This window comes from Macaca mulatta, chromosome 1 (genome assembly GCF_049350105.2).
Source record: "Macaca mulatta isolate MMU2019108-1 chromosome 1, T2T-MMU8v2.0, whole genome shotgun sequence".
Taxonomy (NCBI): Eukaryota; Metazoa; Chordata; class Mammalia; order Primates; family Cercopithecidae; genus Macaca; species Macaca mulatta.
In genome coordinates this window covers 12174427-12317789 of record NC_133406.1, presented here as the reverse complement: position 1 = coordinate 12317789, position 143363 = coordinate 12174427, and the positions used below count along the sequence as shown (strand labels likewise).

The 143363-nt window shown below is 41.3% G+C and overlaps 1 protein-coding gene across 5 annotated transcripts; it reads left to right on the top strand.

Annotated features, from left to right (window-relative positions):
- Positions 1 to 28074: 28074 nt before the first annotated feature.
- Positions 28075 to 135926, top strand: MTR (5-methyltetrahydrofolate-homocysteine methyltransferase). Of its 5 annotated transcripts, none has more exons than XM_077998301.1 (33): positions 28075 to 28557; positions 36049 to 36260; positions 38740 to 38829; positions 40698 to 40767; positions 42498 to 42590; positions 46261 to 46367; positions 49129 to 49188; positions 49975 to 50069; positions 58503 to 58603; positions 59743 to 59804; positions 61223 to 61290; positions 63564 to 63643; positions 66527 to 66639; positions 69987 to 70127; positions 72828 to 73013; positions 84801 to 84980; positions 87065 to 87181; positions 87493 to 87633; positions 94346 to 94435; positions 95625 to 95777; positions 97349 to 97456; positions 98561 to 98661; positions 108544 to 108611; positions 109835 to 109955; positions 115822 to 115903; positions 120186 to 120284; positions 121354 to 121429; positions 124234 to 124338; positions 126234 to 126430; positions 129946 to 130146; positions 130947 to 131139; positions 132606 to 132718; positions 133139 to 135926. In XM_077998301.1, exons 1-33 carry the CDS (start codon positions 28524 to 28526, stop codon positions 133223 to 133225), a joined length of 3744 nt encoding a protein of 1247 aa, XP_077854427.1. In that variant the 5' UTR covers positions 28075 to 28523; the 3' UTR covers positions 133226 to 135926. The 5 variants fall into 5 exon arrangements, with proteins under 5 accessions (XP_077854427.1, XP_014982522.2, XP_014982532.2 ...); XM_015127036.3 differs by having other exon boundaries at positions 124234 to 124389; XM_015127046.3 differs by having other exon boundaries at positions 36046 to 36260.
- Positions 135927 to 143363: the final 7437 nt, after the last annotated feature.

The window sequence follows — 143363 nt, the reverse complement described above, 5'->3', positions numbered from 1 at the left end:
ATTGGTTACAGCTTGGTGTCTGCCTTATGTAAACAGAGTTTGAACAGTTGGCTGCCTTTCATTTGTGATCGGTACAAAAGTAGGTTACAATCTGTTTACATATCCAGTGAGGTTACAGTTCACTGTGTATGGAGAAACCTTTAGGTTGAACTTAAAATATGTCAGGAGGCAGATTTAGGCTAACCTTTGTTTAACAGTCTTTGCAAGACAAGCTACCAGAGGAGAAAGATTCTGTAAATAGTTGTAGAGGGAAGGAAAAGGAGACTATATGCATACTTAGTATGAACGACGAAATGGTATTATGGTTCTGAAATCAGATATATGTATTATACAGGATTAGGAGTGGCCGTGATACCAGGTTTTGCTTGCTTCATCTTTTCTATCCCTCAGTTACTGTCACAAGCATGAATTGCTCATGGGGGAAATTAGTAACAGAAAATCCCAGAACATCAGCAGGAAATATTAACCATCAAAATGGCTTTTAAAAAATGTATTTAAACATAGGCAGTTCTTTTCAGCTATTCGATTAGAAGATCACCATTGGACAACCAAACAGCACAGGCTAGTGTGCCTCTGAGACCACCATAGTGTTCTGGTTTTTATAGATAAAACCTGCAGTGTCCAGGTACAGTGGCTCACACCTGTAATCCCAGCACTTTGGGAGGCCAAGTTGGGTGGATTGCTTGGGTTCAGGAGTTCGAGACCCGCCTGGGCAACATGGTGAAACTTCATCTGTACAAAAAATGCAAAAAGATTAGCTGGGCATGGTAGCATATGCCTGTAGTCCCAGCTACTTGGGAGGCTGGGGTGGGAGGATTGCTTGAGCCAAGGGAGATCAAGGTGGCAGTGAGCCGTGACCACGCCACTGTACTCCAACCTACCTGGGTGACGGAGTGAAAGCCTGTCTCAAAAAACAAACAAAACCTGCGGTAATTTTTTACATGATTTATTTTAGATTTGGCATGTCTTATACAAGAAATTTCTCAAAACATATTTATCAAAGCACATAAAATATTCCAATTACAATCTTGAATTTATTTCATCTTTTAAAGTACTATCTTCTAATTCATATTAGCCAAAAATAAAGCTTTTACCACATACCAGGCCAATTAATTTTTAGCAGTCTACACTCAAATACACTGGAAAAAGTTTCTATCAGTATGTCCAACAAAACTAATGGAATTATTTCTGAATTTGATACAAGATTTTTAATTATTCCTAAACACCAGCATTCAGTACACATATGCGTGCATGTGTTCCAAAAGAATACCATTCTTTTTAGCGTCCTCCCTTCATGAATAACTTAAAATTGTAGCTACATATATTTCCTTTTGTTGTTGTTGTTAAAGTGGAATCTCTCTCTGTTGGCCAGGTTGGAGTGCGGTGGTGCAATCTCGTCTCAATGCAACCTTCGTCTCCTGGGTTCAAGTGATTCTCATGCCTCAGCCTCCCAAGGAGGTGGGATTACAGGCACGCACCACCCGACGTGGCTAATTTTTGTATTTTCAGTAGAGATGGGGTTTCATCGTGAGGCTGGTCTTGAATTCCTGACCTCAAATGATCTGCCTGCCTTGGCCTCCCAAAGTGCTGGGATTAGCTACATATATTTCATGAATAAATGAGAAAGACTTACATAATGAAAAGTTTAATAATAATAGCACAACATCATTTTAATCTGGACTTGACTGCTTTTATAAAAGTTGTTGCATTATTTATTTTTCAGTGGTTTTAATACTATTCCTCAAAATGTGTTAGCTGCTTATTTCAACCATAAAATGAAGTCAGGTTTTTTTTTTTTTTTTTTTTTTTTTTTTTTTTTTTTTTTACTGACAGAAAGTAAGGCTAATCTAGCTAATCGTTTAGACAGACTGGTAATTAGGCTACTGGGGGACATTTTCCATTTTTTCAGTTATCTACATCTGCAGCTCCAATGTTTTGATGAAAATATAATTAAACCACATGATAATATAAAGCATTTTATTTATTTTTTTTAAGTATCAGCAAAGATGTATTGAAATGAACAATTTCCCACAACTCTTCCTGATTATATTGGATTAAACCAGGAGTCCTTAAGAGAAAAACAGCAGGTGTAATTAGTGGTCACTTGATAGGTCTGAGGAGATGGCACCACTACAGCTCAGAAGAAACAAAAGTTCCTATTGGACTGCGAGGAGTAGCTGGCCCCTGCCGCCTCGCCCCAACACTGCCATGTGGAAAGAGAAACCAACTTTTACGTTCTTTAAGCCACTCTACTCAGGGTCTCTGTCACAGTAGCTCAGCTGTACCCTAAATAATACAGAATTAACCTCAACAGCTTCCTGACCTGGTTGTGTACTTAGCATAGCCTGTCTAGCTACATTAATGATATTTTAGATTTTATTAACATTTTCACATTTTTTTCCCCTCTCAATGGATATTTATGTGCATTTTCATCATGGAAGATAATGACATTTTGTACTAAATTCAACTCATTCATTCATTTTACATGCACTGCAGATTTTAAACACAATTTTAAGACACTCTTTGTTTTCTCTTCACATGCTTTATTCCTCTCTCTTCTAGACAGTTTTCCTTCAGTACCCATCTGACTCTTCCATCAAAGCAAAGTGAGCAGTTTTGCTGTTGAAGAGTGTCTGTGTCTCTGGGGTCAAGATTCTTTCCCTTTCCCCACCTACACCCTTTTGTTCTCTTTAACATAGTTTATGAACTCTTTTTTGTTTAATGAAAGAGACAACACATGGTATGGGTCTTAAAGACCAAGTATGCCAAATGTCTTATCCCCCACTTGTACCTTCCATTGCAATGCTTTCTTTTCTTTCTTCTTCCTTTTTCCTTTTTTTTTGAGATGGAGTCTCACTCTGTCACCCAGGCTAGTGTGATCTCAGCTCACTGCAACCTCCGTTTCCCAGGTTCAGGCGATTCTCCTGCCTCAGCCTCCTGAGTAGCTGGATTACAGGCATGCACCACCACACCTGACTACTTTTTGTATTTTTAGTAGAGACGGGGTTTCACCATGTTGGCCAGGCTGGTCTCGAACTCCTGACCTCAGGCAATCCACCCGCCTTGGCCTCCCAAAGTGCTGGGATTACAGGCATGAGCCACCAAGCCCGTCCTGCAATGCTTTCTTATGAGATTTACAGATAACATCAACGGGGAGGGTCCTGGCCAACACTGCCTCGCATCTTGTCATTTTAGTTTTTGATTCCCAGGAACCCAGTGTGTCTGAGATGCTGGTTATACTGGCATGTTGTGACAAATGTACTGCAGCCTGGTAACTCTCGCCTGCATGTTAGCCTAAGGAATTGCGATTGCAGAGCCCTGGTGAATCAAACTATCCTTATCCTCCATGGAAAATGCCCTTGGAGGCACCCTGCACTCTGGACCTTAGGCTGGAAAAGTAAAACTGGCAGCTTACAAAGACTGAGACCTGTTCTCATAGCTTGGTGGAGATACAAGAACATGTGTCAATTCCTTTCTACTAAAGGGAGCATTAGAGAGAATGCCATTTTAGAGTATGGAGTGTGTTAGGGGCTTAAGGGCTGTTCTAATGGGGATTTTCTCATGTTTCATAAATTTTCCTCGGCTTAACAGTAGTAATTTTTTTTTGTTTTCAATTACACACACACAAAAATGGCTTCACATTTCACAGTTTCATTGTTTTCTTGCCTGTTCCGTCATTCTCAGATAACACCCAGACTCTCTTCCCCCCAGGTCCCCTAGCTCAATCAGCCCTCCTCTTGCTGGATGTCAGTATCTGGGCAGCCTCAAGGCTTGCTGCCCCAGGTTCCTGAGTTACTTGGTTCTTCACAGTGTGAAAAAGCTGCCTTTGATTTTCCCTTTGACCTCTCACTTTCTGCTTCTTTCTGTGGTCACAGATTCGTTTTCTCCTGCATTCCTCCTCCTTGGCTTTGTGTTCCATAAACTAGACTACTTGCCCTGTTTGTTGTTTTTGCCCGTTCTCCCATCTCCAGAATTTGCCTGAAGATCCTTTCCTCTTCAATAGATTTGCCAAGTAATATTCAATCCAATCAGACAATGTGTCAGTGTTTCCCAAACTCCAATCATTCTGGTAAACTACCACAATTTTTTACCCAGTATTCTTAATATTTTTATTTTAAATTAACTTCTTATATCAAAACAGAAAATCTGGCTGGGTGCAATGACTCACACCTGTAATCCCAGCACATTGGGAGGCCGAGGCAGGTGGATCACTTGAGGCTAGGAGTTTGAGAACAGCCTGGCCAAGATGGTGCCGCTGCATTCCAGCCTAGGCAACAGAGTGAGACTCTGTCTCAAAAAAAGAAGAAAAGAAAATGTATCATTGTTGTAAGTTGGAAAGCAAAGTTACTTTTCCATAAATAGAAGGTAACTATAATAAAAATAAATACATAGGTGTCTCCTACCTGTGTGGTATCCTTTCCCCGTTGTTTGCTGCAGTGCTTTTGCTGCTGCATAATATTCTTGGTCTCAGACTGCATAGCTTTAACCTACCAAGGAACAGCCCCTGAGCCTGAGAAACTGACCACAAGGGTTAAGGCTACTGTCTCTTCCTTCCTTGCTGCAGTGGGTGTCACAGTGGGAGCAGGAGGTGTACACAGTGGTACCAGAACACAGCTCTCTTCTGTTAAGAGGTCTACTTCAGCATTCTCATGGAAGCTCGTGTGCTGAGTGAGTCTCATGTCTGAATTCCAGTGGGGAGCTGTGTGGGCTCTAAGTAGTTGCCATGCAATTCAACCTTTATTGCCTTTTCCTAAATCTGACAGCCCCCAAATAGTTGTCATAAAATTGTTCATTGCCCTGCTTCTTTGGGGTAGTTCTGCAAAGCTGTGGGATACGGTACACAGGCAGCCGGGGTTTGTGCGAGGCCGAGCAAATCCAACTCCAGGCCTTGCACACACACCCTGAGCACATGTCTGCCATAACTAATAATTAAATTATCTTCTACGTATCTAAAATCCTGTGAACTGCATTTGGGGAAATACCTATTTAAAGGTGTTATCAAGATTTCAGGAAATTATGGCCCAGAGATATTCTCATCCAAATTCCATCATTTGATAAACTGAGGCTCAGAAAAGACAAGAGACACACATTATCACAGTTGCTCCTCACAGCAGTCCCGTTGTTCAATATTATTATCCTTATTCATTAGAAAACTGAGACAGTCATGGGTAAGTGCTGGTCACCCAGCTAGTTGGCAACAAAGTCAGGACAAGAAAGTGCATCTCTGACATCTAAGACTATTCTTTTTTTTTTTTTTTAATTATTTTTTTGAGACAAGTTCTTGCTCTGTCACCCAGGCTTGGAGTGCAGTGGTGTGAACACGGCTCACTGCAGCCTTGACCTCCTGGGCTCAAGAGACCCTCCCACCTCAGAGGCTCAAAGTGCTAAGATTACATATGTGAGCCACCATGCCCAGCTAAGACTGTTCTTATCCATTATCCCAAGATGAATTTTAAATGTAAGTGATTCTGAGTCTTATTCTGAAACCAAACACAGGCCACATCCACTCCCCTCCCAAGTGTAGACTGGGAGCCATCCTCCAACATATCCAAAATCCACATTTTTTTTCCACAGGGCCTGGTGTCTCAATCACCCAATTCTGTTTTATGCATGGAATGTTCCATATTTAATGGCATAGAAAAAAAATAGATAGAAAAAATTACCACTTCATGAAAAAAATTAAATGGAAATACTATGTAAATAACATTTTCAAAACCAAATGAATTTCTAGACTGTTGGAATATTCATTTAAGCAATAAACACATAAAAGTAGACTGTTTATTTCAGATGTATGAAAGCCCTTTGGCTTTAAATTTAAATTTAAACATTAAATTTACATTCTATTTATGTCCTGACACATGTACACATTCAATACTATTATGAGAGTTATTATAAGAGTTAACAATGAAACAGATTACTTAACGGCCTGGACATCAGAGACGAACCAAGTCTTTCAGATAATGCAACCCACCAACCCACTAGTTTTTCCTTAAAAGTCTAGCGTCCAACAAGATTACTAAATGGGAAGTTCTTTGTTTTTTGAGACAGAGTCTCACTCTGTCACGCAGGCTGAAGGACAGTGGTACAATCTCGGCCCACTGCAACCTCCACCTCCCCACAACCTCCACCTCCCCGGTTCAAGAGATTCTCCCACCTCGGCCTCCCAAGTAGCTGGGATTACAGGCACACACCACCACACCGGGCTAGTTTTTGTATTTTTGGTAGAGACAGGGTTTTGCCATGTTGGCCAGGCTGGTCTTGAACTTCTGACCTCAAGTGATCCACCCACCTCTGCCTCCCAAAGTGCTGAGATTAAAGGCGTGAGCCACCACACCTGGCCTGGAAGTTATTTTATCCCTGTGTTTGGCCTCAGAAACTGATACCCAAAATATGGAACCCTGGTAGGTATGCTGATTATTTTAAATGAAAGGCCCTTAGAGACCAGCAGATGGCTGAAAGAAGCTGTTCTCTGCAGTTCCCTTATCTGCCTGATGTCTGGACCTGCCAAAGAAGAAAACAATGACATCTAGCTCCTTCCCTGAGTTTTCATCAACTTACATCGCAGGAAGAAAGACTGAACTCTGTCAACAGACCTGGACAAACTTTTGCCACAAATCATAGCCTTCTATTTTGGTCCCATTTCCAAAAGAATAATTTACCAGCCACTGTCTGCTCTGAGGGTCCAACAGACTTTGTCCCAGGCCATTCTATGTTTTCCTGGCCCATTCATTTCCCCCTAAAAATCACTACCCCTAAATCGCCACATTTCCCTTATCTCCCCTTCCCTCCCCTATGAAGAAGCATCTGGAGTAACCACTGGGTTACTGGGTAATAATTCTGTGATTCCCCTGTGCAGTGCACATTAAAGTAAAATTTAAAAGGTTTTTTCTCCTATTAATCTTTTTTTCAGTTTTCAGCTAACATTCAGTGTGCAAAAGCGAAGGTTTCCTTTGTCCCCTACCCCTGATAGATGGCAAGTTCTTTAAGGACAGGGATCATGCATTATATATCCATGAATCCTCACTGCTTATCACAATGCTTACAGCAGCAGGTACTCAATAAATCATTGTTGAATGAATGATAACATCTAAACTTACTCTACTTATGTTTTCTTTGGCAAAGGACACATGGCCTCAGTTAGTGCTTCCACCTGCCTCATGCCAATGCCCACCATTAGCCAAAGCTTGTTTGCCCTTTTTTTGTTCCAGGGCTTAGGCCTCCAGTAACTTCCCAAAGACCACGGCTCCTGGGCATGAGTTGTCTCTACGTCAGCTCACTGGTGGAGCAGACACGATATATGCTGCTGAGCTCGCTGCCAACTTCCTCAAGGTAGATTGTGGCCAGAAAGGAGGAGGGCTGACTGGAGAATAAAGGAGGTACCTGATGAGAAGGGTTATAGGAAGGCTGGTTAGACAGTGAGCAGTGGGCAGATGAAATGACCAGGAGAGAGGCAGAGAAACACCAACAGCACCCACCTTCCGCCCCCACAGAGTGCTAAGGCTGTTTTAACACAGAATTCTTTCATGCATGGTGAGAACAATTATCCAAAGATCTGCTGACAAGTCAGTGAGGAGGCTGCTGAAATATTCCAAATCTGAGATAAGTGCCTGGTCTACAGTGAACAGAGAAGAGACCTTGGCTTATTCTTCTAGTCCTAATTGGAAATGTAGTGTCCCTGACTAGTCTCATCTTCTTTGACTAAAGTGAACTGGATTGACATAGACTCCTTTTGAAAGTTGATATTAACTAATACTGGATCTCTCTCTTATCTGCTTAAAATTCTCTCTCTCTCTCTTTTTTTTTAATTTAATGGAGATGGAGTCTCGCTCTGTCACCCAGGCTGGAGTGCAGTGGTGCAATCTCGGCTCACTGCAACCTCTGCTTCCCAGGTTCAGGAAATGCTCCTACCTCAGCTTCCTGAGTAGCTGGGACTACAGGCACACGCCGCCTCACCTGGCTAATTTTTTGTATTTTAGTAGAGACAGGGTTTCACCTTGTTGCCCAGGCTGGTCTCAAACTCCTGAGCTCAGGCAATCTGCCCGCTTCGGCCTCCTAAAGTGCTAGGATTATAGGTGTGAACCACTGCGCCCGGCTTAAATTCTCTTCTTATCACCCACACTTGACACACAAAAAGGCTATTTGTTAGGCTTTTCATTTCACAATTAGAATTTTTGTGCCTCGTACCTATCTGAACTCTGATAAACCTGGCTGAAACCTCTATTTGTGAAATAACAGTATTTTTCATTCAGCATGCCTTTTCCTGAATACCTTAGTCGTATAGAGAAACAGAATTAAACAAAAAGAAGACACCCTGAACTTTGATATTAAGCTTGAATTGAAAAATTTCTGAGTGCACCTTTCTCATTTTCACTGGGGCCTACTATCACTTGCTGAGGGTCAAGAATTAGGAGACGTGGACAGTGAAGGCTGAGCCGTATCACTCCCAAATGGAATCCTGTTGGGGTCAATCTGTACCAACCGTTGAGAGCACCACCTACTGGATTCTCAACCTCAATCTCCCTCTCAAGCATCCTGCACGTAGTTGCCAGCATGGCTGGTAAATGAGAACTCAAAGTCATCCTGTCTTGAAGGGTACTTTGGGACCTAGAGAGACAGCCAGAGTGTGCTGAAGGTTCTTTATATTACAGAAAAGTATGATTATTACATTACTCATTTCTTGAGTATGTAGATTTACCCCAAAATAAATCACATGGTGACACTCATCATGTAATGCTGTTATGTATTTTTCCGTCTGCTGATCTCAACTAACTCTCAATAGATTGTGCTACCCAATAGATAACGATGTATCTTTTATTAAAACATATGCTTAATTTTGTTGTTAAGTATTTATATTTTTACTATAAATACTTTAAAAAGTATTTGAGGTAGCTTTTATACTTAGATGGCCAGCAGGATTAAGGACCTCAATATAAACATTCTTATGACATTGAGGATGGCAGACTTGCTCCATGAGTAGTGGACTGCTCACCTTTGGACTCTTATATGAGAAAGAAAATTCCTGATTTACCTAAACCCCAATATTTTGGGGTTTCTTTTCATAACAGCCTAGCCTATACCCAAACTAGTCTAGTCACACAGTAAGAAGCGGAGCTCTCATTTGAACCCACATGAGCCCATTTCCAAAAGGGGTGGTCTTTTGATGCTATGGTGTCCCTCACTAATAAATTAGACACACTGTTTCTATTCTATGATCCAATTTTAATTTGTTTGGTTTTTCCATTTTTACTATCTCTGTAATCTGAATGCATCTTATAATTGATGCTGTCTTAAATTGCTGTTAGCCAGGTGTCAGTCATCACATAGTTATGTGAAATCTTCTGTTGATAGCTTTCAGTAAGTTTTGTTTTGTTTTGTTTTGTTTTGAGATGGAGTCTCGCTCTGTTGCCAAGCTGGAGTGCAGTTGCACAATCTTGGCTCACTGCAACCTTTGACTCCCTGGTTCAAGCGATTCTCCTGCCTCAGCCTCCCGAGTAGCTGGGACTATAGGTGCGTGCCACCATGCACTTCTAAATTTTTTTGTATTTTTAGTAGAAACGGGGTTTCACCATGCTGGCCAGGCTGGTCTTGAACTCCTGACCTCGTGATTCGCCCACCTCAGCCTCCCAAAGTGCTGGAATTGTGCCCTGTTAGTATTTTTTTTTTTTAAAGTACAAACCAAAGGGCCTTAAATTCAATGAAATAAAATAATATAGGAACCACAGAAAAAGTAATCCTAGGCTACAAAAATACATGGAAGAGGAGAAGAAAGCCATTTGGAAGAATCATAAAGAGTTGAAAATAATTAAGATGAAAGGTTTTTTTCAAAGCACTGACATAAAAAAAGGATAGGTATGAAAGGAAACTAATGTTGCAATAGCAAAACTGAAATATGCATTTGGAAATGGTTTTCTAAAAGACAAAAATTGTTTTGCAAAAATAGAAATAAGAAACAGAGAGCTAACCTAAATTTTTAAAAACCCAAAATAATTATTTTAGAGGAAGTAAGAGCATAGTTGGAACAGAAGCAGTAATTGAAGATATTATTAAATAAGACTTGCTTGAACTGAATAAAAGATTTAAGTATGCAAGTCAAACGGACACACAATGAACTAGAAAAAATGAATTAAAATAAACACCTAGATACATGCTGCCTTTTAAAAAATTGTAAAAGTAAAGAAGGAAAAAATCTACGATTAACCAGGCAGAAAAAGTGAGAAAGAGAAAAATAGATAATCCATGAAAGAATACAAATCATTCTAGGTTCATACTTCTCTTCTTTCATATTAAATGCCAAAAGGCAACACACATGTCAGGGGAGATGGTGGAATGGGAAAGTCCAGGCATCTATCCCTCTACCGAAGCAAGAAGTCAACTGGCAGAGGCTGTCTGAAGCAACTACAGTTGACCCTTTAACAACATAAATTTGAACTGTAGATCCACTTATACAGGGATTTTCTTCCACTTTTGCCACTCCTGAGACAGTAAGACCAGCCCCTGCTCTTTCTCTCCTCCTCAACCTATTCAACGTGAACATGACAAGTATGAAGACCATTATGATGATCCACTCTCATTTAATAAATAGGAAATATATTTTATCTTCCTTATTATTTCCTTAATAACATTTTCTTTTCTCTAGCTTAGTTTATTGTAAGAATACATATGTATTATATGTGTTAATTGGATGCTTATGTTATCAGTAAGGCTTCTGGTCAACAGTAGACTATCAGTAGTTAAGTTTTGGGGGAGTCAAAAGTTACATGTAGATTTTCAACTGCATGCGAGGTCAGTGCCCCTGCAGAATAATTCCAATGTCAAGATTTCCCCGAAGAAATCTAGACATTGGAATTATTAGTCCAAGATGTTAAATCAAGTGTCTTAAATATGTTCAATGAGCTAATGGAAACCATGGGCAAATGTCCATACATCAGAAAAGTGATGTATGGACAATGAAAATATCAATAAAATGAGAATATCAATAAAGAGATAGAAATTACAAAAAGGAACCAACCAGAAATTCTGGAGCTGAAAGTTATAATAACTGATATTAAAAGGTTACTACAAGGACTCAACAGATTTGAGCAGGCAGAAGAAAGGGTCAGCAAACTGGAACTTAAGAAATTTGACATTACCCTGTTGGAGGAGCACAAAGTTACAAAAAAAAAAAAAAAAAAGAACCACGTCTGAGAGACTGTTGGACACCATATTAGTTTGTTCTCACACTGCTATAAAGAATTGCCCAAGACTGGGTAATTCATAAAGAAAAGAGGTTTAATTGACTCACAGTTCTGCATGGCTTGGGAGGCCTCTAGAAGCTTACAATCATGGTGGAAGAGGAAGCAGTCACCTTCTTCATAAGATGACAGGAGAGAGAAGAGTGAGCGAAGGAGGAACTTGCCAAACACTTATAAAACCATCAGATCTCATGAGAACTCACTCACTATCATGAGAACAGCATGGGGGAAACTGCCCCATAATCCAATCACCTCCCACTAGGTTCCTCCCTCGACACCTGGGGATTACAATTCAAGATGAGGTTTGGGTGGGGACACAAAGCCTAACCACATCAGACAGCATCAAGTGTGCCAACATATACATTATAGGAATTTTAAAGGAGAAGGCAAAAGAGGATAGAAAAAATATTTTATGAAATAATGGCCAAAATTGGTCTCAATCTGATGAAAGACATGAATATACACATCTGAGGAGCTCAACAAATTCTGAGCAAGATAAACTCTAAGGGATTCACAGTGAGACACATTATAGTCAAATTGTTGAAACCTGAACACAAATAGCAAGAGAGAAACTAAGAGTCAAGTACAAAGAATCTTCAATATGATTAACAGATGATTTCTCATCAGGAACCATATGAGCCAGAGGCAGTTGGATGACAAAGTCATGAAAGAAAAAAACTGTCAACCAAGAATTCCACATGTGGCAAAATGATACTTCAAGAATACAAGTTTAGGCTGGGCAAGGTGGCTCACACCTATAATCCCAGCACTTTGGGAGGCCAAGGTAGGTGGATCACCTGGTTCAAGATCAGTCTGGCCAACATGGTGAAATCCCATCTCTATTGAAAATACAAAAATTAGCCAGATGTGCTGGTGCATGCCTGTAATCCCAGCTACTTGGGAGGCTAAGGCAGGAGAATCACTTGAACCCAAGAGGAAGAGGTTGCAGTGAGCCGAGATTGCACCACTGCACTCCAGCCTGGGCAACAGAGTGAGACTCTGTCTCAAATAAATAAATAAATACATACATAAATAAAAATTAAAAAGAATGAAAGTTTATCTGGAAATAAAATTGTTCCAGATAAACAAATATCAGTATATATGCCCTACAAGAAATACTAAATGGAGTCCTTCAGGCTGAAATGAAAGGACAGTACACAGTAACTTGAAGATATGAGAAAAAAATCAAAGAACACTAGGACAGGTAACTTCAAAGATTATATATAAAGTATAAATGCCTGTATTTTTGTACTTTTGGTTTGGTTTGTAGCTTCTGTTTTTCCTAGGTGATTGAAAAGGCAAATGATATACAAATAATAATTATAAATGTTAGTAGGCACGCAACCTATAAAGATGTAATCTCTGAAAATAACAACATAAAAAAGAAGGGACAAAGATGTACAGGAGCAGGGTGTATACTATTGAAACTAAGTTGATATTGTTCAAACTAAATGGTTATAAGTTTAAGATGTTAATTGTAACCACCAAGGTAACCACTACAAAAGCAACTAAAAATATACAGAAAAGAAAAGAAGGGAATAAAAATGGTACACCACAAAAAGCAACCAAATACAAAAATAAACAGTAATGGAGGAACTGAAGAACAAAAACACACAAGACACACAAAAAACAAATAGCTAAATGGCAGGAATATTTGTTCCTTCCTTATCAGTAATTGTATTAAATATAAATGGATTAAGCTCTCCTATTAAAAGACAGATTGGTAGATTGAGTAAGAAAACAGGATACGGTAAGAAAAGAATAAGAAAGTAAGTAAGGATAGGGTAAAAAAAAAACAGATAGTATATCTGTGTATATACTATCTACAAGAGACTCACTTTAGATATAAGGACACAAAGAGGTTCAAAGTAAGAGGATGGAAAAAGATGTTTCATGCAAGTAGTAGCCAAAAAAGAGCTGGGATGGCTCTATTATTGTCAGACAAAATGTACTTTATGTTTAAAAAGCTTGTAAGAGACAAAGAAGGACATTATATATTGATAGAAGTGTCAATACAGCAACAAGATATGACAATTATAAACATAAAGATACTTAACAAAGGAGCCCTAAAATATATAAAGCAAAAATAAACAGAATTGAGGGAAAAATAGACAGTTCTACAATAATAGCTGGATACTTCAATACTCCACTTTGACTAATTTGATAGAACTAGAAGACAGAAGGTAAGTACAGAAATAGACTCACAGAAGGTAAGTCCATAAAAAGAAATAAAGTTCTGATATATCCCACAACATGCATGAACCTTGAAAACATTATGCTATGCTAAGTGAAATAAGCCAGACACCAAAGGACAAATATTGTGGGATTCCACTTACATGAGGTACCTAGAACAGGCAAATTCATAAAGACAGAAAGTAGAATAGCAATTTACCAGGGATTGGGGGTAACGAGTTATTGCTTTATTCTTACAGAGTTTCTGTCTGGGGTGGTGAAAAAGTTTGGGGACTAAATAGCGATGGTTGCACAATGAATATAATTAACGTCACTGAATTGCATACTTAAAAATAGTAGCCCCAGCTGTTCAAGATGCTGAGGCAAGAGGATCACTTGAGCCCAGGAGTTTGAGTCCAGCCTGGGAATCATTGAGAGTCTCTGTCTCGAAAAAATAACAATAAATTTAGACAATAGTTAAAAGGTAAATTTTATGTTACATATAATTTACCACGATAAAAATAATAATGTAATGTAACAAAACCCAATACACTGTACACTTTACATAGTATGTTAATTACATCTTCATAAAGCTGTTTTTAAAAAAAGCTTTGAGGGGAACAAGTTGTGATCATAACACAGCAATCAGTTTTGAGAGGCAAAAGATTGTCATTCAAGAATGTAAAAGGGCCAGGCATGGTGGCTCACGCCTGTAATCTCAGCACTTTGAGAGGCTAAGGCAGGTAGGATTGATTGAAGCTGGGAGTTCGACACGGCCAGACTCTATCTCTACAACAAATAAATTAAAAATAAAAGAATTTCACAGACAGCCAACTAGTTGTTCACGTATATGAGCAGTAGAAAGACCTTTTATATGTAGTAGAGCTTAAAGCATCTGTCACGCATGTGCCCTTCTTCAAAAATTACTGCAACTAAGGGATACTCTTCTCCTTCTTTCCCTTTTGCATTAGAGTTCAAACCCGTCTCCTTCCATGAATCCTTCTCAATACTTCATATTTTGAATTAATTTCTTCCTTTTCTCTAGTCAGTAGCTTCTCATTTGTATTTCCACTATTTCATTTATTATGATCTGTTCTGTGTTACTCATTTATATCCACTCTTGGTCTATATATTGCAGCCTCTTTGGGGAAGGAATCCTATTTCGAACATCCTTGTTATCCCCAAAGCACCTGACATAGTGCTTATTCACTTTAGACACTCAACAAACCCTTGTTTTATTGAATTTTCTGAAGCTCTGCTGTCATTATTATACATTTTGATAATCTGAAAAATGCCACATATTTCAATTTCTTTGAAATTAAGTTTTTTTCTGTTTGTTTGTTAGTTCTTTTTTGAGGCAGGGTCACCCAGGCTGGAGTGCAGTGGTGCAATCAAGACTCACTGCACCCTCGACCTCCCAGACTGAAGTGATCCTCTCGCCTCAGTCTCCTGAGTAGCTAGGACCACAGGTGCGTGCCACCACACCTGGCTAATTATTTTTATTGTTTCTAAAAATGAGGTCTCCCTATGTTGTCCAGCCTCATCTTGAACTCCTGGGCTCAAACAATCCTCCAACCTTGGCCTCCCAAAGTGCTGGCATTACAGGTGTGAGCCACTGCTCCCAGTTGAGTTCTTAATTTAAAAAAAATCCAAGATTTAACACACTACAGAACTAACTTTGCAATGTAAATGAATGATGGTTGACAAACAGAATAAATGAATAATGGGTGATTAAATATTTATTTGAAGCAATATGTACATTATTTAATTTTAATGGTTTCAGTCACTGTTTCATTTTTGTGCGACATCCAAATGAATGGTTTTAATTTTCATAAGAACTTTCTATTTGGGTCCTTAATACCAACTGGCCATCCAGGTGTAAAAGTTACCTTACATACTTTTAGAAGTTGTCCGGGAGCAGTGGCTCACGCCTGTAATCCCAACACTTTGGTAGGCCGAGGCAGGCAGATCACCTGAGGTCAGGAGTTCGAGACCAGCCTAGCCAACATGGCAAAACCCTGTCTCTACTAAAAGTGCAAAAAATTAACTGGGCATGGTGGGCGCCTGTAATCCCAGCTACTTGCGAGGGTGAGGCAGGAGAATCGCTTGAACTTGGGAGGCAGAGGTTGCGGTGAGCCGAGATTGTGCCATTGCACTCTAGCCTGGGAGAGAAGAACGAAACTCCATCTCAAAAAAAAAAAAAAAAAGGAAAAGTAAGGAAAAGAAAAGAAGTATATGATGCATGTATGTATTCTTAATCCTACACCAGAGTATACTCTTGTTCCATTTTAAATGGAAAGAGCAATCCCAATATGGTCAACTGTCACCAGAGAAGGACTAGCTCACCACCTAGGAATTGTTGGGTGACTTTGAAGGGTAATATTGTTAAGCCACAGAAACCTGAGGGAGCCAGTCTCCATTATAGATACCAGCTGCACTTCATCTGAGGAACAAGATTAAAGATCCTATCAGCAAGGTGGACATTGCTGAGTTTCTTTCTCTGTGCCTCTGTCCTAACCAGTACTCATTTCCACTCCGCTCATTTTCTGAGGTACCTGGCCTCTCTCTGTTCTTATGAGGCCACCAATCCCATAATGGGGGCCCCACCCTGCTGACCTCATCTAACCCAAATTACCTCCCAAAGGCTCCACTTACAAATACCATCAACACATGAATATGGCGGATTAAGTTTCCAACAGATGAACTTTGGGCGACATATTCAACCATAGCATTACTTAAATAAGACTTTTTATTTATTTATTTTTCATTTCTTTGAGACAGGGTCTCATTCTGTCACCCAGGTTGGAGTGCAGTGGCACAACCTCGGCTCACTGCAACCTCAGCATCTCAGGTTCAAGTGATCCTCCTACCTAAACCTCCCAAGTAGCTGGGACTTCAGGCATGCGCCATCACACCTGGCTAATTTTTGTATTTTTGGTGTAGACAGGGTTCTGTTACATTGGCCAGGCTGGTCTTGATCTCCTGGCCTCAAGTGATCCACCCGCTTTGGCCTCCCAAAGTGCTGGGATTATAGGTGTGAGTCACCACGTTTGGCCAAATAAGACTTTTTAAATCAAATAACAGACATAAAAGCACGCAAGGCAAAAGGCCACACATTGAACCAGGCAAAGGTACCTTACCTACTGATGGCAGTGGTGGGCTGTCCAGAGCTGCTGCTGCCATGGTTTCAGCTGCGGCAGGTAGGCGCGAGTGGTGACAGCAAGAGCAGCTGTGGGAGCAGCAGTGGTGACCATGGGTTCCTGTGCCCCGTGTCCCCCATGCCCTGTGTCCCACAGGCAGCTGACTGTGCTGCCCACTCTTGTCTGGCCAGGGCTGCATGCTCCACAGAGTCTGTGGGAGCCAGGAACAAGTGGGAGCCCTGCCCCTTCTGAATTGGTGAGGCAGGAGCTCCCCGAGTGCAGCTGCAGGCATCCCACCATGGCTGCAGACCCCGCATCTCTGCACTGTCTAGGGCCTGTGAAGGTCCCCTGCCCCTGTGAAGGGTTGGAAGTGTCTGCTCCCTCTGCCTGGCTTCTCTCCACTGTTGATGCCCACTCCAATCTCAGAGCAGAGTCAGGGCCACGCCTGGGTGCTGTTGCAGCCTGGCCAAGTGAGCATACACCTCCGGCAGTGCAGACACACCAGCCCCCTGCTGCCTTGTTCCCCTCCAGAGTTTGGGCACCGACGAGCATGGGAGGGAGGCTGAGGGGGCACTGAGGACATCTGGGTGCTGGCCTGCAGGTGCCCCTTGGCATGAACAACCTGGGCACCATGAACCACAGCAGAAGACAGACTCCTGGGTGGAAGGGGGCTGATGCCCAGGGAAGCCCCACCTTCAAACTGGGGAGGGCCTGAAGCCTAGGGGGCCAGGCTCCCAGTCCCACAGACTGGAGGGGGAACTTGTGGTGCTTTACCCTGGGCCCACACATGAACCAACTAGCACACACTTCCTCCCCTGTGAGGCCCATAAAAACCCCAGACTCAGCCAGACTCTAGCAGAGGACAGATGACAGGGAGATGACAGGACGACCAGCTGCAGAGGGGAGCTGCCCACCCCAGGTTCTCCTCTCTGCTGAGAGCTGAGGAGGTGACGGGGGCCCAGCTGCAGAAAGGAACTAGACAGTTGAACACTCATTAGGGCACCCTGGCTACAGAGAGGAGCTGCTCACTGAGGGTCTCCTCTGAGCTGTTCCATTGCTCAATAAAGCTCCTCTTCATCCTGCTCATCTTCCACTTGTATACATACCTCATTCTTCCTGGATGCAGGACAAAAACTCAGGACTCGCCAAATAGGGAAGCTAAAAGAGCTGTAATACAAACAGGGCTGAAACATGTTCCTAGCTTGCCACATTGCAGGCGAAGAGAGGAGAGAAGAGCTGTGGCCCCTCAGGGAGCCCAGACCTGGGAACTCCCCAAGCCAGGGTTGTAACTCCCTCTTTGGGGCCCTGCAGTTCTGGCGTCTTCAAGCTTCTGGGTGCCACCACATTCCCTGGTACCAGCTGAGGAAGCTGCTTGAGGTGCAACTGGTTCATCCACAGCCTCACAGAGAGCTGGCACCCATGCTGGCACCTGGAGCTGCCCACTCTGTGGCAGCAGCTGGCATGTCTGACTGTGCAGAGTGGCTGGACCCCATGCTTGCTCACATACTCCTCGCCATTCCATGACTGACTCACTCTCCCTTGGAGGCATGGGATCCAGGCCAGTAGCATGAGCCGAGTACAGCCTTCCAGGACAAGTAGGCCCAGCGGGCCTGAGCAAAACTCGGGCAAAGGTGCCACTGACCACAGAGGTTTCCGGCCAGAAAAGCAACAACTGCAAGGATCGCATAACACTGCCAGAGCTCAGGAAAGTTTTGTACTAATATTCTGGGGATGATGTTTGGTGATCTTCTTTTAAACAAGCCAAGTAGGACTATCTCCCATTGAAAATGTAGCCTACTTAAAATTCCAGGATTTGATGTTAAGATGAATTTGGTTTAAATATAAGGATGCAGCAACATTTTATAAACTGATTTCATAATGTAAATTGAGACCAGTAAATCTGAATAACAATTGAAATTATAAGCAATTTGGTGCATCCATTTTTCTGGGGGAGAGAATGCTTTCATCGGCTTCCCAAAGAGTAGTATTAGTGATTAAGTGCATGAACGCAGGGAACAGTTTTCCTGGGTTTGAGGTCCACCTGCATCATCTATTAGAAGTGTGACCTTGGACAAGTCATTTAGCTTCTCTTTATCTTGGTTTTCCCATTGGTAAAAGAAGGATAATAACAGCACCTAGCTTATAGAGAGCTTTCTCTATCACACCCATCTTGGTTTTTTAAAATTTATTTTTAAGTTTTTTTTGAGATGGAGTCTCACTCTGTCGCCCAGACTGGAGTACAATGGCATGATCTCTGGTCACTGCAACCTCTGCCTCCTGGGTTCAAGCAATTCTGGTGCCTCAGCCTCCCAAGCAGCTGGGATTACAGGTGCCCACCACCATGCTCGGCTAATTTTTGTATTTTTAGTAGAGACACGGTTTCACCACGTTGGCCAGGCTGGTCTCGAACTCCTGACCTCAGATGATCCACCAGCCTCTACCTCCCAAAGTGTTGACATTACAGGTGTGAGCCACCACACCTGGCTCCCATCTTAGTTCATAATGATATATTTGGTTACTGTTTGTCTTACCCACTAGGTTGCAGGATGAGTCTGTTTAATCTCATCACTTTAGCCCCAGTGTCTGACATCAGAGTGTCAATAAATATTTTGTTAAATACATATATACATAAGTCATAGCCCCCCAAATTTATAGAATTTCTACTATTGGATCTAGAAGTACAAGAATACCAAGAACACCTTTCTTTTTTTTATTATTGTTATACTTTAAGTTCTAGGGTATATGTGCACAATGTGCAGGTTTGTTACATATGTATACATGTGCCGTGTTGGTGTGCTGCACCCATTAACTCGTCATTTACATTAGGTATATCTCCTAACGCTATCCCTCCCTGCTCCCGCCACCCCACAATGGGCCCGGTGTGTGATGTTCCCCTTCCTGTGTCCAAGTGTCCCTTCCTGTGTCCAAGTGTTCTCATTGTTCAATTCCCACCTATGAGTGAGAACATGCAGTGTTTGGTTTTTTGTCCTTGTGATAGTTTGCTGAGAATGATGGTTTCCAGCTGCATCCATGTGCCTACAAAGGACATGAACTCATCCTTTTTTATGGCTGCATAGTTTTCCATGGTGTATATGTGCCACATTTTCTTAATCCAGTCTGTCACTGATGGACATTTGGGTTGGTTCCAAGTCTTTGCTATTGTGAATAGTGCCAAAATAAACATACTTGTGCATGTGTCTTTATAGCAGCATGATTTATAATCCTTTGGGTATATACCCAGTAATGGGATGGCTGGGTCAAATGGTATTTCTAGTTCTAGATCCTTGAGGAATCACCACACTGTCTTCCACAATGGTTGAACTAGTTTACAGCCCCACCAACAGAGTAAAAGTGTTCCTATTTCTCCACATCCTCTCCAGTACCTTTTGTTTCCTGACTTTTTAATGATCGCCATTCTAACTGGTGTGAGATGGTATCTCATTGTGGTTTTGATTTGCATTTCTCTGATGGCCAGTGATGATGAGCATTTTTTCATGTGTCTATTGGCTGCATAAATGTCTTCTTTTGAGAAGTGTCTGTTCATATCCTTCATCCACTTTTTGATGGGGTTGTTTTTTTTCTTGTAAGTTTGTTTGAGTTCTTTGTAGATTCTGGATATTAGCCCTTTGTCAGATGAGTAGATTGCAAAAATCTTCTCCCATTCTGTAGGCTGCCTGTTCACTCTGATGGCAGTTTCTTTTGTTGTGCAGAAGCTCTTTAGTTTAATTAGATCCCATTTGTCAATTTTGGCTTTTGTTGCCATTGCTTTTGCTGTTTTAGACATGAAGTCCTTGCCCATGCCTATGTCCTGAATGGTATTACCTAGGTTTTCTTCTAGGGTTTTTATGGTTTTAGGTCTAACATTTAAGTCTTTAATCCATCTTGAATTAATTTTTGTATAAGGTGTAAGGAAAGGATCCAGTTTCAGTTTTCTACATATGGCTAGCCAGTTTTCCCAGCACCATTTATTAAATAGGGAATCCTTTCCCCATTTCTTGTTTTTGTCAGGTTTGTCAAAGATCAGATGGTTGTAGATGTGTGGTATTATTTCTGAGGGCTCTGTTCTGTTCCATTGGTCTATATCTCTGTTTTGGTACCAGTGCCATGCTGTTTTGGTACTGTAGACTTGTAGTATAGTTTGACCTTTGAATTATGTTCCAAATACGATAGATATTCTCAGTTTCGACTTGTTTGTCTTAATTGAACCTCACTTTTCAGGCAAGGCCAGAAAACAGTACAAAACTGGCTAGTTCCCTTAATTTTTTCAAATCACCTCTACTTTTAAATTTGCCGTCTAGAGGCAAACAAAAGCAAGTTACCAACGTCGATTAGATTACTGAACATTTTAATCATTAAACATTAACCAATCTCTTTTTGTAGTTATGAGAAGATAATTTGTTCTCAATGAACTCTTTACAATTTAAAAATTATTTCTGGTCAGGTGTGGAGGCTCATGCCTGTAATCTCAGAACTTTGGGAGGCTGAAGTGGGAGGATCACTTGAAACCAGGAGTTTGAGACCAGCCTGGACAACACAGTGAGACCCTGTCTCTATCAAAAAAAAAAAAAAAAAAAATTAGCCAGGTGTCGTGGTATGTGCCTATAGTCCCAGTTACTTGGGAGGCTGAGGTGGGAGAATCACTAGTGCCCGGGAGTTTGAGGCTGCAGTGAGTCATGGTTGAGCCACTGCACTCCAGCCTGGATGACAGAGTGAGACCCTGTCTCTAAAAGATAATCATAAAAACATTAGTTCTGATTTTCCTCCATGTTCATTATGTACATTTCCAGGATTCAAAGGTAAGACTTTTACAAGTGGTTGTAAGAGTACTGTTCCCTCCTATAGCTTGTTTTTCAAAGTAAAACATTTTAGCAGTTATCAAGTTTAGCTCTTAGTTTACCATTTTAAGCTGATTAAATACCATATTCTTGCCTGTTAAACAAAAACATTTGCCTATATTCTTAGGCAAAACCAAACCAAACCAAAAAGCTCCCCCCTCAAAATTCACAAACCAAACAACATCCACAAACCAAACCAAAACAAAAAGAAAGCAAAACCAGTCATTCACTAACACCTTATTTGGATTTTCTGAAAAAAATATTTTAAAAGTCCTTGCAGTTAATCCTATAAGTGCTCCCCTCACCTTTAGTTTCTGGATACTGATATTTTCAGTATTTGGAAATAAAATTTTGCTTACTAAACCCCTAACTTATGGTGTTGGGCTCTGGCACAGGGCTCCCGAATCCCCACTCCAAGGCTCTCTAGTTACATGAGGCCTTGGTTGTTTCTTCTTGTTTTTCTTTTCTTCTTCTTCTTCTTTTTTTTTTTTTTTTTGGAGATGGAGTCTTGCTCTGTTGCCCAGGCTGGAGTACAGTGGCACGATCTTGGCTCACTGCAACTTCTGCCTCCCGGGTTCAAGCAATTCTCCTGCCTCAGCCTCCCAACTACCTGGGATTACAGGTGCCCACCACCACACCTAGCTAATTTTTTATTTTTAGTAGAGACACAGTTTCACCATCTTGGCCAGGCTGGTCTTGAACTCCTGACCTCATGATCCACCCACCTCGGCCTCCCAAAGTGCTGTGATTACAGGCGTGAGCCACCATGCCCAGCTTTCTTCTTGTAACTTCTTTAAGCCTCAATTTCTGCCCCTCTAAAATAGGGGCAATTATATTGTGAACCCAAAATATCTGAGAAGAGCGTCAGTCAATTTAGAACGTTTATTTTGCCTACGTTAAGGACGCACCTGTGGCACAGCCTCAGGAGGTCCTGTAGACATGTGCCCAAGGTGGTCGCGGCACAGCTTTGTTTTCTACATTTTAGGGAGACATGAGACATCAATCAATATTTGTAAGATGTACATTGGTTCAGTCCGGAAAGGTGGGACAACTCCAAATGGGGAGGGACTTTCAGGTCCTAGGTAGGTAAGAGACAACTGTTGCATGCTTTTGAGTTTCTGACTAGCCTTTCACTGAATATACAATTTACAGGAATACTCACTTATGCCTAGTCTGGCTTAGTGAAACTATAGGGCAGAGCAAGCAATGAGATGTGCATTTGTCTCACACGAGCAGAGGGATGACTTTGAGTTCTGTCTGTCCTTTGTCCACAAGAGATTTTCTTGTGGGCAAATTGTGAGGGAGGGAGGTATATGGCTTTAAAAAAATCTTTGTTGCTATCTTATTTAGGAATAGAATGGAAGGCAGGCTTGCTCACTGCAGTTCCCAGCTTTAATCCTCCCTTTGGCTCAGTAATTTTGGGGTCCCAAGATTTTTTTTTTTTTTTTTTTTTTGAGACAGAGTCTCACTCTGTTGCCCAGGCTGGAGGGCAGTGGCACGATCTCAGCTCACTGCAACCTCTGTTCCCAGGTTCAAGGGATTCTTCTGCCTCAGCCTCCTTTGTAGCTGGGGCTACAGGTGCACGCCACCATGCCTGGCTAATTTTTGTAATTTTAGTAGAGACGGGGTTTCACTATGTTGGCCAGGCTGGTCTCGAACTTCTGACGTCAAGCGATCCACCCATCTTGGCCTCGTAAAGTGTGGGATTACAGGTGTGACTCTGCACTTGACTCCAAGATTTATTTGCCTTTCATAATATGAACCCTATGTTATAGGGTGAAGATTAAATATGAGATTGTACCTAAGAATTTAGAAATTCACCTGACAGTATATGTAAGCTAAAATCCATTTTTGCATTTAATTTTAGTCCTGTCTACATTTAAGTGCTAGCATAGTTAGCTAGGTAAAAGATGAACTGTCTTTGGATAATTCAGAATGCTTCTGTCCAAGTGAAGTTTAAAAAAAAAATGCTTCTGGAGTTCCTGGAACAGGTGGCACAAATTCAGTCAATTGATACCCTCTGGTGTCAAGTCTCACAGAGAGAGACAGCAAGTATCTAACTCAGTGCGGGAAGAAAGGGAGAGCAAGCCCTTCCAGGGCTATTGGTTACAATAAAATGACATTCCTTTTTACCTTGTACCTGGTGCCAGGGCCATATCCCACAGATTCAAAATTCAGCTCTGTTAGTGCAATCCGTATGGGTAATCATAACGGTTGTTGAGCTATGTGATAAGGCCCCTCAACCATCCGAATGGACTTCCCACTCAGCCAGGGGACACTTAAAATGTAACCTGAGGCCGGGTGCAGTGGCTCATGCCTGTAATCCCAGCACTTTGGGAGGCCTAGGCGGGTGGATCGAGAGGTCAGGAGATTGAGACCATACTGGCCAACGTGGTGAAACCTCGTCTCTACTAAAAATACAAAAATTAGCTGGGCATGGTGGCACATGCCTGTAATCCCAGCTACTAGGGAGGCTGAGGCAGGAGAATGGCTTGAACCAGGGAGTCGGAGGTTGCAGTGAGCCGAGATCGCACTACTGTACTCCAGCCTGGGGACAGAGCCAGACTCCATCTCAAAAAAAAAAAAAAAAAGAAAAAGTAACCTGAAAGACTGGTTCAGGTCATGAAGAAAAGTGGGGCCTGGGCCATGCCTCATTATACCTGTCAGGCATTAACATTAACATAGACTTTAAATCTGATAAGAGGCATTTACAATCTATTCTCTCTGTAGCCTGCTACCTGAAGGCTTCCTCTGCACAATAAGAACTTTGGTCTTCACAATCCTTTAACCCAGACATTTGCTTTCTATTGATCCCAGGTCTTTAGATAAACGCAACCAATTGTCCACCAGAAACTTTTTAAATCTGCCTATAACCTGGAAGTCTCCCCACCCCCACCCCATGCCTGGCTTCAACTTGTTCCACATTTCTGAACTGAACCAATGTATTTCTTAAGTGAATTTGATTGAAGTCTCATGTCTCCCTAAAATGTATAAAACCAAGTTGCACCTCAACCACCTTGGGCACATGTTCTCAGGACCTCCCGAGGGCTGTGTCATGGGCCATGGTCACTCATATTTGGCTCTGAATAAATCTCTTCAAATATTTTACAGAGTTTGACTCTTTTTGTCAACAATACTGTGAAGGGATTTGAGGGAAGGAAATCGCGGGGCTCACCATTGTGACAGGGATCTTCTGGGGGAAAACCCATAGTCACCCCAAAAGACTCCAGAGGTAGTACATCCTTGTTCCAGATCTGGTCCACAGTTTATATTTGCCAGACTCTTGACTAGTAGCACACAAAGAGCCACCTAATGGGTTTGACACAACCACCAAGACCAGAGAATAATGTATAAAGCTGGAAAGTCAATTTGCTACTGGTATACAGTAGGAGTTGGATATTTAGGTTCACTGATCACCACTTCTATCTATGAAGACAACTCCACAGGGAAAGAAGTCCCACATCACTAAGACGTTGTTTGGACCCTAACCTCTAAACAATGGGTTTGTGTTGGATGAGTTTAATGAGGATGAGCTTAAAGAGGGGGAAAAAAGCAGGCTAGCAGGTTATCACCAACTTAAAATAGCAGGTTCTCTCCTACAGAGATAGAGACCCTTGTTAGTCCCACCCCATCCACAGATATCATTGTATTAGTTTCCAAGGATTGCTTTAGAGTTTCTGAGGAAGTACAACAACTGAGTGGCTTAAAACAACAGAAATTTATTACATGACAGTTCTGGAAGCAAGAAGTCCCAAATCAAGGTGCAGGCAGAGTAGTGCTTTCTCTGAAACCTACAGGGGAGAATCGTTTCTTGTCTCTTCTAGCTTTGGGTGTCTGCTGGCAATCCTTGGACTTCCCCAGTTTGCAGGTGCTTCCCTCCAGTCTCCACCTTTGTTGGCAAGTGGCTCTTTTCTCCTCGTGTGTCTCCTCTTCTCGTAAGGACACGAGCTATGCTGGATGATAATCTCATAACTAAACTAACTGGCAACAAGCCTATTTCCAAATAGGGTCATTAAGGTCATTTTTTTTTTTTTTTTTTTTTTTTGAGTCTGAGTCTCTCTCTGTCACCCACGCTGGAGTGTAGTGGCTCACTCTCCACCCACTGCAACCTCTACCTCGCCAGGTTCAAGCGATTCTCCCACCTCCGCCTCCAGCAGCTGGGATTACAGGCATGTGCCCCACGCTTGGCTAATTTTTGTGTTTTTCTTTTTTTTCTTTGAGATGGAGTTTCACTTTTGTTGCCCAGGTTAGAGTGCAATGGCACAATCTGGGCTCACTGCAACATCCACCTCCCGGGTTCAAGTGATTCTCCTGCCTTGGCCTCTCGAGTAGCTGGGATTACAGGCATGAGCCACCACACCCAGCTAATTTTGTATTTTTAGTAGAGACGGGTTTCTCCATGTTGATCAGGCTGGTCTCGAACACCCGACCTCAGGTGATCTGCCCACCTCAGCCTCCCAAAGTGCTGGGATTACAGGTGTGCGCCACCATGCTCGGCTAATTTTTGTACGTTTAGCAGAGACAGGGTTTCACCATGTTGCCCAGGCTAGTCTCGAACTCCTGGCCTCAAACAATCCACCAGTCTCGGCCTCCCAAAGTGCTGGGATTGCAGGTGTGAGCCACTGCACCTAGCCTGCATAGGGTCATATTCTGAAGCACTGAAAGTTAGGGCTTCAACATATCTTTGAGGGGGACATATTGCAACCCATACAGTATTCTTGGAACTTTAAACTGCGTGAGTTTTTGTACTAGAAATTCACTGCCCCTTCAGGCACTATGCATTCCTCTAGTCTTGTTACTCTTATGACTTTAAGAAATACAGAATTTGGTCAGTTTTAGCTGAGAAAGTAAACTTTGATGACTTGCATCAAACAGGGACTGGCACACGACTCCTCGAATTTCCAGTAAGAGAATGTGAGTAGGGGGACAGTTGCCAACTAGGTGGCTGAAAGATCACATGTCGACAAACTTTGAGGGATACATAATTAAAAAACTAGCTTGAACCCGGGAGGTGGAGGTTGCAGTGAGCCGAGCCGAGATTGCGCCACTGCATTCCAGACTGGGCAACAGAATGAGACTCCGTCTCAAACAAACAAACAACTAGCCCTTATAATTGTTTTTTTTTTTTTTTTTTAAAACACGTGCATCTTTACACAGTTAAATTTTACTACTTTTTTTTTTCTGCAGATAAAAACTCAGGAGTTGAGAAATGATAAATATAATAATCAATATGAGAAAACCATCATGATTTATCAAGCCTGGATAAATAATTTAATAAGTTCAGCATAGAAGACCTTGCTTTTCTTTCTTTCTTTCTTTCTTTCTTTCTTTCTTTCTTTCTTTCTTTCTTTCTTTCTTTCTTTCTTTCTTTCTTTCCTTTCTTTCTTTGTCTCTCTCTCTCTCTCTCTCTTTCTTTCTTTCTTTCTTCCCTCCCTCCCTTCTCTCTCTCTCTCTCTCTTTCTCTTATTTATTTCAGTAGGTTTTCCGGGAGCAGGTGGTGTTTGGTTACATGAATAAGTTCTTTAGTGTGATTTGAGATTTTGGTGCACCATCACCCAGGCAGTGGAAACTGCACCTAATGTGTAGTCGTTTATCCCTCACCCACTCTCACCCTAGCCCTTATAATCTTAAGATTTTTGGGTATTTAGGGACATCTCATTCCTCCCTCTCTTCTTTGTTGCATTCTCTCTTTCCTACTCCATTCCCCCCACCTTCCAAGTAGGACCACCTTTGGTAAGAATGTGAACACGTTAACATAATTTTTCAAACCTTCAAAATTGAGGTATAATTACATACAGTAAAATGAGAATGGCATGCAAATTTGTGCCTTTTTTAAAGCTTAGTAAACGTCATAATTTGGTTATAATTTTAATTTTTCTGGATGCATTTGCTTTGCCTCACATCTACCATGCTCAGCCGTACACAGCTGCCCTTTATTTTAGAATTCTCTGAAGTGCTGTGTTGTACACAGGGAGCTTCTCCTGACTAGAACAACCTTACCTGGCACCACTCTTCCCTCAGGACCCAGATTCTTCTTTGAAACCTTTCCCAAGCCCCTTTGAATACTGCAGCTCTTTCAAAATGTATGTGGTTCTTTTTTCCCTGTTCAATTATTAATCGAACTAGGTAGAGTTCCTCCTCCAAGAAGGAGGTGGGGGTGCGATGTAGCTTGTCTGATTTTACATTCCAAGTGTGTACCCCAATGCCTGACACATAGTAGGTGCTCAATATACTTTTACTGTCAATAAGTGACAATATGGTAAATTCAGAGTTTTCATAGCGCGGTCACACGATCTCATTTAATGCCTATTACAACGCTAAAAATTTCTAATTACTACCATCCCATCATTCTTTTTTAGAGTGTGGAGACTGAGAGGTTAACGGTCTTGCCCAGCGCCAGTCAACAGCAAAACGGAACTAAAATTTCAGGCTGGACACCACACAGCGTGTCGAAGTCAGCACGAACTTGGCGCTGTGACTTTTCCTTAGAGGGGCCACTTCGGCTTACACTTCCGGATCCTGGGCACTGAGACGCTAAAAACCCCGGCGGGCAACTGGGGAGCGGGACTACATCTCCCAGAGAGCCCCGGGGCTAACCTGCAGGTGAGTGGTTTACATTGATAGCCAATGTGGCTGCGAGGAGCTCGTGCAGCCCAATCACAGGCCGGAAGGGGCGGGACCTCCCACGCCAAGGCCAGATTGAGCGCAGAACTAACGGCGCGCTGAAGAGTCCTAAACGTCTACGGGGCTTAGAGCCGGATGCCACGTTGTCCTCCTCTCCGGGTTTTCTCTTGGGTCCTTTTCTGTGCCCTCCCGCGACTCCGCCTCCGGCCGCGCGTGTCTGGCAGCTAGGCAGACACCAAGGACTGGCCGGGAACCCGGGAAGAAAGCACGTGCTCCAGCAGTTGCCGCGCCGCGCGTCCGCCCGTCAGCCCCGCGCCCGGCCCCGAGAGAGGCCCTAGGGCGCAGCGGGCTTTCGGGGTCCTCAGTTCCCCCGCGACGCGAGCCAACGGGAGGCGTCAAAAGACCCGGGCCTTCTGTGGCAGGTTCGCCTGGCGCTGGCTGGCGTGGCCCTTGGCCGTCGTCACCTGTGGAGAGCGCGTCTTCCCCGCCGCGCCCTCTGCGCGAGGAGGAGACTCGACAGCATGTCACCCGCGCTCCAAGACCTGTCGCAACCCGGTAATGCTGCGACCCCGTCCGCGTGGTTCGGTTGTGTTTCTTAACTCGTGCTATGGCCTCCTAATCCCTGGGGCGATTCCCTTCTGCGGCGGGAGACGCCCGGCGGGGTTTCCCCGCGTGCGGGCGGCACCTTGAGAACTCGGCGCGGTAGCCCGGAGGGCCCCGTGATTTACTTCACTCTTTCTCCGACCTTCACCTCTTCCTCCTCAGGCAAACCATCAAAACCTGCAAAAAGCTTCCTCCCCTTGCCCCCGGAACACATTCTTAACGTCACAGTAACTAAACTTTCCAGTTCGACGCAGCATAAACCAGCTGGGCCCCCTGAAGTTTCGCGTGGTGTGACGTAAATATTGTTGCTCACCTATTGCCAAAGAAAGTTCAGTCGCGGAGAGACAGACGAGGAAACTCAGAACTCTTTAAAATTACTACTTGGAACTTTTTGTTTTCTGCGTCTACGCATACTGCTGCAAAACCGCAATATGCATAGACTCACTGTTAAAATAGATGAACAGATCCCACCCTCCAGATACCGAGATGGGACGTAGTAATTTCAAGCGATTCTGATATTGGTGGCCCTGGCATCAACAATGAGAAAAAGCTAGTTTGGCACAAGAACTGAGCGTAATGTTAGCTTTGTAATGAGCTCTGGATCTCTAAGGTCATGCCTGATTATAATTTGTGGGCAGATACGCTCATAAAAACGTACTAGATGTAGCACCGAGAATTAGTGATAAGCACAGAACAGTAAATATCCTATGACATAGTGGGGGATGTTTAGCTTCAGGAAGAGGGGGAATACTAAATTCGTAACGTGCAAGGAAATTTATCAGAGGTTAACTGGTAACTCTTGATTCTTGGGTTCTGACAACGGGACTGATAGGATTGTCCTTGAGACTAGTAGGACTGTGGCTGAGAAAGACATCACTGTTGTTATTAAATAAGATGTAAACCTCTCATAGAGGTTTACATCTTATTTAATAAATGATCATAGGGAGATCATATGTTTATTTGGATAATATCTTTTACTCATAATTTCTGGCCTCCCCCTTCCCATTTAATTTAAACAAGTAAAGTTATTTCTCTTTCTTCTGAATTTAGGTGTCATTATTAGAAGCAAAATGCCACTGAAGACTTAAAATACTGTGAATAGTGAGTGATTTTTTTTTTTAAACAGAAAATGAAAATTGTTGAATGTTTGAATCTAGCCTAATCCCTTCACCCCAAGGCTGGCTTCTAGAGTTGAGCACTGAGTGGAGTTTAACCAAGTCTAGGGCCTCTGAAGTTCTGAATCAGGCCAGTGCGCCTAGAAAAGACCTTAGAGGTAGTCCAGCATCTGTCTATGTGAGCAACTTCTTTTGGGATTAGAATCAGATTTTAACTTCCTAATATCCCTTAGTAGTTTACTGGTGTACAATCTTAATGAAATTTTAATGGAGAGCTGAGAATTCCTGATTCTCAAGGTTGGGCCTTAAAACGAAATGCGACTTCAGACCATGTTTGTGTGCCCTGGGGAAGGAGGATGGTGGGCTAGCAAATACATCTTGGGAGAAAATTTTAACTACAGCTTCTAAAGGTTTCTTGGTTTCATCCTTGCTTAGTACTATGAGTGTTATTTGGAACTCAGTTGATGAATGATTAATGAAGGAATGAATAAATGATCCAGTTAATTGCTATCAGCCTAATTCTTCTCTAGGTTATTAGAATCGAAGGAAATAATATATATTAAAAATGGAATACTGCACAAGCGAAGAGATGCCCACAGAGAGGCTGGGCGTGGTGGCTCGCATCTGTAATCCCAGCACTTTGGGAGGCTGAGGCAGTCGGGTCACCTAAGGTCAGGAATTCGAGACCAGCCTGGCCAACATGGTGAAACCTCATCTGTACTAAAAATACAAAAATTAGCTGAGTTTATGGTGAGCACCTGTAACCCCAGCTGCTCAGGTGGCTGAGGCAGGAGAATTGCTTGAACCCTGGAGGCGGAGGTTGCAGCGAGCCGAGACTCCAGCCTGGGTGACAAAGTGAGACTTAGTCTCCAAAACAAACAAACAAAAAAACCCAAAAAACAGTGTAGCAAGTGTGTGCAAACTAGAAATTAGAGATCCGAAAATGAAAGAGAAAAGTATCTTGCAAGTGACTTGTAGGTCATTAGTAAGACTTTTTAATAAAGCAAAGAGGGGACACTGGTGAGAAAGCATTGGGATTATTTGATGATAATGCAGAAAATGAAAATGTGCTTTTGCTCTATGTGTTCCCCATTTAGCACAGTGGAAAGAGGAGTCCTAAGTAAGTCAGACCTACTTGGGGTCATTTTACCTTCAGGGGAGATGAGTTCTTGACACTGCAATTTGTAACTTACATGCACATATTAGATATTTATTTGTTTAGGCCTTCATCTTGTCATTCTTTAGGCTAGTTCTTAAAGGTGGTGCTAGCTGACTTACCCCGCCTCCAAATCTGACTAGGGCTTTAACCACTTATTCCCATGTTTATTTTTTGGAACACTTGCTGTGAATCAGAATATTGTTAGCTAGAAAATAAGATGTTAATGGCAGGGGAAAAAACCCCACAAAGTATATTCCCTTAATCCACTCAAAACTGGAGAAAATACTGTGTGATGTCTTAGGCTTACAAGCCAAGAATGTTCCTTGGGACTCTCCTCTGCACTGCAGTTATTTACATATACTTATATATGTTAAACATAAAAATATTTCTGAAATAGTGTTATAACTAGTCAGCTAAATGAAGGAACTAACTGCAAAACTATATTCTTATATTTACTGTGAAAGACAATCAAAAAGAACCAGCTTTATTTAGAACTTGACTAGTCAGTAGTTAAATATACAGAACGTTCTAGACCTAATGAACTGAATACAGATAAATACAATATTGTTGTTGTTGTTTTTCATAGAAGAGTGACATTTCAGTAGATCCCCACTCTGCCAAGGGAAAGAATTGTCAAGGTGGCTTATTCTTTTGAGCAAGTTCTGATAGTAATTAGAAACCGGTGAATTAGAATGGTAATTAAAGCCAGTGAAAAATGACCTCCTACTGGAAAAGCTGGAGGAATACAGAAGGCTAAGATAGTGGACACTTCATACCAACAGATCTTCTGAAGGAAGACTTCTTAGTTTCTCTAAATGGGAAATCTTACATTATCCTCTAAAGGAAAAATAAGCAAGTAGATAATGAGGAAGCAATGGTTTTTCTTTTTTTCTTTTTCTTGAGACAGTCTCACTCTGTTGCCCAAGCTGAGTGCAGTGGCATGATCACGGTTCACTGCAGCCTGGACTTCCCAGGCTCAAGCAGTTCTCTTGCCTCAGCCTTCCTAGGAGCTGGGACTACAGGTGCACACCACCATGCTTGGCTAATTTTTGTTTTTTTGTAGAGACGAGGTCACTGTGTTGCCCAGGCTGTTTTCGAACTCCTGGACTCAGTGATCTACCTACTTCGGTCTGGCAAAGTGTTGGGATTACAGGCATGAACTGCCACACCCAGCCTGAGTAATGGATTTTTAAGGGCCTCAGTTGCATAGGAGTTTTTTATTCAGTCCGCAAAATTCCTGCTCATATGTGTTTTGTTATATATTCCTTTTTGTCTGTATTTTCCATTCACAATTCTCTTGTTTCCATAGACTGCCTTTTTCACATATATTCGTATATTTATACATTTTGTTGTAAACTCTATAGGTATTTTTAAATTCACATTGTACATTACATTCTGGAATGTACAAGGAACTAACACAAATCAATGAGAAAACAAATTAGCTTTAGACATTGAAGAATCTTCCCCCAACCTATCGTCTATTATTTTTGTCTATGGTGACTTTCATTTAACAGAAATCCTTGGTTTTTATGTAATCAAATTCATCGTTTTTTTTTAAAATTAAGAGGTTGGTCTTTTTGCATCTTAAGAAGTTCCTCTTCATTTGAAGTCATAAAGTTCTTCCACATAAATTATACAGTAAGTTTGTCAGGTTTCTAAAAAACCAAAGCAGATGTTTTTAAAAACTTTTGATCTCTTGCCTATATGGTGGCTCAACAAACAAGATACCAGAAATTGCATGTGTGGGGCTGGGTTGTTTTATGGTAAATAGTGAACTGTCTTAAAGTCCAAAAACAAAGCTTATTATTTCTGGATTGAAAAGGGTATACAGTAAGGGCCCCATGGAAAAGTACTAAGACTTTTTATGAAATTGAGAGGAGGGGTGGAGGCTCTCTGAGTGGTTAGATTTGCTAAACATGTGTGCACTCGCTCAGTGGAGAAGATGGGAAGAAGGGCGTGTAAATAATAGGATATTGATTGATATTGATTAATCATTTTGCTGATGTCAAAGAATATACTTCACTGTCTGTGGAAAAGATTGCCTTTTTTTCCCTAGAAAGTTTGAATACCTTTTAAATATGAAATGTCACGTGTATGACCTATTTCGCCACTGCCACACCCCATGCTCACACCAGTCTTATAATTCAGTCACCCACTTAAGTTCACGTGATGTCATTTCAGGGAGAATTGCAGCTACATCCTTTTGAGAAGAAAGCGATTCATTTGGGCATGTAGGTTACAGTCTTTAGTTCTTTGTCTTCTCATTCCTCATGTGAAATTATCTACATTTAACAGCTTTCACTGGGTATTTTCTTCTTTCACCTGACTGAAGAAGACATTACCAAACCTGCAAGTATGCCATTCCCGCCCCAACGTGAACAACTGAGAGCTTCAGGCTTTACATGATTTTTCACAGCCCACTGAACTTTGTAATATATAGAACACAATCGTTAGAGCTTCAGTCCCAGCTCTGCAATAATACCAACATAATAAGAGTAGCTAATATTTATCAGATGTTTACTATACATCAAACACCAATGTCTCATTTCATGACTTGTGTGACTTAAGAGGTCCAGTTCTTAACATATGGTCTCATTTTGGTATCACAATTCCAATGATGAGGGCAGGGCCGATGCTCTCTCATCTTGCTGAAGCACGGAGAGGACTTGTCTAAAATCCCATAGCTACTAAGGGGAACTGGGGCTAAAACCCAGATTTCTTGGATTTTCACACCCTGCCACTATTAGCTTAAGCCTATCAAATTCTGAGTGCTTATTGGCTGGTAGGGTAGTCACATCATGGAGTGCCTAAATTAACGCTGCATGTGAATTTACCGTGTCTACTATAGGTTGAAATGATGCCCACTGCCTGATGCCTACCAGTCTTTCTGTTATACATGCTTCATTAAGCCCTACCTTTTCTCCGCATTTCCCGAGAAGTGGTTTTCTTTGGTTCTTGAAGTACTTTTGGTCAGATCATTAGAACTTAACTTCGTTCCTTTATCAGGAAGTGTTTTCTCTCACCTGCGAGTTCAATAAACACAATTAGCCAGTGAGGTGGCTTTGGAAAGGAATAGTACATCCTGAAAGAAACATAGTGCTTTGGAAAAGAAATGAGATATTGGATATTGCAAATTTTTCTTTCAGGTTACTGGAGCCATCTTCCTGAAGCCCACTTGGAGAAAGTCACTCAAAAAAGTTCTGTGACCACCATTTAGCCCCAGTTCCTGTGTTGTATACTTGAGACCCTGGACAGTAAGACAAGGCAGGGTTGTAAGTTTGCACCCAATACCAGCTTACAAATATTCTTAAGTTACTGGTTTGGGTTTTAAATTATCTTTGCCTGTTGTTTCTCATCTACCCTCACTTTTTTGTCATTTCAATTAAAGAAATATTTGCCAAGTACTGACCTTGGTGTTGCTAGGCATGAGCTCCAAGGAGCTCAAATAGCTTAGAACCAGCTCCGTTTGACTTCAGCTTTTCTTGCCTCTTAGGGAGCACAGAAGGAATGGGTTGGTGTCATTAAGGTTTGTTTTGAGTAACATGTATTCACTCTGATATGCTATAGGGAGTTGTTGAAGGTGTTTGAGCAGAGGAAGCAACTGGTTTAAAAAATTGTTCTATAGGAAGATTTATCTGGTAGTGGTTCATAGGATGGATTGGAACACAGGGCGACTGGGTATGGTGGTGATCTCTTACCTTTGTAGAACACTTGATAGTTTACAAGGCACTTCCATAGATGTATGATCTCATTTGCATGGATGCAAACTTGAGCTCAGAGAGGATTGGTGATAGCTGGCCTGTGTAGTAAGGGCTTGAAGAAAGGGGTTGTCATAGGGTGAGAAGGTGGGACCATTGTGCATGGCATTTTAGAGGCCAAATCTATAAGGCTTGGGATCTAAGTAGATGTTGGTTATTAGGGAGAATAAGGAGTCAGATAATATTGAGATTTTATGGTTAGTTTTCTGGGAAGGGTGTTGCCATTTACAGAAATCAGGAGATGAGACAGAGAATATATGCAAGTTTGGTTTTGAATATTAGATTGAGGGGCAGGTGGGTAGTTGAGGTAGCGATATCCAGTGGATAGTTTACAAGCTGGGTCTAAGATTGGGGCCAGGTGTTTTTGGTATTTAGAAGGTCATTGGCGTCTTTAGAAAGTAATTTCAGGAGAGTGGTGGAAGAGGAAGCCACCTCAGAAAGATAAGAAATTGGTGGTTGCTGAGGTGGAACTGTGGGAGTGGGAAGGGCTAGATGGGGGAGCAGTGGGAGGTGTTGGTGATCATGTGCTCTTCCTTGGGTGCAGAAAGAAGGGAAATAGAGGAGCCAGACTGCAAGAGGATTTTGAGGTGGAGAGGGTGTGAATTTGAGGAGCCTCCAACAGAAGACTTCTTTGTATAGGATTAGGTGAAATCACTTGTGGAGTGAGGAGGAAAAGGATTTGGTGCTAAAAAAAGCAGAAATTGGGACAGCAGATGTTAGAAGTATTGAGGGAGGTCAAGAAAAGGTGAACCAAAGAAGAGGCTGAACATTACAAATTTTCAGTGACTCCAGTCAGCATAGTTTTGTGGCTTTCCAGTAGGTCATAGAAACCAGAAAGCAGGATTAGAAGGAGTAAGCATTGGGCCCTTTTCTGGACTGGGAATTAGAAGTCAAGGAGCATGGGGAGAGTTGAGAAGTTCAAGGGTGTTAGCCAGTTATTATTTCATAATTGGGCAGAGATGAGTAAAACTCTGTTTGCAGGCCATTATTAGTTCTGGCAATAGGTGAGGGAGAAGGTCAAAGCTAATATTTTAAAGAGTAGTTTGGAATTATTGATGGTTTTCAATTTTCTCTACTAAATCATTTTATTTAGGGAGAGCAAAGTCTTATATCACTGGCCCATTATTGCCTGTTTTCCTCATCTGTAAAGTAGGAGAAGTTATAGCCTACCTTCACCTTGGTTTTGTGCTTCACCAGGGATTTTGTGCTGTGTGCAATCTTGTATTAGGCTTTGTTACGATTTAACGGCCTTTTTGGGCAGCATTTTCCTATATAGAGTTATGAGTGCATCTTTTATGGACTCCATTTACTCCTTATTGCAGATTATTATAAATTTCTCTCAAGCTCCTCCCTCACACATCTTTTTTACTTTTCATTCTTTGAAGTAAAACTTCCATTTTCTTTAAAGCAGGTCTGAAGAAAACCCCTCGCGATGAGATCGATGCCATTCTGCAGAAGAGGATTATGGTGCTGGATGGAGGGATGGGGACCATGATCCAGCGGCAGAAGCTAAACGAAGAACACTTCCGAGGTCAGGAATTTAAAGATCATGCCAGGCCACTGAAAGGCAACAATGACATTTTAAGTATAACTCAGCCCGATGTCATTTACCAAATCCATAAGGTAAAGTATTCCCGGGTTGCGAAATGTATTCATTCTGTTATTCTGCGAGCTATTTCATGTATCAGGGCAGATTGCTATGCCAAGTGCTCTGGAGAATAAAGAAGAAAGAGGCAGTTTATTCAGAAAGCAAGTTTTGGACATCAAATAAAAGTTATGTACTGTGTTGGGCACTCAGGATAAGGGGATGAGATAGGTAGGTTGTCTGCCCTTGAGGCATGTAAACTCTAGTGAAAAACTATGAGATTCTGGACAAATAAGGGTTTTCACACTAGTGAATGTGAGAAAACTATCTTATTCAAGTCACTGCAACAGCCCTGATGAAGAAATGCTTAAAGGTGGTGTCTTAGCTTCGGCTGCTATATTACCTGTTACCATAGACTGGGTTATACAAGCACACATTTATTTCTCACAGTTCTGGAAGCTGGAAGTCCACAAAGTGCCAGCAGATCCTGCGTCTGGTGAGGGCCCTCTTGTTTATAGATAGCTATCTTTTTGTATCTTTACTTGACGGAGAGCAGAGAGAGGACAAAAAACTCTCATATTTCTTCTTATAAGGGCGCTGTTGTGGTCTCAATGTTTGTGTCTCTATGAGATTCGTATGTGAAATCCTAATGCCCAGTGTGATGGTATTAGGAGTTGCCCTTATAAAGAGGCTCAAGGGCACTTATTCACCCCTTCCACCATGTGAAGATACAGTGAGAAGATGCTGTCTATGAACTGGAAAGCTGGCGCTCACCCATTATAAAATTCTAAGATACAACTATCACTCATGTGTTTCATATTTTAGTCTAGTTTTCTATATTTGGATTTTAAAAAATTAAATTGGGATTACATTGCTTCGTACTGTCTTATAATTTGCGTTTATTACTTATATACCATGAGTATTAAATATTCTGAAACATGGTTTTAATAACTTCATAATCTATTCTTTGTATATATCATCATTTATTTAACTAATCTTCTTATTCCTAGGCATTAAGTTTATTTTCAATTTTTCTTGTTCTTTTAAAAAAACTTAAATTAGTTCTTATGAAACAAATCTCATAGATAATATATTCCCATTTGACTATACTCTAAATTGCTAATTTTTCCCTAGAGATAACCTCTGATGTTAGTTGGTGTGTGTCGTCCCAGATTCTTTTGTTATGCATTTTCATGTATATATATGTGTGCATACGTGAGTGAATATATATGTAGAAAACTCATAGTACTCTGTTTGTGTGTGTGTTTTAATTTAATGGTGTCGTGCTTTACATATCATTCTATTTTTTTTTTTTTATTTAACGATACTTTGCAGAATCTTTCCATGTCAGTATTTGTAGATATCCATTTTTTTTTAGCTGTCACATGGCATGTAATAAAGTGGATATATTTTAGTTTATTTAGCTATTTCCCTATTGGTAGATATTTAGGATGTTTGTTATTGTTACTATAAATATGCATATCTTGGTTTTTTTCTCCCAGTGCTTCTGCAAGCATTGTCCATTGACTTAAGAGGGGTTGGGTTTATTCAGTGTTGGAAAATCAAGGGGGTCAAGTGATTCCAGGGTGCTAGTCAGATTGAGGTTGAGATGATCCAAAGAGTGGAGCCAGGAACACGAGTTTTGAAGAGAGAGCACAAAGCAGCATCAAGATCTTCAGGGTTTCAGTAAGGATGTGACGCTGGTTCAGAGGGACTAGGAGATGTAGACTGAAAAAATTGTGGTCAGATGTTGAGATCTCTGAGATGGTATACTTCTCCGTAGGCATCAGGTTCTGCCAAAGCAGGAAGAAGATAAGGGAACAGAACTACCGTTTGTTGAGTGCCCATTATGTGCCAGACACTTGATGTTGTTTTTTTGAGACAGGGTCTCACTCTGTCACCCAGGCTGGAGTACCGTGGTGCCACTGTGGCTCACTCTAGCCCACTGTGCCTCACTTGAACCTCTGGGCCCCAGCAGTCCTCCTGCCTTAGCCTTCCAAGTAGCTGGGACTGTGGGCATGTGCCACCATGCCTGGCTAATTTTTTGTATTGTTTTGGTTAGAGACAGGGTCTTTCTATGTTGCACAGACTGATCTTGAACTGGCCTCAAGCAGTCCTCTCACCTTGGCCTCCCAAAGTGCTATGATTATATAAGCCACTGTGCCTGGCTGATGTGTTACTTTATATTAGCAGATAGCTACCCTGTGAAGTAGGGTTATAATATTTTTGAATGAGGAGACTGAGACTCAGAGAGTTTAAGGGACTTGATTAAATTCTTATAACCTTAGGATGTTAACATTGTCTGAAGTCAAGTTCTGTGTTTATTTATTCATACCACATGCCTTTCTGTGAAATCCTTACACCTTTTTTGCATCTCTACCTTCTAATGCAGTGCCTTACTCTTAGTAAGTGGTCAAAAGATAGATGGTGATAATAGTGGTAATGAAAGGGCATGTTTATTCCGGCGGGACAAAAAACTCTAAAGCTCATAATTGACATTATAATCTCTTGTTGCAGGAATACTTGCTGGCTGGGGCAGATATCATTGAAACAAATACTTTCAGCAGCACTAGCATTGCCCAAGCTGACTATGGCCTTGAACACTTGGTAAGAATTCCATTGTTCCATGTGTCTAAGATACTTATAAGCGTTTGCTGCATTGGTAGTTGCTAGTGAGTAAAGCACTAGAAGCTGCAGAGTCAAGCTAATGCCTAGTTATCTGTTGTTTATGATGAGACAGGGAAAATGGTGTGAATCCTTCCTGCTTGTGAACATGGTGGCCCATTCATTTTCCAACTGGCTGCTTTTATGGGCAAGTAATAATCAAGTATAAATGATACTTATTATGCAGTAGCTGTTGATAAAGGCATAATCATTGGCCGTATGCACACAGTATTGTGACGCCTTTTTGAGTATTAGATGGCAGCCTTGGTTTCTTTTTTAAAAATTGTGATTAAATACACATAACATAAAATTTATCATATTTAAGTATACACTTCAGTGGTATTAAGTACATTCACAGTGTTCTGCTATCATCACCACTGTCCATTTCCAGAACTTTCTCATTTTCCGAAACTGAAACTCTGTACCCATTAAACAGTACCTTCCCATTCTACCCCCAACTCCAGCCCCGGCATACTCTATTCTACTTTCTGTCTCTATGAATTTGACTATTCTAGGTACCTTATGTTGAATCATGTAGTATTTGGCCTTTTGTGACTAGTTTATTTCACTTAATGTAATGTCCTCAAGGTTCATCCATGTTGTTGTGTGTGTCAGAATTTCCTTCCTCTTTAAGGTTGAATAATGTATCATTGTGTGTATATACCGCGTTTTGCTTATTCATCTGTTGATAATTTGGGTTGCTTCTACCTTTCGGCTATTGTGAATATGCAGTGTTGCTATGTACATGTGTATACAAACATCTATTCAAGTTCCCACATTCAGTTTTTTTGTATATATACACAGAAGTCGAACTGTTAGATAATACGGTAATTCTATGTTTAATTTTTTGAGGAACTGCCATACTGCTTTCAGAGTGGCTGTACCTTTTTTTTTGAGCCTGGGTCGGATAGTATAGTACATGTTTCGGCTTTGTTAGCAAAGTCTTTTGCAACTACTCAACTCCATCATGTAGTGTGGAAGCAGCTATAGACATTATGTAAATAAATGGACTTACTTTATCCCAGTAAAACTATTTACAAAAACAGGCAGTGGACCCAATTTGCCCTATGAGCTGCAGTTTGCCAACACCTATTTAGGATATTCTAGTTATTAGATTCCTGGATGTGGTTATTCAAGACACATAGGATCTTAGGAATTCAAAGGAACTTGAAAATCACGAGTCTAGGTTCTCCCGACTTGGTCTGTGGAAGAGCTTCTGGAGGGCCGTGAACCTTCTTAAATCATAGGGAACACTGTGTGTGTGTGTGTGTGCATATTTGCTTTTTATTTCCTGGTGAGAGGGTTCATAGCCCTTTATCAAATTCTCAGGTGGTTAATAATATGCAAAAAATTCAGAATTACTGATTCCAACTATTGTACACGAATCAGGCCCGGAAAAGTTGTAGTGGGAACTGCCTGGTCAGGCAGTGACAGACTAGTCCTTGCACCTGTGTGTTTTGCCTCTTAAGCCTGTGCTGTTTCCATTGCCTTATTTTTTTCTTAATTCTCAGAATATTTAACTACATAGGTTATTCTCTGACATGCTAGATGTCTAGGGGTTGCCCTTTTACCAGCTAGCTCATGGTTTGGGAGGAGAACCTAAAAGCAGTTCTCAAGGATTCTTATCTTTGCTTGCTGCCTTTCAAGTCTGGAGCTGATATGCCTGCTTGGCTAAGATTTCACTCAGACCTCAGATTAATTCACTCTACATTTCGTTACTGAAGAACACTGGGTATTGGATGGTCATGAATCCATTATTTATTGTGTGGAGGAAAAGAAGGACAAGCTAATGTTTGTGGTTGATACATTAGGCCTACTGGATGAACAAGTGCTCTGCAGGAGTGGCCAGAAAAGCTGCCGAGGAGATAACTCTCCAGACAGGTAAGGAATGTTCTTCTCTTTTTTTGCACACGTGGTTCCTTTGATATAGTCAGCTATAACTTGGCTGTCCTTATTGCAGTTTTTCCTTATGTGGCCTTTGGCTTATGAGCAACACTGCAGACACTGTATTTTACATATTTGTAGATTACTTCTCTGCAGTTTCATGATCAAGCACTCAACATCTTTGAATTGATGCCAACCCTGTGGTCCTCGGGTTGCTCTTTCAGCCTGGTTTAGCCTGGCTTGGTAGCGAGGCCCCTGACTTCCTTGTGTATTTAGAGATGAAATAATTTATGTCTCTTTGGAAGCACATCATCAAGTCATTAAAAGTAACAGCTGGCTGTTTTGATGATCTTGGCTATTATTAGGATATTTGATCTCTTTTTTTTAAAGCAACCCTCGTCCCTGTGATTAGCTGATATAGGTAGAGATATTGCCTTTCAAGCATTTTCCCTTTATACTATTGATGTCCTTGAAGGCTCTGTGAAGCACACAGAAAAGTGTGGCATTAGATTCAGTCTTGCTGGGACTTGAAAAGTGGCTCCTGAAATAACTAGCCTCCTGGCTGGATGCCATCAGAACACTTGGGCACCAGCTGGTAGGAGGCTTTGAGGGAGGGAAAGGAATATAAGAAATATATGGAGCCCCTTAAGATTTGGAAACGTGAAGTTATTGCCAACGGGAAAGCAAAATTGCTGTGAAGTTATACACAGCATACTAATGAAGACCAAAGCAGTTTACATGAACTCTGTTTCTAAGAGATAATGTTTAAATTCATGGAAATGCATAGACTATTACTCCAGCAGAGTCACAGGTCAGAGGACAGTGAACCAGCTAAAGCAGGGAGAGATAAGGACATTTTTCTTATACCCACGTTATTGGTTAGCTTTGGGGATGCGAAAGAATATTTGGGCCTGTAACTTGTTCAAAAGCTGGTTTATCAATTAGCTGATAGTCTTCTCCAGTTAAATTACAAAGCATAGTAACCAGGTTATTGAGTGGCTAAAGTCGTCAAAGGTAGTGAGCGGTATGACCCTGGCTTCTGTGTAATGAACACAACTTCCCACGCCATTTTTAGAAGCACCTGGACTCCAGGGCAGAGGAAAAGTTATTGAAGAAAAATTTGCTTTGCTTCATACTTCAATTTCAGGCTTTATAATTGTTAATCCTGATTTAGTATTTCCTTCTAGTGAAGGGCCTGCAATATGGTACTAGAAAGCATTTCAAGTTAAATGCTACTATGAGGTGATTTTGCAGAACTTATGTTAAGTTCAAAACCTTTAGGGCTTTGTAAAAATAGGAGGAGAGGGAATTTGTCCAAACACAGCTCTGGTGATAGAAAAGGATTACTTACTGAAATGTTTTAGTCAGTTGTGTGAGAATACAGAGTTTTGGGGACTGGTTTTGTGATGATACGTGCATATCTCCTATACGGCATAATTTCCTTAGTGGGCTCTGGGGCAGCCCCATGCTCAAATATATATAAGCAGAATCTATGAATCATCTAAGTTGGATAAAGACTATAAATAGTCTCTTGCTAGTTTAGGAGAGGTCAAGTTTTATTGTCAAATTGAAAAAAAAAGTTTGGGCTTTTAGAGCTTTTTGGATTTCAGAGTTGTGTACAAAAGATTGTAGATCTGTGTTCTAGAAAAAATCTTATTGGCTATTCATTCACAGCAAAAAATGTTCAGCCACTTAGAGATTTCACACTTGTTTTTCTTTTCCCAAAGGAATTAAGAGGTTTGTGGCAGGGGCTCTGGGTCCGACTAATAAGACACTCTCTGTGTCCCCGTCTGTGGAAAGACCAGATTATAGGAACATCAGTGAGTATTTACCGTATATAATCGTTGATCTTGGGCAAGTACCTCTGTGCTTCAGTAAGCTATAAATCTGTAAAATGGAACCAATAACAGGGTCTACCTTAGAGTTACTGTGATTTAATCCATGTAAAAGGTGTACAACAGTGCCTGGAATATAGTAGACATCTAAATAGAAAGTTAGCTATGATGACGATTATTATTTGAACTTGCTTTCAAATGTATATGGTGTTGTGTTAATGCTGCTTTGTCAGCTGTGGAAATGAAACCAACTAAAATAAAGCTGTAAACTCAGAAGTTGAGCAAATTTGGATACTAGGTTTGTGGTCTATTATAGAATAGCCCACAATATCCTCATTTATCAGAAGGCAGTCTGTACTATCTAGACATCTGTATTAGTCCATTTTCACACTGCTGATAAAGACATACAAGACTGGGCAATTTACAGAAGAAAGAGAGATTTAATGGACTTACAGTTCCATGTGGCTGGGGAAGCCTCATAATCATGGCAGAAGGCAAGGAGGAGCAAGTCACATCTTACATGGATTTCAGCAGGCAAAGAGAAAGCTTGTGCAGGGAAACTTCCCCTTATAGAACCATCAGATCTTGTGAGACTTACTCACTATTACAAGAACAGCACGGAAAAGACCTGCCCCCATGATTCAATTACCTCCCACCAGGTCCTCTCACAACACGTGGGAATTCAAAATGAGATTTGGGTGGGGACACAGCCAAGCCATATCAACATGTTGGCATTATACATGTTATAAACTACCATATATAAACGTACTTATATTGAGATCTGACAAAACATCCAAATATCTAGGTCAGTTTCTAAGCATCAAGACTGTAGAAAACAAAATGCATTAAAATATCAGAGCTGAATAGTCATGATACCATGTCTGGTAATGCAGTCTGTGGAGATGACAAGATCAAGCAAGTATAGTTTGTAGGTTTTTGGTTTATAGAACTTTGTGTGTTGTGATACCACACTTTTTCACCAGGAGCTGCTCATACCAGGCTTATGTATTGTTGATGCTCTCTTTGGTCTAGACATGCCAGTGGGGAGCTAACTTCTCCTTGCTCTTGGGCTGTACAAGGCGAAGTACAGTAAATCTTCACTTAACGTCATTCAGATTCTTGAAAACTGCATCTTTAAGCAAAATGATGCATAGTAGGCCCTCAATTAATGTCATTTCCTTCAACAGAATTTCATTATAATGTTGATTAGAAAGAAAATACTGGTTTTGTTACATATTAGTCAAAGTTGCAATTTCTGAGAACCTGTCAATGATGTTACAGGAGGACTTTATTGTATAGGCTTCTCTATTGGATAACTGAGCATTTTTTTCTTTTTTGGTTGGGAGATAAAATGGGGAGAGAGATGATCTCTCATGTGGAAATAGATAATCAAATACATTTCTTTTTTTTTTTTTTTATTGAGACAGTGTCTCACTTTGTTGCCTAGGATGGTGTGCAGGGGCACGATCTTGACTTACTGCAGCCTCCACCTCCTGGGTTCGAGTGATTATCCTGCCTCACTCTTCCCAGTAGCTAGGGCTACAGGCGTGTGCCATCATGCCTGGCTAATTTTTATATTTTTAAAGTAGAGTTGGGGTTTTACCATGTTGGCCAGGCTGGTCTTGAACTCCTGACCTCAAGTGATCTGCTCGCCTCAGGCCCCCACAGTGCTGGCGTGAGCCACTGCACTGGGTGAGTCCAAGACATTTCTGACAAAAATTTTACCTAGGAGTGATTGAACACTTTTTGTTTGAGACTGAAATTGCCCACCAGATAGGTTTATTCTCTGACAGTGTTGGTGTAAGAGCAGAGACAAAATCTGCAGGCTTGCAGCCCTTTATCACAGAGTGGCTTCAACTCAACCTGCGACCTGTCCACGTCACTGTGGCATGTTTCTCACAGCCATCTCTTAACCGGTTGATTGAAATGAGCTGTGGAAAGAATGATGTATTTCAGAGATGTTGAATAAGGGGTACATGTTCAAGAAATTCGTACACCTTCCTTCTCACTCCTCAGCTTGTACATGGGAAGTGGAAGTTATGTGGTAGATGTTTAGGAACAGCTGCCTTCAGCTTACTTGCTTACCTTCTGTCCCTGCCACCTTTCTTTATTTGGTTTCTTACAAAAGATCATGTTCTTATGGTACTGGTACCAAAACAGAGATATAGACCAATGGAACAGAACAGAGCCCTCAGAAATAATACCACACATCTACAACTATCTGATCTTTGACAAACCTGACAAAAATAAGAAATGGGGAAAGGATTCCCTGTTTAACAAATGGTGCTGGGAAAACTGGCTAGCCATATGTAGAAAGCTGAAACTGGATCCCTTCCTTACACCTTATACAAAAATTAATTCAAGATGGATTAAAGACTTAAATTTAGACCTAAAACCATAAAAACCCTAGAAGAAAACCTAGGCAATACCCTTCAGGACATAGGCGTGGGCAAGGACTTCATGTCTAAAACACCAAAAGCAATGACAACAAAAACCAGAATTGACAAATGAGATCTAATTAAACTAAAGAGCTTCTGCACAACAAAAGAAACTACCATCAGAGTGAACAGGCAACCTACAGAATGGGAGAAAATTTTTGCAATCTACTCATCTGACAAAGGGCTATTATCCGGAATCTACAAAGAACTAAAATTTACAAGAAAGAAACAACCCCATCAACAAGTGGGCGAAGGATTGAACAGACACTTCTCAAAAGAAGACATTTATGCAGCCAATAGACACATGAAAAAATGCTCATCATCACTGGCCATCAAAGAAATGCAAATCAAAACCACAATGAGATACCATCTCACACCAGTTAGAATGGCGATCATTAAAAAGTCAGGAAACAACAGGTGCTGGAGAGGATGTGGAGAAATAGGAACACTTTTACACTGTTGTTAGGACTGTAAACTAGTTCAACCATTGTGGAAGACAGTGTGGTGATTCCCCAAGGATCTAGAACTAGAAATACCATTTGACCCAGCCATCCCATTATATTTGGGATATACCCAAAGGATTATAAATCATGCTGCTATAAAGACACATGCACACATATGTTTATTGTGGCACTGTTCACAATAGCAAAGACTTGGAACCAACCCAAATGTCCAACAATGATAGACTGGATTAAGAAAATGTGGCACATACACACCATGGAATACTATGCAGCCACAATAGTTCATGTCCTTTGTAGGGATATGGATGGATGAAGCTGGAAACCATCATTCTCAGCCAACTATCGCAAGGACAAGAAAACAAACACTGCGTGTTCTCACTCATAGTGGGGAATTGAGCAATGAGAACACTTGAACACAGGAAGGGGAACATCACACACTGGGGCCTGTTGTGGGGTAGGGGAGGGGGAAGGGATAGCATTAGGAGATATACCTAATGTAAATGACGAGTTGAGTGCAGCACACCAACATGGCACATATATACATATGTAACAAATCCGCACGTTGTACACATGTACCCTAGAACTTAAAGTATAAATTAAAAAAATAAAAATAATAAAAAAGAAAAAGATCATGTTCTTAACTATGCATTCTAAACCAGCAGTAGTTCACAGGTGCCAGACCTACACTTGAGATACCCTAGGGCCATTCAGAGGATATTGATGACTGATGTGCTGGGTGTGATTTATTTTTTGCAGAATTTGATGAGCTTGTTGAAGCATACCAAGAGCAGGCCAAAGGACTTCTGGATGGCGGAGTTGATATCTTACTCATTGAAACTATTTTTGATACTGCCAATGCCAAGGTGAGCTAAGGGAGTAAAAGCAGACAGGGGTGGGCTGAGGGCTGTGGGAGAGTCTCCTGATGTTCAGAGAAGATAATATTAGCCATTATCAAAGTTAAATAAATTATCTGCATTTGCTCCCTTTTATTCTTGAGTGTTTTTAACTGAGGCCAGTACAATAAGAAAAACTTAAACCTGCTTTTGAAGCTTTTAAAATAACTTTTTTCTAATTATGAAAATAGATATTTTGATATATAGCTAGTATAAATGCATATATAGGTAATAAATACATGCTGCTGGTTCTAAATTTGAAAGATACATAAATATACAGAGTGAAAAATGAATATCCTTTCCTTTCCTAGTCTTTAATTATCCAGCTCCCTTTCCAGAGACAGCTACTATTGCCAGTTTGGGGGTCCTGGCAGATGCTGTACAGAAATAAGCATGCGTGTACGTGTGTGTTTGTGTTCCTTACATACATGCAAAGGCGCATAAGTTTATGGAGAGAGAAGCAAATATCCTTATACATATGTTTTTACACAGTGTATCTGTAGGATACATTTCTACAAGTAAAATTGCTGAATCAAAGGGTATGTGCATTGTTAATTTTTATCTTTAGTGTCAGATTACCCTCGTTTGAGACTGGACTCAATTATACTCCGTTCAGCAAGAAGTGTACAATAGTGCTGGTTTCACAGCACTCTCACTAGCGCAGTGTATTATTAAACTATTTGACCTTTTCCAGTTTGACAGTTTGCCTCACTGTAGTTTTAATTTGTATTTTTCTTACTACTAATGTAATTGATCATCTTTCTTCAGTTTTGGAGCCATTTATATTTCATTTTCTATGACTTACGTCCTCTGTCCTTTTTTTCTATTGGACTTTGGCTTTTTAAAATTGAGTCCTTTACTGAGAAAATGAGGCTCTTCTCAATAATGAACAGCAGCTACTGCCCTCCAGTTTGTTTGACATTTGACTTTCTTTATGGTGGTGATGGTGGTAGTGTGGTGGTGGTGTGTGTTGGTGTGTGCGTTTTAATGGTGTAGGAGAATGTTTCTTAAGTGTTGTATGGTTGAATTTACAGATTCTATTTTTTTGCTGTGGAGGGGGAGACTATAGTTACAGAGGCACTCCTCAGTTGAAGAGAAGAAAAAAAGGGAAAAATGGCCTTTTCCTCCCTAGTACTTTACAGTTTCATTAAATGTTTAATTGTTGTGGGAATCAGACCACAGGTCCAGAGTTTTTGAACTTTTCAAAAAAATCATTTTCTAAAGTACTTGCAAGCAGGAAGAATGTAGAGAGCCACTACCGGCCTGAAGCTGGATGACCACCCTACCTTGTTCTTAACACATGACTTTCATTGGGTTCTTTTTTATATATCTTTTTAGAAATTGTTTTGTGAATCTCCAGTAAACAAATTGTAATTTGAAAAGGAATTCAGATACACATTTTGAAAATGAGAGCAGTAACAAACAAGATAAGGAATATATCTGAAATGAGATTCGCATATACATTTGCAAAGAGTCACGATATTGTTTAGATTAGAAATAAGAGGGATTAACATGAGGGGATAAAGCATTAAAGATATGTTTTGTTGAGTTTCTAAGTTTTCAAATGTGTGGCATACATTCTGATTATATGGAACTAATGTCCCTCATGATGCATCTGGTATTTATTTTGGAGTGAGAAATAGAATCGGGAGCTAACTTTTTTCCTTTAAAGTTTAGTTTTCCTACCACCATCTATTAAGCATCCTGTTATTTCACAGTGATAGGAATGATGTGGAACATTATCCTTATCATCCAAAATTCTGGAGTGCATTTGGATCTAGTGTTTACTGGTAATCTGTCTGCTGATGTGACGCTATTGTACCATTTACCATAACATTAGAATATGTCTGAGTAACTGGTAGGCTTAGTTTTTTTTTTTTTCATTGAGTCCCATCCCCTTTTCCAGATACCCCTTTTCATGGCTATTCTTACATGTTTGTTTTCCATAAGATCTTTAGGATCAATTTGTCTATTTCTAAAGAGGAAATTCTGATATTATTGATTTAGTAACTTTCCATGAAAAAAACCTACCATCACAGGAAAGGTACACGTTAATTACAGGTTGCATTCTGATTTCAGAGAATTAATTGTGAAAACATACATATCTTAAAATCAAGAAATAAAATGATAAAAAGAGAAGATCCATTACCTGGAACTTAATACGTGGACTGAACAGCACAGAATAACATAGGATTTGTACCTTTACTACCTAATCTAAGCTGATGCTGTTTTTTGCAATGATGGATACTGTTGGTTCATATACCTACCATGTGTATGAAAGGATGCGAAAAGCAGGGACATTCTTATTTATTAATTTTTGAGTCAGAGTCTTGTTCTGTCATCCAGGCTGGAGTGCAGTGGCATGATCACAGCTCAACCTTGAACTCCTGAACTCAGGCAATCGTCCTGTCTCAGCCTCCTGAGTGTTATTTATTTATTTTTAATTTTTACTGAGGAAAGGAAGAAAGAATACCCTTTAGCTCCTCCTCAGGAAATACTAGTTCCTAGGTGAACTTTCAGTCAGCTTTTGTTTTGTTTTAATATGCACAGTATTACACTTGAGAAAGAAGTGCTGGAGTTGTGCCTTATAAGGAAGACACTTCTTCCCAGAGAGCTTGATGTGTATCTTATCTGAAGAGGTCTTAGAAAAGGGTGCATTCTAATCAGGAAGTTAGACTAATCTTGGAAACAGTCTCAGAAATAAAGACGTTCTTTCTTTTTTCCCTGACAGGCAGCTGTGTTTGCACTCCAAAACCTTTTTGAGGAGAAATATGCTCCCCGGCCTATCTTTGTAAGTTCTAAAGTGTTTGCACAATACATTCTGTCTTCTATTAATAATTGTCCTTTTGAGCAAGTTTTTCCCCACCTTGCATAGTAGAACTATTAATAGTATCTTTTAGAACTCACCTACTTTAACTTCCATTGTTCACTTCCCTCCCACCACTTCTAGACCAATAACAGTCTTATATCTGGAGAGGCAAGGAAAATGAATCTAGAAGTAGCTGATGAAAGGCAAGCTGTTCAAAAGAAGCCCACTGTATTGGTCCTTGAAGCCAAAGGCTTCAAGGCTCAGTCTCATTAAGGCCCAAGGAGGGGTGGACTTGCATGCTGATGGCCACATAGCCAACACCGAAGACACCAGCCTGCTACTTTATTAACTCAGTAGGCAGACCTCTCTGCTGAGTCCTAAAATTGCTTGGTGAGAAGCGAATTGAATACAAACAAGGGTGTTAGATAAGTCCAATGTTTAACAGCAGGAGGTCAGGATAACTTGATTGTTATCTCTGGGAAAACTACCTCTAATAAGACTGGATGTGTGAATTCCAAAGTTGTTTCAGTCATTGCTTTTGCCTCAGTGACTTTCCCTTGTCTCTGTTTCTGTGGCTTCCTGCCTCTTCCCCTAATCTCTTGGCATATGTCTGTTCTGACTGTTATAGAAAGTGCTCCCTTTGAATTTGAGTTCCACATTTCTTTTCCTTGTAAAAGAGCAAAGGAAGTCAGCTTGTTCATTTGATTTTGTCTTTATAGCTATATTCTTGAGTCTGTATTGTTGACTTTGTTTACTTTGTCAATTCAGATTTCAGGGACGATTGTTGATAAAAGTGGACGGACTCTTTCTGGACAGACAGGAGAGGCATTTGTCATCAGCTTGTCTCATGCAGAACCACTCTGGTGAGTGATCCATCTTTCTGTAACTTCTTCTCTTTATGGGGGAACCTTTTCTCATGGCTGTGGAATATGACCTGGGAAGGGATTGCTTCCACATATTTTTACTGCACCACTTCTATATTGAGTTTCCTTTAAGTACTTTCCGACTTTTCCCAAAAGGATTCAGAAGATTGCTGCCTAAATGGGTCAGTCTGAGGGACTGGAAAAGTTCTCATATGGTTGCCTGTTTGTCTGTAGGTGTGCCCTTTATAGTTTGCAGTGCTTTGCAGATTTTAGGGCAGTGCCACTCCCTATTTATGAGGCAACCAGAAGCAGTCAGTCATGGAATAAGGTGGGAATTCTAAAGCTCTGGTTTTTATCTGTAAAGTGAATATGGCATTTGGCATGGTGGTGTGTGCCTGTAGTCCCCGCTACTTGGGAGGTGGAAGCAGGAGAGGATCTCTTAAGGCCAGGTGTTGGAGGCTATAGCTCCTGTGAATAACCACTGTATTTCAGCTTGGCCAACATAGCAGGACCCTGTCTCTGAATAATTAAATTAACATGACTTTTAAAATCTATTTAAAAATATCTCCCTATTTACATTTTATTTTTCATATCAAAATGTTTTAAATTGTGTACTTTGAGTGACATGGAAGAGTATCTGAGTATATATACCGTTTTTTGCCTGGAGTTTTTTTTTTTTTCTGGGCTTTTTTCTTCTATTTCTCCTGCCTGGAAGCTATGCTGGTCCCCTTCCCCTTTTCCCCCGTTTCCGTCCACCATACCTCTTCACTCTGCTGACTTGTTCTTTTTTTTTTTTTTTTTTTTTGAGACGGAGTCTCGATCTGTCGCCCAGGCTGGAGTGCAGTGGTGCGATCTCGGCTCACTGCAAGCTCCGCCTCCCGGGCCGACGCCATTCTCCTGCCTCAGCCTCCCAAGTAGCTGGGACCACAGGCGCCCGCCTCCGCGCCCGGCTAATTTTTTGTATTTTTAGTAGAGACGGGGTTTCACCGTTTTAGCCAGGATGGTCTCGATCTCCTGACCTTGTGATCCACCCGCCTCAGCCTCCCAAAGTGCTGGGATTACAGACGTGAGCCACTGCGCCCGGCCTGCTGACTTGTTCTTAGCCTTTAAGACTCATCTCAAGAATCTTCCCTCCAGAGAACATTCCCTCTCTCACTAGCCCAGATCGATGTTCTTTGTTTACTTTTATTTTAGCCTTTGCCATAAAAAGTAAGAGTAGTAGACATTTGTTGAGAGTTTGCTGTGTGCCAGGCTCTGTTCTAAGTGCTTTATGTGAGTTCTTCCTTTAATTCTGGCAGTAACACCTTGAGGGTTGGTACTGGTATTAATGTCCCCATTTTAACAAGAAGGGTACTGAGACTCAGAGGTTGTAACTCACCCAAGGTGAAGTAAATAGAGAATCTGGGGACAGGAGCATACTTTTAACCACTGTGTTATATCACATTTTATCAATTATGTGATGTTCTTTTTTTTCACACTTAAATGTTTGTAATTACAGAGCGCATCTTGCAGTTGACTTAATGTCATATTGTGGTTTCTTAAAAGATGCTATTAATTTAAAGTGCATTAATAGACATTTGATTGGGCCTGACAATTAAGAAAATCGTTGTCTTGAACTGGTTGTAGATGACCTTCTTCACAGTTTTTTTTCTGAGCAGTCTCTTCATCTTTATTTCTCTAGTGTTTAGTGGAATTCTTGGCACATAGTAGGGATATAATAAATGTTTAACAGAAAAACTGAGGGTAGGAAGTGTAGGGGTCTCTGAAGACAAATTTTATCTAGTTTATTTAAATTTTTGTGCCTATCCGTGAGTGTTTGGAGCATTCCTCCCTTCACTGTCTTTCTCTTTTCCCGCCCCTTTGCTAAGTCTGAATTTGTTATGTGGTTAAGTAAGTGACACTGTAATGGATATATGTTACTCATCATGTATTTGTCAAAACCCGGAGAATATGCAAAACCAAGAATGAACCCTAATGTACACTGTAGACTTTAGTTACTAATCATGTATTGCTATTGGTTCACATTCTAATAGGTGTACCACACAAATGCAAGATCTTAATAATAATGATGTAGTCTTTCCTAGCGATTAGGTAAAACCTCTGTGTTGTCCTGGGTGTCACTGGAGTCTTTAGTTTGCCGAGAGTTCTCAAGGGCCCCTTAGAGGACGTTCTTCCTGCCACTGCCTCACCTCCAGGAGTCCCAAGATGAGGTTTTATTGAGGTCTAAATAATTTATGTTTTTATTTCTTAAGGAAACATTCAGTTTATTCTGACCTTTGATCCACTCAGTGTTTAATTTAAAAAATAATCCTTTCTATGACTTCAACTACAGTCCATTCACAGAGAGAATGTATTTGCTCTCTATTTCGTTATGAATCTTACAGACTGTATGGGGCAGATAGAAGGCAGCAAATAATATGTGAAAAGGATACATATTCTTTTTTTTTTTTTTTTTTTTTTGAGATGGAGTCTCGCTTTGTCACCCAGGCTAGAGTGCAGTGGCCAGATCTCAGCTCACTGCAAGCTCCGCCTCCCAGGTTCATGCCATTCTCCTGCCTCAGCCTCCCACGTAGCTGGGACTACAGGCGCCCGCCACCTCGTCCGGCTAGTTTTTTGTATGTTTTAGTAGAGACGGCGTTTCACCGTGTTAGCCAGGATGGTCTCGATCTCCTGACCTCGTGATCCGCCCGTCTCGGCCTCCCAAAGTGCTGGGACTACAGGCTTGAGCCACCGTGCCCTGCCAAGGATACATATTCTTACATATATGTAGGAAACTTTTGCTTACTGACTTGCGCTTATCACAAACTATAGAACAGTGGGGTAGAGCCTTTATATTACTGGTAATTCATCAAATATTTATTGAAATACTACTATATGTCCTGGAATACAGGCCAATGTGGAATAGTCCACACTAGGAGAAGTGCATAAGTAAATTAAAATAGAAAATACACAATGCTATACAGAACTATGAATAAAAATCTGGCAATACATGGGATAGTGGAGTTCTTGTGGGATTTAGAGACAGCTTGTAAAGAAGGTGACATTTGACATAGGTTTTGAAAACAGGAGACAGAGTTTTCCCTTCTTTTTTTCTTTTGAGATGGAGTCTCAAAATTCTCCTATTATCAACAGCTTGCATTGGTGTGGTACACCTATTACAATATGAACCAATATCAATACGTTATTATTAACTGAAGTCTGTAGTTTACCTTAGGGTTCATTCTTGGTTTTGTATATTCTATGGGTTTTGACAAATATATCATGAGTAACATATATCCATTACAGTATCATACAGAGTAGTTTCATTGCCCCAAAAATCTGTTGTGCTCCACTTATTTATTCTTTGTCCCAGCTCGCTGGCAAGGAATCTTTTCACTGTCTCTAAAGTTTTGCTGTTTCCAGAATGGAATATAGTTGAGACCACATAGTATGTAGCCTTTTCACACTGGCTTCTTTCACTGAGTGATCTTCATTTCAGGTTCATTCATGTCTTTGTAGGCTTGATAACTTATTTCTTTTTAACACTAAATAATATTCCATTGCAAAGACGTACTACGGGTTTTTTCCATTCACATATTGAAGACCATCTTGGTTGCTTCCAAGTTGGAGCAACTATGAACAAATCTCCCATGGCCTTTCTGCGCTACTCACAGAGGAGTCCATCTGGTGTTGTTCTGGATTCCCATTGTAACTTAAAGGGAAACTTTCATAATGTCTGGAGCCCTGGATGCCCTGCAAATGAAAGAGGAGGATGTCCTTAAGTTCCTTGCAGCAGGAACCCATTTAGGTGGCACCAATCTTGACTTCCAAATGAAACAGTACCTCTATAAAGGAAAAATGATGGGATCTATATCATAAATCTGAAGAGGACCTGGGAGAAGCTTCTGCTGGCAGCTTGTGCCGTTGTTGCCATTAAAAACCCTGCTGATGTCAGTGTCATATCCTCCAGGAATACTGACCAGAGGGCCATGCTGAAGTTTGCTGCTGCCACTGGAGCCACTCTAGTTCCTGGCTGCTTCACTTCTAGAACCTTCACTAACCAGATCCAGGCAGCCTTCTGGGAACCACGGCTTCTTGTGGTTACTGACTTGAGGGCTGACCAGCAGCCTCTTGTGGAGGCATCTTTATGTTAACCTGCCTACCATTGCTCTGTGTAACACAGATTCCCCTCTGCACTATGTGGACATCGCCATTGCATGCAACAAGGGAGCTCACTCGGTGGGTTTGATGTGGTGGATGCTGGCCTGGGAAGTTCTGCACATGCATGGCACCATTTCCCGTGGACACTTGCGGGAGGTCATGCCTGATCCCTGCTTGTACAGAAATCCTGAAGAAATTGAAAACGAAGAGCAGGCTGCTACTGAAAAGGCTGTGACCAAGGAGGAGTTTCAGGGTGAATGCACGCTCCAGCTCCCGAGTTCACTGCTACTCAGCCTGAGGTTGCAGATTGGTCTGACGTGTGCAGGTGCCCTCTGTGCCTATTAAGCAGTTCCCAACTGGAGACCGGAGCGCTCAGCCTGCCACAGAAGACTGGTCTGCAGCTCCCACTGCTCAGGCCACTGAATGAGTAGCAGCAACCACTGAATGGTCTTAAGCTGTTCTTACCCGGGCTGTTAAGCAACATGGAAATAAGGCTGATGGAAAATAAACATCAGTTTCTTAAAAAAAAAAAAAGCTCCCGTAAACATTCATGGCAGGTTTTTGTGTAGACCTAAGTATTCAATTCGTTTGGGTAAATAACAAGGAGAGGATTGCTGGATCTTATGGTAAGACTATGTATGTTGTGAGAAACTGCCAGACTATCCTCCAAAGCTGCTTTTCCATCTTGCATTCCCACCAGCAGTGAAGGAGAGTTCCTGCTGTTCCGCATCCTTCCCAGCATTTGGTGGCATCAGTTTTGGATTTTAGCCATTCTAATAGGTGATAGTGGTATCTTGTTTTATTTGCAATTCCTTAAAAACATATGATAATTTGGCCGCGCGCGGTGGCTCACGCCTGTAATCCCAGCACTTTGGGAGGCCGAGGCGGGCGGATCACAAGGTCAAGAGATCGAGACCACGGTGAAACCCCGTTTCTACTAAAAATACAAAAAATTAGCCGGGCGCGGTGGCGGGCGCCTGTAGTCCCAGCTACTCAGGAGGCTGAGGCAGGAGAATGGTGTGAACCCGGGAGGCGGAGCTTGCAGTGAGCCGAGATTGCGCCACTGCACTCCAGCCTGGGCGACAGAGCGAGACACTGTCTCAAAAAAAAAAAAAAAAAATGATAATTTTGAGCGTTTGCATATGCTTACTTGCCATCTATGTATCTTCTTTGGTGAGGGGTCTGTTCAGCTCTTTAGACAGTTTTTTTAAATTGCATTTATTGTTGAATTTTAAGAATTCTTTGTATATTTTGGATACAAGTCTGTCATATTCTACTTTCTATTGCTATAACAGAATACCTGAGATGGTAATATATAAGAAAAGAGGTTTATTTAGCTCACAATTCTGAAGGCTGGGAACTTCAAGATTGAGTGGCCACATCTGGCAAGGGCCTTGTGCTGCTTCATAGCATGGCAGAAAAGTGAAAGGGCATGTTAGCATGTGTGAAAGAGAGGGGGACAAGAGACTGGCTTGCTTTATAACAACCCGTACTTGAAAGAACTAATTTATTCCCTTGAGAACTAATTCAGTCTCCAGGGAACTAACCCAGTCTCTGGAGAAAGACAGTAATCCATCTTAATGATTTAATCATCTGTAAAGGCCCCACCTTCCAACGCTGTTTCATTGGCAATTCAATTTCAACATGAATTTTGGCATGGACAAACCACATCCAAACTATAGCAAATCCTTTATCAGATAATGTGTTTCGCAAATATATTTTCCCAGCCTGTGGTTTGTCTTCTCGTGATCTTAATACTCTCTTTTGCTGAACAGTTTTAAATCTTAGTGAAGTTCTAGTTATCAGTTTTTTTTTCATGGACCCTACCTTTGGTGTTTTACCTAAAAACTCATTGCCAAACCCACGATCATGTAACTTTTTTCTGTGTTATTTACAAAATTTTAATCGTTTTGCAATTTATATATACGTCTGTGTTCCATTCCATTAGTCTTTGTGAAAGATGTAATGTCTGTGTCTAAATTAACTTTTTCAAATGCAGATGCCCAATAGTTCCAGCACCATTTGTTGGAAAGAATATCCATTCTCCATTGGATTGCCTTTGTTTCTGTCAAAGATTAGTTGAATATATTTGCGTGGTTCTATTTCTGGACTCTATTCTGTTCCATTAATCTGTTTGTCTCTTACCAATTCCACATCGTCTTGATTGCTTGAGCTTTTTAGTAAGTATTGGAGTTGGATAGGTCAGTCCTTCAACTTTTGTTTTTTCTCTCATTATTGTGTTGGCTATTCTGGGTCTTTTGTCTCACCATACAAACTTTAGAGTCAGTTTGTTGATAGTCACAAAGTAACTGCTAGGATTTTCATTGGGATTCTTTTGAATATAGATCAAGTGTGAGAATTGATATCTTAACAATATTGCCTTCCTCTTCCTCTTTATAAACTTGAAATATGTTTTCATTTATTTAGATCCACTGTAATGTCTTTTTTTTCATATAGATCCAAGTATTTCTTTTGTTTTGATGCTAGTGTAAATGGTTTTGTGGGTTTTTTTTTTTTGAGACAGGGTCTTGCTGTGTCATTCAGGCTGGAGTGCTGTGGCATGATCATGGCTCACTGCAGCCTCAACCTGCCAGGCTTAATTGATCCTTCTGCCTCAGCCTCCTAAGTAGTTGGGACTACAGGTGTGTGCCACCACGCCTGGTTAATTTTTTTATTTTTTGCAGAGCTGGGGTTTCGCTGTGTTGCCCAGGCTGGTCTCAAACTCCTGGGCTCAGGTGATCCACCTGCCTTGGCCTCCCAAAATGCTGAGATTATAGGCATGAGCCACCGTACCTGGCATGTGTTTTTAATTTCAAATTTTGATTGCTTATATCTGGTATATAAGTAAACAATTGAGTTTTGTATAGTTACCTTGTATTTTGAAACCTTGGTATAATTGCTTGTTAGGTCAAGGAGTTTTTAGTGATTCTTTGGGATTCTGTACATAAACGATCATGTCATATGTGAACAAAGACAGTTTTATTTCTTCCTTTCCGATCAATATGTGTACCTTTTACTTTCTGTCTTTTCTTATTGCATAGGGACTTCAAATACAATATTGAGTAAGCGATGAGAGTGGGTATCCTTGCTTTGTTCCTTATCTTAGCAGGAAAGCATCTAGTTTCACATGATTAAGCTTGATATTAGCTGGAAGTTTTTTCTAGATACTCTTTATCAAGTCAAAATTTCCCCCTATTCCTAGTTTGCTGAATTTTTTAAATGAATGACTATTGGATGTTTGTTAAATAAAATTAATTTTGGAATCATTTCAGATTTATAGAAAAGTTGCAAAGATAGTGCAGAGAATTTCTCTATATTCTTTTAGTTTTCATGTTAACATAATGCATGACTATGGTACTTTTGTAAAAACTAAGAGTATATTACTATAGTTTGAGTATCCCTTATCTGAAATGCTTGGGACCAGAAGTGTTTTTGGATTGTAGAGTTTTTCGAATTCTGGAATATTTGCACTATACTTACAGTTTAGTGTCCTTAATCTGGAATCTGATATGGTCCAATGAACATTTCTTTTGTGGGTCATGTCAGTTCTCAAGAAGTTTCATATTTTGAAGTATTTTGGATTTCCACGTTTCAGATTAGGGATATTTAACCTATATTAACTAAACTCCAGATTTTATTCAGATTTCAAGGATTTTCCACTGATAATCTGTTTTCTATTCAAGGATCCAGTCTAGGATGCCACATTGCACTTAGGAATCACAGTAAAAGGAAAAAAGTAAAATGTGAAAACATTAGAGATCACATAGTCTGGTAACTTTGCAGTTGGCTCATAAATTCTGGAAGACCTCAGGCCCGCCACCTGCTGACAACCTTTTAGGATAGCAGGGTCTCTGCCTGTGGGGTAGGGCCTAAGTCCTGGTCTCCTGGACTTTAAGGGTAGCTTCTTTCCACCATTCCATGTTCCTTCTGCCTCCAAGATTTCCCACCTTTTAAATGTTGCTTTCAGGTCAGCTTTTTTTTTTTTTTAAGCAGTGTTAGCTTGTTGATATTTCTGCCCCACAGTATACCATGTGAACTAATTTAAGGAGTCCATCCATAGGCAGGGTCTTTCAGCTGTAAGATTATCTGAAGATGGAGACATTGGCAAAAATATTTAGTGCTGCAGGGGACCTGGGGACCTCAATGAGATGGCTTTGAAGGTAGTTGAATAAAAGTGTTTTGAATGAGATTTATTACCCACTTGGTTTTAGATATATTGTCTCTATATATAACTTATATGCATAAATATGAATGAGAGATGATGCTTTTAATATGTTTTTTCTGTTTTTCTAGCATTGGATTAAATTGTGCTTTGGGTGCAGCTGAAATGAGACCTTTTATTGAAATGATTGGAAAATGTACAACAGCCTATGTCCTCTGTTATCCCAATGCAGGTATGTGTTTCAAGGGGGTCACACATGGGGAGATAAAAGTAACATAAGACATGGCGTAGATGAGGTAAGAGATCGTGAATAAAAGATCTTGTTTTGCAGGTGTTGGTATAGTTGACACTTAATAAATGAAGAGTATCTGGGTGCAGTGTTTCCCTGTAGACCTGAGGGAAGTTTGGCTCACCCTGAAGCTTCAGAACAGTACAAAACTTCTGGAAATGAGCTTAGTCACATAACTGACCAGAGTTTTGCCTTTGGTGACAGCGTAAGCCTTGTGGACGTGACCAGAAAGATGGGTGTAAAGAAGAGAAGAGAGACCCCTTTTCTCTGGTCCATTCTATTAGTAGAAGAGCAAAAGAAGAATCCTGTTTGGTGTTACCTCTTTCTTCTCTGAAAGCTTGGACTTGCAGTTCATTATATGGAAATTTTTTGAAGATATTTGTAGACAGTTCTCAAACTTCCCATTGAATATTGGTAATTTGTTCAGGGTTAACCAGATTTCCCTGTGAATGTATTTGATCACTGCTTAGCTACTTAGAGCGAAAAGTCGTTTTTCAGCCTTCTTTCTCCAAATATATCATTTTAATGCACGATAAATTTTATTTCCCACCAGCAGTAAGATAACTGGAAGCAGATAATAAATAAAACAAGAAACTGGATTGTTATAAGCTGAAGTCTTACTTGGGAAAATTTATTCGAAAGGAGACTGGCTGATTTTTGTTGGTTTTTAATGGCATGTTAGTTGCTCATTAATTAGTTCAAAGGTTATGTAGTATTCCTTCCACCCCCACCCCCAAGCGGCTGTGTAACAAGAATGAATGAATTTCCCTTATGGGAAGAGGTGGGGCTGGGGGCATTCTGTTCTGCCTAACAGTGAATAGAATCTTTTCTTTCAGATGGAAAAGAAATAATAGAGTTCATTTTCCTCTGCAATTTTGTGTGTGTGTGTGTGTGTGTGTGTGTGTGTTTAAGTTTTTTGGAAGGTGTGGTATCTTTGTTTACTGTGTAAATATTATGTGTTTGTTTTTGCAAGTAATTTAATATAAATATAAAATTATATAGTTATTAACATAAAGTCTTTAAAAATACAATGTATATTTGTTAAGGCAATTTGCAATAATAGTTGAATTATCCCTTCTCAGGTCTTCCCAACACCTTTGGTGACTATGATGAAACGCCTTCTACGATGGCCAAGCACCTAAAGGTCAGGGGTCCTCCTTTCACTGGCTTTTTAAGAGAGGCAGAGAGATTGAATAGAGTATTTAGAAGGAGAATTTTCCCTGGAGAAATCCCAATGTACATATAACAAAGAAAAGTTTAGCTACCCCAAATTAAGGTACTAGAGGCACAGGGGAGGACTAACTGTCGGCATCCTTATCCTCAACTGGCACTGGTGGCTGTTGGAAAATTCTCACTGGGGTCCACTCCAAACAAATAATTGAGACTTGGCTCTCCTCTGAGATGTTGCTTCCCCTGCAGCCTTCCCAAGTTGTAGCTTTCTGCCGTCACACCCCTCAGACTGCTGGGTGGAGTAGATGTCCCCCTGGCCTCCCATCGTCACCCCCATCATTCTCCCTGTCTGTCATACACCGGCCATTGTTTAATCCTAGGTCATGAGACCGTACTGTCCACCGCCGCTTCTTACTGCACTTAGCTACTAATCCCTGGGTGTCTTTCCCCTTGTTCCTTGAATTTTTAGCTTCTGTTTCACTGACATTCTCTCTCAAGCTATTTCTGACTTACTTCTTATGATATCATTATCTTTGTAGACGATCTTTCCAATACTCTTGACTTCTCAGCTCCTTGACTTTGTCTCTTAGTTATGGTGTTCTTTATTCAGTAGCCTATGGTTAAACGCTAGACTCATGCTGTCCCATATCTAGCCACTACCATACGGTTTTTGGAGCCCTTGAATTGTGGCCAGTGTGACAGAGGAACTGAATTGTTACTTAAACATTTTAAAAATTAATGTAAATTTAAAAGTCTGTACTCTATTTGTGTTATTTGAAGATGTGTTATCCAACTCACATTCATTCAGCTCAGCATATGGGTAAAAAAAAAATCATTAGATAGGCAAATCTCCCACTGAACTTTATTTTTTGTGTTTATTTTTTTGAGACATCTCTGTTGCTCAGGCTGAAGTTCAGTGGTGTGATCATAGCTTACTGTAGCTTCGAACTCCTGGGCTCAAGCAGTCCTCCCACCTAGACTCCTGAGTAGCTGGGACTGTAAACACATGCCACCATGCCCAGCTAATTTTTAAATTTTTTGTAGAGATGGGGTCTTGCTATGTTGCCCAGGCTGGTCTCAAATGCCTGGCCTCAAGTGATCCTCCTGCCTTGACCTCCCATAGTGCTGAGATTATAGGTGTGAGCCACCATACCCAGCCTCTCACTGCATTTTAAGTGGTATAAAGGATTTCACAGCATCTGAACTATTCTTTGCTTTTATCCTATGTCTAGGGCATGTGACATCTTTATATCCAGAGTTAAGTACATTTGACTCTCTTTTTATTATAGTCTTAGTTGTTCAGGAAGTATAGATGGCTTTTATGTTGAATTGGTGGGAATGAGTTTAGAATTCAGATGAACTTGCTGAAACTTTGTCTTTTCCTAAATGCAGGATTTTGCTATGGATGGCTTGGTCAATATAGTTGGAGGATGCTGTGGTTCAACACCAGATCATATCAGGTAATAATCACCTATAGACAATATATCTAAAACCAAGTGGACAATCAGATAATACTCTAAATATGTACCTTTTGTTGTGGGCTGAATTGTGTCCTTCCAAAATTTGTATGTTGAAGTTCTAACCCCTCCTGTTTCAGAATGTGGGCTGTATTTGGAGATAAGGCCTTTAAAGAGGGGACTAAGGTAAAATGAGGTCATACAGGTGTACCTAATCCAATATGATTGGTGTCCTTTGAAGAGCGGGACACAAATGCGCACACAGAGGCAAGACCATGTAAAGACACAGGGAAGAAATAACTAGCTACAAGCTGTGAGACAGGCCTTAAAAGAAACTAACCTTGCCTGACGCCTTCAACTCAGACTTCTGTCCTCCAAGTTATGAGAAAATACATTTCTGTTATTTAAGCTACCCAGTCTTTGGCACTTTGTTACGGCAGCCCTTCCTAACAAGCTCATACATCTTTATATTATGAAAAATTTTAGAGAAATAATAAAATGGACCTCTATATGCCTGTCACATAGTTGCCATAATTTTCGATGTTTTTCCGTTCTTACTTCATCTGTCCCTCAACTTTTCCCCCAGATTATGTAAAACAAATCCCAGTTATTATGATATTCTATCCTTAAATACCTGAGTAATATTTGAATGCTCAAAGAGGACAGCTCATATTTATTGTGGGCAAATACAGGCCTCCATTAGATTCCCTCGTGGAAGGAAAAGCAGGTGTCTTGAGGTCAGGAGAAGCATCTTCACTTTGCCTGGTTCACAGTGGTTACTTAATTCATGTTTTCAAGTGAGTGTGTGAAGGAAGGGAGTGAAACGAGCATGACCGTGTGTTTCATTCCTTAGAGTTTTATAGCTTATAGGAAGATTGGAATTCAGTGATTTGGAATGTCGTTTAGGACTGTTTATATTTGTTTTTTTCCCTGGAGTGACTGATGATCATATTTCCAGCCAGTCATCTCACTGTTCCAAGTCTGTTTTCATGTGTGTAATATGTTCACTCTACCGAGTTACCTTGTAGTTCACTGCTTTTGTTGACTGATGTGATAGACTCTTAGTAAATTTTATATATATATATATTTATATATTTATATATATATATATTCCAGTCTGGAGTGCAGTGGTGTGATCTCAGCTCACTGCAAGCTCCACCTCCCAGGTTCACGCCATTCTCCTGCCTCAGCCTCCTGAGTAGCTGGGACAACAGGCGCCCGCCACCATGCCTGGCTAATTTTTTGTATTTTTAGTAGCGACGGGGTTTCACCGTGTTGGCCAGGATGGTCTTGGTCTCCTGACCTCGTGATCCGCTCGCCTTGGCCTCCCAAAGTGCTGGAATTACAGGCGTGAGCCACGGCGCCTGGCCTAAATAATAATTTTTAAAATATCTTGCAAATAATTTCTGAAAGCTGTCAGTAAATATCACTTATCTTTGGATCAGCAACTATTTCTTTTTGTTTTTGTTTCCTCTTTAAAAACAGGAGTTGTGTTAAATGTCTGTGTGTATGTTTGTGTGTATCTATATTTATATCTCTGTGTATATGTTTGCTTCTTTTACTTAGACATTCACATTCTAATTTGGGGACAGTAGAGTAGAGCAATTCTTACTGGTCCTGATAAATTTAGTGGAGTAGTCAGATTTTTCTGGTTGATCAAAGACATGATTCATTAAAACTGATAAGGTTCAGTGGAGTGTGAATTACCAAAACAAATCTTTAAGAGTAATTATTTTGGAGTTTTAGTGCTTTATGGCTGTGTACCCGCCCTACTGTGTGTGTGCTGTAGTAAAAGCAGATCCACTGGACCTAATTCCCTTCTCTCCTAGCCCCTCTGCTTGTGCCTGCTCCTTTTTGTCGAAGGTGAAATCCTTTTTCTGCTCACATTTTGAGTAGGAAGCAAGGATTGTGTGTGTGTAGATTTGACAGAGTAAAAGACATCTGTGGATGTGGGGAAGGTGGAAGGAAGTTTGCAGTTTGCATTTGTGCTAACTGTCATGTAGCTCCAGGTTCACGTCTCAGAAAGTAAAAACAACCCAGCCAGCGCATAGCCGACGGGCAGGCACACAAAAGGTGCAGTTTATAGATTAATTTTCTGCATTGCTGAGAAAACTAAAAGGCATAATTGTTGCTGCACACTTGGAATTAAGTATATAACTATATATATAGTTATGTTAAATAGACAATTTCATAGTTAAAAATTAGTTTTGAAATTAGTTTCATTAAATATATTTTATTCTGAATTAATGGAAATAGTGTTTTCTCTTTCAACTCAGGGAAATTGCTGAAGCTGTGAAAAATTGTAAGCCTAGAGTTCCACTTGCCACTGTTTTTGAAGGACATATGTTACTGTCTGGTAAGTCATAAAGACCTGGTATTCGTCATTTCAGAAACCATTTGTAGAATGTGACTATTCTAAGTGGTAGTGATATTTGTGCTAGGCAGCTTGCTTATTAGGTTGAAGAAGAATCCATATATTCTTGGCACTTACATGAATTCTAGTGAAGAACCCTTTGTTTTTCCAGGGCTGGGGCAGGATGACATCAACTTTAGGGTAAAAGTGAAGGAAGGCCCAGGTGATTTGCCCAGGTAGGGTCCTTGGTGGTGGCTCGATGGTCCTATCTTTATTGTCCACTGTTTTGAAAACATACTCTTGGCCACAGCCTAACAATTTTAATTTTCAGGTTGAAATTAGTTAGAAAATTCCAAACTGCCAAGGTGTAATGTTTGGTAATAGCAGCAGCATTGTCCTGGAAAATTGTTTGTTTCTGAAATATTCTTGTTGTAATCTTACATTTACCACATGTTTAGGACATTACAAAGACTTGTGGTATTTATTTTTTCTTTGGTTCTCAACAATCCTTTTGAGGTACGTAGCCTACCTTTTTCAGCATTAATTTTGTGTTCAAACAAGGAACGTTAGTAAACTAGGTCATCTGGCCAACTGTTAGAAAAATAACTTTAAATTTCATATTTTTGCTTCGGTATGTTCATGATATATTAAATGGTAACTTCAAGCAGAAAAAGTATGATTTTTTAGAGAACCTGCAAATAACACATATGAGGAATTATGTTCCCTAATAGCTTAGAATTTAACATCTCTCTGAATTGAAATATTTTTGTTTCATATGTTGTCCTATGAAAGGTAAAATAAATTACAAATGACAGCAAAAGTAGTGTCTACTTTTCTCACTCAGAACATAACACAGAATTAATCCCAATCAGTGAGTGTGAAGTTGGGTTAATAAACATACCAACTATGGTCAGGCTAGCCTTTTTTTTTTTTTTTTTTTTTAAATACTCCAGAAGGTAGAGGATGAGATTAGGAAAAGTAGGATTCATGGTTTATGATACTCCCTCTCTGGAAATAGTGGCTTTTATCAGAGAGAGGTGTGGCAGGAAAATTTATTTATTTCATCCCTGGAACTTAATGTTAGTGCATTACTTCAGCCAAGCACTAAGAGTGGAAAACATTCAGCCTTTGCCAAAATTGAAACAAGAGAGCCATTTACGTAAGATTTTAAAAAATAATTTACATGTAAGAATAAAATAATTTTTTCTTCAATTTGAATGTCATATGCTATTGCTAAATTGCTTTAAACAGTCACCTTCCATCAGATTTTAAAAGAGTGACATCAGATGTGCTATTTAAAATTGTTCTTTTATAAACCACAAGCTTGAGAGAAGTGTGATCTTTGTATCAAGTACTTCACATTCATAATAGATCATTCGCACTATGTGTGAGATGCTTTGGCGGGGGAGTCACACGGAAATGTCAGCATTGAAATGTTGGCTCCCTGCTTGCCTGTCCTGGGAACCTCAGGGTCAGACTAAGATCGGGCATACCCTGGGACTAGCATGGAAGGCTGGGGCCATGAGGATCATTGCCGGGTGGAAGGGAAACCATAAGCCAATACTGGGCGTGGAAAGCGATAATCTCAGTGCACCAAGCAGCCTGGAATGCTTTTATAATGACCCAGTTTATAGTCATTATTTTTCTCTGCCTCATAGCTGTTTCTTCCTAAGCCCATGCTTTGACAAAGGTCTTAAAAGCCATTTTCTCTTATTAGCAATGAAAGCAATGATTGTGGGTGCTAATTCTGTGCTTATCAATGTTATTCAGTTTCATTTTTACAATAACAGTATAAAGCAGACACTTTACTGTCTTTGTAAACTCAGAGGCATATGGGAAGTTGCCCCAAGGTTGTTCATTCAGGTAAGTGATTTGAACCCAAGGCCGTCTGTCCCCAGAACCTGCCTATAACCACCTAGTGAGACTGCCTCTCCTAATACTTTAAAGGTAATGAATAGAACAAAAACAGTTCAGAGCCTTTTCTATAGTGATACTTCACACTGTACGTTTGAGACTGCCTCTCCTAATACTTTAGACATAATGAATAGAACAAAAACAGTTCAGAGCCTTTTCTATAGTGATACTTCACACTGTACGTTTGAGACTGCCTCTCCTAATACTTTAGACATAATGAATAGAACAAAAACAGTTCAGAGCCTTTTCTATAGTGATACTTCACACTGTATGTTTTTACTTCGGTGTAATATATCCACATGTATTATCTGATATTTGCCCCTAAATTGGCCAGTGGCAGGGGAGATGTTACGATGTTGGTAGATAAGGAAACAGGCACTAGAAGTCCACCTGGCTTACCTAGAGCCAGCTCATTAGTGATAGACCTGCCACAGTGACTCCTGTCTCTCAGGTCTCAACCTGGGTCCCTGATTCAGCCTTGTTGATTATGGGTTCTAGGCCTCTGGATCAAAGAAATGAAGTAACGTTGTAAACACACCATTGGTGGGATTGAAAAAGCTTACTCCGTATAGCTTCAAGCTAATATCTGAGCAGACAGCTGTGGAACACCTCTCTTTCAATTCTAACTTTGTCCATGATTTTTGCCCCAGCCTCTTGGTTAAATAGGGGTTGATGATTATTTTTTCTTTTTTCTCAGTATGATTAGGTCCTTGAGGTTATTTGCAGCATAAAACTCTGAAATATTTCTTCTTTTGAGAGTCTGGTTGTAAATGTAGATGTAACAAATAGCCTTTGCTGCATTTGAATCTCCCTAGAGACAACTATGGCCCTGCTTCCACATTGGATCTCCTGTCTGCTCAGATGGGCTGTGGTGCAGGAACTTCTCTTTCTTACTGAATACATTTGCGTCTGTCTGTCTTATGTCATCCATATGCATTTGCAGAAATTTTTCAAAATGCTTCTCCTTTTAAGGTCTGGAGCCCTTCAGGATTGGACAGTACACCAACTTTGTTAACATTGGAGAGCGCTGTAATGTTGCAGGATCAAGGAAATTTGCTAAACTCATCATGGCAGGAAACTATGAAGTGAGCATCTTAATAAGACCCCTGAGGCATCTGCCCATGTCTTTGGCTAGACAGCATGTAAATGAAACAGCTCTCTGCCTTTGATAGTGTTATTAGCAGAGCCGCTAGAAAGTGTGAGAAGATGGTAATGTGTGTTTGCAGCAGGGTGGGCTGGTGGGAGGACAAGGCTTTGAAAAATTGAAGCTGCTGTTGTCAATATTTGTTAAAAAGTACTGCATTTGGTGTATGAAGTAGGATGAGATGGGAAGGATCCAGGTTCTAGCTATTTCTATTAATCATGAAATAAGTTAAAAAATTTGAGAAGGCTCTTTATTTTGTCTTCTCACAAATCCTTCTAGGGAAAGGGAAAGACAGGAAAATTCCTGTCAGTTCCTTACGGCTGCATCGAATGCTCACTGTTGAGAGGGTATTATGAATCTTGTTAGCTGTAGACTAAAATAAACAAACGAAAGAAATAGACCCTTGCCTTGGAAAGTTTATGTGATAGTTTTAGCCATGGTGTTTTTAAGCTCGGTCACTCTGTGGATGAGCATAATTTAATCCATACAGAGCATACCCAAGACTCCTGGATAGATTTTCCTATGAAAATATGAATTTAAAATTGGAGGAATTTGGCCGGGGCTTTGATGATAATTAACTTTGTCATCCAACTTTCCTCACTTTTTTGCAACCTTTAGGAGATCTTCCAGAAACCAGTATCAGAGCTGATTTAGTTTTCATAACAAGGAAAGGACCGTGTATCCCCCTTCATGGACCTGTTCATTATTATCTGATGGCATCCCTGGAGGCGTGTCTTCCTTCCTAGTCCCTCAGCTGGCACATTAGCAGGGCCTGGTTGCCCAGTTTCACCACTTCCCCTGTCAGTTGTCTTCCCCTCATTCTTGCTGCTTTCCAGTGCTCCTGTATGCATCCATCATGAGCCTTCCCAGTTTGGAAGTTCCACGGGGTCCAGGAGGCTCGCTTCTGACTCTGTGCCTTTGTTCTTGTTTGCTTCCTTCTGAAGTGCCAGTGACTCTTCCTAGCCATAGAGTGTTCTTCAGCTGGCAGCGTTTTGATTCTTATGCCTATTCTATGGTGTCCCTTTGGTGGATTTGATAGATTTGACACTGAGAGCATTTTAGGAAGAAGCAAACAGGTGAAAGTAATAATATCTATCATTTAATAAGGTCTTTCTATGTGCCATCACTGTGCTAAGCACTTTATGTCATTTCTCATTTAATCATCACAGCCTGGTGGAGATAGATACTGTGGTTATCCCCATTTTACAGGTGTAGAAACAGAGGCTTGGGGAGGTTAAATGACTTGCCTTTTGTTTTACAGCAAGTAAATGATAGAACCCAAGTCTACCAAGCATGTGCCCTTAACCACTCTGCTATCTCTGCCTAGTGGAAACACTAGGAGGGGGCAGTAGAAACAGGAAGGGACAGGTGACTCTTCATTAGAGTCTAGCTTTTATGTCTTAGTGATCCCTTTGTGGTTTAGTGAAAAGAACATTGACCTGAAAGAAGTTCCAGTCCTGTGTTCTTACTCAACTCAAATGTCTTTAAACAAACTGCTTCATCTCTCTGAGGTTGTTTGGGAAGGTTAGACCTTGAAGCTGTTATTCCGTGATTGTTAAGAAATAGGTCAGATATTGGCATTTCCATTTTCCAGGTCTTTTGACCCTGTTGCTTACTGTCTTACCTCCTGTCTGTTTGCTCCAATCCATTCCCCATTAGCCAGCTGAAGATGCTCCCTCTCAGTTAGCTTTCTCCATTTTGGTTTGTGGCGACCTTTCCCTTTCCTGGATGTTGAGATCATCTTGGCATTTGACCCACACATTGTATGGCAGTGTCCGGTAGTTTTTTATGTGACTGTGACATGTGCCCCCAACTAGATATAAACCCTTTAAGAACCAGGATTGTGATTTACACTTCTTTTTATTCTTTATTGTATTTAAATTGGTACTGATACTAGAAAACATTTTTTGATTTACTGAATTAATTGCTTTATTTATTTTGAAACAGAGTCTTGCTCTGTCACCCAGGCTGGAGTGCAATGGCGTGGTCTTGGCTCACTGCAACCTCCACCTCCAAGGTTCAAGCGATTCTCCTGCCCCAGCCTCCAGAGCTGCTGGGACTACAGGCACCCGCCACCAGACCCAACTAATTTTTGTATTTTTAGTAGAAATGGAGTTTTGCCTTGTTGGCCAGGCTGGTCTTGAACTCTTGACCTCAAGTGATCTGCCTGTCTCAGCCGCCCAAAGTGCTGGGATTACAGGCGTGAGCCACTGTGCCCGGTCCAGATTTACTGAATTGAATTGTGATCCTTTTTCTCTGTGCGGCCTTGGCTCAGTGCATATGGTGCTTCCTTGTGGCATATGCCATAGAGTTTCATGCCTATTCTATCACAATGAGTGCTAAAAGTTTCTATTTTATTTTCTTGGGCTAAAAAAAATCAAGACAACATCAGCATCTACTATTGATTTTATCCTTGCTTATTTTTTTACACTATGAAGTGTACAGTGAAGACTCAAATAAACAAAAAGTCTCTGTCACGTTAGTTAGAAGGCATTATGGAATATGTATATTTTGCCCAACATTGTTCAGAGTGGGAAGTATATAAGACTCTTTTTGGAACACTTATCCTACAAAATATTCCTTAGATGGTCATAAGTGGGAAATGCTGTATTCTGTTTTGGGAAGGTTGCAGTGTATAATAGTACATTAAAGAATTTGAAAAGCCTTCCAGTGTTATAAAACCTGCTGAAACTTATTTAACTGACATTTCTTTTCATGTAACTCCTATTAACAGCCTGCAATGAATACTTTCAGCAGATACTGAAGAGTTATATAGTTTTTGGCAAATACTGAAGAGTTACATCGTTTTGGATGGTTTCTCTAAGGACTTTTTTTTGGAGGAGTTGGGGCTTGAGCTGGGTCTTAAGCAATGTGGAAGGGAAAGGGATTGCGTTCCAAGCAGAGGAGACAACATGATCTGCAGCACAGAGATGGGAACAGATCTGGCTGGGTGAGGGCTCCAGCGGGGGTGGAGTGGGAAGTTCAGTTGGGTAAGAAGATGGGGCCAGCTCAGAGGGCCTTGACTGCCATGCTGAGGAATTGAGAATCTTCATGGTAGGAAAACAGCTTTGGTGGATTCTAAGCAGTGAGATGATGTGATGGAAGAGATGTGTGAGAAAGGTTAATTTGTGATGAGTGATGGGAGGACAGCAGGCCCAGAGTCAGGGAGTCTGGCTAGGTAGTCTTTGTAATTTGAAAGGATTGCTGGGAAGGGTAAGGAATGACCTCGTTAGCCTTTTCTCAAAGTACTGTCTCCTAACGCTGCTTCCTGTCTCATTCTTCCTTCAGGAAGCCTTGGGTGTTGCCAGAGTGCAGGTGGAAATGGGAGCCCAGGTGCTGGATATCAACATGGATGATGGCATGCTAGATGGTCCGAGTGCAATGACCAGATTTTGCAACTTAATTGCTTCCGAGCCAGACATCGCAAAGGTTATACAAAGTTTGTGTTTATCAGGGGGATTTACTTGTCTCACTTTGTCACTCATTTAACTGTGCCAGTTGTCCCATTAATCTGTGAACTCAAGAACTGGTTTTCTGAGCACAGTAGTTTCTGATTGTCAGCTTTCTCAGATAATGATAACCTTTCCATATAAAGCAGATCTTGGAGACAGCTGTGGCTTCAGCCTGGCTGTTTCCAAGGCTTCTGGGATTGTTCATGAGAATTGAGTCTTCTCAGATGTCTGGACAGAATAACAACCCACTTTCCCTGTCTGTGAAGGAAAATCATTGGCTCTATTTCTGCCATAGGCAAGGGAACTCAGTGATTTCTTTCTTATAACAGAAAGGAGAGAACTTTCAGGCTTATCAGACTAAGACAAAAATACAAAACAAGATTAAATCAAGAGGTTATGTCAGCTTTTACATTTGTTCTTTAAAAGGTGAAAGTTGATTTTTGTGTCAGTCTTTCAAACATTTTTAAATGAGTTCTAAAATTTTTAAAAATCTTACCTTATTTTTCTGCCATTAAGCTTGTTATGAGGAGTGATTTTTTTTTTCCCCCTCCTGAGGCAGGGTTTTGCTGTGTGGCCCAAGCTGGAGTGCAGTGGTGCAATCAAAGCTCACTGCAACCTCAGACTCCTCCCACTTCAGTCTCCTGAGTAGCTAGGACCACAGGCACGCATCATTTAAAAAATATTTTTGGTAGAGAGGGCAGGTCTTGCTGTGCCACCCAGTCTGATTTTGAAGTCATAGGCTCAAGCAGTCCTCCTGCCTTGGCCTCCCAAAGTGGTGGGATTACAGTTGTGAGTCACTGTGCCTGGCAGGAAGTGATTTTTGAAGTTCTTTTTTAAAGAAACTTCCTAGTGCTTTAAGAGTTGCATATTTCAGGTTGAGCTGTTGGTTTTTTATTAGGCTTCAGCAGATTTAAGTTAGAAGTCTGTGGTAAGTACTGAATTACATTTGCCCATCTTTCATTTGTGTCTTAAAACTCTTTACTAAAAAGTCTCATCATTCTTCTGGGAATAAATATTTTGAGAATTTAAGGTACAAAGAAGCAAGACAACTTGTTCAAAGTTAGTTAGAATCAGAGGTATAGCCAATTGTTTATCAGCTTAGTATTGGGAAGAGGGTAGACTCGCCTTGTTAAGGCCCAATCAAGTCAATGGACTATTGACCCTACTTTCTTTCCTCATCTCTAAAATGGGATCATCAAACCCCCTTTGTGAATTGTAAAGATGCAAGTGCTTTATCAACTGTGAAGGACCCCATGTAACTCAATAAATTATTAGTGTTCTGATTGCCACAACAATTTCTTATCTTTCTTGGTTTTGCCCTACTACCACAATTTATTGGAGGCCAAATTTCGACCCATGGGGTAAAGCATAAAATCGTTTTACCAGCACGTTTTCACCAGTAGGGTTGGGACACCAAACTATCAGCAAGCAAATATGAGCCGATACACTGGCCTGGTATTGTCGTTGCATTTGACCCTTTTCTTAGCAAACCTGTCATTACTAGCATGCTAAGAAAAAGCATGGTGGAGTGCCTGTTCTTTTTTGCTCTTGTTTGGTGGCGTGGCTTAGGAAATTGCTGACTACTCATTTTTCAGTCCTCAGTTGAAATGTTTCCTGCCCGGGGAAGCTTTCCCTGGATTTTCCCGCCCCATTCTCCATGCTTCCTAGATTGGGTTTGGTGTGTGCTTCCATGGCAGTCTGTGCTTCTCGTATGCTTTTAGTTTTTACCACACTTTATGTCATTACTTATTTAATTATTTATCTTTCTAAGCTCAGTGGAGCCAAGTACCTGGCTTTCTTACTGTTTTCCCTGTATGGTCCTAATATGGTAGTCACTTAATTATTTATTGAATGGCTTAATTGAATAATGTGGCCTATGCTGGGAGCTGTGGTGTACACCTATAGTTTCAGCTACTTGGGAGGCTGAGTGGGGAGGATGCCTGGAGTTCAGGAGTTCAAGACCAGCCAAGGGAACATAGTAAGACCTTGTCTCTAAAAATACAAACATAATGCAGCCTAGATCAGTTGCCTCATTTCATTTCTTTTTATCAATCTAATTCTTCAAGCCCTTCCTTTCACCTTTCCTAGAACAGAGGTATGAATTAAAAGGAACCTATTCTCAACTGTGCATTTCAGTCTTGTCCTTTATTTTAATTATATGCATTTGTTGATAATTAGATCTATTTTTCCTTTCTAATATTAAAAGTCTTTTTTTTTTCAGTAAAAAAATTCAGTAATTTGATTTTCTAAAGGAGAGGTTGAATTTGAATAACTTCGCTAGAGGGCTGTTCCCAAAGGACACAAGGCTAAACATGAATTCCTAAGTTAGATCAGGGATGTCTAAATCCTATCTGAGGTGTTTGCCTCGGGGCCTAGGCACTTGAAAGTGTACTGCACTGAAGCTGGTGAACTGATCCCACTGATTTCATTCTGATGTTCAGCTATGATCTTTCAGCTATAAATCCCTGGCCCATGCATGGAGTATCTTGTAATACTGAAATTACTCCAAGTATTTTGGTCTTAAAGAATAAGTGTATTAAAATTCTGTCTCTGACGTACTACTATTATTTGTTTATTGTTTTGCTAAAGAAGAAACAGGGAATACTTTAGAGCTTTTGAAAAGTAATTTGTAGTGACTTGTGGCCTCTCTGTGATTTTCTTGCCTTTCTGATCTCAGGTACCTTTGTGCATCGACTCCTCCAATTTTGCTGTGATTGAAGCTGGGTTAAAGTGCTGCCAAGGGAAGTGCATTGTCAATAGCATTAGTCTGAAGGAAGGAGAGGATGACTTCTTGGAGAAGGCCAGGAAGATTAAAAAGTTTGGAGCTGCTATGGTGGTCATGGCTTTTGATGAAGAAGGACAGGTGAGTGATTTCTTTTGGCCTAATCCATTGTGTTACCCAGGTTAGAATGCAAGTCTGAAACAGCTACATATATATGTACACATATACATGTATCTCTTTCTGTATACATTCATATACATATGCGTACATGTATCTGTATACAGTCATACATCATGTATTACTTAACAATGGAGATATGGTCTGAGAAATACATCATTAGGTGATTTTGTCATTGTGCCAACATCCTAGAGTGTATTTACACCAACCTAGATGGGATAGCCTACTACACACATAAGCTAGATGGTATAGTGTATTGTTCCTATGTCATAAGCTAGTGTAGCATGTTACCATACTGAATACTGTAGGCAACTGTAACAAAGTGATAGGTATTTGTGTATCTAAATGTATCGAAACATAGAAAATTTACAGTAAAAATACAGTATTATAACCTTAGGGAACCATTGTTGTTTATATGATCCATCATTGATTTAAGTGTCCTTATGTGGTCAATGACGGTATATGAAAATCTGATATATAGTAAAGTCTTTGTATTCATGAAGAAAGGTTGAAGTATTCAGGAAATGCTGTTGGGACGACTGGCTATGCATCTGGAAGAAAATAAAGTTAGATTCCCATTTCCAACCATATACTAAAATAAAGTTAGCTATTTGCAACATGAATAATAGTAGTGGGTGAATATTCCTAATATGCAAAGTTTCTGTAAGTTGGAAAGCAAAACACCCCAGTCAACCCAATAGGAAAATGGACAAAGGAAATGAGTAACAGTTTATATAAAAATAAATAACAAATAGCCAATAAACTTATGAGAAGATACTAACGTTTGTAAGCATTAAAGAAATAAAAAATAAAGAAATAATGAGATTAGTTTCCTTTACCAAATAGAAGAAAAAATTAGAAGATTGATAAATGGCAGCCTTCATAATACCTCTGCCATAGAATCAGGGTGGGGCACATGGGAAGCTTCAGATATAATAATAATTCAACTATGTGATAAACTGATTATTGTTACGTTTTATACTTTACATAACTTTTCATGTATATTTTGGTACCTATTTAAAACCACTAAAAAATCTGTTTCTTATTATTAAGCTCTTCTGGGAATCTAGTAATAAGGTTGAGTATATAAGGATATATGTTCACATTTATTGTAGCATTGTGGTAGCAATAAGCTAAGAACACTAAATGTCAATTACTAGGGGAATGCTTAAACCTTGGTCCTTACTACATAGAATACTGTGCAGCAGTTAAAAAGAATCAGGAGATGGAACCATGTCTTCAATATATTGAAAAATGAAAAAAGTGAGTGACATGATCCCAATTTTACTTAATATAAAAGTACTTACATTTACGTATGTGTGTCTGTATAAGCAGAGAAAAGAATTTGATGGTTGTCAACTGGGGTAGTAGGGATGGTCTGAGTTGGGGATGGTCTCAAATGGGGACATACTGACCGAACAAGTAATGGGATTATATGTACTTTTTCTTTCCTTTCTGTCTTTCTTTGTTTTTAAATGTATTTTTTTGTATGAAAGATACATTTTCTTTCATTGTGAAAAAATTCAAATCATCCAGAAGAATGCAAAAGAGAGAGAATTTTGATCGTTAACATATATTGAACCTTAATTCACACCAAGCAAGTACACAACACACATTAAATCACTTCTTCCTCCAAGCATATAAACCGTGGGTGTGTATTCTTGTTATTTTTGAATGTCATGTGAGGAAACTAAAGCACAGAGATGTCCCAGGACTTGCAGTTGTCACACAGCTAACAGTTTGCAGTGCTGGGATTCAGGTCTAGGTGATCTGGTTTCATTCTTCAGGGCCTGTGCTAAAGGGTCGAGTGAAAAGGCTGTCAGGGAAGAGTTGGCCTGTTTAGAAGAGGTGGTCTTGTAAGATCCGTCTGAGGAGGGAACATTTGAAAACCGGAGTAAAATGAGAGAGCAAGCCACATGGCCATGTGGGGAAAGAGCAAAAGAGGTTTCAGCAAATGAAAACTTTTATAAGATGAGATTATACCTGGTATTCTGTAACTCTTTTCCCCTACTCAACATAATGTTGGCATTTTCCCATCTTAGTGAATAGGGATTAAAACTCCATGGTTTCTGGTTGCATTGCATTCTAGTATGTTTTACTTACTATCTATTATTGAATGAAATTGTGTTTCTAATATTTTAGTAGCATGAACAGTTCAGTGACCAATGAATATCCTAATTCATGCAGCTATTTCCCCTTGTAAATGATTTTTCTTAGAGTCAGTTCATTGAAGTGGGATTGCTATGTCAGAGAGTGCACGCATTTACTATTCTGAGACACATTGTTAAAACTGTCCATCTGAAAAGTTGTTATCTTCCACTAGAAGTTTAGTGTGGTATGGGACCTTTTGATAATTGTATTTTCTGCAGATAGGCAAATAGTTCCGTAAACAAAAAGGAAAACAAAAACCCTCAGCCTTCTAGATCCTGAGGCAGCCACTTTCAGCTTTTTAAGCTGATTCTTGTAGCATCTACCTCTTTATCTTCAAATTCCAGTTTTAGTTTTTATTTATTGACTTCCTACAATGATTAAAGGTTTTTTAGCTTTTCACCATCCACTGCCCTGACTCTGTACAGCTTTACTTTTATCCTTCCCAGTATAGTTCATTTTAGCTATAATCGTTTTCAGTGCTTACATTATTAAACAGTATAAAAGCTGAGCCATGCAATAGTATACTATGATTGCTTATCCTTTCTTACTCTTTATTTGTTTTCTATGAAGGTAATACTTACCTTTTTGTTTGTATTGTTTTCTATGTATTTCGCCTTCAGATTGTACCCCAGTTGTGTAAACCTCCAATATCCAATGTAGCCAGACACATTAAGAGGACTGTCATACTACTTTTTTGAAGAATTCTCCCTCCAAGTCTTCTGACATGACCCGGAACGGCTGCTCAGTAGGCCAGCTGCACAGCTGTGACCTTCCTCCTGGGGTTCCATTTGCCTTTCTCTTAGGTTTTTAGAACTCATAATTTCCTCATTCTTGGTTAACTTTTTGTTTGGGTCATTTGGTAGAGTACATTCTCTGGTAGCTTCTTGTGAAAGAAAGCATGGCAGTAAATATTTTTGAAATCTTACGTGTCAGAAAATGGCCGTATTCTACTTTTACGCTTAATTGGCAGTTGTATGGGCATAGGAGTGCAAACTTGAAGTTGTTCTGTGTTTTCAAAATACTGCTCTTTTGTCTTCTGGTTCCCACTGGTATTGGTAAGAAGTCCAGTGCTGTTCTAACTCTTGATTATTTTTGTGAAACTTGTTTTTCTATTCTCTGGACGCTTTGGGAATCTTTTGTGTCCTCTGTGTTCTGAATTCTTGCGATGATGAGCCATCCATTATGCTGGCACTCAGTAGGCCTTTCATTTGTGAAAGTCACAGCTGCAGTGGTAGGAAGTGTCCTTGGATTGTTTTATTTTCTTTTTTGGTACATGTATTATTGAGATATTGAATGTTTTGGACAGATTGTCTAATTTTCTTATATTTCTCTCCTATTTTCCAACTCTGGTATTGTACTCTGCATCGGGTGAGATTTTCATATCTACATTTATCCTCCAGACCCTCTATTTAGAGTTTTATTTCTTCTTTTTCCAGAAGCTCTTTTTTTGTTATCTGAATGTTCCTTTTAACAATATATATAGTGGGCTGGGCATGGTGGCTCACGCCTGTAATCTCAGCACTTTGGGAGGCCGAGGCGGGCGAATCATGAGGTCAGGAGATCGAGACCATCCTGGCTAACACGGTGAAGCCCCGTCTCTACTAAATATACAAAAAATTAGCCGGGTGTAGTGGCGGGTGCCTGTAGTCCCAGCTACTCAGGAGGCTGAGGCAGGAGAATGGCTTGAACCTGGGAGGCGGAGCTTGCAGTGAGCCGAGATCGCGCCACTGCACTCTAGCCTGGGCAACAGAGCGAGACTCTGTCTCAAAAAAAAAAAAAAAAAAACCGGATATATATAGCAACTTGTTACTTTTTAATGAGGCAAATATCTTCAAATATATCCTGAGCACTTACTATGTGCCAGACCCTATTCTAATCTCTGAGGAGACAGCAGAGAATACACCCTAGTCCCTGTTCATGTACGATTTATATTCTTAGGGACAAAGGGAATAACACATTTTAAAAAAATGTATATATATATGAATAATTGGCCAGGTGTGGTGGCTCACACCTGTAATCCCAACACTTTGGGAGGCTGAGGCAGGTGGATCACCTGAATTCAGGAGTTCGAGACTAGCCTGGCCAACGTGGTGAAACCCCGTCTCTACTAAATACAAAAATTAGCCAGATGTGGTAATGCATGCCCGTAATCTTAGCTACTGGAGAGGCTGAGGCATGAGAATTACTTGAACCCAGGAGACTGAGGTTACAGTGAGGTGAGATCGCACCACTGCACTCCAGCCTGGGTGACAGAGTTAGACTCTGTCTCCAAAAATAATAATAATAATAATAATAATAATAAACGTGTGTGTGTGTATACACACATTGAATGGTATTGAATACGGTGAAGGGAAATGAAGAGTATTTGATCCCCCCTCAGCGTGGAGATGGGGGAATATTATTTTATGTAGGATAGTTTGGGAAGGCCTCATGGATGATGTGACATTTTAGCAGAAGCCTAGGTGAGCCGTGTGAAAATGTGGGGGAATAGTGTTCTTTGCAGAGGGAATCTTGAGGTAGATAGATGCTTGTCGTGTTTGAAAACCAACAGGGAAGCCAGAGTAGCTGGAGCAGAGGGGAGAGGAGGAGATTGGGAAGATACAAGGTTGGAAAGGTGGCACGTCAAATCACATAGGGCCTTGGCGGCCTTTCTTCACACTTTTGGTTAACATTGTTACCCAGTGTGAGTGGGGACACCATGGAAAAGTTTTGAACAGAGGGGTAAATGTGATCTGACTCATGTTTAAACCCTCTGGTCCTTTGTGGAGAATGGTCTGTTAGGGCCAAAGCAGAAATGTTAGAGTTTATTGCTCTCATTCAGATGAGATATGGTGATGGTTAGGGCCACGGTGAAAGCAAAAGAGGATGTTAAAAATCATCTGTTTCTACATATATTTTTAACATAGAGCCAATAGGATTTGCATTCACATTGAGTATAGGTTGTGAAGGAAAGAGGAGTCAGGGATAATTTTAGAATTTGTTGGCTTGGGCAATTGAAAGGAAGGAGCTACTGAGGTAAGAAAGACTTTGAGAAGCAGATTTGGGCTGGGGTAAGGAGAAGTTTGGGTTTGGACATAGTATGTGGTGGGCATGTCGAGTGTGCAGTTGTGTAAATGAGTGGATTTTGTGGGCAAAGTCTGGCTTGAAGATAGGATTCCTTTATTTGGGAATTATTTGTACATGCTATTTAAAGCAGTGAGACTGGCTGAGCTCACCAAAGGAATGACTGTAGAGAAGTCCTAGGAGTAAGTGAGTCTTAGAACCACAGTGCTTAGGGCACTGGGGAGAAGAGGAAACACCATCAGAAGGATATGAGAAGGAGCAGCCTACATGGTAGGAGGGGAGTTAGAAGAGAGAGTTCCCTTAGAAGCCAAGTGAAGAACAAGCGTCAAAGAAAAGGGCATGATCAGCTGTTTAAAGAGTTGTGGATAGACCAAGTGGGATGAGACCAAGGGTTTACCATTGGATTAGAAATGGGGTCATTTGTGATCTTGCTGTACTGTTTCCAAGGAGATGAAAGCTTTATTGGAGTGGATTTAGAGAGAATAGGAGAAGAATAGAAGCAGCAGTATAGGCAACTTTTTACAGTTCTGCCATAAAGGGGAGCAAAGAAATAGGGTGGAGACCAGGGGGGAAATACGAAGTTAAGAAAGGATGTGTGTTTATGTATATGTGTGTGTGTGTGTGTGTGTGTATGTGTGTGTGTGTGTAGATTCTGTGACAGCATGTTTTTGTAAGCTGATGAGAATGATCTGGGAGAGAGAGGGAGGAATTGATGCAGGAGAGAAAGGAGGCATTTGCCAGAGCCATGACCTTGTGAGTTGAGAGAGATGGCAATCACTGTGTGAGTGGAGGGGTGGCTTTAGATCAGTAGCTGGGCAGTTTGCTCAAGTGCAAAAGAGAAGGCAGAGTAAAGAGTGCAGATCTGCAGGCATGCTGGTTGATGTGCTGGCGGGAGTCTATAATTGCTTCTGTTTTCTCGGTGAAGTTGGAAGCAAGGTCAATTCAGAGTGAGAATGGAATGTTGCGCCTTAGGGATCTGTGGTGCTTAACCAGGAGTGCAAAGCAGACTCACTGTGACAGGGAAGGGCAGTCACTGCTGGAGCTTTTGAAAAAACATACACACCCCTGGACTTCAGCCCTTGAGTTTTGACTCATTTGGTCTGGGATGAGGCCTGGCTTTAGACATTTTAAAGCCTTAGAGGTGATTCTGATGTATCTTTTGGTTGAAAACCACCAGCAGAGGTTATTTAATTTAGTCTTCAGAGTAACCACTGAGGTGGCAGCCATCCCGTTTTACAGTGGACCAGTGTCATGTCTAGGACATGGTGGAACCAAGTTTTTACCCTTGGTCTTCCTCATTTGAAGATGGGTGTATGCTTCCAAATCCTATGTTCACCCTGTGCTTTGTTTATTGGCACTGCTTAGTGCTTGGTCTTGTCTAAGGATAGGTTTTCCCAATTTAGACTTGACTGTGACCACAAATTAAAAGCAAATGTAGGAAAACAAAATAACCTGCTAGTTATGAAATATATACAAATTAGAGCAGCCTTAAGGTAATGTTTTATCCCTACTAAATTAGTAAAGTTAAAAATGGTCAAGGTCTATGTAGATACAGCAGTGATATAACTGAAGCCTTGTTTGTTGCAGAGTGTAGTGTAAACTGGTACAGTCCTTTTGAAAGAGAATATAATACCTGTCAAGAGACAAAAAATTGTTTATACCCCTTGAGCTCATAATCTTATTTCTGGGCAATTATTCCAACAAAAGAATTCAGCAGCGTAAGGATACTATATATGCCAAGATTTTACACCAACATTATTGAAAATATAACAGCCCAAGTGCCCAACTGAAGAGAAATAGATAACTTAGGTAACATAATTTTACTGGACTGTTCTCCAGAGCATTTAAATATTATACAGATTATGGAGTTGCATGTATGCTCACTGTCAAATTGTCATAAATATTGAAAATTATAAGAAGCAAAGCAAAAATCCTGTATACTTTCAAAGTTAAGAAGCCAGCAATGCAGGTATTTTTTATATAAAGGCATGTTTTCTGTTGATTGAGTTGTCATAATGTTCTTGGATGTAGCAATCAGTTAAGAACCGGAATTTGCTTTGCTTGGATTGACACCACTGATTATAGGGGAAAAACAACAACTCCCTCAAATGGGAAGCTACTGTTGCGGCTAAGCAAGGCACACCAGCTTTGTTTCAATAGCTGGCTGCTGTGTTGGAGTCTTTGGTTAATGTCTGTGATCCATGTTGCAAACAAAACTGCAAGGTCAAGACCAGATACGACAGGAGGCTGGGCCTGAGACTTCTGGATTGAAAGGCAACGAGAAAGCATTTCTGTGTTTTTCATTGTTGCTGATAGTTTTGACCAGCTGTTATTCTTAGCTCTACATAACAAGATACAGGACACCTTTATTATTGAAATTTCTATGGGACAAGTATACTGACTCTAGATTTAGTTCTCTTTTTCTAAATGAAATGATTTTTAATTTTTTTCATATAATCCATAGGTTCACAAAAATGACTTTTTTGTATGACAATTTTTGATAATGTGAAGTTTCTTAGAAATATAATTATCACATAATAGCAGAATAGTCTATATTAGTTTTTGTTTGCACATGTGTAAACTATATAAAAGAATAATCAATATATGCAACACATTTTCCTTTTTTTTGGTTTTCTTGTTTTAAAATGATTTGAAAATAAATTTCTAATTATGAGAACCATTGGATCTTGATTAATATCTAAATAATCCTAACCTACAAGATAACAAGGAATTGGTATCTTGCCAATGTTTAGATTTGTCTCTGAGGAACGTGGAATGTCTTTCCAATTACTCATTCGATGGAGTTGTGTAATTATCCCTAAATAGGAAATCTCTAGATCATTCCTATGTGTTTTGTTTGTTGTTTTTATTGTAAGTGACATATTTTTTCTTTGGTAGATTTTTTCCCTTTGGTTGTGATTTTTAGATTTTTTCCTTTGGACACTTCCTTTTCTTCAGTGTTTACCTTCCTGCTTGTCACTGTCTCTCTTGAAAGGCACAAATATCCATTTCTATCACTTCTGGTTTTTTTTTTTTTTTTTTTTTTTTTTTTTTTTTTTTTTAGATCAAGTCTCACTCCGTCATCCAGGCTGAAGTGCAGTAGCACGACCTCAGCTCTGCAACCTCCGCTTCCTGGGTTCAAGCAATTCTCCTGGCTTAGCCTCCCAAGTAGCTAGGACTACAGGCGTGTGCCACCACAACTGGCTAATTTTTGTATTTTTAGTAGAGGTGGTTTTTCACCATGTTGGCCAAGCTGTTCTCAAACACCTGACCTCAGGTGATCCACCTGCCTCAGCCTGTCAAAGTGCCGGGATTACAGATGTGAGCCACTGCACTGGGCCGGACCACTTCTTTTTTTAACTACAGTCCCAGAATGGGCCTCTGCTTCCTCCAGGGTTCTCTTGCCCATCTTCAACTAGTTCAGTTGGATTTTAAAACTTTAACTCACCTCTGAAGTTAGCCCTGTTCCATCTCTGCTCCTTTTCAGACTACATTAAAGAATCTAGGTTCTTTAAAGAATCAACATTAAAGAATCTACACATTGTCCTTCTCTTCCTTACAGTATCTGCCTTGATGACTAAATCAAAAATTGTTTTATTGCATTACTCCCTGAGTGTCTGGTATTTTAGCAAAATCTGAGCCATGAGCTTCTTAAGAAGTAAAGCCTTGTACTCACTGGTCACAGTCTAGCTTCTCTATGGCTTAAGAGTTTGATAAAGCTATACATGGCATTTATTCCTTCCTTCTTGCTGCTCAGAGTATCACCGAGTTTTTCTTCTACTCCAGCTGAGAAGGTGCCACATCTCACCTGTCAGTGGTTCTCACCTGGCTTTACATTAGCATCACTAAGGGGCTTTTACAAAACACTTGCTGAGGCCTCATCTCCAGATTCTGATTTAACTGGTTCAGGGTGAGGTGTTACTATTATAAAAAACAAGCAAACAGAAATCCCTCTGGGTTATTGTAATGTGCAGCCAGGGTTGAAAGCCCTTCCTGATGGAGTAAAGCTCCCGTTCTGTTGTTTTACTGAACTTCTATTCTGGATCTGTGAAATCCACAAGCACGATTGAGGCTTTATTGGTGTGTCTGTCCCACAGCTCTGGTGAGGGGTAAGACAGAAGCTTGGTGAACCTAACATGATATGACCTGCTCCTGACAAAGGCCTGTAAACCAACGCTGTGTTCACTCTGAGAGTCATTATTTAATCAAGTGACAGAGGTTGAGTGACACTCAACCACTGTTGCACAGGGTTGTGCAACCCTGTGGCACAGATACTGTGCTAGGCACCATGAGAACAATTTGAGAAGGGCTTCATGCTTATGGAGGTTAGAGTTGATGACTCTGTTTTGGTTCTAGAAATGAATTCCTGTCCTGAGGATGCTCCTGCTTGTCCCACAAGCAAGGCTGTCTTTGGTACACAGCTGGGCCCTACACCCTACTCTCCTGTGGGTAACATACTGTTCACTTCAACCTGCCCTGCTTGGCCAGATAATATTCATGGCTTAGGAGAGAAATGACCAGGACCTTGACTTCTTCATCTACCAACCAGACTAGGTTACTCAGTAATACTAGTGGCACTGGTCGTCCCTGTGCCTTCTCTCATAGTGAGCTTAGCTCGGCCATGAACCTAGAGCCTAGAACTCTATTGGGCTGTCTGGTGAAGGGTGAGCTTTAAAAATTCAAGACTAAAGGCAGCTGCAAATGACCTGTTTCTGACCAGTTTTTTCTGACACACATCTCAGTCTCAACCTTTAACCTTTTCACTCTAACTGAAGGCAGAGGAAGTAAGCATTGAGAAAATTCCATTAAGGAAGACGAAAGCTCGCCACCTTCCCTAAAGCCTGGGTGCAGTGAGGCCACAAAGACTACTTCCTGTCTCCCTTTCCCTGGGCCGCTTTGTCTGCTGACTCCTAGAGACACTTCCCTCCCAAGTAGAGGTGAAATCTCACCCCAGCAGCTGCCCGGAGCGATTAAAGAGACCAAAGAAAACAGTTGAAAAAGAATACCAAAGTAGTAAGTGATCAAAAGATTAGATCTAAGAGAGTTCTTTTCATAATTCCCCTACTCCTCATTTCTGTTGTCTAGGGCCTCACTAGATGCACTTGACCTATGTCAGTGTCCCCACCCCCTCATCTCCACAGAAGTCTGCAATGCAGATTGCAGTAGGGTTGGCCATTTTTCAGGAATGTTTTTCACATTCATTGAGAATTGACCTTCAGAATTGTGACTAATTTTTTCTTATCACTCTAGTGATAGCAAGCAATCGTTTTTAAGAGTAGATTTGATTTTTCATACAACCAGAAATCATTCAGGATGTAATTTGGTAAATACCCTGTGTTGAGGTTGTAAATTTGATCTGAAGACAGTTTCCATGACAAAGTTCAGAAATGCTTTGAGTAAAAGCAGCATTCATACATAATGTTGAGCACGTACGTTGACAGGCACTGCTCTGGGCACTGGGGATACAACAAGACTGGCATTCCAGCTAGGAGAGAGGAGTTTACCAATTAATAAGTAACAAAACAGCCAAAAATACTAAAGATGTTGCTAAAATAATACAATTTCTGGAAAGAAATACTCTGAAGAAGAGTGGAGGAGGTGAGGAAGGGTGGAAGTGGCTGGTTTAGGGAGGGTGATTTAAGGTAGGCTCTGAAAAGGGGGCCCTTGGGCAGAAGCCTGAGTCCTATAAAGCACAAGGCCATGTCACAGTATGTTCTGGGTAGTGGCAGCAATAAATGAAAATTGCAGAGGGAGGAATAAGCTTGGCGGGTTTCAGAAACACCAAAGGAGCAATGTAGGGGTCGCGGAGTAGAGGAGAGGGCACATGGTAGGAGATGAGATTGGAGATGTAGGCCAAGATTCTGAGGCTGATGTGAAGCAGCTGGGGGATTGGGGGATGAGTGTTGCTGGAGTCAGTGTTTTGCCTTTTAGGGACATTATTTTGAAGGTAAAGACTAATTTGTATTTATGACTTAAGACACATGTTAAGCCAGTGTTATAATGGGTGGAGGTGAGGAATAAATGCATATCCTTGAATACACTTAGAGTGTTCTTGCAAAAAGATCTGAGAAAGCAGTGGCAGTGTGAACTGGGTGATAGGTTGTGACACTGCTGGCAGGTCAAGAGAGGAAGGGGCACTTACGTTAATCTCTTCTTTAGTAATATTTGATTTTTTATCATATGCATGTATTTTTTAGAAGCTTTTTCATAATATACCACGTGTGTATATGTATAAGATTTGATTTTTTGCGGAAAGTATAGCTGCTGTGTTTGTGAACACACAAAGAGATCTTTAAACCAACCTCTCCTCTGAGATAATTTGATAAGTGATCGGAAGCTACTTGGCATTTAGATTTCTGTGAAATCCAAGCATTGACACTTGAGTGTTTTCAATGAGTGAAATGTGCTCTAATAGATAACACTTAATATTTTAATATTAATATTTTATTAAAATAAAATAACAGGTGTTTAATATTAATATTTTAATAGATATTTAATTTTTCTATTTCAAACTACATCTTTTGCTCTTTTCTCTAGGCAACGGAAACAGACACGAAAATCAGAGTGTGTACCCGGGCCTACCATCTTCTTGTGAAAAAACTGGGCTTTAATCCAAATGACATCATTTTTGACCCTAATATCCTAACCATTGGGACTGGAATGGAAGAACACAACTTGTATGCCATTAATTTTATCCATGCAACAAAAGTCATTAAAGTAAGTGTAGACATTTTCTCTCCCAAGTCATGGCTCAAATTCGTCCCATGGGTCTAATGAATGGTTAGAGCTGACATATATTTATTGGCTGAAATGTTAACATTCTTGTTCTCAGTAAATAGTTTTTCTGAAATGTAGGAGACCTTATTTTTTTTTTTTCTTTAGTGGAGTTTTAACTTGTGTAACCAACAAACTGTAGAATATAACAGAGCCTGATGAACTCGCTTGAACCCAGGATGGTGGAGGTTGCGGTGAGCCGGGATCACGCCACTGCACTCTAGCCTGGGCAACAGAGTGAGACCCTGTCTTGAACAAAACGAAACAAAACAAAAAACCACAGAACCTAAGAAATAATTAATTATGAAGCATATGAGAGCCTTCATTTAGGTCCCAAAATAGAGCATAGCGAGCGCCCTCATCTGTCTCTCCTTTTGCAGTTACACCTCATTCTCAATTTTATAAAGTAGCCATCGTCCTGAGTTTTATGACGCTACTCTGTTGCTTTTCTTCATAAATTTATTGCTTATACACGTAGATTTGATTTGCATCATCCATGGATTTTGTATTTGCAAATTCATACACTCACTGAAGTTTATTTGTGACCCCAAAATCAATACGTCACTTCTGCAGTTATTTAGACATACCCATATGCAGAGTGGTGGAAAATTTGAGTGGCCCAACCCATATTGTTCCCAAAGAGGTCAAACATGGCAATGACCTACTTTCTTATTTCAGCTCTCGTCGTGTACACAGATGTCCTTTTTGCAGTCTAATGCCATATTTTTCACATTTTTGTGCTTTTTGTTGGTGAGGTCACTTTTTAAAATGGCCCCATACTAGTGCTGTCTAGTGTTCCTAAGTGCAAGAAGGCTGTGATGTGCCTTATGGAGGAAATATGTGTGTTAGACAAGCTTTGTTCAGACATGCGTTATAGTGCCATTGGCTGTGAATTCAGTGTTAATTAATCAACAATAAATATTAGATAAAGTATCTTAACATGAACACACAGAACAAGGTTATGTATTCATTGGTAACCCTGTATTTCTCCTAGGAGCAATGCTCTGGTATTCCCTAATTTAGTGTTTGCAGTGACCTTAAGGAACATAACTACCACAAAATAATAAGAATTGACTGAATATCTGAATGATATAGTTTGGTTTTGTCTGCTTTTGAGCCTAATAAAAAGAATCATAATATTTTTATGCTTTTTTTTCTTGCTCAACTTCATTCTAAAGATTTATCTGTGTGTCTGTAGCTGTTTGTTCATTTTTATTAATGTATAATATTCTGTGGTATAACTATACCACAATTAACTGTTCTGTTGTTAATGGACATCTAGTTTGTTTCCAGCTTTTGGACATTATGAACAATGCTGCTCTGAGTATTCTTATATATGTATCTTAGACATACATGCCTGAGCTTCTCTGTAGCATATACCCAGAAGTGGAATGGTTGGCTCATAGTAGTAGATAATGACAAACTGTCTCCCTAGATTCTTGAGCCAATAATAGTAAGTGAGAGTTCCTGTCATTCCACATGTCTGATGATGCTTGTTATTGTTATCGGTATGGTTGGAACTTCAATTTCCTTTTGTCCTTTTATAGTTGGTCAAGTTTATAGTGAACTAGGGAGTTTGTTCATTTAGGCTATGGAAGCCTTCTAGTAATTTGTACGTTTAATGAATAGGGAATTCCTCTTTGTCTTTCTGTGTGTGTGTGTGTGTGTGTGTGTGTATGTGTGTGTATGTGTGTACTCACGTGTTCCTCTTTGTCTTTCTGTGTGTGTGTGTGTGTGTGTGTATGTGTGTGTGTGTGTGTGTGTGTGTGTATGTGTGTACTCACGTGTTTTCCGTAGGGAGAATGGAGTCTAGTAGGAAAAACTACTTATGAAGCAGCACCTTTGTGATACCATAATACAGCAAGCTTTGCTCTATGTCTAGTAACAGGAGGCTCTGAATTACTTTGAACTTTGGATGGTTTTTGTTTTTTGTTTTTTTTCTCTCGACTCCTATATAAAGCTTAAGAGATGTGATTGCTGTTTTTAGCAAAAAGGGGAATCTTTTCATGTTTTAAAATTTTTGCCAGGAAACATTACCTGGAGCCAGAATAAGTGGAGGTCTTTCCAACTTGTCCTTCTCCTTCCGAGGAATGGAAGCCATTCGAGAAGCAATGCATGGGGTTTTCCTTTACCATGCAATCAAGGTATGGTAGAAGAACTCTTTGTCCTGCGGAAACCAGCTTTTACTTGGGGTAGGGGTTTTCAAAGTGTGGCATCTAGACTAAGTCTGGCCTGCTCCCAGTTTCTGTAAATAAGATTTTATTGGGATAGACCCACACCCATTCACTTGTATCTTGTCTGTGGCTGCTTTTATGCTGTAACTGCAAAGTTGAGTAGCTGTGACAGAGGCTATGGCCTAAAATAGTTTCTATCTAGCCCTTTACAGAGAAAAGTTTGCTGATCGCTGACTTAGGGTATCACTGTAAATTCTCATTTTTATTTGTATTGCCCTTAGTCTGGCATGGACATGGGGATAGTGAATGCTGGAAACCTCCCTGTGTATGATGATATCCATAAGGAACTTCTGCAGCTCTGTGAAGATCTCATCTGGAATAAAGACCCTGAGGCCACGGAGAAGCTCTTACGTTATGCCCAGGTAGACAGACAAGTGTTCTAATGGATGGATTTTTCCTGTCTTTGAATGTATTACTCACCCACAGTTAGTAGACCTTCATTGTGGAATAGAAGCAAATATCGAATCATATGTTTAGATCACTGAAAATTTCTACAGAGAGTTGCAGAGATGGTGGTGTAGCTAGGGCAAGGAAGGATAAACAGACCATGCCTAGGCTGCTTCCGTATTCTGGACTTAGGTTTCTTTAAGTTTATTTTAAAATGTAAAATTTATTTTTCTTGTACCAAGTAACATATTAGTTCTAGAAAATTTACAAAATTCTGGTAAGCAAAGGAAGAAAATAAAAATCACTTGTAATCCTACCACCCAAAGTTAAACACTTGAGACTTTGTTATAACCTTTAAGTAACGGGAGTTTTTTTTTTTTCTCTTTGCAAAATGAATATGCATGCATAGGTACATGTACACACATTTTTTTTTACAAAAATAGAACTATAGATGCTTTTATGGTAATATTTTTTTCTTAGCAGTGTACTGGGAACATATTTCCATTTTACTTGATATTTTTCTACCTCATTATTTGAAATAGCTGTTCTGGATTTTCTTGTGTGGCTGTGTTAGCATTACGTGGTCCCCAATGTTACGTGTTTTGGTTTGTATATCTGTTTATGTTAGGATCTAGTGCATCTGTGGCAAAGTTCTGCAGTTCAAGGCTTGAAGTCTGTGCACATTTGATCTGTAAAAAATGAGTATAATTATAGCTAATTCAAACACCAGCTTGTTTCTCACTTACATGTTGGGCGCAGTCCTAGGCACATGAAGTATCTATCATAGATGCTGCTTCCTAGAATTCAGTTTAAGGAAAGTTGAGATCTTTACCTCAAAAGAACTTGCATTTTAATCTGTTTCAGAGAATGATGGCAAAGGAAGACATTTTTCCGACAAAGCATGTTGAGAAAGTGGTAGGATGCTTTTGTGTCTCTTGCCAACTTTGTTAATATTTTCCATGTTAGAATCTGAATTTAGCTCTGATAGAACAGCCAACTTTTCCTCTTCTACAGAAGAGTAATAAAATGCTCCGGAAGAAGGATAAGGCACTCTGAGAGTAACCACATCCTTGTTTTATCCGCCTTACTGGTAGTAAGACTAGATTTCTGAAATTGCTTATGGAAGCCTTAGGCTCAACAAAGCTGAAAGGAGTTCAGACACTGTGCCAAAGCTCACATGACCCTCCTCTCAGTTCCTTAAAAACATTTCTAGTTTCTCATGTGGACCCAGGACAGAATGTCTCATTTGGTTGTGGCAGATATAATCAAGTTCTACTTCTCAGCACATTACTTAGGAAACATTCCATAGATTTTAATTTTTTTTCCTATTAACCGTTTTTGTTCACATAGACAGAGTGCTTAGTCCTGTCTTATTCTTTGAACGCTGAGACATGGGCGTTAAACACTATTCAGTTTTGAGTCATGGTCCATCTTCTACCTAGTAGGGGCCCTTCATTAATAACTGTCAGAGAGTTCTGTTGCAGGCCAAAGGGGCATCATAGCCTCTATTGTCATGAAGTTATTTTAGACAGTTCTTAATTAACCCGTGAAATGATGTGTTTTTATCTTTTCCGTGATCTATCCAGAGGAGGCAGCCCTCTCACTTAGGAAAGGGGCTCCTTATTTGTAAGACCATTCCCATTTCAGGTTTTTTTAGCATTGTATTTTGTGCTAGACATTCTTTTGGTCTGTACTCTCTTAGCGATTGTTTACAAGCTTTCATTTCTGTATGTCATGCTGAGCTGCCAAGAGGTTTTGCCCCTGGAGGCACTGTCAAAGTGAGGGAAATCTTAATAGCAATTGCAAGAGCTTAACAATTCATCATAGAAGAATTTCCTCATTCTTAATGTAACCATGAGGGCTTCTCATAAGCCACTGATCTCTCTGTCAGGGAGGCTGTCTACCTTCAAGGTGACTTCCGTTGCCATTAAGAGAATTAATAACCAAAACAGGTATCCTCTAATAACTCCTGGGAGTCGCCAGCTCTGTAGCAATTCCTTAGGATGCGCTGAGTGCAAATGGAGCACGAAGAGCAGGAATATTATGAGGCAAATAAGAGTCAAGGGATTTTTTCTCTTTTATAAGAGAATGATCTCTTTCAGTTATTGCAAATGAGGAAGTCTGCACCCAGATTCCTGTCTGATATATTATTGAAACTGGTGGGAAGGGTACTGCCTCTGATCTTCCAAGACTCTCTAATCTCACGTTTGGGGAGGAATGGGATTTTTCTGAAAAATAATTTTCCTGATTGAGTTCAGACTGACCTGTGGTAAGTAAATTATTTTTGACAATAAAAATTTCCAGATACCATGTAATTTACGTGGAGGATCTTTATTAAATGGTACCCTAATGGAGGCCAGGCCTCCTGTGGAGTGGAAGGATTGCTGCTCTGGATAGAATGGATGTGGAATGACCCTGGAGCTTGAGAATATTCTTGATACTTTCTGGGAAAATTTTCTGTTCTTTGATTTGGCCTTGATCGCTCCCTTCGTCATTTGGGCTCACATTCTTCTTTGGCTTTCTCTGCAGCAGTTTACTTCCTTTTATAACCTACACAATCATGAGGCCCCTGTGAGGCAGAAGCAACTCTAGAGTGGGAAGAAGTAGTTTTTCTCTTTAGCTTTGTACACGTACAGATACAAGGAGTAGCCAGATGGACACGACAATTGCTTGGTCAATTTGCTTTGTAGCTTTCTATCTACTAAGCTTCCACAGTGTGCCTGGGTCTGGTCTTCCTTAGTGTGTGAAAACTGTGTAGCACCTTGGATGTATATCATGGAGAACTCCCTATTGAATAACTACATGAAAAGTAAGATGGGCCTCAGCATGCCATTGTGTATTTCTGAAATAACTGCTTTTAACTGTACTGTTTCATTTTAAGTATTGCTTTCCTGAATCAAATTCATCAGGTTTGGAACATAGCTATCAGGTGGGATAGTTTTTAGACATTGCAACCTCCAACACTTCAGTGAATTCTTTACTGCTGTTTGTAACCTCTTTTGCCTCTGTCCATAATCACATATTTTTTGCCCCCTTCCCACCCCATAAATCTGGCACATTGTGGTATTTTTCTGTGGACACACCAGATTCTTTTTTCAAGAGTGTTTGGAACACACTGCCCTGTTTTTACACAGCAGAACTCCATCCGCCAGGTAGGAATTGTCTGATTGTGTGGCTAATAGAACAAATGGTGTTTACAGGCATCAAGTGATGGAACTGTGAACATTAGAGGGACGGTTTCTTTTTTGATTACTATCTCGTTCAGGTTTTTCAACATATGAGAGTCATTGTGTTGTTATTATTCCAGTTACCTCTTTGGCCCTAAATCTTGGAGTTCTCCCCAATTCCTTCTTCCTCTCTTTCTTCTTCTTCTTCTTCTTTTTTTTTTAAATTATACTTTAAGTTCTGGGATACATGTGCAGAACGTGCAGGTTTGTTACATAGGTATACACATGCTGTGGTGGTTTGCTGCACCCATCGACCCATCATCTACATTAGGTATTTCTCCTAATGCTATCCCTTCCCTAGCCTCCCAAGCCCCCTACAGGCTCTGGTGTGTGGTGTTCCCCTCCCTGTGTCCATGTGTTCTCATTGTTCAGTTCACACTTATGAGTGAGAACATGCGGTGTTTGGTTTTCTGTTCCTGTGTTAGTTTGTTGAGTATGATGGTTTCTAGCTTCATCCATGTCCCTGCAAAGGACATGAACTCACCCTTTTTTATGGCTGCACAGTATTCCATGGTATGCATGTGCCACATTTTCTTTATCCAGTCTGTCATTGATGGGCATTTGGGTTGGTTTCAAGTCTTTGCTATTGTGAACAGTGCCACAAAAAACATACATGTGCATGTGTCTTTATAGTAGAATAATTTATAATCCTTTGGGTATAGACCCAGTAATGGGGATTACTGGGTCAAATGGTATTTCTGGTTCTAGATCCTTGAGGAATCGCCACACTGTCTTCCACAATGGTTGAACTAATTTACACTCCCACCAGCAGTGTAAAATCATTCCTATTTCTCCACATCCTCTCCAGCATCTGTTGTTTCCTGACTTTTTAATGATCACCATTCTAACTGGCGTGAGATGGTATCTCATTGTGGTTTTGATTTGCATTTCTCCCTCCTCTCCTTCTTAGTTATTGTCTATTAATACCTTTATGTTTGTCCTTTCCTTTCCTCCTGTTACCACTGCTGAGTCCAGGCCTTCATCAGGGACTATTCAGATGTTCTCCCCATTTTGTGATTCCCTTAAACATGTGACTTTGAATGTTAATCTGCAGCTTTAGAACTTTGAATAATGTCTCCCCTTTCTTCCCATGCAATTGCCTGGAAGGTTAAATTTAAACTCCACAGCATGGATTTTTGGCCCTCTGTGGCTTGGCCTCTACCACCCTGGACAAACATTACTCCAGCAAAATCAGCCTTTGTGTAGCATTAATTCATCCAGCTAATATTTACTGAAGTGTCGCTCTGAGCCATTTATTTGATTGAACTTAGAGGATCTAACTAGTAAGAGAGATGTACCCCTACCGTCTTAGAGCCTACAGCTCAGTGACACATGCAAAAATGTATAGAGGCGATTGTCACCCAGTGCAGCAAGTGCTGTGAGAGGGGAAGTGCAGGATGCTAGGAGAAGCCTGAGGGAGATTCTGACCTCAAACTAGAGGTGGTCAGGGAAAGCTTCCCAGGGGACATGATAGGTCAGGTGAGACTTGAGAGAAATAAAGGAGGTAGGCAGGCCAAGGTTTGGGAGTAGAGTGCAGTGCTTGTGGTCCCTGCCAGGGGAGAGAGATTTGCATCTAGCCAGAGTCTGGCATTGTCAAGGTACTGCATAAATGTATGTCAGATGAACAAATGTGAAGGCCTGGAGGTGAAGAGATGATGGAGAGCGTAAGGAACAGAAGTGTTATGGATGGCTGGAAGCTTGTTGGGAATGGCAGAAGAGGAAGCTATAGGAGAAAGCCAGGTCAGGTGTCTTAGTCAATTCTTACACTGCTGATAAAGGCATACCTGAGACTGGGTAATTTATGAAGAAACAGGTTTAATGGACTCACAGTTCCACGTGGCTGGGGAGGCCCCACAGTCATAGTGGAAGGCGAAAGGCACGTCTTACATGACAGCAGATAAGAGAGAGAACTTGTGCAGCGAAACTCCCCTTTGTAAAACCATTAGATCTTGTGAGACTTATTCACTATCACAAGAACAGCACAGGAAAGACTTGTCCCCGTGATTGAGTTACCTCCCACTGCTTCCCTCCCACGACATGTGGGAGTTGTGGGAGCTACAAGTCAAGATGAGATTTGGGTGGGGTCACAGCCACACCATCTCATCAGGGCATTGGATGGTGTGGTGGGGAATCAGTACCATGTCATGAAAGCAATAGGAAACTTACACAGAGACTTTTTTCACAGGGAGCAGTTGGATCAGATTTGCATTTTAGAAGCATCTTTTTGGCTACAGTGTGGAAGATGAATCAGAGACCAGAATGATTCTGGACTGTAGAGACCACTTAGTTCTTGGGCTATGAAAATGGAGGCAGGGTGGAGAGAAAAATATTGAGGTGTGATCATTAGGATGAGGTGATTGATTGAACTTGAGTAGTGAATGGAAATTCAAGGGTGATACTTAGGTTTCCAGTTTGGCAGCTGGTACCACCAGTTGAGGTGGAGAAAACAATAAAGTAATGCAATTTATCATGTGTGCCATGATCATTGTGCTTTTGTTCCTTTGCTGAATCTGCCCCCTCTCATCATTCAGCTTCTTTGAAACCTTTCTTTGCCACCATAGCTTACGATAACCATTCCTCCCTCAAAATTCATACGTACCTAGTCTATATTATGTACTCATTCAGCCCTTGACATATACTCTCTTTCTTTCTTTACATATTTTCTACCTCTCTTACGATATGGCTGTCTTGGTCATGAGTTTGCTCTAACAGGATACCAAAGACTGGGTAATTTATAAAGAAGTTTAATTAGCAGCTGGAAGTCCAAGAGCATGGCCTTGGCCCCTGGTGAGGGCCTTCTTGCTGTGTCATAACATGGCAGAGGGCATCTCATGTGAAGAGGGCAAGAGCAAGAGAGCCAGAGAGATAGCAAAGCTGCTTCCATGGTAGCAACATTAATCCATCCGTCATTCATTCGTTAATCCATTCATAGGGGCAGGGGCATTAGGTTTCCAACACAACTTTTGGAGGACACCTTCAAACCATAACAATGGCAGAGTCCTTGAGAGCATAGTCTGTGTCATACCTCCTGGTGTGCCCACCTTTGATGTCTGACTTAGCTTCATTATGGCCTCCCTGCATCTGTTTGTGGGTAGTGGTTATCCTTGTTGAGAGCTTTGAAGGCTCATCGGGTTTGGAGTATAGCTTCTCTTACTGTCCTGGAAATATTTTGTCTTGAGTTGTTATTTTTAGAAAAGAGGGAAAGGAAAGAATGGAACTTTACTCTGTCTCTACACTAACTGTTCAAACCCTAAAAGATTTCTCATTTTTCCCTCCCCTTCCCTCAAACATTCATTGAGATCTTATTTTATGCTGGACAGTCTACTAGGGGCTGGAATAGTAAAAGAAGAATAAGATACAGGTTTTTATTTTTTATTTTTTATTTTTTTTATTTTTTTGCCATCAAACAGTTTTGTTAGTGACGAGTTGTATCCATTTCTTGGTTTCAATTTCAATTCAGACTCAAGGCACAGGAGGGAAGAAAGTCATTCAGACTGATGAGTGGAGAAATGGCCCTGTCGAAGAACGCCTTGAGTATGCGCTTGTGAAGGTGAGTTACAGGAGCCTGAACTGGAGGGCTGGAGCCTCATCGTGGCTGACTGGTGCTGTTGCGGGCGGTGTGGTGCTGACAGTAGCTGGAGAAGGAGATGCTCTAGACCACTGATTCTCAACCTGGGGAGGTCCCCCTTTCTGTCCCCCAATCCCCCCACCATAGCACATTTGACAGTGTTCAGAGACATTTTTGATTGTCATAACTGTGCGTGGAAGGTATTACTGGCATCCTATGGCCAGGGATGCTGCTAAACATCCTACAGTGCCCAGGACAGCCCCAAACAACAAAGAATGTTCCCTCCCAGGTGTCAGTAGTGCTGAGGCTGTGAATCCTGTCCTGGACTAAGTTGCTGTCAGTTGGTCAGCAAGTCAGTTTCATAGTTGGAATTTTAGGCTTTAGGCAAGATCAATAATCTCTTGGCTACAGTTTCCTCATGTGTGAGTCTGGAGAATCTCAGAGTTGTTCTTTTTTTTTTTTCCTCTTTGGCTCTGGAGTTTAACATAGTTAACTCTTGCACCTTTTGAGATTCACATATTTCAATTTGTGGAGCTAGTCGGCCAATCCAAGGATCACTGAACTGGGGACCTTGAAGGAGTGGGGCTTGCCATTGAAGGGTAGGTAAGTCAGTGGAGGCTTCATGGATTTGAACTTCATTTAAGGGCCCCGTCCAGTGTCGTTTCTCCCCAGCCCTACAGCATTACAGTGAGAAAACGTACTGATTTCCCCACAGGTATTTATTAATGTATAATCTGGTAAAACACTAAGATACAAAATGTATTTTATGATGCATTTGAACTTACTAGTCCTTCTTTGTTAGCTTATTTTACTGAGGTACATTTTAAAGCATTTTTTTAATTGGCATATGAAATTGTATGTATTTACTGCATACAACATTCTGTTTTGGAAGTGTATGAGGTATTTACTTTGTATCAGTAAAGCCAGCTAAGCACTTTATCTCAATCCTCAAAATAAACATATGAGATACTATTGTAATATTCTAATTGAGGAAACTGAGGCTTATTGAATTGCCTAAATTAGTGATAGGAAGCCAGATTGAACCCGTGCACTCTGATTCTGGAACCTATGCTCTTAAGCATTTTCATGATGGCTCTGTGGAGGTAATGCAGTTTTTTTAGGTGATCTTTTTTTTCTTTCTTTTTTTTTTTTTTTTTGTCTTTTTTTTTAGGGCATTGAAAAACATATTATTGAGGATACTGAGGAAGCCAGGTTAAACCAAGAAAGATATCCCCGACCTCTCAATATAATTGAAGGACCCCTGATGAATGGAATGAAAATTGTTGGTGATCTTTTTGGAGCTGGAAAAATGTTTCTACCTCAGGTTGGCAAAAGATGGGGAGAAATTTTCACAGTTGCATCTTTTCTTTGTTATTTAATACATGCTGATTTGGGATGTATTTCTCAGGTTTTAATTTGAACAAGAATTCAGTGGCATTGGCTAGTCATTCCTGCTCTAAATGTGTTTAGGAGTCGTGTCTGGAAGAATCCATCTTTGGAGTGGTGTGGATGTTAGAAATCATCCAAAAATTCGTAGCATCATAATCTATCATAATCCTTATGTTCTAATTTTTTTTTTTTTTTTTTGAGACGGAGTCTCCCTCTGTCGCCCAGGCTGGAGTACAGTGGCACAATCTCAGCTCACTGCAACCTCCGCCCCTCCAGGTTTAAGCAATTCTCTGCCTCAGCCTCCGGAGTAGCTGGGATTACAGGTGCATGCCACCATGCCCAGCTAATTATTTTGTATTTTTTTAGTAGAGACGGGATTTCACCATCTTGGCCAGGCTGGTCTTGAACTCCTGACCTCGTGATCCACCCGCCTTGGCCTCCCAAAGTGCTGGGATTACAGGCATGAGCCACCATGCCCGGCCTTATGTTCTAATTTTTGTATCACCTCTTACCCCCAATGCCTATCTCTCCCCTCCAAAAGTAAAATAAAACCCAAGATAAATGTAGAGTTACTAACATTAAGACTTGATTTGACCAGGCACTATTTATCTGTAAGGATGCATATTTTGAGACAAATGTTTCTGTTTTAAATAAGAGTACATTAGGGGGTTTGTTTAAAGTAAAACCAGAACTCTTATTCTGATTTACAGCAGCTACTAACCACATCAGCTAACACATACTTGTTAAGCATGTAGGTTAGTGACTGCAGCATTTCAGAAACTAAAAGGCCCTCATCTTGCCTAAATGTAAGGCTAGATTTTTTTTTTTTTTTTTTTTTTTTTTTGAGACGGAGTCTCGCTCTGTCGCCCAGGCTGGAGTGTAGTGGCTGGATCTCAGCTCACTGCAAGCTCCGCCTCCCGGGTTTATGCCATTCTCCTGCCTCAGCCTCCCGAGTAGCTGGGACTACAGGCACCCGCCACCTCGCCCGGCTAATTTTTTATATTTTTTAGTAGAGATGGGGTTTCACCGTGTTAGCCAGGATGGTCTCGATCTCCTGACCTCGTGATCCACCCGTCTCGGCCTCCCAAAGTGCTGGGATTACAGGCTTGAGCTAGATTTTAAGTGAGTTGTAAAGCTGGGGATTGAGAAGAGTAGGCTGGGAATGGGCTCATGGTGGAGAAGCTTTGGTCCTGAAGGATACATAGAACTCTTGGATAAAAGATAGAGGGCCTCCTAGACAGAGGAAAAAGAAACAAGCAAAAGTTCAGAAGAAGAAATTGCAACATTTGATTTCTAGCCTTGTTTTCCTTCTGCTGTCCCTTATTATTCACTGGCTTTCCCTCCAGGGAGCTTATCCTTTATTCTGCCTACTGTCAAAAGACTCCAGTGTGGCTGTCTTGAAGTCAAAGCATGCATTCTTAATGCATGCCCAAATTTCACAAGTGGCCATCAGCAGTTGTTCCTGTGGTTTGGGAAAGATGCCTGGTTCTATGCTTTTTTCCTCAGGTTATAAAGTCAGCCCGGGTTATGAAGAAGGCTGTTGGCCACCTTATCCCTTTCATGGAAAAAGAAAGAGAAGAAACCAGAGTGCTTAACGGCACAACAGAAGAAGAGGCAAGTCGTTTTGTTCAGGCCTATGGGCCTTCAGTGAGTTGACCTGGAAGACCTGAGGTGGTGGTAGGGGCCTAAGCAGTCAGGCTTGGCTGTGTTCGTTATTGAGGATAAAATAGAGAAATGATCCCACATCTGTCGCTTTTTTAACCAAATATTAGAATACTCTGGGACTTTCTTTTGAATGTAGCTTTATCACATTTTTAATATAGATAAAAATTTTCAATCAAAACCTATGTTTTCAAGACAAAGCCATTTCATTCCTGTATTCCTTCATTAACCGGTCATTTACAAAGCTCCCGTGATGTGCCGAGTACTGTGCCGGGCACTACTCACCATAAAGGTCTGTCCCTGCCCTTGAGGCAATTGAGTCATGCTTGTTTTTAGAAAACTCCTAACTGAATAGTCTCTCTCTGCTGGTGATGTCCTTGGCACCACTTCTGGATTCAATTTAATTCTTGTTGGCTGCACCACCAGAGTAAATCATTAAGCTTTTTGACCTTGTTTAGCTCCTTGTGAAGCTCGGGCAGCTTTGGCCTCTAGGATTCTGAATTTTTAAATTGATCTGTGTGCATAGCTCAGACAAATAGAGTTGATAAAAAACCTTCTTGTTTTGCTTTTTTTCTTAATTTGGGGGAGTGGTGGGGGATGCTGACTGTGCATAGAACAGCAGTGCTGAGGAAAGGTACTCATGTGCCCTCTGCCTGGGCTTTTGTAGTTTTTCAGATTTGGATGGGACACACACGTACAGTTAATGTGTTGCCCTCTCCCCTGCCTCTCCCTTAATTGCTAACAGTAAACATTTGTCAAATAGGTTCCCCCCGACCCAGAGTTAAGGCTGTGGTCTTCAGCTGTGGGGCTGTTTTGTGTGTGAACATCAGCTGTTCTTTGAAAGGATGGGACCCCTGATCTTGGTTGAAGCCCCTTGGGGTAGCCCGTTAGGTGGGCCTCCTTTGAACTGCTTGGGCTTTTGTTTCCAGGTCTGTCTTTGAGGTGTTCTTGGTTGTATTGAGTTGCTTTCTGCGCTGGCCCCTGCCTTGCTCTGGAGAACTAGGTGCTCTGCCCTGAGCAACCCTGCCTTGCTGAGCTGCTTGGCTTCCTTTCCAGGACCCTTACCAGGGCACCATCGTGCTGGCCACTGTTAAAGGCGACGTGCACGACATAGGCAAGAACATAGTTGGAGTAGTCCTTGGCTGCAATAATTTCCGGTAAGTTAGGACCTCACCTCTTTCAACCCCTTTACCATTTAAAAGTAAAAACTTTTTAACAGAATAATTCTTTAATGGGTGGGAAGAGTAGGGCATGGCAGTGGATGTTAGAGGTTATTTTTTATTTCTTTTTGTTTACTGTGTTTTGTACTTTTCTTCAGCGAACACAGCATTTCAGATGAAATAAGTTAGTAATTAACCGAGTTCAATAAGGACATAAAGAACAGTAAAAGCTATTCAAGTGGGGTGGAAACCGCCCAGAGGATTCCAGGGGTTGGATGTTGGGACAGAGGCGCTAATGGCCGGAATATCAGGCTCCTTCCCATGGCCAGTGGTGTTCATCATGTCCTCTTTTTCGTTTCAGTAAACTCAGATTTTAGAACCAAGATCTTATGAGACCTTGGCTAAATGGAGTTTTACAGGAAGGCCTTCTCTGTACAAGTCTCAGTTGGCTTTGCTTAAAGCAGGACCCTGTGTTCTTGGTGATGATTAAGCTAGATTTTGGAATGTTATATACAAGTAAAACCCCTTTCCGATATATCTCATTATAATTAATATTCATAACAAAGTCATTTCCATGTGAGAGCTGATGACCTGTAGTAAGTATATGTTTCGCGTAGATTTGAACTCTTCTTTGTAATGAAAACCTAATAGAAATAATGCTTTCTTATATCCATGTCCAGCCAACAGTCCTTTTGAGTCATGGACTTCTTTCCAATGTGCTATTTTCTCTAGATAGAGAAGAAAATTGACTGGAGCTGTCCCTGTACTCCTCAGTTCTCTTCTTTGCTGTCAAGTAACAATTACCTGCTAAGCTCTCTCCGTGCTGTCAACATTTGTGTCCATCTCTGCCTTCAAGGCTAATTAAATACAGCAAAGAACCTTTCAGGAAGGCTGGAGACAGAGGAGCAGTGTCAGGAAGGCATTTTTTCTGCATCTGACTGTCTTCACAAGCACTTCTATTTACCTGCTCACTTACTGTCTAAAGACTTAGCATTCTCTCCTAGTCCTAGAAATGAGGAATACCATTTCTATCCATGTACTTACTATTGTTTTTTAAAGAGATAAATTTCTTGAAGATAGATAGTTGTAATGAAATTTTACCTATATAATAAATATCTGGATAAGGTGTTCGCTTCCTAAAGTCTACAAAGCATTTCTGCTATTGGCTTACCTTTGCAAACCTGAGGTTGTTGGTTCCTGTTTGCATTTATCACAATCAGTTAAAATTTCACTTCAGTTAATAAATGTTTATAGATCATCTTCTACATACCAGGCATTATGCTAGAGACACCAAAATGATTTAGTTGACTTTTCTCCTTGAAAAAGTTTACCGTTTCTCAGCCTAAATAGCCAGATACATGTTCAGCCTTAATAATGGGACAGGAGCCACTGAAGAAAGTGATTTGTAGGTAAACTTCCTAAAAGTGATTCTTGAGATATCACTGTCATGTGCTTTATCATTATTTATTTTGATCAATGGATACTTAGCTGAGAGTATTATACTAGCAATGTTGATTTCTCCAGTAGAGACATTTTAGAAGCCAGGGAACATTGTGGCATGTCTCCAGGGTGCTGCTGGAACTGAATGTCAGCAGTTGTGAAGATGCTTATTAAGCCTGAGGCTTTTACTGCAACAAACCCAGTTGCTATATGTTGGGCATTGGGGATTTGCTTATCTTTGCTAATAAGTCTAACTGGAGAAACACCTTCTGATGAAACGTTACTTTCATTTTACAAAAACAAGTGAATGTGCAAACTTTGTGTCAAACATCCCTTTGGCTTGTGTGTGATAACACATAGACTCTTCCATTGGTGAGTTTAATTTTATGGTGTTAGCTAGTAGACAAGTGTCCCTGGAGATTGTCTTATGGAATAATGTGTGCTTTTACTGTCAGTACCAGGCCAGTATGCTTGAAAAAATTACCCAGCCTACTGAGTCTAGCAAACTATCCTGTATCTAATCCTTCTCTTTCCTGGCGTTTTATCATTGTTGCAGTGAACCTCACAAAATGATAACAATGTTTTTTCTTTGTGAGGATAAAAGAAATAAAGAGAGTTAAAAGTGACAGTTGTGTTTAGAGAGAAAATTTATTTTTTAAATGGGGAAGATATGATGCAATAGAATTGCAAATTTGAGGATTTGAATAGAACTAAGGATGTATTCACCGAGAATCTACTATTACCTACCATTTTTTTTTACCATGTCCCAATTTATACAGTTCTTTTATATCACTGATTTTTTTTTTCTTTATCATCTTTTTGTTGTTGTTATTTTGGTTCCTTTCCTTTCTTTTCTTTCATCCTTCCTTTCTTTTCATGGTTTTGATCCTACTACCCTGCCTGTTATTGTATTTCTCCTTTTATAGATGAGAAAACTTAGGCTTAGAGAACTTGAGAGGTTTCATCATAGTCCCATGGCTAGCAAGTGTCAAGCCACATTCAGGGCTTTTGGTTCCAAAAGCTGAGACTTTGTAATATGTCACCTTACTTTACAATATTTTTTTTTGACTTGAGTTGTAAACAAGTATAATGTCTAGTATTAACACAGGCATACCTTGTTTTATTGTGCCTCACTTTATTGAGCTTTGCAGATACAGCATTTTGTAAAAATTTGAGTTTTGTGGCAATCCTGCATAGAATATGTGTCTTGATGGCATTTTTCCAATAGCATGTGCTCATTTCACGTCTCTGTGTCACATTTTCCTAATTCTCACAATATTCCAAACCTTATTCTGTGATCAGTGATTGATGTTACTGTTTTAATTGTTTTGGAGTACCATGAACCACACCCATGGAAGATGGCAAACTTAATCCGTCAATGTATATGTTTTGACTGCTCCACTAACCAGCCATTCCCCATCTCTCTCCCTTTCCTCGGGCCTCCATAGTCCCCGAGACACAACAATATTGAAATTAGGCCAGTTAATAACTCTGTAATGGCCTTGAAGTCCTCTAAGTGTTTAAGTGAAAAGAAGAGGCACACACCTCGACTTTAAATCAAAAGTTAGACATGATTAAGTTTAGTGAGGAAGGCATGTCAAAAACTGGAATAGGCTGAAAGCTAGGCCACTTGCACCAAATAGCACAGTTAATGCAAAAGAAAAGTTCTTAAAGGAAATTTAAAATGTCCCTCCAGTGAATACACAACTGATAGGAAAGCAAAACAGCCTCATTGCTGGTATGAGGAAAGTTTGAGTGGTCTGGTTGGAGATTAAACCAGCCACAATATTCCCTTAAGCCAGAGTCTCACCCAGAGTAGTTTGGCTTTGTTGGAGCAATAACAAATTGAAGAGAGCTCCAACCATCTTCAATTTTGTGAAGGCTGAGAGAGGTGAAGAAGCTGCAGAAGAAAAGTTTGAAGCTAGCAGAGGTTGGTTCATGAGGTTTAAGGAAAGAAGTCATCTCCTAATATAATGGTACAAGGTGAAGTGCAAGTTAACACATCTGTTTTCAGCATGGGTTTACTGAATATTTTAAGCCTACCGTTAAGACCTACTGCTCAGTAAAAAAGATTCCTTTCAAAATATTACTCCTCATTGACAGTGCACCTGGTCACAAGAATTCTGATAGAGATATACAAGGAGATGAATATTGTTTTCATGCCTGCTAACACAACATCCATTCTGCAGCCTGTGGATCAAGGAGGAATTTTGACTTTCAAGACTTACATTTTGTAAGGTTGTAGCTGCCATAGATAGTGATGGATCTGGGCAAAGTAAATCAAAAAACCTTCCATAAAGGATTCACCATTCTAGATGCCATTAAGAACATTTGTAATTCATGGGAGGAGGTCAAAATATCAACATTAACAGGAGCTTGGAAGAAGTTGATTCCAACTCTCATAGATGACTTTGAGGGATTCAAGACTTCAGTGGAGGAAGTAACTGCAGATGTGGTAGAAATAGCAAGAGTAAACCAGAAGTAAAAGTGGAGCCTGAAGATGGAAATGAATTGCTACAATCTCATAATACAACTTCAACAGATGAGGAATTGCTTCTTATGGCTGAGCAAGGCTGAGCAAAGAAAGTAGTTTCTTGAGATGGCTATGAACAGTGTTGAAATAACAACAGAGGATTTAGAATAAATAGCACATAAACTTAGATGATAAAGCAGTGGCAAGGTTTGAGATGATTGGCCTACAATTTTGAAAGAAGTTCTGTGAGTAAAATGCTATCAAACAGCATCACATGCTACAGAGAAATCTTTTGTGAAAGTCAGATTCAGTTGGTGTGGCAAAGGACTTCACTGTTGTCTTATTTTGAGAAATTGCCACAGCCGCCCCAAACTTCTGCAGCCACCACTCTAATCAGTCAGCAGCCATGAGCATCAAGACTCTCTGCCAGCAAAAAGGTTACAACTCACTTAAGACCCAGATGATCATTGGCATTTTTTTTTAGCAGTATTTTTAAATTAAGGTATATATACATTGTTCTTTTAGACATAATACTATTGCACACATAATAGAGTACAGTATAGTGTGAACATAAATTTTATATGCATTGAGAAACCAGAAAATTCATGTGACTCACTTTATTGAGATACTTTATTGTAATGGTTTCGAGTTAAACCTATAGCATCTCTGAGTTATGTCTGTATTCTAAATTCCCCTCAAGAAATAATGTAGAATATTTGGAAATATTTTTGATTAATTCCGTTGAGGTTAATTTTACATATACTCTGTAATAATAACTAGGAAAAGACAAAGGACATTTTCTATTACAGATAATGCACACTATTTAATTATGTAAGAAAAATATGCTATTTCAAGATACATTTTAAAGGTATACATCTAATATTTTTAAACATGGGTCTGATAACCAGTGTTTATTAATATAGCTGTCTAGTATAAGTAAAAAAGCAGTATATGACTGAGCATGAAAATAATTCCAAACTGTATAATGTTGGAACATTCAGCTGAGTGAGGAACATGACTATACCTAAGTCAAGGATATAATAATCCAGTCTCTCCTGAGCACTTCACATGCTGATAATTATTTAGAGACTTTGGATCCATTTTTTTGAAGGGGAGAACAACAATTTGTTTTGTTTATTTTTTTAAAAAAGTAATAGAAATGGCAACAGATCCCATTGGCACTGCTTAAGTACAAGTTGGAAAACCATGGCTGGGGAATGTAGACTGGATGGAAACACATGCCATCTTGTGGTGGCGTATGTGAATTGCAGGAGCAGCAGATAGGCTGCCACCTTAGTTAACTGAGAAATAAAGGGTAAAATGACAGTAAGTATCAGGTACCTTAAAAGGATGCAGATGCAGTTTTATTTTCCTTTTTAAATTTCTTCTGGAGACGAAAAGGACTTTTTGTCTCATATTATTACAGTATTTATTTTTGAAATTCGATGTATTCTTAAATAGTATGAGATGCCTTTGCTAAAACATTCAGAGCAACTTTTTTTTTCCTGGATTTGTAGCCGAATTAAATGTTTGCTCTCATAGCTCTATTCTAAGCACTTAAAAAAATTTTTTTTATAGAGACAAGGTCTCGCTAAAGTTGCCCAGGCTGGACTCAAACCCCTGGCCTCAAGTGATCCTCCTGCCTTGGCCTCTTAAAGCACTGGGATTACAGGCATTAGCCTCCATACCCAACCTCTGTTCTAAGCACTTTAAAACAAATACTGTAAAATCAACATCTTCCGTAACATTCATTTTTATTCTGTTTAGCTTCCCATGTGGGGAAATACAAGAATGTGTATAGGGAGAGGCTTACAGACATAGGGTATGGCTCAAAATGACAAAGGGAAACTGAGGGAGAGTCAAGGAAGATGGGGTTATGTGTAGGGGTAAAACAGGAGGTTGTGGTAGAGGTGAGAGGGAATAGAGAGGGATGGTGGGAAGAATGGTAGCAGGCACAGAGGGCAGGGCTGGATCTGACGTGTGCCCTTTTCTCTGACTTAATATACCCTGGGATTCCTAGCTGGTTCAGGACTGTGGGCCCTCATAGTGCTGGTCTCTGCCTAGACTTCCCTGTTTCCTTCAGCTAATACCCACTTAATTTTTCAAAATTCATTTCAGACTTCCCCCTAGGATGCTTCTAAGTGTCACCCATTTTGGGCCTTCCATACATAGTACACTGTAAATGCTTTCGTTGTAGTGCTTGCCACACCATATTCTAATTCAGAGCTTCCCAACAGTTTCTCAACTCAGATGTGCCAGGAAACCCATTCTCTTTCCTGCTCGAGAGTGGAGTTGGGCCTCTGTCCTAGATTGATTGCCCAGGGCTATGAGCAACTTCCTTTGTGCATCCCGGTACCATAAGTGTCATTTTCTATGTGTGGAAAAAGTGGGAATTGCTCCTTAATCAGTAGTACCTTCCACCATTTCCCCAGCAAGACGACTTTGAAGGCAAGCTAATAAGCTGGAAATTGAACTTGTCTCCCAGGCCCCCTGGCTCAGTGTTCTCAGTTGTCGTCTTACCTCACTGATCAGTGGTTATGGTTCTCTCCTGCTGATTTCTCCTTCTGGGAGTGGTCTTTAAACACAGAAATGTTCTGGGGCCCAACACAGACCTCTTCCCTGTCTTCACTATCTAGGTTTGTGTTTCTCAGACTGTAATGTGCCTTCTTGTCACCTGGGGATTTTGTTAAAAGTCAGATTCTGATTAGGGTAGGTCTGGACTGGAGGTTCTGCATTTCCGACAAGCTCTCAGGTAGGGCTGGTGCTGCTGGTACAGGAGCACACCTGGAGTAACAAGGCCTGGGGTGGGCTGAGGTCGTCGCATTCGTTTTGTGACTTCAGTATCATCTGATGTACTGACAAGTCCCAAATTGTATCTCCACTGTGGATCTCTCCCCCAAACTTCAGACTTACATATCCAGTTGACTCCCTGACAGCTCCATTTGGATATCTAAAGAAATCTTAAATTTAATATTTTGAAAGCAGAACTAATTGCCACCATTTTGTGAACACCTCCCCAGCTCTCCCCTATTTCAAGAAATAGCAACTTCATTTTTTTTGCTGCTCAAACCGAAACTCTTGTGTCATCCTCTCGTCGGATGACCCACATGTAACCCATCAGTTCTCCTCTCACAGTATTTCCAGGATCTGACCACTTCTCACTGCCTATACTGCTTCTTGTCTGGATTTTTGCAGCAGCCTAATCAGTCTCTCTGCTTCTCTACCCTGGACTTGTTTCAGTCCAAAGTAAATCTGTTAAATCAAAGTCAGATTTCTTACACCACTGTTCAAACCTTCCAGTGAATTCTCTCCTCATTCAGTAAAACTCAGAGCCCTTGTAGTGGTCTGCAAGGCCCTTGTGTAGTGGGTATAATCTGGAAGCTGCCCGGACCCCACCCCTGGCCAGTTAAATCACACTCTCTGGAAAATGGAGTCCAAGCTTCAGGTGGTTTGATTTTGAAAAGCCTCCCCTGGTGATTCTGATGCAAAGTCTATGCAGGCTCTGGCCTTTTCCTCCTCCTCTGAACTCATCACCCACCACTCTCTCCTTCTCCATTTCTGTTCCAGCCACAACAATCTCCTTGCTCTTCCTTAAACATGGCAAGCATCCGTATAAGATGTTCTGAGAGAAACACTCTGAAACAAGAAAAAGTAGTGAGAGCAAGATGATTCTTGCCATCGTACTGATGAGTTTTAGTTGAATTTTAAAACATACAATGTTAAAAAAAATCAGCTTTGAAATATATGCCTTTTTGTCTTGATTTAAAAGCAATATGCTATTTTTCCTAGTGTTGTATGTGACAGTCTATGCTTAGTCATTGTTTAACAAAAGATCCAGGTACTAGACTTTCTTCAATATGTTAAAAAGAAAAAAAAGTGTGTGGTACCGTCTCCTCCTGCTGTAACCTGCAGTGGTTATACATCATTAACACCTCCAGCGTGCATTTGCTATCGAGTTAGTGCCAACAAAGCTGAATATACTTATCATTGATTTGAAGATGTCTTACTTTTTGTTGAAGGTTCCATATGTCATAGTTTTTTTTTTTTTTTTAACTCTTTTTAAAAAAGTAATAGGAGTACAAGCTAAAAATCCAGTGGTATGAAAGGGCATATAGTAAGAAGCCAGTCCCCTTCCTGCCCCAGCGTTCAGCACCCGTTGTTACCAGCCAATATGTCATGTCGTAGGTCTTAAACCTTCTTTTTTGTTCTTGTTATTTAAACGTTTTTGCCTATTTAATTTTAAGAATTGTTGATGTAATGAAATGAGTAAAAATGCATGCCATGCGTTTTTCAGTATCTTTTAACAAATAGAAGAAGATTAAATTACCAAAATGACATTAAGGGTACTCTGTAAATCTAAAATAGAGGTAATTCCTAGAACATTTTCCGGGGCAGACATTCCTGTTTCCTCTGAGTTCCAGGAAGCTGTCTCCTCCCTGAATTGAACTTTGTCTGGCACTGTTCTGTTCTCTGAGAGTGCGCTCCAGGCTTCCTCTGCCCCAGGGCCTGTTCTGTCTCTCCTGTGTGCCCATCGAGAGTCAGCCTTCCCTTTGAGTCTTGCCCTCTTGCCCTCGGTGACCTGCACCCTGAATCATTCTCCCTCTTTTTCTTGCCTTAAGTAACCAGAGTTCCCTTACAGCTGTTCATGTGCAGGACCTGACCTCTTTTTCATGATCATCCCCATTGGCTTCCATGTTCAACAGATATTTATTGAGGAGCTTCCCTAGCTCTTTTTATTGGCCTAAATGGATAAGATAATGGATTTTGGAGTGAGATACTGATTCGATCCCAACTCTGCCTCTAATTAGTTGTGTGACTAGACAGATTGCTTAATTTCTCTGGGCCTCTTCTCATTAAAATGAGACCCATAGTAGTGCTTTCATTATAGAGTTACTATGAGGGTTAAATGAGATCGTTTATGCAGGCTGGGCCCTGTGGCTCAAACCTGTAATCCTAGCACTTTGGGAAGCCGATGTGGGAGGATCGTTTGTGCCCAGGAGTTTGAGACCAGTCTGGGCAACATAGGGAAACCCTATCTACAAAAACTTTAAAAATTAACAGGGTTTAGTGGGGCATGCCTGTGGTCCCAGCTACTCTGGAGGCTGAGGCAGGAGGTTGAGGCTGCAGTGAGCCGTAATCACACTGCTGCATTCCAGCCTAGGTGACAGAGTGAGACCCTGTCTCAAAAACAACAGCAAAAGAGATTGCTTACGCAAAAAGCTTAGCACAGTATCTTTCAACAGATGAATGGATAAGCCAAACGTGGTATCTCCATACAGTGGAATATTTTTCGGCCTTAAAAAAGACTGAACTTCTGACATGCCTCGAAACATGGTTGGACTTTGAAGGCATTGTGCTAAGTGAAGTTAGCCAAACAGAAAAGGATGAATACTGTATTATTCTACTTACATGAAATTCCTAGATTAGGCAAATTCATAGAGAAAGAAAGTAGAGTAGAGGTTACCAGGGGATGGAGTAGAGAGGGTGCCAGAGAAGAAGGGGTAGTTATTGCTAAATGGTTATAATGTTTCTGCTTTGGGTGATAAAATAGATTTGGACATAAATAGTGGTGATGGTTGCCCAACATTGTAACTGAAATTCATGCTACTGGATTGTACATTGAAAAATGATTAAAATGGAGAAGTTTATATTATATATGTTTTACCACAATTAAAAAAAAAACATACCAGAAACCATTGAATTACACACTTGAAATGGGTGAATTGTATGGTCTGTGAATGATGAGTCAGTAAAATTGTTTAAAAGCAAGCTTAGCATAGTGCCTGGCATATATGTAGTAAGTACTGAATAAATGGTAGTTGTGGTAATCCTTAATATGTAGTGGGCATTTAAAGTTGATTCTAGGCATTAGAGCAATATTTAATGGTTGAAATTAAAATGTTTGTTTCAGTTTTGTCTCTAATGGGCTCTCATTAATTTTCTCATATCTCATTTCTGTGCCTCAGAGTTATTGATTTAGGAGTCATGACTCCATGTGATAAGATACTGAAAGCTGCTCTTGACCACAAAGCAGGTACTGTGCAACTGTACTTTGGGCATTTCTCTAAATGTGGTATCCCCAGGTGCCTGTCATTTCCCTAGTTGTCTGTCAGTGAATAGTGATGCCTGTGAGGGATCTGTGGGACATACAGACAATCAAGTGCCAGCTCCTGCACAAGGTTGCTTTTGTTGCCATTTCTAATGGGGTTGAGAGAGGAGAGTGAGTAACTATGGAACCAAGTGCTGGAGATGGGGAATGGGGACAGACTTCTTTTTTTTTTTTTTTTTTTTTTTTTTTGAGACGGAGTCTTGCTCTGTCCCCCAGGCTGGAGTGCAGTGGCGCGATCTCGGCTCACTGCAAGCTCCGCCTCCTGGGTTTATGCCATTCTCCTGCCTCAGCCTCCCGAGTAGCTGGGACTACAGGCGCCCGCTACCTCGCCCGGCTAGTTTTTTTTTTGTATTTTTAGTAGAGATGGGGTTTCACCGTGTTAGCCAGGATGGTCTCGATCTCCTGACCTTGTGATCCGCCCGCCTCGGCCTCCCAAAGTGCTGGGATTACAGGCTTGAGCCACCGCGCCCGGCCCAGACTTCTTATAAGAGGACAGTTGTATTAGATTTTTTTTCTGTGTGTAGTCATTTTTATATTTCTTCTCACACTGTGATATATTCAAGTCTGGGAAATCATGAGCTAAATATACCTTCTATTGCATGGCTTCCTAAAACTATGGCAAGTATTGCAACCTTAAGTTATAAATCTTATTTACTACCAAAAGCAAACAGTAAATTGAAATTCCCCAGTCGGAAAAGATGTCTTAGAATTAGAAACTGGTGACAGGCATGGTGGCTCACACCTGTAATCCCAGCATTTTGGGAGGCTGAGTCCGGCGGATCACTTAAGGTCTGAGTTTGAGACCAGCCTGGCCAACATGGTGAAACCCCGTCTCTACTAAAAATATAAAAATTAGCCAAGGTTGGTGGTGGGCGCCTGTAATCCCAGCTACTCAGGAGGCTGAGGCAGCAGAATCACTTGAACCCAGGAGGCAAAGGTTGTAGTGAGCCAAGATCGCACCACTACACTCCAACCTGGGCAACAGAATGAGACTCCATCTCAAAAAAAAAACAAGAAAGGAATTGGGAATTCGTGTTAGGTCTTTTGGTCTTCATTACAAAGTTTTTAAAATGGTTCTTCATCCTTTTCTTTTTTCTGTCATCCTCACTGTCCTTTTTGTCCTTTTTTTTTTTAAAAAAAAATAATAGATATAATTGGCCTGTCAGGACTCATCACTCCTTCCCTGGATGAAATGATTTTTGTTGCCAAGGAAATGGAGAGATTAGCTATAAAGATTCCATTGTTGATTGGAGGAGCAACCACTTCAAGGTAAGTTATATTAATGAGCTTTGTCCTCACTTCAGATTCTCTCAAATGCCAGTGTTTAAAACAGTGGTAAACCTGTGTTGTTTTGGATTTTCTCTTATGTTTAGTACATTGACTTTTTGTTATATAAACACAAAAATTTTCTGGTGTTCACTTAGGTGAGAGCCAGAATACTTTCAGAGCATGCTATAGGAAACTTTTTTGTGATTTCTATTCTTTGCTTTTTCTTGGATTTCTTTGGCTTGCAATAATCTTTTTCTTAACGCTCTCACTTCCGATTCAGTTCCTGAGAATTATAATGAACTCTTCTTGTGAAATTAAACTGAGTGGAGAAGCTGTGTTTTTTGGCACAAAATCATTACTTGAACTTTTGCCCACACTGTCTTGAAGCAGGTGTCTGATTGAATAATTATAGGTTCCTTTGAAGGAACTCTAACCTTGTAGTAGTTTGGAGACAGAAAGCCCATCTAGCAAGAATGAACTAAGTGGTCACTTTGGGGAGTTGAAAGGGGAGCTTTTTGGGAACCTTTGGGTTAACAACATAAAGAGGTATAAAATGTAAAGATGAGAAAGTTCACATTTGTTCACATGATAATTATTCAGTTTACCAGATTTTTCCTGGGATCATGATCATAGTGATATGTGGTAAGTGCTATGTTAACTGTGGGTGCTAGACCTTTTATGCCACGTACAGTTCACTTTCTCAGGGAGCATTATCATACTGGAGCATTGAACTCAATGGTCCCATAACATCTAGTTTATTTTTCTGATGCAGAAATACAATAAAGATCTGGTTATAGGTATGCCAGAGTTCCTTTTGCACTAGAAACAACTGTACATTCAACCAATTTGTATAGGGTTGTTCAGAGGAACAGAATCAATAGGATATGTTTATATATAGAGAGAGAAAGAGATTTATTTTAAAGAATTAACTCCTGTGATTGTGGAGGCTGGCAAGTCTGAAATCTGCAGGCTGGAGACACAGGTAAGTTGATTTTTTGAGTCTAAAGACAGTCTGGAGGTGGAATTTCTTCTTCCTTGCAGGGCTGGGGAGTGAACAAGAGACCTTAGTCTTGTCTCTTAAAGGCCTTCAGTTGACTGGATGAGGCCCACCTACGTAAGTGGAGGATAATGTGCTTTACTGTAAGTCTACTGATAAATGTTAATCACATCTAAAAAAAATACTTTCACAGTAACATTTAGGTTGTGGTTAACCAAAAAGTGTATACCATGGCCTAGCCAAGTTTATACATGAAATTAACCATCATACCATTTACAATTTGAATGAGTCATCTTCATCAGTAGAAACAGTATGATGTGTCTTTTATCCATTAGCTGTTCTTCATACTTGAAGGATTCGATAGTTTGACTGTCATTGCTAACGTTAGAAAACAGGGTTTGTTTTTCCACAAAGGACTTATGTACCAGGAAATGTGGCAGACTTGGTCTCAAGGGATATGGCCACCCATTAATAATGGGTTTTGATGAGCATGAGCTTGGGTAATTGACGACAAGCTTAGTGAAGAGAATGGTAAGAGGACCTAAGGACTTGTCAGAATGAAAGACTTTAATATCAGTTGTAAAGTAGAATAAATAAGTATTTAAAGGAATATAATTAAAATACGTTACATGTTATGTAAATATGATGCTGGCTTCAAAAAAAGAATCTTTTTATATGGTGGGACACTATACTCAGAAATTTGCTTCTTGTGCAAATTGGAACTTTACCAAATAGTCCATTCTATTGTTTACCATGTAAAAGCTACCAGATTAAAGAAAAAAAACTTTGAGAAGCAACGCGACTAGCCTCTCAAGATACATTATTGGCAAAATTAGCTTGTTAATGATTCTTAACAGTTATAACCTGATACATCAAATTAGAATTAATGAGATAGGAAATCACCAACATCTCTTCAGTTACTGCGAAATATCTATTCTCGTTGTCTGGGAAACCGTAAATGTGTTTGGCCTGAAGGTAGAAAGCTGGGACCGCTGGCCGCCTAAGGTTTCTTTCGACTCTCCAGTGCTTTGTTTCTCTGTGAGCCCTGCCTCTTCTGGTTCTCTTCTCTTCCATACCTGTTGCAGTTTCTGGGAAATTACTTGGAAAATAAGAGCCAGTAGGTAGCACTGCTTCCCGGGGACAATTCCCTTCTACACTGCGGTGCTGGAACAGCCTTTGGAAAACAGAGTCCCGTGTAACCTCCAAGCACTTCAGTGTAGAATTTCCCAGTTCTGACTCCATTCTTATTAGTGACAGTGGAAGAGGTCTTCGATCTGAAGTCTTGCTTTATCAGGCTCTCTTATTTAAGTAAGTGCTTTTACAGAAGTTTAGCAGTTATGCAGAAAAGTACACAAATCATATAGATGTACAACTTGACAAGTTTTTACAAAAGGGAACCCACCCATGTAACCACCTCCAGATCAAAAAATAGAACACTAATGGCACCCTAGGAACCTCACCAGGTTCCTCCACCCAGTCATGCTTTCCAACAAAAGTAACCACTGTTCTTTCTTCTGTCACCATAGATTGGTTTTGCCTGCATTTCAAATTTATGTAAGTGGAGTCAATATTGTATGTGTTCTCCTGTGTCCGGCTTCTTTTGCCCCACATCATGTCTCTGAGTCTCTGAGGTCCCAGCCTTGTTACAATAGTCGTTTGTTTTGTTGTTGTTCTTTTTCAACGTAGTATTCCATTGTATAATGTGCTGTGACTTATTGACTCTTGCTACTGTTGGTGGACATTTGGGGTTTTCCACTTTGGGGCTATCACAAACAATGCTGCTGTGAACACTTATGCTTATAAATTTTGGTGCACATGTATGTGTATTTCTGCCTAGAAGCAGAATTGCCAGATCATAGGATCTGCCTATGATCATCTTCATTAGCTATTGCCACATAGTTCTCCAGAGTAATTGTAGCCGTTTACACTGCCACCAGCAATTGTGAAAGTTTCAGTTATTCCACATCCTTTTCAGTGTTATCCCTCGTCATGGGTGTAGTAATACCTTGCTATGGTTTTCGTTTGCATTTCTCTGCTGAGTAATGATGTTGAACACCTTTTCATTTGTATATTGACCATTTGGATATGCTTTTTAAATATTTTTAAAAATTGGGTATTCTGCTTTATTCTGACTAGTTTGTACACATTCTTTAATTTATAGTAGTTACAAGCCCTTTATCAGAAATACATATGTTGCGAATAGATTTTTTTTAATCTGGCTTGCCTTTTGCTGTCTTAGTGCTGTCTTTGGATGACAGAAGTTCTTAATTTTTATAAAGTCTGATTTATCGGTCTCTTCATATATGGTTAATGCCTTTTGCATCCAAATAAGTAAATCATCTCCTAGGAAAGCCACCTTTGCTAGAAAGCATTCAGGAGTTGAAATGTCTCAGAAACCCATCTAGGAGCCCTTATTATTTCCTACAAACCAGTGGAGGACTTAGCAGTAGCTCATTAGCTCAGGACTTCATGTTTTCATGAAAACATCGCTGAGGGGAAATGACCCTATGGCTTTTCCAGACATCAGTGACTTGCAGTAGCATGAGTAGAACCGAAACTGTACCCCCAGTACACTCGAAATGAAGGCTAAGGCCGCCTAGTGCAGGAGTGTCCCGTCTTTTGGTTTCCCCGGGCCACATTGGAAAAAGAATTGTTTCAGGCCACACATAAAATACGCTAACACTAACGATAACTAATGAACTAAAAAAAAAACTGCAAAAAATCTCATAATGTTTTAAGAAAGTTTACGAATTTGTGTTGGGCCTCATTCAAAGCTTTCCTGGGCTGCATGTTGGACAAGCTTAGTCTAGTGAATGAATCGACATTTGGAGAGATTGAAAGAGTTAAATAGATTTGGGATCTTTGGTCCCTGAGCATACACTAGGCATAAAACAGGAGGGTCTCAGAAGGCCATGGAGTTCATTCATCTGCCCCAGGGCCATGGTCTGGCCCCCCTGCCACTCCGTACCCCAGCCTTCCCGGTCCGAAAGATGGCTCTTGACTCACTGGCTTATGCATGAATGCCCATCTTCCAGCTCAGTTCTCATAGCCTAAGGCTTTGTAGTCCTTTGCTTCCTGTTTACGAGTGGAGATACTGTTAGGAAGATGGAACAGATGAAGTGTTACTGGTTTTGTCTGTCTTATTATCAGTTTTTAGAGCTTTCCTTGAGAAGCCTGTTAAAAACACACTCATGCATATATTACACCTATAACAGTCTCTTGGTTTTTAAAAATTATCTCAATAATCCACATTTACTAGACCTTGTCAAACAATTCAGAGGAATGTAAAGTACAATTGAGTCTCTCTCTTCCCACCTTCAGCCTCACCTCTAACCCCCATAACCAGTGTGGACACTTCGATGTGTATCTCCCTGTGTTTTTTCTAAATATATAGAAACTTAGATATAGGATTGGTTGGTTATTTGGAAAAGCTTGAGGGTGTTGTTTTTTAAAAATACAATTGCATTAAACATAGTGTTCTGCTACTTTGTTTCTTTCTCATATAGTAGCATATTCTAGATACTATTCCAAACACACATTTTTGTTGAGGGGGAAGAATATGAAAGCACTTGAGGAAGAGTAGTGCTGCTTCTGGGGAGGAGGAGAGGGGAGAAGAGGCGGAAAGCACTGCCCGTCTCGTGGGGACTGCTGCTGGCCGCCCTTCTGAAGGTGGGTGTGGCCAGAGTACACTTCTCCTCCCTCTCCAGGGGTTCTGCATTAACCACTGTGAGGGAGGCTGTACACGGTTTCAGTTTCCACTTTAATAGTAGCAGATCTGCAGCCTATCCTGTTGCTGTAAACATCCAGTCATCACAGGGCAGTTTGTTTTGCTCTTCTGTTAATTAGGCAATTTTAAGAATGAAAGGGTGTTTCTTCCTAATACCAACATTTTCAGGTTTGGTAATAGGGATTTGGGGCAGAAATAATCTTAAATATTAAAAGTAAAATATTGGCCAGGTGCAGTGGCTTATGCCTGTAATCCCAGCACTTTGGGAAGCTGAGGCAGGTGCATCATGAGGTCAGGCGATCGAGACCACCCTGGCTAACACAATGAAACCCCGTCTCTACTAAAAAAAATAGAAAAAAATTATCCGGGTATGATGGCGGACACCTGTAGTCCCAGCTACTCAGGAGGCTGAGGCAGGAGAATGGTGTGAACCTGGGAGGCGGAGCTTGCAGTGAGCCAAGATTGTGCCCCTGCACTCCAGCCTGGGCAACAGAGTGAGACTCTGTCTCAAAAAAAATAAAAAATAAAAAAAAATAAAAAATAAAATAAAATACAGTATTTTTCTTGCTTCTGCCTCTCTGAATTATTCTGTGTGGAATTTCGGGTTTGGGGTTCCATTCTGCAAGTACAAGGTGGGATTGGGGCCGAGGAGTGTTGATGTCTCCCATGAACAGGGGAGCAGCTGCTAGACAGCCATGTCCTGTGTCCTCTGCCTGGTTCCTGGTTCCTTAGGGGCCCTGGCTGCTATCCCAGTTCATTTGGAGGAGGGAACTCAACCTGACCTTGATGACAGCAGTGTGATTTCCTGGGCCTGGTTACCTCCCTTAAGTCACACGGGCTGCTAATGAGCACCAGTTCATGCACGGGCTCAGTCCCTTGTTAACAGAGCTGAGGACAAAGTCTTTCTCATTTTTGCCACAGACTTCTGCAGAGCCTGGGCTAGGTTTCCCATCTTAGGGTAGGGAAAAAGTCATTCATGTTTTACAAGGGAAATTTGAAGTTCAGTATTTGTAGGTAAGCACCTTGAAATGTTTCTCTGGAAAGCACTGTAGAAATGCATTATCTCTAATGGCTCTGAACAAGAATTGTATAGGAACTGTCAGTGCTGATGGATATATTTTCTTTCTGACCCTTCTTTTTAGAACCCACACAGCGGTTAAAATAGCTCCAAGATACAGTGCGCCTGTAATCCACGTCCTGGATGCGTCCAAGAGTGTCGTGGTGGTAAGTGGGTGACCTTACATTTTATTCCAGATGTGTTGGAAAGAGTGCATTACAAGTAAGGGTATAGCTTAAGATCTATTCATTTTTATTCAGTTCTACTAAATAAAGGTCAAAGAGCAGCCTGAGGCTTATGGTGTGCCTCTGCAGTGACTGCCTTGCTGGAAGGAGGTCCAGGTGACCATGTCCTGTACTTTCAAAGACAGTTACAGAACTGAGCAGCAGACAGGTAGACAGCCTGGCACCAAGACACCTTTGACCTGGACACCAGCCAGCCAAAGATTTCACCCACTCACAAACATGAATAGATATTTACTTGACTGTCTAAAAGAATGTTGGATTTTTAAATGACCTTTTTCCAGATAGAAAAACAAACTTGAAAGTGTCCTCATTGACCCTACCCAAAGACAGAAAAACATCTTCTAGATATTTAAAACCCAGGACAGTGGTTTCTGCTTCTCAGTCAACATCATAAACAATTAGCCCACGTTCTGCTTTTCTTTTTCGGTGAAGCCTAATATTCTATCTTGTTACAGGTTTCATTGTTTTCACTGAATAATGGGCTATAACCGCTGGGGGGCACCTGAGAGACCTTGTGGTCCAGTGGTTTCCAAATCGATTTCAGCCACAGAATATTTGTCTGTTAAGTGATGTCTTACCTGGAAATTCAATGTGGCAGAATTTCCAAGTAAGACATCACTTACCATCACATCCCGCTCCTAGTGTTCATCAAAAGAGCACAGTTTGAGAACCACAGATCTAGTCTAGCCTTCACATTTTACAGGCGAGGAAGGTTACTGAGGTGGCCTGGTGATTTGCGAGACATCCAGTGATGCCACGGGACCTGACCACATTTCCTGAGCTATCTTCCAAGGAAATTATTTCAGATCTGTGAATTTATTTACATGAAAGTTATATAATAATCACTAACATTATTGAAAACGTGTAGTGTGCCAGATACTGAGCTAAGTGCTTTATATGGATTTTATTTAATCCTCAGGCTGACCTCATGAGGTGGATATTTTTATTGTCCCCATTTTAGAGATCAGGAGACAAAAGAATAAAGAGATTAGGAACTCTACTGAGACCACTCATCTGCCAAGTGGCAGGTGTGGGATTTGAATGCAGGTTATCTTACTCTGTTAAATTAAACTTGTTTCCCATTAATACTTAACAATTAGCCTTTATTAAAAAAAAGTAACTCAGTCTGGGATCATAAAATTGCAATTTTTTATTTGCCATTGTTGTAGACAAATATGCAAATAAGCTATATTTCTGCAACTCCATTTTAAAACAATGTTTATTTCTTATTCTTGGATTGTGCTCCATAGGAGCTTATGTCAGGTTCATGGGCCTCTTTTTAACACTTGTCATCATTTTCAAACACTGATGCATAGCCTTGAATAGTTTCCATTCAGAGGCAAGACTTTTGGATCCATTTAGTTGCACAGTGCCAACTTTTCCTCTACAGGCAGGGGAAAGAATCAGCCCTTTGATTCCATGTTTGGAGGATAAGCTCCTTCACCTTTTTTTTTTTTTTTTTTTTTTTTGTGTGTGTGTGTGTGTGCGACGGAGTGTTGCTCTGTTGCCCAGGCTGGAGTGCAGTGGCGCGATCTTGGCTCACTGCAACCTACGCCTCCCAGATTCAAGCCATTCTTCTGTCTCAGCCTCGCAAGTTGCTGGGATTACAGGTGTGCGCCACCACTCCCGGCTAATTTTTTTGTATTTTTAGTAGAGACAGGGTTTCACCATGTTGGCCAGGCTGGTCTTGAACTCCTGACCTCAAGTGATCCACCTGCCTTGGCCTCCCAAAGTGCTGGGATTACAGGCGTGAGCCACTGCGCCCAGCCTGCTTCACCATCTTGAAGAACTAGAGCAGTGGGGGCCTTGCTGAAAGCCAGGCAGGGAATGAGGAGTGGGTGTTTGTGCTCTTTACAGTTTGGTCCAGCCACGCAGCCAGCAGTGGTTAGCTCCTCCCATGTACAAAGAAACGACCACGTTTTGAAATTACTCAAACGTAAGTCAGATGATAAATCATGTGGGTAACTGCTAGTGACACTTCAGGAGCCAGTGGTATAATTTGTTTCAGTTGGTTATGGGCTCATTGGCCTAGGCTCTTTTGATCTAACTGAAATGAACATGGAACAGGATCACATTTTAGCAGCTGTCTCATGTATTTGGAAGATTCCAAAAAAATGTAGCAAATACTTAATGGTTGGAGATTTAGACCTGAGGATTCCCCCTTGCTTTCTTTTTTCTTCTTTAATAAAAAACGAGGTGCAATATTTTATTCTTTTTAAATTATAAAATATCTTTTCAATTTATTTGCTCTTATTGTGTGGCTGTTGCCATGAAATACAATTTTTAAAAATGAAGGAAAATATAAACTGCGATATGTCCCAGTGGTTGGCATGAAAACACATGATGGATTTGATTTTTTGGTGGAAGGATCATGTAGGTTAGCCCACTTATTGACCATGAACTTGTTTCCATCAAGTAAGTCAGACCGGGCCAGAAGGGGCCTGCCACTGTGGCTCTGGGAGCAGCGGGCTCCATGGGGCTGTGCAAGGTGCCAGCAAACTGCAGTGGTATGTTCTGTCTACCCAGTAGCACCAGCATTAGGGGGTCGTAGATTTCTCTGGATGTCAGGGACATCTGGTTTTGCTCTCTCAGGGTGTATAATCTGGCAAAATGCAAGAGGGTTTTAAAACATTGGTTACATATACTTCAGGGAGTTCAGAGTAGACATTCCCTTCTTGTTTCATTGGGCTGTGCTGGGTTTCCTAAACGAGGACTCCATTGAGGTGAGTTTAATGTAAGGCTGGGAAATACTTTGTGGTGTGAACACTATTTGGGAATCTATTTTTGGCCTGCCACAATGGCCTTTTCTGATTGTATTCCTGAATGAGGTGATTTTGTTTTATACTAACTCATAGGTGATTAAATTGTTATTAGAGATACTTAGAAAACCCACGTAGAGTTACAGACTTTTAAAGCTGATAGGCACTTTAGCCATCATTCAGTCTAACTTCCTTAAGTTCAGATGAAGATGTTGAAATTTCTTGCCGTTTTGTGTATTAGATAATCATGCTGGAGAATGCAGGGATGGGGTAGTGCTATGTTTATTTTTCAACTGATGTGATCAGTAGTTGCCATTTCTTCTTTCTATGTAATTTAATTTTGTGCTTTGATGGTAGCTCTTCTATCAACTTGATAATCATAGTAACAAATGATATTTAGCTGATCCTGGTTTTACAATTTAATGAGTAGACTCACATTTTCTCAGATTATTGGTTTCCTTTCCAATTTTAGCAGAAAGTCACAGTGGACTATGAAGATTACCCTCGTTCCCTCAGCAAACATTTAGTGCGAATGCACCTCCAGACACTGGGCTAGGCACCAGGGCATGAAGGTGGTGAATGTGTGATTGCAGCTCTCATAGGGCTCTCTAGTAAGGGAAGTGGATATATAAATTTGATACTAAAAGGCTTTGGAAAGTGCAGTAGTAGATGAATGGAATATTTTTGAAACATTGGGTTGGGGGTTACTTAACCCAGAGGGTTCCCAAGACTGCCTTCAGGTTCCAAGTTTCACTAGAAGGACACAAAGAACCCAGAAACACTGCTATGACCATAGTTTATTATTGTGAAAGGATGTAGGTAAAATCAGGAAAGGCAAAAGCACATAGGATGGAATGCAGGAGAGACCAGGTACAGACTTGCAGGAGTCGTCTCCCCATAGAGTGATCCGGATGGTGCTTATTGCTTCCACTAATGATGTGTGACAACATGTAAGGAGCCTTGCCAACCCAGAAGCTTACCTGAACCTTCATGTCCTGGGTTTTTGTTGGGGTTTGGTCACATAGGCCCAGAATGCCCGTGTGTGTAGCCTTAATTGCTCAGTCTTCAATCCCTGCAGAGGTCAAACATAAGCATGAGCTCCGGTCCCCCACCATAAATCAGACTGTTAGCATAAATGATCTGACATGGCCCAGGGTGCCAGGCACGCAGTGACTCTCTTATCAGACAGGCTATCCCAAGGGTTTAGAGTTTGTCTCCCAGAAACCAGGCAAGGGCCAGGCCTTTCTTTGGCTTGTGCAGGGTTTGAACATCCCAAGGCCACTGAGTTTACCCTTTCCTGCATACCAGGCAGGAATTAGCATAGTTGGTGAAGGGAGAAGAAATGAGGTTAAGGAAGCCTTCCTGAAGGAGGTGTTATCAGAGTTGACCATTACTGCACCAGTTTTATCATCTTTTGCTCATCTATGGTTATCTTACATTTTCAGTGTTCTCAGCTGTTAGATGAAAATCTAAAGGATGAATACTTTGAGGAAATCATGGAAGAATATGAAGATATTAGACAGGACCATTATGAGTCTCTCAAGGTAAGTGGTAGAAACAGATCTTCGCTTGTGTTTAATGTGACTAGTTTTTATCATCCTACTTTTTAATGTGACTTCTTAAAATGGTTTTGAGGAGAATAAAAGGCTTGGCATCATTTTAGAGAATTTCTGTCTTCTAGTTCAAATCAGAGGTCTTCAGTGTCTGAGTTCCCAAATAATTTTTGGTTATATTAAAATGAATTTTATTTATTCAGCCAAACATTTATTGGGTACCCAGTAGGTGTTAGGGGCTGCTGTGCTAGATACCAGAGCTTCGGTAATGAATAAAACATGAGTTCGTACTCAGCAGGGAAACAGGCGCTGAAACAGTTTACTGAAATGACTCCCACAGATCCCCATTCTTGAGGAGCTAATGGAAGAAAATGGAGACATAAGACAGGACCAGTATAAGCCTCTTTGCCTGACTGTCCAACACTGACTGTACAGAATGATGTTTCAAGAACTGTCCCTCTCTTGATAAGCTTCAGGGAGTCCATGGAGAACAGGCATAATTATGCTTTAGAAGTCACTGAAATATTTATTTCTGGTTATTTGCCTTATGGGCTTTGGTGGGAGCATTTTGGGAGTTGCTAGGCAAGTGAAATGAGATCAACAGCACGAAGAAAACATGCTGTTTTGCTTCTGAGGTGCTGGCTAGATGCAGTGGTTGGCTTTTTTCTCTCCTTAGGTTTGCCCACAGTGGACAGTTTCTTTAATTCTACCTTCTGGTCCTCAGGGTGGGCCATGGAAGGCCAGTTAACAGCTGGCCTCAGGTGTTCTAAAAGTACAGGTGGGACACCTCCCTAGTACCTCAGGTTCAGGCCGCAGAGCCAGGCTCATATTTACATATCAGTAGTTAATGGATGCTTATTGAATCTTTACTCTCTATTATTCTGGTGCCAATGTGAAACCGACTGGATAGAAAAGGAAGAGCTTTTTAGGGTAAGGATTCTCATGAACAAGAGCTTTTGCCTTTTTGCAAAGCTTACATACTGGCCGCCTTGGACATGTTTTCATAGTAGCTGTAGAAAAGCTAACAGTCTCTAACTAATTTTTCTTTGTTTTTTAACAGGAGAGGAGATACTTACCCTTAAGTCAAGCCAGAAAAAGTGGTTTCCAAATGGATTGGCTGTCTGAACCTCACCCAGGTCTGTTTGGCTGTGGACTAGAGAAAGACTGGGTGTGGTAACTGACAATGTGCTGAGGAGATATATGCATTTACTTGGCTACAAAATCAAACCAGCAGCTAACAACCCTCAACTGTGTCTAATGCTGATGAGTGACTGAAGAACGGAAAGAAAGAGAATAGGTGCCATTTATGGAGCAGGTGTTGTGTGCCAGACACCATCCTGAGATGGACTCATAGTAGCTCTCTGAGTCCTTCAGACGACTCCGTAATGGACATGGGAATTATCCACATTTTAATTTGAAGAAACTGAGTTTTGGGTGGAAACTTGAAAGGTTACTAGGAATCTGTCTCTGGTCTGTCTTCTAAAGCCATGCTCTTTCCTCTGTGCTGTGCTTGAGTTGGTCTCTGTCTCCTTGAAGGAAGTTCTGTGGAAACCTGCCTGGTGGTACTGTCACCCGAGGTGGCCTGGGTCTCTCACAGGCCCAAGGGCAGATGTGAAGTGCCTAAAATGGGAAACGCCTTTGCATTCACACATCTTTAAAACGCTGCAGCAAAGCAGGATCCTCTGTTTCTTGCTTTCTCTCTCTTCCTCTCTCTGGATTTTTCACTCTCTTTTTATTTCTTTTATTTGGTTTCTTCCTTTTTTCAATTTCTAGCCACCTTTCTTGCCTCATATAGGTGTTCACAAGGGAATAAAATATGTAAGATGTTTTGACAGGCGCAGAGAGGCGTGAGACACAAATGCAAAACCAAGACAGAGTGAGCAGGGGTTATATTAATTGAATCCATATTTCCAAGGTAATGCCTCAAATCAGCTTTCATTGCTCACGACATCTGTGTTCTACACATGCTTGGCAGAGTTGAGCGGATTAAATTGGAAATGTAGGTGTGCTTGGTTCTAATTTCATCCCTGCTGAGTTCAGCGTGGTTTGGTGGAAAGAATGCCATATTGGGAGCCGGGAGGCCGGGGTTCTCATCCCAATGTGGCTCTTGGCTCTGACTCACGGAGTGACCTTGAGCAGCTTGCTTTCACATTTGACAGTTTCTACCGTGTGAAAAAAGGAGTTACTTTTTGGAAATGTTGTAAGGGTAAAATACTCTCTGAAAACCTTTGAAAAACTATAAATTGCTATATATAGTTCAGGCTCCGATTATTTGCTCTGTATCTTTCCCTGTGAAATTGGAATAATAACACAAGGGCAAGTCTGTTTGGATCAAGTCAAACATCCAAAACATATTTTGCTGGAAATACGCTCCCAAGGCCATAGCACCTGGCAGCAGTTGGGATGCTTTTTTAGTGGCCGCTTTAACCTCTGGCATGGGGCTACTGCAGGGCCCGTCCTGCTGCCCGAGGGCCATGGGGCCTTGAGGCCTGGCCCTCTGAAATATACCTGAGGACAGCCTGTCTTAGGGTAGTTGCAGGAAGTTGATAGGAGATAAAAGAGGGTCTTCTTTTAAGGCCCTGATGGTAAAACCTCAAACATTTCTTAAACTCTGGAAGACAAGGTTGGTCAAGAGAGAGTCCATAGTGGCTCTGCGGCAGCACGTTCTCGCTGCCTTCCCAGGTGAGAGGACACTTGAATCAAGGGTCTATCTGTAGATTCCTTTTAGTTTCTCTACTAAGGGGACCATAAAGACTTTATTGCCAACAAACCAACATAATAGGATATTTCCAAAGAAGGGAATGTCCTGTGTAGTAGAAGGATGATGAGGAACAAATGGGAAAAGGCTACTGTGAACAAGTATGAAAAGGTAGAGATTTCCAGACAGAATTAAGAAGTCAAATGAGAGAAAAATAGAAGCTTCTGTGTTCTCCCAGAGCCCCTGAGATTAGTAGAGTAGGAAGTTCTCCGATCCCTGGTTACAAATCAGAAAGTAGAGAGACAGGAAGGCTCAGATAATGGCAGTGGGGCCAACACCTTACATTCCAGCCTGATCCTGCCATGTCAGACCGGAGTCCGAGGTGCAGACCACACCATGGGCTGGAGGGCAGGTGGCAGTGCTGCTCTGCCTGCCCCAGAAAGCCCAGCAGCACCATCTGTCTCTGAAGTCTTCACCATTATTTAAATTATGATATATTTTAGACTCATCAGGAGGTATGAAGAACAATATATTAACATCCATGTTTACCTACTAGCCAGCTTAAGACATAACCTACCATCTGATTTTTTAAAAATGAAACAATACAGAGTGAACAGAGGTTATATTAATTGAATCCATATTTCCAAGGTAATAAATCAGCTTTTCCTTGCTCATACATCTGTGCTACACACGTGCTTGGCAGAGTGGAGGATTATGTATTGAAGAATATGTATGGGAAGTCCCACATGTGTCCCTTCCGCCCCTGCAGAAAGCACAGCAGTCCTGAATTTGGGACTTCATTTGCCTGTATTTTGACTGGGCATATGTATCAGTAGGCAATCTAGATAATTGTTTCCGGTTTTGAAACTTTACATAAGTGGCTTACTCTCCATGTCTCTCTGGAGTGTTCTTCACGTTCACCTTGTCTTCATTTGTATAAGTGAGGATTAACCCGTCTTGTCTTTCCTTCTTGGGTGGGGGGTGGGGATGCAAGGGTTGAGGGAACAGTTTCCAAGGGTGGTGTAGTCAGCTGCATGTGAAGAATAGTTTTATTTAAGACTCAGTGCAGAATTACTCCTTCTCCACGATAATTTAAAGTTCCCCTCTTTGTAAAACAACTCCTACGGGTGACAGGAGGGAGGCAGAGCGTGGGAGTTGGCAGAGCAGTGAGGAGCTGGCAGGGAGGCCTCCATCAGGCAGGGTGCCAGCATCAGCATTGACAACCATATTTCTCTCCTGTAGTGAAGCCCACGTTTATTGGGACCCAGGTCTTTGAAGACTATGACCTGCAGAAGCTGGTGGACTACATTGACTGGAAGCCTTTCTTTGATGTCTGGCAGCTCCGGGGCAAGTACCCGAATCGAGGCTTCCCCAAGATATTTAATGACAAAACAGTAGGTTAGTGCAGTATGTCCTTCCTTTCTGCCTCTGATGTTCAAGATGTGGGATTGTGACTTTGAAGACCAGAATCGGTGAGGAGCAGCAGATTTGGATTGTGCAGATTACAGCTGCTTTCATATTGCTCACCTGCCCAACTTTTTAATGTTTTCAAACTGCTAGATTGGTCCTTATTGTATCAGCTAAATTTGGTATCTACTTTATTCTTTTAATACATGTTTATTGACGTCAGTTACTTGTTGGGCACTAGGGATGAATGGAAGACAACAAAATCCCTGCCGTCTAGCACCCGACTAGCTGGCACAGCCAATAGTAATGGGCCCTGCCTGGGCTCCTGTGGACACAAGAGGAGACAGAGCTCAGACTGGGCGGTCAGGGCAGGCTTCCTGGACGAGGTGGTGTTTGAACTGTTTTTGAGGATTCAGTGGGAGTTGCCGTGGCTGGGACTGTGGATGTGATATGGTGTTGAAGAAGAGGACATTCCAGGTAGAGGAGACAGTGTGAGAAGGCATAGGCACATGTGCCTGTTTGGGGAATTGCAAGGAGCCCATTGTGCTTGGAGCATTGGGGAGGGAATGGGAATTTGGGGTGTAAACTAGAGAAGTAGGTGAGGTGATAAATTACTACCCCCCACTTCTCACTTCTAGCCTCATCCCAAAATCCACCAACAGAGACACAGAATCCAAATGCAAAGCCATTCAAAGGATCAGGTAGTAGCCAGATCAGAGCAATAGGGAGGGGTAGGCTCACAGAAGCATGGGATTAGGGCTGAGAGGAGCCTAGAAACCAAATTATTGCCAAGTTTCCCATGGGGGGTGGGCCTGGGTGTAGGTGTTAGGATGCTGAGACTCAGGAGCTCTCAGGTAGCCAGGAACGTGATGGTGGGCAAGGGGCTTCTCAATGTGCTGCCTGCCCCTGAATGGTGGGCAAGGGGCTTCTCAATGTGCTGCCTGCACCTGGACAGGTGAGCTGTCCAGGGGCCGTAGGGCAGGCTTCTCACCATGGGCAGGATGGCCCAGTCTCACAGACAACAGAAACCGAGAGGGTGTCCTAGGAGCCTGGCTCGCACTGCAGGTCCGGGAGCAGGCCAGCCAGGTGGAGCACTGAAGGCACGTGTGAGGGTTTGGGCCATACTTCACCCCTTACCACTGACGTTCCCTGTTCATATACAATTCCACTGACTTCACAGTGACCTCTAGGGGACAAGGCCTGTGCCTTGTATGCACCGTGCCTTGTATTCCGTGGTGTCTGAGCCTGGATGCATACAGTAACAATTTACTGAGGCTGAATGCATATGGTAAGGATGTAGCTGTCCTTTTTTTAACACTTCATGGTACTGTTTAAGGCCCCAAATATAAGAATCCCTTCAGATGTTGTTATGTTCAAAATATCAATTGTTATGAATTATATTGTGGTTGGGATTAAAAGCACCACAGAATATGAGGCACGGGTCATGTCTCCCAGAGGTCACTGTGAAGTCGGTGGAGCTGTACATGCACGAGGAACGTCAGCGAGTGAGGAATCTGGCCTGCTTTTTCTCGTCCCCTCTGACAGAATGCTTTGGGGACCCCCAACTTTGGCTCTCTGCTTTTTGTCCAGTGGAAAACTTCAGTGGCTTGAACTGGGAGAAGCAGACTGTGGGAGCTGCACTTAGCAGGAACCACAAAACCCTGGCTGTTCCACTTTAAGCTGGGTCAATGGCAAACACCAGAAAGCATTTGAGGAAAATGGAGAAGCCTGAAGAGGGAAGGTGTCTGAGGAGGGGTAATGGCTTTTAAAAGAAGCATTGTTTGATGGTTATTTTCGGCATCTTTAAGTGGATTCTAATTATGTTTTTCTAATAGGTGAAGAGGCCAAAAAAGTCTATGATGATGCCCAAAATATGCTGAACACACTGATTAATCAAAAGAAACTCCAAGCCCGGGGTGTGGTTGGGTTCTGGCCAGCACAGAGTATCCAAGACGACATTCACCTGTACACAGAGAGTGCCGTGCCCCAGGCTGCAGAGCCCATAGCCACCTTCTATGGGTTAAGGCAACAGGTATGGGCGGTATACTGACAGCCAGCACGCTGCTTTCACTTGTGAGTTTAAGCACTAAACAAAATAGCTTTGCATAAATGAGAGTCTGCTTCACCTCCTCCCAGATGACCAGTCTCACGCCTAAGCCCAAGCCATCTGTGAGGACCGGGGAGCGAAGGCACCACCATGGGTGCCAGAGGCATGGGTGTCAGAGGCATGGGTGTCAGGGCATGGGTGCCAGAGGCATGGGTGCCGGGGCATGGGTGCCAGAGGCATGGGTGCCGGGGCATGGGTGCCAGAGGCATGGGTGCCAGAGGCATGGGTGCCGGGGCATGGGTGCCAGAGGCATGGGTGCCGGGGCATGGGTGCCAGAGGCATGGGTGCCGGGGCATGGGTGCCAGAGGCATGGGTGCCGGGGCATGGGTGCCAGAGGCATGGGTGCCGGGGCATGGGTGCCGGGGCATGGGTGCCAGAGGCATGGGTGCCGGGGCATGGGTGCCAGAGGCATGGGTGCCGGGGCATGGGTGCCAGAGGCATGGGTGTCGGGGCATGGGTGCCAGAGGCATGGGTGTCGGGGCATGGGTGCCGGGGCATGGGTGCCAGAGGCATGGGTGTCGGGGCATGGGTGCCGGGGCATGGGTGCCAGAGGCATGGGTGCCAGAGGCATGGGTGCCGGGGCATGGGTGCCGGGGCATGGGTGCCAGAGGCATGGGTGCCGGGGCATGGGTGCCAGAGGCATGGGTGCCAGAGGCATGGGTGCCAGAGGCAGGGCCACTCAGCAGGAGTGAGGCATTTCACGTCGTGTTCCATGGATGGACGAGGACCACTGCTACTGTCTCAGGTGGTCACACGTCAGGATCTCAGTCTTCTGAGCTTCTGAGGAAAGAGAACACTCACTTGTTCAAAAATATTGGTTAACATCTGTGCATATTATTAAAACAGACTGTCAGGTGGTTCCCCTTGAAAGGGGAAGACGAGTGGAAACAAGCATTTGCAGAATGTACAGCGGGTGCCAGGTGCGTAGTAAGATGCTTGATGGTCATCCTTTTAATTTCCATACAGCCGTGTTAGGCAGATTAAGTTTCTGTTTTACAGAGGAGAAGATGAAGGCTGCTAGAGATTGTGCTGAGTCCCCCAGTAGAGAGGGGAGAGCCCAGCCTGTACACACCCCTAGGGGCTGTTCTTTGACTGTGCTGACTTCTTTTCTTTTGAGTGGTGAGAACAGACTCTTCCAGCAACTTCTCTCTCATCCCCGCCACCTTTGAAAAGGCAGATATCATATGCATGTCCCTTTAGCTGCTGTAAAAAAGAGTGTCTTAATCAAGAATTGGAGCCAGAATTCGCCAGTCATTAACATTTTTAATAATTTGCAGTAAATTATTATTTGTTTTACTGCCATTTTCAGTCATTCAAAAATAATAGTGTTGGCTGGACACAGTGGCTCACACCTGTAATCCCAGCACTTTGAGAGGCCGAGGTGGGAGCATTGCTTGAGCCCAGAAGTGTGAGACCAGCCCGGGCAAGACGGCAAGACCCTGCCTCTACAAAACAAATTTTAAAATGAGCCGTGCATTGGGAGTGTGTGCCTGCACTCCTTCAGCCAGCTACTCGGGAGGATGAGGCGGGAGGATCACTTGAGTCCAGTGATCATGCCACTGTACTCCAACCTGGGCAACAGAGCAAGACCCTGTCTCTAAAAAACAAGCAAACACAAAAGATAGTGGCGCAATTTAATCCCAACCACAATATAATTCATAATCATAGAAATTTTGACCATAACAGCAGCTGAAGGGATTCTTAAATTTGGGGCCTTAAACAGTACCATGAAGAGTTAAACAAGGACAGCTACGTCCTTACCATATGCACTCAGGCTCAGTAAATCCTTACTGTATGCACCCAGTCTCCGACACCACAGAATACAAGGTTTGGGGGTTCTAATGTTAAGTTCCAGCCCCCGCTTACGAGGGAATCTGTGGCTTTTCTTTTACAGACATAACTGTGTTCAGAAACCTCTGCTCCAGCCCAGTCTTTCATCTTTCAAGTCCTGTGTCCTCTGTGATCTCTTTTTACTTCCAGTACCATTCATGTCCAGGCAATCTGTGACATATTAGGGCATTTAATAGAATGAATTCTCAGAGTTCACCTTTTTAATAGCCTCTGGAGAGGGGAACTGGGCCAGGCACATACATTACCTACCCAGGTAGTGATTTCTCAGGAGGGGCTTTCCTCCAGTGCACTCTGGAACATTCTGGCGGCAGTGCCTTATTACTCTGGGAGTCTGCTCTTCTGAGTAGGCTCTGATTGCTGTCTCTTCTAAGGTACCATGGGGCTCTGTGATCTGTCTCTCCTGTGGTGCAGGGAAGCGTTGGGTCCCCCTCTGGCCTTTGTTAGCAAAGAATAATTGATGGGCCAAGTGTACATGGAAAACAGCTTCCCCATGCACAGCTGTCCCTAAGCTCTGTGACATTCCTGTGTGCCATTACCAAACACCTCCTCGCCTGCACTTAACAATTTCCTGCCCTGTGTCAGTGAAGCTGCACTTGCTTCCACCGTGGGCAACGAGCTGTGTAGTGTCTGGTTGGCCACTCATTAATTGATCAGTCCTGAGCAGTACCATATATGCAGGAGCATGGGTTGTGGTACCAGCCCCCTGGCCCTTGCACTGTCTGGCCTTGGGCCAGTTGATCAAGCTTCCTGTGCCCCTGATTTCTGGTCTGTAAAATGGAGCTGATGGTATCACTTATGTCACAAGGTGGCTGAAGGGGTTAAATAGTAATTCATATAAAGCGCCAAGAACAGGCATAGGGTAACCACTGAATGAGTATTAGTTATAAGCTGTTTACGTTCTCAGCAAATATTTATTGATTTTTAAAATATGTATAAGACCTTATTTGTTACCTTAGTTGCAGGGAAGAGTTGCTTATCAGCTGAGGGTGAAAAATGGGGGAGGATAGGCCCCAGGGCTGTGGAGAGAATCCAGAAGCAAATCCTGTTGAATTCTTGGTTTGGTGCCCGGCCGGCCCTAGTGTCCTCAGCCAGCTCCTGAATGACCCCCGACTCCACCCCACACGTCAGCCAGCACGTGGCCTGGGCATTGCTGACCCCAGCAGTGTGTTGTTTGAACTGCTTCAGTTGATGCAGAGTGGAGGCGCTTCTGTTTATTGGATCTCTTTCAAACATATTACTGGACTTAATTGAAAACACTTGGGGACAAACTTAAAAAAAAAAAACAAAAACCGTGACGTCAGCACAGTGCCTGAAGGCATTCAGTGAATGTTTGGTCCGTGTGAGAATGAGCGAATGAGCTACTGTCTTGACTGTTTATGTTATGTCATGTCATACATTTTTAAAAATCTCATTTCATTTGTTTATCTTACAAATATTTATTGAATACTATGTGTCAGACACCATTCCAAGTACTGGGGATATATTGTGTTGTGAAACTTGTTCTCATTTGAAGCTGCCTGATTGCTCCTCATGGTATGCTGGTGCCACGTTCTTGCTAATGGCGCCCCCGCACACTGCTTGGTTTTAAGGCCGAGAAGGACTCTGCCAGCACGGAGCCATACTACTGCCTTTCAGACTTCATTGCTCCTCTGCATTCTGGCATCCGTGACTACCTGGGCCTGTTTGCCGTTGCCTGCTTTGGGGTGGAAGAGCTGAGCAAGGCCTATGAGGATGACGGTGACGACTACAGCAGCATCATGGTCAAGGCGCTGGGGGACCGGCTGGCAGAGGTAAGGCAGGGGCATAGTGCCAAGGGGCTGAGGACAGAGGCCAGGAAGGGTAGGGAGCCTGGGGTGGGTGCCTGAAAACTGATCGGCCCTTAGAACCAGTGTCTTTTTTTTTTTTTTTTTTCTTGAGTTGGATGCTGCTGACTTTAACATTACACATATTTTAATATCATGTATCCCCAGATTGCTTGTGTACGTTATCTTTGGGGCAAAGAAAAACCTTGAATGGTGCCATAGTTGGCTGTTGCTCTTAGAGCCTTTACTTCTGCCTTATCTCTGTTGTCTCTCTCTGCTTGTTGTGATGTGACATTTTCCTCAGTACCCTAAAAAATTAAAAACAAATTTTTATTTCAGAGCCCCTCATTGTAATGCTGGTGTCATCTATAGATTCTTCATCTTCCTATGCATGAAATGGGGGTAGCCTTGGCCCTGGGGAGAGCCTCTCCCTTCTCCTGCAGTGAACAGTGGAGGAACTAGCAGCTGTATGGTCCCAGCTGCTCTTTCTGGCCAGTGGAGCTTTGGATTGACCTTTAGGGAAATTGTTAAGTTTTAAGGTAGAAAATCCTCAGGTCATTAAGGATGGTCCTTCAGAGCTCAGGTTGAGGCCAAAATTGAGCTGCAGAGCAGCTAATGAAAGTACAGACCAATAGAGAATCCAGCTTGTTCCCTCTTGCCAAATTTCCCCTGGCTGTGGTCCAGATGAGGGAGGCTGTCCTCATGGCTGTGATTCAGGGGGTGGAGGCTGCACTGATGCCGTGAGCCCCCACCACTGCCTAAGCATGCCTGGTGCCCTGGGTCCCAAGGCCTTTGCAGAAGAGCTCCATGAAAGGGTTCGCCGAGAACTGTGGGCCTACTGTGGCAGTGAGCAGCTGGACGTCGCAGACCTGCGCAGGCTGCGGTACGAGGGCATCCGCCCGGCTCCCGGCTACCCCAGCCAGCCCGACCACACTGAGAAGCTCACCATGTGGAGACTCGCGGACATCGAGCAGTCTACGGGTATGAGCCAGAAGGCGTGGGTTCCTGTCATCCTTCTTCAGTAGATAGAGTCTTATCAACATAATGGCACTAAGGGTTAAACATGTTTTTAAAATGGAAGGGCTTCTCATCACATTGTCCCTTATGCTGTCCTTTTTCACTTGTAACTATTTATTCTGGCATTTTATTTCAGTATTACTGATTAGTGTTCTTACATCATCAGTTTTAGACATTTCAGTTTAAATTATTTCCTCTTGGCCTACAGCAGATGGGAGTTTAGCTTACATATACCATCCCGTGCCTCTCCTGCCCCAGTTTCCTGTCCCAGGCATGGTCATGTCTTTAATCCTTCCCTTAGAGACCGACCCTTTGTCCCTCAGTAACCTCACGTGCTTCACGCTCTTGTCCCATTGCTTATGGATAGTGTCCCTGGGCACTGGTCTTGCAGAGCGCCCAGCCTTCCCTTCAGCCCTCTCTTCTCTTTACTTTTACCCTGATACTAACATTTATACTCATCTGTAATCATAATTCTCTGTTATGTTTTGCCTGTGGATTGATTCTAATAGCTGAAAATGAGAAGCTGGCATGTGCCCTTCTGAGACAACGGCCCAGACACCGACACACGCCCTCAGCGTCCTGTGCCCAGAGCTGAATTGCTTGTGGTTCTGTGGCTGCACATTGTCATGTTGATGTGCTGGTTCTGTCATTACTGCAGAGTTGATGTAGTTGAGATGGCCCAGGCTAAGCTTACAGTTTTCAGCAGAATTAATAGAAAGCATGCCATCAAAGCTGATAAAGGCATCCAGATTTCAGTGAGAAACCATGAGCTGTGCAGCATCTGCTTCAGCAGGAACAACACTAACTCTAGGAGCCATGAGATCTGGGTTTGAGTCCTGTTTCTGCCATAAGCTAGCTGGGCAACCCTGGCAAAGCACTCATCCTTCATGTTGCTCTATTTCCTTGTCCATAAAACGAGTGGCTTCGAATAGATATCCTTGAGGGTCTGTTTGAGCTCTCAGATCCCAAGGAAAACGGTCTCTTCTTTCTCACAATGTTGTGGGCTCCTTGTTCACTGGCGCTCTCAGTCATCCCTAGTACCAGTGGCCGCACAGAGCCCGTAGAGGGCTTTTCAGCTGGTGTTCTCATCTCCGAGGGTAGAGTTCCTGCCTGAGAAGGTCTGTTCTTAGGAGCAAATCAGGGTGCCTGTAACTGATCTGGGATGGCCGGAGGTAGGAGTATAGAGTCGTTCCTAGGCATGTCCCCCTGGGTTGGAGGAGATCTGCATGTCCCGAATTTGTTTCTTCACATGGCAGGAATTTGCTAGACTTGTCTGATCACAGCTTTCATGCTGTGTCATGTGTCTACCTAGAAGGCATGAGTTCACTTTGGTTCACTTGTTCCACAAGAGTTCATTGAGTGCCTGCCAGCTGCAGGCCCTGTGCTAGACACTGAGTCAATAAGCATTTTCCCCGTGTTGCTCTCTCTAGGCATTAGGTTAACAGAATCATTAGCAATGGCACCTGCTTCTGCAGTCTCAGGCCTCTACTTCTCCAATTTGAAGTCCAAATATTTTGCTGTGGGGAAGATTTCCAGGGATCAGGTAAGCTAGCTGTTTCATTATATGTGGCTTCCCTAGTTCAAATGAAATTCTAGAACCTCTTTCATTTTAAATGTGAATGAGAATAAAGTGAGGGAAAAGGATGAAGAAATTTACTCCAGTTAATGTCTTAATTTGATTTCAGCAGAATACTTCTATTGTAGCCCCCAATTCTACATGCAAACCACACACACACACACACACACACACAGCTTCTAAGCATCAGATGTTTACTACATGTTGTTTTTCTGCCCAGAGAATAAGGCAACTTGGTAAATAAATATCTATCTACATTTAACTCTGTAGATTGCTATTAAGACAAGAAATGGAAGGTACTTAATGTTTTTCGGCAAATCTTATGGAAACTTCTATTCCAAAAGTCTTATCACGTTGGTTTAATAAAATGCTTCTCATCTTTTGCAGGTTGAGGATTATGCATTGAGGAAGAACATGGCTGTGGCTGAGGTTGAGAAATGGCTTGGACCCATTTTGGGATACGATACAGACTAACTTTTTTTTTTTTTTTTTTTTTTTGCCTTTTTTGTTCTTGATGATCCTCAAGGAAACACAACCTGGAGTGCCTTAAAAATAACAACAACAAAAATCCTGTGTGCATCTGGCTGACACTTCCCTGCTTCTGGTTTTCGAAGACTATTTAGTGGAACCTTGCAGAGGAGCAGGGTCTTCCTACAGTGCCTGGAAAACAGGTGCTGTGTTTTCAGGACCTTGCGTGAAGAGCAGTGAGCAGGGCTCCTGTGGTTTCCCTGGTCCCTCTGAGATGGGGACAGACTGAAGACAGGTCTTCTGCCTTTCAAAGCAAGTCAACTTGCTTTTTTCTATTTTTAGAGTGGAATCTAGGAGGCCACTTAGTCCTCTTTTTTTCCTCTTAGAAGAAAAGCCTGAAACTGTGTTGAATAGAGAAGTGTGACCCTGTGACAAAACGATACTGTGAGAAATGGGGCATTTTAATCTAAGTCGTTATAACAGTGGATTCTGACGGGGAAGGTATAGCTCTGTTTTCTTCGGAAGACCTCATTTTCTAAAGGCTGGATTAAATGGTTGCAGAACTGCCTTTGGCAAAAGGCATGCTCTCACTGCTTGCTTGTCAGAAACACTGAAGCCGTTTGCCCCAGTGTGGTCAAGCAGCCATGCTCTCTGGGCGTTTTCATCCTCCCATAATTTCATATTTCCGTGCCCGTGAGGAAACAAAAAGGAAATGAGCGACAGTTACTGTTAAGGATTGTTAACATCTTCTAATTGTTTTCAGGATTGAGCAGGTTCTCAGCTGGGCTCTTGATATCCTGTGCATAGTTGGACAGGTGGGCAGCATAACATCACTCATTTCTTACCATCTTGTTCCCCTCCAATTCTCAATGTATTCAATAATGAAGAATGATGCCACCACTCAAGCAACAAGCCTCAAACTCACCCATGTCATCTTTTTCTTGGATGATTGCAGTTATCTCAAAAATTTGCATGCAAAATATATACTCATCCTACTTGAAGATGGTGGTGGAAATATTCAGGAGAAGGTAGCGTTGGAGTCCTGATTTGAGATTTGAAGGATGAAGATGAAGAAGCAAGGGAGGAACAAATGAGAAACTATCTTTGTTCATGAATAGGAATATTAAAGATTGTAAAAGTATCAGATCTCCCCAAATTGATCTATGGATTTAATACCATTTTCATTGGAAATTCCAACAGATTTTATTGAATGAAACAAGCAGGTGTTTATATGGATTAGCAAAGGACTTAAAATTACCAAATGCTTCTACATATGAAGGAAAGATTGAGGAGACGCACCCTATGTGATACCAAGTTTTATTGTCAAGACAGTGTCATGTGGTGCAGAGGTAGGCGTTATGAGCAGGGAAACAAAATAAGGGTCTAGAAACTTGCCTAGGCATATGTTGACCTTTGCAAAATGACCTGGTGACATGGCAGGTCAGTGGGGACAGGAAGGATCACTCCCTAAGTAGTCCCAGAACTATTCATGTGGGAAAAAAAGAAATTTTAATTTATCTCACCTTACCCAATGATAAGTTCCAAATATGTTAAGGGCTTTAATACAGAAAGCAAAAATTGTCAGTGTTTGGATGAAAAAAGCCTTAGGGCAGGAAAGAATCTCTTGAGACATAAAGTAGTAATCACAAATGACAAGGTGGTTAAGTGAATTCTGTTAAAACTAAAGACTTACATTAAGCAAACACTTGAAGTGAGAAGATGAGCCACAACTTGAGAAGACATTTATAATACAAATAACTGACACGGGATTCATAATCACAAATATAGAGAATTCCTGTTTAAAAAAAAATAGAAAAATAGAGAAGACTACACAAGAGGAAATAAATAGGGCTTTTAAATAAATAGATGTTCTGTAGCATTGGTGGTCAGGGAAATACGAATTAGGACCACAATGAGATTCCATTTTATATCCATAAGATTTGCAAAACTTGGGTCTGACAATACCAGGTGTTAGATCTGTAGGGACTTGTACAACATTGTGGATGTGTAAATAGGCACCACTGCTTTAAAAAACAATTTTCCCTCACAGACTTGAACATTTGCAGACCTTATGATCTTAGTTCCAACTCCCACCTGTACGTCCAGCAAACTCTTGTATGTGGCCCCTAGGAGGAATGGGTAAGAATGTTCATATAATGTATTTATAATAGTTCATAACTGGAGAAAGTGAAATGTATGTCTCTCTGCAGGAAAATAGGTGAATAATTAGAGATATATATATATTCATCCTACGGGATATTATTCAGTAGTGGAAATGAGTGAACTACAGCTGTAGCTAACAATAAGAATGAATCTCAGAAAATATTGAGGAAAAGTAGCAAGTTCAAAGAGACCACATGTGGTGTACTATTTTTATTGAGCTCAAAAACAAGCAAAACCAAAGAATATGTAGTCTAAGCATACATATACAATAAAACTATGCTATTAAAAAAAAAAAAGAAGGTAACAATGATAAACCAAAATTGAGCATAGTAATTACCCACGGAAGGAGGAAGTGGAAGGGACAGGAGCACATAGGTAGATGTCAAGTTATGCGGCTGTTCTGGTTCCTCCTGGTAGACTTACGAGTGTTTATACTATTAATATATTATGCTTTGTAACTAATAGATAAGAGTTTTGTACATATTAAATATGTTCTTAATATTAAATACAAAAAATAAAGGCAAAGTGGAATGATAAGCTAAAATCTGGTATGGTGGTTTTATAGTTAATGTTTGTACACGTCAAATACAGTTTTGTCGCCCAGGCTGGAGTGCAGTGGCCGAATCTTAGCTCATGGCAAGCTCCATCTCCTGGGTCCACACCACTCTCCAGCCTCAGCGAGTAGCTGGGACTACAGGTGCCCGCCACCACGCCTGGCTAGCTTTTTGTATTTTTTTTTAGTAGAGACGGGGTTTCACCGTGTTAGCCAGGATGGTCTCGATCTCCTGACCTTGTGATTCGCCCGTCTCAGCCTCCCAAAGTGCTGGGATTACAGGCTTGAGCCACCGCGCCCGGCCGTCAAATACAGTTTTTAAGGAAAGGAAGAGCATCTTAGGGTAAACAGGAGCTGGAAAGGTGAGGGGCGGGAGAGTGCTGCATCCGTGTGGCTGCCAGCAGTGCCCAGGTACCAGGCTTTGGGGAATGAGTGGATGGCAGGACCATTTGCTAAGACAGGCGCCAGGGGATGGGAGAAAGGATGAGTTTTAGAAAGATTCAATGGGACTAGACTGAATATGGGCAGTTGGATACTAGACTTTGGAATTTAAAAATAATATCTGGAGTTAGAATTGAGAGACATCAACGTGGAGATGGAGGTCAGGCTGCAGTGCGGTGGTATCACCTATGGAGCATATGAGGAAAAGAATCTGGAGGAGGAGGAGGGGAGCCAGCAGGGGAGCAGTTGTGGGTTGGAGGAAGCCAGGAGGGAGACTGCAATGCCAAGAAAGCAAGGAAGAGCGTTTCAAAGCATGTCTGCAGAACCCAGTACTGCGAAGAGCTCTGGGAATGGGATTGCTGAGGGCTCTTCTCACAGTGAGTCCTTCAAGAGCAACGTCCGGATGGTGGGGACTGTTGGCAGACTCAGCCGGCTTTGCTAGGTTGAAGACAATGGGAGGTGTGGAAGATTTTTTGGCTCAGTTAAATAAGATTGGAGGAAAAGGTAGGACTGAGAGTGTTTCAGACAGAAAAGGGATTATATACTGAGGGTAAAGCACAAGTACAGAGGGTTGCAGATAGTGCAGAAATCTTTAAAAACAATTATTTTAACCCAACTTCCAGGGAGACTGAATTTCTTCTGCCGGTCAATAACACCATCAACCTGGGAGTTGCCCCGACCCCTCCAGTCTTAGCTCCTGCAGCTGTACCAGAATACCACAAACTGGGTGGCTTATAAAGAACAGACATTTATTTCTTACAGTTCAGGAGGCTGGAAGTCCAAGATCATGGTGCCATCATGGCCGGGTTCTGGTGAGGGCCCTCTTCTGGGATGCAGCGGCCAGCTTCTCATGTTCTCACAGTGGGTGGAGGGTAAGCTTGCTCTCTGGCCTTCTCTTATAAGGGCACTAATCCCATTCATGAGGGCTCCACCTTCATGACCTAATGACCTCCCAAAGATGCCATCTCCAAATACCATCATCCTGGGGATTCCATTTCAACATGATTTGGGGGATACGTCAGACCATAACACTTATCTTTTTCGCAACCTTCACATCTAGTTGGTTCTCAAGCCGTGGCGGTTTTACACACTAGATAGGTCTTAAGTTCATCTCTATGCCTGCCCTGGTTTAGGTTCTTATCATTTCTCCTCTGAATTCGTCTGCAACACAGGCTGCCGAGTTGGTTCCCACCTCCTAGGGCTGGAAGAGTGGGCGCTCTGATTCTTTACACCCCCACCTCAATCCTCCTGCTGCCTGAATAACCATCTCCCCGTCACCTAGGGTATATCCCAGCCCCTTAGAGGCATGCAAAGCCTTCCATATCTGACCCTGCCTTATGCCTGGGAAGCCCTAGACCCCTGCTGTACCCTGGAGGAGGTATCTGCTCACATTGGCCCCTCTGTCTGGAATACACCCACCCCAGTTCCGCCCAGTTCAGGAAAGCTTCCCAACCCCTCCCTCCCACCACCCCAAAGCTAAGTGAAGTGACCCCTCTTCTTGTCTCTGTAACACCGCCATGCACATATCATACAGTCCTTGCTGAGACATAACCTAGTTCCCTGTTAGACTGAACGTTTCCTAAGGGCAGGTTTGGAACCTTGCTCGTCTTTATATGGTGTCTGGAGTAGTGCTTGCTTTACGATAGGTGCTCGGTAAATGTTGTCTTGAATGAGTTGAGCAGATCCTCTAGGGACAGGAGTTGGATGGAGAGCAGACTGTAAAGCCTCGTGAGAGGAGGGGCCCTGCCTCTTCCTGAGCTCACAATACCCAGAGCCTAATGCAGTGCCTGCCATGAAATTGTTCACTCCATCAAGCCTGGTTAAATGAGTTGGGGGCGGGTGCACTATGATGGTTTTTCTTTCAGAAAGAAACTGCACTATCAAAGCCCTAGCACCTTCTCTATACCCACCTCAGGATTTCATATTAGATGGGTCCCAAGTGATATTTTCTTTACCATCCCATGAAGACAGCATATTGGCAGCCCTGCAAAAACAAAACCCCTCAATTCGTGGCATACTTGCTATAAGTCAACTACATGTATTGTCAAATTGTAGAACTGAAAGTATATTCTGATTTGGTGTGTGCGTGTTTCTATTTAAGGAAATATATGCTAGTATATGCATTAAAACATCAAGAGCTGGGCAGAGCGTCACATGCCTGTAAACCCAGCTACTCAGGAGGCTGAGGTGGGAGCATCCATTGAGGCCAGGAGTTTGAGGCTGCAGTGAGCTACGATTGCATCGCTGCACTCCAGCCTGTGCTGAGACCTGATCTCTTAAAAAGTCCAAGAGGATACACAGAAATTTTTAAGTGGTTACCTCTATGGAATGGGATTAGGGGATCAGAGGTGAGGGAACTCATGGTTTGGCTATTTCTCATTCTTTCTGCACTGTTTCAAATTTTTACAAGTGTGTGTTATTGTATATTTAAAAAGATTAGCTTGGCAACAAGTCTAGCCTGAAATGGGTGCTATTTTGACTAGTCTGAGTGAAAAGGGAGGATTTCAATGAAGTAACCCCTAAACTCAGCCAGTCCCAATTTTTTTAACACTTGGAATATCTAATTCCATTTATACTGCATTCTTCAAATGTAATTTTCAAAGATGCCTTTTCCTCATCCCTTGCTTTTAAGTATTATTATAGCCTTTTGGAGACTCACAAAACAAGCAGCCCTAAACTCTCGCCTAGGAAAGTCTCTCGGAATAAATGGTTTTTGAGAACCTTGAGAGTGTATGTTCTATGAAATGGAAGGAACAAGAACTAGACAGAGTCATAAATGCTGTTGGTCACGGACAATCTCTGCCATCCATAAGGTAAATATAATACATACGGCAGCCTGCTGAGTGTGAACTTGGCAGCAGGTGAGGAAGGAACTTTGAACTCTCACAATCTTGTTTCTTCATTTCCCAGAGAGAAACTTGGCAAAGAGAAAAGGGACATTTCCTTCCAGATTATCTGAAAGAATTTCAATGCTTACCTTTAATCACATGACATCTTATTAATAGAAAAGAAGAGGTATTTGTTCATATTTTCAATAAAAATATATAAAATCGAGTTGGTATATAGTACTAAATATTATTAATTAAAAATATTTTAACCTGATGTGATAGATTGTTGATTTTTAAAAATTCTGTTGAGATGAGCTTATCAAGAAAGTTTGAAGGATTCCAGGGGAAAACATTTTAGTGTTAAAGTGCTTGGTTATTTTTAAGATAATGCAGCTCTTTTCAGAAAAGGTAGCAATTCGCTCCAAGAGATATTTCAGTGGCTCATAGAAAGCCTTCCAGTCACCATCAGATATTTCCTTACATTGCTATGAGCAAGTACTAACATCCAGTTTAAAACCATTGGGAATGCTGAAGTACAGCAAATAGAGGTGATAGCTTGGTCCCCAGGAGAGCCAGAACTGCTTCCTGTCTGCAGGATCCCATTTCTCTCCAGTGGGCCTTCAAATTAAATCTTGATGCCAGGCGTGGTGGCTCATGCCTGTAATCCCAACACTTTGGGAGGCCGAGGCAGGTGGATTACCTGAAGTCAGGAGTTCGAGACCAGCCTGACCAACATGGAGAAATTCCGTCCCTACTAAAAATACAAAATTAGCTGGGCGTGGTGGTGCATGCCTGTAGTCCCAGCTACTCGGAAGGCTGAGGCAGGAGAATTGCTTGAACCCAGGAGGTGGAGGTTGCGGTGAGCCAAGACCGTGCCATTGCACTTCAACCTGGGCAGCAAGAGCGAAACTCTGTCTCAAAATAAATAAATAAATCTTGAATAAAGTTAGGGATCAAATATCAATCAGTGGATATATTACCCCCCAACCAAAATAAATTGGTGAGTGACAAGGAAGTGGACACATCCATGAATGTTTTTTAGTCCTGTTTGGCATAGAAATGAATTTGTTTTCTTTTGCAGTTAGAAACATTGTCAATCAGCTGAAAATAATTTAGAAACCTAGTTATGCTTTACACTTCAAATGTGCATTATTACCCAACAGATCAGATAAAGATCAAGAGAAAGACCCTGTGAAACTTCTCCATTTGTTAAAATTGACCATCAACTGGGAAAAACAGAAAAAAATAAACCTTTTTCTAAAAGTTAGAGACAGGGAGGCATGGTACCCATTCTATTTGCTAAGGCACTCAAGGAGGAAGATCATCATATGTAGTAGATAACGTCTGAACCAAAAATCTAGCAAATCTGCCAGGCACATAGTAGGAACTTAAATATTTGTTGAGTGGACAAAGTCATGTTAGAGGACTGGACGCCAAGAAGCCAGCTAGTGCCCTCCAGAGATTTTTCAGGCAAGTTCAGAGATGTGCTGCCCCTGTCCAATGCAAGGAAACAGACAACTGCACAGAAGCAAATCTGGTCCATCCATCAGTGGTACTTTCAAAACCTACAATTCAGTGATGGCTGATATTCCTAATGATGACTCATAAGTGTTGTAATATTCCTGCAGTACCTTCTGAATCATCGAAGACTCATTAAAATTCAGTATCACTTCAGTACTAAGTACATTTTACCATGTGAATTACTGTATTTGAAGGTTGACCACCCAAGTATGATAAATGTGACCCCTGTCCTTTAACTGGAATACAGATTAAGCAACATTTTTCCTTCCCCCCACTATGCCAGATAGCAGAGCATCTGCCGCTGCTATAACCCTGTGGCAAAAGAGCCAAGCCTGACGTTGTTTAAGCTAGAGAGAGGGGTGCTGAAGTGAAGAAGATGGTTTATCAGGGTGAATGGAAAAGATGCTATGGGACAAGAGAGTGTGTCCTGACAAGGAGGTCAGCTCAAACGGTGGAAGCTGAAGGGGCCGGTGTGAGGCAGAGTTGAATCATTTAATGCCATTGGCATTAAGGGGGAGGGAAAAGGCTAATTTTGGATGGTTTGTATCAGATTAGCAGGAGCATCTGACTTAAGAAAACAGTAATTATTGGGTTTTGTCAAGTGAGAAGTAAGGTTTGACTTTGGATGCTATCTTTACAATTTTACTTGAAAAGTGAGGAAGGTTGAAGAGAACAGGGGAAAATTGAGAACTCTGGAAGGTGGGAAGAGAGAATTTTCTAAATGTTTTGTAATGTAAGTAGCAAACATTTGTGGATATATATTTGGGGATGAGAGAGAGGAAAGGAAACAGTAATGAGGACATGACTGCCCCCAAAATGGGGAGAGATGGGAAGGACTACCCAACTATTTTCCTACCAACATTAAAGGGATGAAACATGCCTTCTCTAGGGAAAAGGATGTCCCATTCCATCCAGAGGGATGGGAGTCTTGCTCTGTCGCCCAGGCTGGAGTGCAGTGGTGCAATCTTGGCTCACTGCAACCTTGGCCTCCTAGGTTCAAGCAACTCTCCTGCCTCAGCCTCCTGACTAACTGAGATTACAGGCGCCCACCACCATGCCCGGCTAGTTTTTGTGCCCTTTTAGTAAAGACAGGGTTTCACCATGTTGGTCAGGTTGGTCTCAAACTCCTGACCTCAAGTGAGCCATCCGCCTCGGCCTCCAAAAGTGCAGGGATTACAGGCACGAGCCACTGTGCCTGGCCAACTTCTATTATTTTGTAGAGTTGATTGGTATTTGGTTATCAAGGCTGTGCTAAGATTTGCAGTGATAGAGGAATAAACATTTACATCTGCCTTTTAAGCTTCTCTTCCAATGAGTTCAAATAGTGGTTTTGATATTAGAGAGAAGAAATGCTGGCTGGACAAATTGCCTCTACTTTTGCTTTAGCTAAGATCCCCAAGAGGTGAAAAATTTGCTGTAATACGGCATTTGTGCATTCATTCATATTATCTGTTCATTCATCAAATACGTATTGGGCTACATCCTGTGCCAGGGCTGGACATATAATGCTAAGAAAGTAAAATTCCTTGCCCTCATGGAGAGTAACATTCTTCGCAGTTTGTAGGGAACAGACTCCCTCCAGTACCTTGAGCAGCACCTTGCTCAAGACGTAAACTCATCCTCTGCTCTGGATTTAAAAGGAAAAGCGGCATCTCCTGGTCTCTCATGAAATATTTGGAGGAACACTGCCCATGTATATTCCATGCCTCTTTCCCAAGATTTTACTGCTGCTTCTAAGTATAGCTAACAGTAGGTAAAAAACTTTGACCTTTCTTTCGCTTTGCCCCCGTAGGACCTCCAGTTTTAGACTTCATCAGGCAAACCTGGTTTCATTTCTTCTTGCTTAGCCTGATAAACTAGTATGCTGTGTCCCACTGTTGGAAACCCTGGTACAAAGTCCTGGTACAGAACTCTTTCTGAATATTAATCTCTGTATTGCTGTGCCAGAATCAGGTAAGAAGGTGTGTGTGTGTGTGTGTGTGTGTGTGTGCACGTGCGCGCACGTTTGTGTACTCACAAATGCGGGCACACCATTCTGTATGTTAGAAGGAAAGTCTGTGATTAGCTGTGAGCATAAACACAGCTCACCTGATTCCAGGTTGCTTCCTGAACACAGATCCCAGAGCAGCTGCCAAGCTTTCCCCCTCCTTATCTCATCAGGACCTTTGGGGAACAAAAGTGCCCAGACATCTCCCACTGCAGATTAACAAGCTGCACTTCAGAGGAGCGTTTCTTGATAGGCATCTGCTTTCCAAAGAGAAACCATTTATTTAACAAGCTGCTCTTTAGAAATTTATAAATGCAGCTTGCTTTCTTGCCATTGCTCTAAATCAAGATTCCCTTCTTTGTCTTCCTCTATTTTTCTTTACTAAAAGTTTGCTTTTTGAGTATTGGTATAATTTCCAAGGAGTCAGTGTTCATACTAACATAAATTTTTTTAAAAAGCCCCAACTCGCTTTAAAATTACTTTTTTGTTCACTCCTAAAGGATATTTATGAGTAAAATCTATAGAAGAACCCGGTTTGTCATATTAAACTGCCAGGCTGTGCCCTCAAATGCCTAGAAAAGAGAAATGCATTTAACCACCAAATCTCTAACAGACTTCATCCTTATCACTCTTTGGTTTTGTGTATGTTGA

Coding starts and splice junctions, on each gene's coding strand:
- MTR (XM_015127034.3), top strand. CDS start 28,524: ATGTCACCCGCGCTCCAAGACCTGTCGCAACCCG. Junction 36,261..38,739: donor TCATTTACCAAATCCATAAG/GTAAAGTATTCC, acceptor CTCTTGTTGCAG/GAATACTTGCTGGCTGGGGC. Junction 108,612..109,834: donor TGCTCTTGACCACAAAGCAG/GTACTGTGCAAC, acceptor AAAAAATAATAG/ATATAATTGGCCTGTCAGGA.